This window comes from Carex rostrata, chromosome 10 (assembly GCF_964058835.1).
Source record: "Carex rostrata chromosome 10, lpCarRost1.2, whole genome shotgun sequence".
NCBI classification, from domain to species: Eukaryota; Viridiplantae; Streptophyta; class Magnoliopsida; order Poales; family Cyperaceae; genus Carex; species Carex rostrata.
Genome location: NC_135927.1, coordinates 9,157,032 through 9,287,235, shown reverse-complemented (window position 1 = coordinate 9,287,235; position 130,204 = coordinate 9,157,032). Strand labels below are relative to the sequence as shown.

The following is a 130,204-nucleotide window of genomic DNA, read 5'->3' as shown; positions in this document are numbered from 1 at the left end:
TGTTGGTGCTTGCGACGCCTGAAGACCAGGCGACAACACTTCTTATTTCTCCATAGAAAAGCATCCAATGTGTCCACCCAACTATTTAAAATATCAACAAAAAAATAGCAGACAACTTTTTTGTCTAGGAGGTCAATTCACCCAACTATTAAAATATCAACAAAAAATATATTTTTCATTTGGACTTCGAGCCTCTGACGTTCAGAGATGAAAGGCATTAACTCTGCCACCAGACCAACGGCCTAATTCACAACAGCAGCACCATTAATACATCATTTAGTTTCAACACTTTGGTACCACAGAGTCCATTAAACAAGTGAAATTGATACTTTATGATTGAACCTTTGTTTCACTTTTACACTAAGGTTTGTGGAGGACGTTTAATTTTGCTTAATTTTATTTTCCAAAAAATATCTTCTTCTTTCTTAATCGCAGAATGGATAAATTTTTTTCTCCTTTGAATATCAAACTGTTAGTTATTTCTTAATCTCTTTTGAGTATCAATCTTATTTAGTTTGCTGCACTGTGGTACATAAGATCCTAAAATGAACATGAGAGGAATTAAATTTCGACCGAGAAAACCACTAATTGTAACTTGTAAGCGACTGCATGAAGATGTAACCGTCCATAAATTAATTACATAAGCAACATCTAGTTGACGTATTGAAAATTTGAAACTACTAAACATTTATTACCATCACACAAATCAAGGATGGCACATTACAAATAATCCTGCCGATACCAAACATAAGTTAATTTAAATTGCCAACGACTTAACCGAAGTCAAAGAAAAGCTATATGAAATTCAAGATTTTTCTCAGCCCAACGAAAATTCAAGATTTGTATCTATCCCGTCTTACGATGGCCCATAAAAGCCCTACCCCTCCCCTACCCCTCACTCTCTAGGCTCTGCGTTGTTGTATTTTGACTCTCCCGCGCGTGCAACGAGTTATGGGTTTTGTTAGTCAACCATTTGGAATAGATCGCTCGTTTGCATTGCCTCATTTATCTACTTTTCTACTATGTGCACATTTCCTCCTGGTCTCTAACTTTCACTCCCATTATTAACCTCCCACTCCTGTTTCATATAGATTTTCACTTCCAAATCTAATGCGTCGGTTGTTCAAGACCCACCCTTCCAACAGCGTACATCACCTCTTATTGACTTATTCCAACCGAACCACAAGAAACTTCCACGACACCTCACATAGATAAATCTGGTAACCACCCTAATCTGCGCTTGAATCTTAATACACCATCTATATTATTCTCACAAGAAGTCAAGAACCATAAAAGGCTGTCTTCCACAACCTACTAGTGCACTAGGTTTTTCTATTGCTATTTGGGCAATAAAGGTTATCTCTAGCCCTCGTGTGACAACTCACAACACAGTCATTTGCTTGACATGTGAGAATTTAAAAAGTGTATGAGGGGTTGTTGAATACTCATCTGATAGTACTTTAATAAAATAAATAATAGTTTAAGACTTTAGTCTTCATTTTTGCTTAGATAGAAAGTAATAACTCAAACTCCAAACAGTGTGCCCAATCTAACCTTGCAAAAATCTAAACTAAATCTATGCCACAACTATTGTTGTTCATGACTATTCCTGGTAAAAATAAAACAAGGGTTGATCATGTACGCCGTATGAAGGATCCAGGCTGTGCCAGTAAATCCCACCAATATTTCACATTGCACACAATCAATAAAGCATCCTCATCATTTTGCTCATCCCGTTGCAGCTAGCGTTGACGATTGTTGGTTGTTGATTGACTGGCATCCTTTGATTTTATGGAAGATAACTAATAATAGAAACACATTCTAGTGCGAAACCGTTGCACTAATTAAGGAAAAATCACAACTTATATATACATTTCAAAAACTTGCTCAAATGCATCAAACTACCCGAAAACATCAAGCACAAAAAAATCAGGTATACATATCTTTTTTCTGTTGAATCATTTTTCAAATGATGTAGGGAATCAAATAATTTTCAAATTATATTGTTCAGAATTTTTTTATTCACAAATGTACTAGTGTTGTCCATATTATAACAATATATGTTACCAAAACACCTATAATCTTTATTATATTATGAAAAGTTCTTGTATGCATAAATAATAATGACTAAATTTTCGAGATGTTACTGGTTAATGTCAGAGATTTTTGACATCCTTCAAGATGGCCTATGCTCGTAACGCAGTGCTCCTGTTCGCGATGCTTTGCATCATTCTCCTGATCAATGAAGGAAATGCAACCGATAGTCACAACCATGGATCACATTACAAAGGACGCTATCAGGATCACTCAAGAGAGATGACAGAGATTGACTACCAAGGCATTCGGGCCGATGGTACACCATGTGATCTCAGACTACATGACGATAAAAATTGTAGACCGGTAAGTAACGGGAAGCCGTGGACCAGGTCCTGTAATCCTATTGAACATTGCTAGGACGGTTCCGTCAATGCCAATAGTGAAGATCTTTGATATAAATGCATGCAACAACTAATATGAAATTGAAAGATATATACATGCATTCTCCACTTGTATACACATTTATCTTATATATATTGTTGGAAATTAAACTCGGATTGTGATATTGAAAGAAGGGAGGAGTTTATAATATAATTTCTTTTATTACTTAAGAGGAATACAAATTTACAAATTTTTAGGACGCTTATACAGTACCGACTTTGATTTATAGAGTTTCTTGAACAATCCAGAAGTAGTATTTGGGTTGGACCCTGGGCCTTCAATGCTTTGAAATTCAACACTCCCTTCAACACTGACTTGATTCTCTTGAAATTTTAATTTGCTATTTGATTTTTTTGTATCCTCTATGGTCGCCTGCTAATGGATGATCCCCCTATTCATACTTAGCCCAGTTCAAAAATAAATAGAACATGCCCTATTCATGTTCGGCCCAAAATAAAAGAGTTCATGTTCATTAGCAATTTAATGTTGTAAGGCTTCCATTTGGACTTGCAAGGCAGTGATTCAATGCTAATAATATTTATAACCCTAATGTTTACTCTATTGTCGATTCACAAGCGTATGAATATATCGTATAGTATAGATTGGGGTGTCGATCCGCAGAGATGGTGTACTAAGAAATCTAAGATGTAAACTAAGGTCTAAGTTATTGGTTCCTTAGGGTTGGTTGATTGTGTTTTAGTTGATTGATTGTTGGTTGCTCAGTTTTAATTGTTGAATTACAACAGAGTAGTAATAGGTTAAGTGTTTAGAAGATGAGCTTCTATCATTCAAACTTATTAATCTAGTTTCTAGTTATCATAACAATAGCACACGGTCTGTCACCAACCACATACTATTGCTAATACATATCAGTTGCAAGATTACTCAGTAGCATGCGGCTCTGTCACCATCTGCACACGTTCTAGGTAAACCGTACAAAGTCTGGTTTCAACTCTAGTCAGAATCGCACACGGTTTGGCCTAAACCGTACACACCCTGCACTAGTATTGATCTGAGAGCTGAGAGCTGCTAATCCTATTCTAGTGTTGATCTCTGGTCAGTCTCACAACACCCTAACTGAGTAAGTACTTGTCGGGTACTTAACACAGTTGCATGTAGATTAATGATAAGCCCTAATTACTAATATTACAAAAGAATCAAGTTCACTTGGTCGGTCCTTCCTCTAGTCTTTGGTAATAGCAACAATTAAGATTACCCCACTATTAGTAATGGAATGCGACATTCGTCTGCTAAACCACGTTCTAATAGGTCCCTTACTGTAGTTTGAATACAAGTGGTCAACTGGTCAGTCTATTCTACTTGTATCTAAGATAACTTATATTCATATGATATTGGTTAACCTCCCAAGGGTATGAATGGATTGCGCACTCCATACATACGAGGTTACTTTAAGCACACACTAAACAATAACATAAGGCATAAAATTCAGTAAGAATTCAGATCATAGTGCAAAGATAATATAAATAAACAACTTTGCTTAGCCACTCATGACGGGTTCAACAACAAAAGAAACAAAGTATATAAAGAAAGAGAGCAATAAAGAGAGATGGAGGGAGAACACCTATGCTGCCCCTTATGTCATGCACGCCGTCTTTACGCCTTGTTCCTTTCTCCTCTTTTAGTAGAGACCTTGCTATTACAAAGAACTTGCGATATATATTAAAATGATTTAAATCCTTTCATTAAATTAAAAAAAAATTTAGTCAGCTTTTATTTTATTGATCATGTAACGGTCTTCTTCAACAACTCTAATTTCGACAAATTTTTATCTCTAATAATGTACTTTCTGATTACTCGTTTTCTTCACAAAATTTCATTTTATCATTTTTTTTTCTCTATGTATTACAACTATCTCATCTAATTAAATGGTTATTTTGAGGCTTTACTCTTTTTAACCACATTATGCAAAACTAACTTGACTGTTGCAAATATTGCAAAGTTTAACTAACGCAAAATCAGCTACAAATGAAAGCTTTGGCAAACAGAACAACAAGAAAAGGTATAATAATAACTAACATGCAAAGTGTTCACAACTTTTTCATTTCTGAAAAATCATACATAAGTTGAAGTTCAACATTTTGTCGAATGAATAAAAATATTGCAACAACATGATCACTCCACCACAAGAGAGCAACTCTAACATAACTGAATAACAAATTTTTCCATCACTTCAAATTTAATTCAAACATAAATAAACTCATAAAATGAAAAAAAAAATGTAATTAATAATGGAAGAAGACAACTTTCTATCACACTCGTAGCAATTAGCTCCACACGAATCCTGTGCATCGTCCTTTCTCACAAATCATTCTTACACGTGGTACAGAAAACTCTCATTGCCAAACATGCATTGTGATATCCAATGTCTCACGTAGTGAACATTATCGAAGAGGGAGCTAATGTCTTGTCCGGCATTCCTCATAGTATTTTCAAAGAAGCATAAAAAGGAGGGGCGGAGCTTGAACTACATATTGGCATACATATTCTGTGCTTGGGCACGCATCATTTGCCTCTGAAGCTGTAGCAGTGTGTTTGTTTCGTTACCAACCTGTGCAGCTCCACGTGGTTGTGGTTGCGTTTGTTGCACAGGTGGTGGTGCATGTGACGCCTGAAGACCCGGCGTCACCACTTCTAGCTAGTATCTCACAAGAGACGCATCCAACATGTGCACTAAAATCACATTTTTTACAAAGATAAAACCATTTGTTAACATCTAGGTAGTTCTTGCAAAAGTCACAGTGGGCTACCACATTAGGCGGATAAGGATTCTTGTATACAAGAATAAGCGGGTGATGGTGCGAACGGTGGTTGACTTTATGAGGGATTGTAGCACAAGGGAGGTGTAGATCGTAGCTGCAATCTCTGCATCTAAGGCAGAAGGAACTGCCATCATGCCCACAACCATCACACCCATAGTTTCCATGGGGATAAGGTGGAGAATTAGCTCAAGCATTAGGGTGTGGCCTGGGTGCGAGGGGTGGTCCATGTATCGTCCGGTTTTTGCACAACAAATATGAAGAAAGTAGTGGCAATGAATGCAACCGTAGGACTGATTGGCACACGGCATGTTGCATGCATGACATATTGGTTTCGGTTCAGGAGATGTGAGGAGTTTTAGTGGATGGAGGTGGCTGATGTGAACCAAGGTATTGTCTACATTGTTAATGCTCTCCATTATTTCTTTGTTCTCTCTTTAATTATTTTTCTGTGCCTTATGTACCGTGATGTTAGGGGAGCTATTTATAGATAGGAGGCAAGTGCAATATTGATATTATAAGTACATACTGCTGTTTTACTAATTTATAGATAGGGGCCAAGTACATGATTAGTTCATATAAAAGAAATAACTTCCTGTTGTTTGACTTTAATTTCCATTTTTGTCCAAAACTCTAAATAAATATATGTTTTCATTTTGGTCATTACAATTTGCACTAATCCAGGAGAGACTAATAACAACTAACAAAGATGTCTACAATCTACATATTGATTCGTTGACGTGAAACCTAAATTTGATGAAATTAGATTATTCCGAGTATATATATATATGATGATGATGCGGTCACTAAAATTAATGTCTATATTTATATATAAAAAACGAATGCATGCTGGGAAATAAAACAAATAAAGCAGATGCATGCTAACAACAAATATTTCTACAGAAAAAAAATACCCTATACAATGAGCTAGAATGCAAAATTGTATGCATTAATATGATCAAAGAATGCTATCACTGTCAATTTTATAACACTGTTAAGGCCAATTCATTATTAATTTGTTAGAAACATTATGGATCATATATAATAGGAATTTGCATCATAGATTAAAATTACAATTTATTCCTTTGGATTTTTAAGTAATATATATAGACCATAAATTAAGTGAAACTTATTACAGTAATGTAGGAAATTGTAACCGTACCACTGAAAGGAAATTTGTATATATAATAATTTGCACCACAATTATTGCTTGAGATAGGCCTTTGTGAATTTTAAAAGAGAAATAGATCATGGTGTACCTTAATTTGAACGTGCAAACGTGTAGAGAATATTATTAAGAGTATTGATGGTAATTATTGACGACCTTGATGCAATCAAACATATATGTTGTTAAGCAGCTGGCTCAGGATATAAATTAACCAACTGCTCTTTTTTTTTCTTTTTTTTTTTTTTGTGAAGCTAACTATATATACAAGTTGTTTAAGAAATAGTACATTTTTTTTTTCTGCAATCATTATTCCGTTAACTAACCAAAAGAGATAACAAGATCAGTCAGGAAACTTGAACATGAAAATAAAAAAAAGAATTCATATTACGCTTTCAAAGAAAATTAAAAGATCAGTAGCCAAAAAGTTAAAATGGATCATTACGACTTGGAGTTATCAATCAATTATATGGATGTATCAGACCAAATTTACTGATTAAATTAAGTACAATTATTAAAAATTACTAATTCACGCTATTTGATAGTTCTATTATAGTGGTAGCCAACATTGAAATTAACGTCAATGACGTCATTATATACATTTATTTAATTTTAGAAAAATTATTATCACCCATCATATTTTTATACCTTAATTTTATCTGTCTATATTCATAATTATATTTAATATACAGTGTTCATAACTTTTTCATTTTTTACATTTTTAATCTCTTGAAAGACGCAATCAACACATATAGATGCATGTTAGGAGTGCAGATAAAATAAGAGAGCATTATCACTCTTCTTTGTTTAATTAGTGAAATGATATTTTATTCAATATTAGCAAAAATGTACATGATGGAGCTTTTTATCTCCTACTGAAAATAGACTAATAATAGATTAAATTAATTAAAAGGGGTAAAGAAAAAAAAAACCAAGTTGCAGTGGGAAATATGATATTTTCAAATTTAATTAGATGTGGAATACTAAAAACTTCACGCTGATGATCAGTGTCATTTCTTGTACTGAATAATTGAAATAGAAAATTTATTGAGTATACGTGGAAGAGAAACAAATTATTTTGTTCAAATTACTTCCGAATTGATGTTTTTCTAATCGACCCCACATGCCTGGCGACCTTAATAGGAAATCAGGCCTACATATATCAGATACAAGTTCAGCCTTAAATTCAAAACAGTTAATCAACTGCAGGGACCAGCATTGCAGTTTTGCAGCTGGCTAGCCCACTCCTCAGCCTTTCTATACTCAATTTCGTCAACTTGATGGATATGTAAATAAAAATAACTTTTTCATCAAACTTTGCTGAAGGAAAATAAATGCAATGCTCTTTAGTTTCAACGGTTCGGATAGACTAACGGACAACATATTTATGTGCACCTTCATTACCTTACAAAACAAGAGTTTATGCTCATTTTTATGTATTGTTGACATGAGTCATAAACTCTAGTTTTGTGAGTTAATGAAGGTGCACATAAATATGTTGTCCGTTAGTCTATCCGAACCGTTGAAACTAAAGAGCATTGCATTTATTTTCCTTCAGCAAAGTTTGATCAATATTTTTTTTCATTTAGCTATTCATCTAGGCAATAGAATATCAAAACATCGAATGGCTATAAACTTTTCATATTGGATTGGAGCTCAAACACAATCAAACTTCAAAATTTTTATGTTGTTTATGTTTAATGTTTTTGCTTTAATTTCAAAACAAATTTGTAATCATTTCTTTGCAGATTGACCGTCGATCGCTCACGTGAAAATGAACGGTCCACAAATATTATTAGCGTACATTATAGAAACAAATAATGATGAAATTCTATCAAAAGACAATTATAAGTATGATCTGACCAGAGAAGCCGTATAAAATTAATTGTTTTTTAATATTATTCATATAGTTTTCCATTAGATTAGCACGATTTAATATTTATTACATCTAGAAATTTAATTTAAACAAATACATATATATAATTGTTAAATATCTTACAAAATTTTTGAATAAAATACAACTCTAATAAATTACTTGTAAATGTACAAATAAAATACTTCCTTCCTGGATTTCAGTGACGAATTTCAGAAAACCTTATATTTAGAAGAGATGAACTACGTGCTGGACCATGCTGATTTGGAGAGTTTCTGTTCCTAAAATGTGTGCGCCAAAAATTTTGAATAAAATACAACTCTAATAAATTACTTGTAAATGTACAAATAAAATACTTCCTTCCTGGATTTCAGTGACGAATTTCAGAAAACCTTATTTTTAGAAGAGATGAACTACGTGCTGGACCATGCTGATTTGGAGAGTTTATGTTCCGAATTTTTTATTAATATCCAAATTTAATATTAAATTTCAAAAAATAACCGTATCAGCCATGTTTTTCGACATATACCCTTTCCGGAATAAATTTTTCCGGAAATAGACCGAATTTTCGGAAATTTTTTTTCCGGAAACTGGATAAATCCGGAAAAAAAATTTCCGGAAATTGTCCCTGTTTCCGTAAATTTTTTTTCCGGAAATAGATGGAATTTCCGGAAATTTTTTTCCGGAAATGCAGTTTATAAATTCGCAGAATGTCGTCGCTTTCATTTCATCCGCTCTCTCACAGTAAGTTTTAATTTATTTATATTTCGAATTTTATTAATTTATTATTTATAATTTAATTTATTTATATTTTAAATTTAAGTAATATATAATTTTAATTTCATTAATTTATAATATTAATTTCATTTATTTATAATTTAAATTTAATTTAAATTTATTTTATTTATAATTTAAATTTAGAAGTATTTAATTTGTAATTATTTAAATATGTAACTATTTAATTTGAAATTATTTAAATTCTGAATATTGTCATATTAATTGAAAAAAATTAAAAATGGTGCAGAATAATTTTAAAAATTTTATTAATTCTAAAATAATTTTATTAATTCTAAAATAATTATGATTAATTCTGAAATGATTTAGAATTGTTTTAGGAACTTTTTGCTTTTCGGATTCCTTACGGAGCTCTGACAGTCAGATCGACCGATTTTCGATTGAGGTAATTATATTTTCTTTATGTTATTTTTAATTTAATTTAATTTATAATTAATTACTTCATTCCAAAATATTTTTTATTTTTTATAATATTGTCCAGAAAATTTAGAATTGTTTACAACCTTCCAAAATGGTTTATAATAATTTTAGAAATTCCAATATAGTTTAGAATGTTGCCCTATTAATTTATGAAATTCGAATATAGTGTAGAATAATTATTGAAAATTGTCCAGAATATTTTTACCAATGCCAACACAATTTTTAATTAATTATATGTTGTTATTTTTGAAATTGTCAGACCAATCGAAATTAAAAATGACAACTATTTGTGCGAAAATTTATACTGGAGGGGAAATCCAATATAATGATGAGGGGGTCTATTACAGTACCCGAGCTAAATACTCATTACCGATAACCGTGAACCACAATTTTGATTATCTTCAGAATGAGATTTATAAATTTGTTGGGTACAATGCTAGTCAAGCAAATCTGGAAATTCAAGCCAGGTTTAATATGTCCACCGATGGACAACGTGACTATCAATTAGTACCGGTAATGGACCAACAATCATTCAAAATGATTTTAGGAATTGTGTCGTCTTTTTCACAAAGGTTCCAGATTATGGAGTTATATGTAGAATTGGAACCGAACTGTACTAGTCAGATTCCTGAACCTCGATCCCGACCCAGTACCAGTCAGAATCCTATGGAACCCGACCCAATACTAGTTAGATCCCGACCTAGCACCGGTCGGTACTCTGTGGATGTAAGAATGAGACCCGGACCCAGTACCGGTAGCAACTCTGTGGATCAACCAGTTATATCCCGACCCAGTAGCAGTCATAATCATGTGGATCAAGACCCAATACCAGTTAGATCCCGACCTAGTACCGGTCGGCACTCTGTGGATATACCAATGAGATCCCGACCCAGTTCCAGTGCGGTCCGCAGACATGTACGCGATTATTCGCATGTACCTGTGGATGCAATTGATTCTGATAGTTTGGCGAGTGGAGATGAGATGCTCTCCGGTGAGCCGTCGGGTTCCGATGATGATATCGGACAGCCCAATCATTCACAACCACAGTCCCGTCAATCACAGTACCCGATTACTGGTCGGGAAAATATGACACATCCGGTTGACAGTTTCAATGACATATCCGGTTTTCGGCCTGCGGATGTCGATTTTTTCGGCAGCTCAAAAAAAATGACAGATAATCCATTGGCTAAAGGTGTATTTTTTGAGTCGAAAACGGCTCTAAAGATAGCAATCAATGAGTTTCATCTTGAAAATAATTGTGAGTGCAGGGTTATTAGGAGCGAACCTAGACGTTACGAGGTGGGGTGCAGAGATGTTTTTTGTAAATTTAAGGTGTCCGCAAAGCAGAACGGTCTTTCAGAATCTTGGATTATTACCAAACAAGCACTTCCCCATACGTGCACAGTATCGGCAACACGTACTGATCATTGTCACCTTACAGCAGAGATGGTTGCCCTTGCGATTGATAAGACCATTAGAAGGGACGTGTGTTCTTCTATAAATCATATTCGAGATATCGTTATGATGAAATATGATAAGGTAACCCCCAAGTACAACAAATTATGGAGAGGCCGTGAGCTTGCTATTGCAAATCTATTTGGGAGTTGGGAGAACTCGTACAACTTGCTTATTCTACTATTGGAAGCCATCAAGAGAAACAACCCAGGAACTAAGTATTGTGTGATCTCGAAACCGATTGAGAAAGAAACTGATAGGCACTTCCACAGAGCGGCATGGGCATTTGGAGCGTGTATTGCAGCGATACCGTTCCTCAGACCAGTGATTAGTATCGATGCATGTTTCATGTCGGGACGGTACCAAGGTAGGCTGCTAATGGCATGTATGTACGATGCTGAAAACCAATTGCTTCCAGTGGCTTTTGCAATAGTGGAGAAAGAAAGCGCTGACAACTGGGGTTTTTTTATGAGATGCTTAAGGTTGGAAGTAATTGGAGATAATCGATTCTTTTGTGTCATATCGGATAGACATTTGGGAATTAAAGCCGTGTTTCAGGATCCAAATCTCGGATGGGATGAGTCTACCGATCAATGTGTGCATCGGTATTGCTCCCAACATGTTGCCGAAAATCTCTACAAGCACGTGGGCCGTAAGAGAGAGGTTAGTGACAGATTCATAGCTGGGGTGAACAAATGCAAACCTAGGAGGTTGCAGGAGATGTTACAAGACTTTGAAATTGGTTGTCCGAAGGCTATCGACTACCTTAACAAGGTGGGTAAGAGGGACCCTAACGATGAAGACGAGCTTCCATGTCCAGAGAAGTTGTATAAAGCTTTGGACGGAGGCCACCGATGGGGGATAATGACAACAAATGGGTCAGAGTCACTGAACGCCGTGTTCAAAATTAGTCGGCGATTACCGGTTGCAGCGGTCGTGGAGGATACGTTCTATAAATTAAATAAATGGTTTTTTGAATGATCGAACAAAGCTCAAATGGCATGTCAGCATGGTCAGGTGTGGTCCGACAGGGTAACTAAGTTATTGCAAAAGCGTATTGGAAAAGGAAGGAACATGACTGTGATTCCTTATCGTGGAAGTCATGGGCTTTTTGAGGTCCTAGTTAAGGGTGAAAAAATTCCAGCAAGGCGTAATCAGCCGAGACTTGAGTATACTCGTAGAGATTTCGGGTATAGGGTTGTTGTTAAGGACAACAACAAGGTTGAATGTGAATGTCAGAAGCCTCAATTGACCGGCATACCTTGTTCTCATTTCATGGCCGTTGTCCGTGAAATGAGATATAATGAAAATTTATACGTCAACCCCTTGTACCGTATGTCAATAGTGGCACAAACATGGAGTGGACATTGGGAACCGAAAGGCAACCAATGTGAATGGCCAGTGTATGAGGGCCCAAAAATTAAACCTGAGTCGAGACTGATAAAAAAAGGAAGGAGACAGCACGACCGCATACCGATGGAGATGGACAGAATGCGTGGTCGGAGACTCGGACACCAGGCTCATCGTGAGACAATTGATCGAAATGCTGCAGGTATAACTGAGAAACCAACTGTTGTTAATTTTTTTTTAACTAAATTCACAATCTAATGCATGCTCTACACTACATGTAGAGGAGGCAGCAAGACAGGCGCAAGCAGCGGCAGAGCAACCAGCAAGAACAAGTACAACCGTTTGGCGCACCCTCAGACAACATTTCAGTCTGCGTCGTAGAAATTAACATGTGTGTTTTTTATTCTGTAATAATGTTATGAGAACTATTTTATTCTGTAATAATGTTGCTGATTATGAAATTGTAGACCACCAAGATGGACAGTAACAATCGAGAAAAGACCGGGGAAAATAAAAAAATTTGTCAATTCTGTGGAAGAGATGAAAAGGACTGTCCGAGATGTGTGCAGATAAAGAAATATTTACGAGTTGAAATATCTGATGATGATTTTGTAGATAAAAAAGCCTGGCTAGCACGTCGTCTGGGGGACATAAAAAAGTCTGGCTAGCATTTGTATGTGTTGAGACTTATTTTATTTGTATGTGATGAGAACTATTTTATTATGTATGTGCTGAGAACTATTTAATTAAGTACGTGTCGACAATTATTTTATTTGTATGTGTTGAGAACTATTTTATTTTGTTAGGTTATAGGATATGGTTTCGATGCAACACACAAGACAAGATAAATAAAAAATAACAAAATATAACACAAATCTATAAATAAAAAATATACGAGGAGTCCTACAAGATAATAAAAATAACAACATATAACGCAAATAACAAGATAAAATCCATAAATCCTACTGGCGACGCTGTGCATGTACATGGTGGTCCGGATACTGCGAATGTGAGAAGCGAGAAGCGTCAACCCTAGCACGCTGTGAACGTCGCGGTGCGTTAGTGGGATCCACTGCATGTGGTGTCTGAGACGGATCCTCTGCAAGAGGTGGATAAGAAGACGACGCCCCAGGATCACCTGCATCATAAGAAGACGACACTCCGGGATCACCGAATGCGTGGTCGAAGAATGGAGTCGAAGGCGCCTCCATATGAGCCATCATTGATTCGTGCCTTGCCTGGTCAAATTGTATTTGCTCCATCTCGTTCGCCTGCTCCTGAGACAGTCCTTGATAGTAATAATAACCCGCTTGATCCTGAGACATCTGCATTTCATAAGAAATTTTTTATTACTTGTTGATTGTAAATTAAAAAACAAAATTACCTCAATCAAAGTATTACATACCGGGCCACCTTCATCGCCGAATAGTACATTCATCCATTCAGCATGACTCATATCCTGCTCCTGCCCCTGCTCATGACTCTGCTCATCAGTCTGCTCCTGAGTATGCTCATCAGTCTGCTCCTGCAATTCATACATAGTTTTTCTTATCTACAAATTAAATTTTAAATCAGCTTGTAAGTTGAATTCATACCTGGCGCGCATTGGCACGTGATGATAGAGTATGCCCTGCGAACTCTCCCGGACGGATGTAATCCCTCCATTGTGAGCCATCATATAACCAGCCCGTCACTGGATCTGGGCCTTCAAATACAGGGCCTGGTGGCATCGGCTCCGTTCCCAAAGGATAAGAATCGTCGGATGGAATTTCCTCCCAATTACGTGGAACCCCCGCATCCTCCAGCATGGCAATAGCACGGTCTCCATAACCATTATCTCTGCAGAGGCACCAACCTAGTCTCATCTTGCCCTTGCCAATTGCACGGAGACCCTTCGTGAAAAATGCCCGTGTGCCATGTGCTAACTCTCCTATCCCACGCAAAGCCTGTACGTATATTCGGAGTATAATAAATGATATATAATAAAACAATCATAAAATTCAAAGTTAGAAATGTTTACATTTCGAACAAATGTCGATCCGCTGGGAATGTATCCAGACTTGGAGTGTTCGTCTCTTGAAACCGGAACATTACGATCCATACCCACCACGTGCTGGCCAAACAGGTAGACAGATGCCATGCAGTTCTCCTGGTACCATTTACGATATCTTAGGAGGTCATTTATATCCCACGGACGACCTACTTCGTACACATGATCTGCATAATGTGTTGCATCGTTTACATGCCGACGGTGCACTTGCGCCCAGTTGGCATTTCTCTTTGAGCCCGATTTCAACCTGTTTACAAGGTTAGTAGAATAAATAAGTAAATAAATACTTTAAAATAAGTAAACCACATATGATTTGCGAATATTACTTGTGCAGCTCTTGGTGCTCGACTGCATCCTGGGAAAGCGGTGGCTCTATCTGTTGCCATCTTCCGAACTGTCGCATGCAGCGATCATGATTGTGATGCTCAACAATCCAATAAAAAATAAGAGGACCGCGGTACAAGTAGAACGGCTGACAAATTTAGAGTTGCAATGTTAGGTACAAATTATAAATGTGATGACATAAATGAAAGAAATAATATGACTTTACTACAATGTACCTGATCCGCCCGGGTTGTTCTCGAAAGGTTGTGGTAAACAGATGCGTATGGCTGCCAATTGACCATGTTATCCGTCAGTTTCTGAATCTGGTCGCGAGGGATACTTGGACCGGAGGTTGCACCATGGGACGAGTTTTCCCAATTGTGTGGGCCTTTCCACATGTCAGCAAATGATGGACATGTATCTTCTGTTTCTGCGCCCCAATTCGGTTGAGATCCCGGTAACGGCCGATGAATTTGAAATCGGGTCCACGACCAGTGTTGCAGAAGCATGGTGGGACCATTCATGCTTTTGCATGAAGGACTGGATGCGAGGCATAGATTTCTATATAAATAAGCGAGAACAGCTCCGCCCCAGTTGTACTTTCTCAGCTCGTCCAAGTTTTCAATCATGCCGAGATACCACAGCGGTATTCCGTCCTCGCTACTGTCAGCAAACATTGTATTCCCTAGCATGTCGAGGAGAAATCCACGGACATACCTAACCGTCAATTTTAAAATGTGAGTACATTATTAAAAAATATAAAATACGAATAAGGTTGTAAATAAAAAAATACTAACCATTTCAATTGTTCTTCGTTCGAATCTGTTGGTAATGTTTTGAAGCGCTCACGGACAGCTTTTTTGGCGATAAGCATGTCGTACGTATCATTTCCCCTCTTCTTCATGAACCCCTTCACTTCATCATCTTTCACCCCCAGCAACTCATACAGTCGGCCTTGAAAACTCGCCGAGTTTGTAAATCCCGTTATCGGCTCCCCCGTAATAGGCAAACCCCATAGACAACTCACATCCTCCAGAGAAACTGTAATATATTTGACTTGTCAGTAAGGAATCAAAAAAAAAATATTTAAATTAGTTAATACCTGTCATCTCTCCGAATGGAAGATGAAAAGTGTGCGTCTCCGGACGCCACCGCTCGACAAGTCCATGAATGAGGGCCGCATCGAGGGCGATATCGGGCAATGTCACGAGCTGATATAAGCCCATTCAAATTAAAAATGGTGCGTACCTCTCATTATACTCGCATTTGTGCCGATAATGTCTCACGTTTAAAATCTCTTTACTCTAAAATAAGAAAAAAAATTAATTACAATATTTATTTGATTACTTACAGAGTTATGAAAAACGAAATAAGTAAATGTTTACCTCCTTAGACGCCTCAGATATCCTGTGATTACCGTGAACTATCCACAACAGAGGGCTAAATCTATGCTTAAGTACTGGGTCTGCCATACTACAAAATTCGAACAATATTGTAAATCACCTTAAATTTTTTCAAATTATTCTACATCATTTTGGTATTTTTGTAAATCATTGTACATCATTTTGGTATTTTCTAAATTAATCAGACAATATTCTAAACCATTAAAATGAACTCATTAATTATATTTTAAATTAAAATAAAAAAAATTCAAATGTAAAAACCTGAATCGCAGATCCGATCGATCAGACAATCAGAGCTCCGAAAGGTACCCGAAAGGAAAAGAGATTCCTAAAAAAAAATTAAATTAATCGGACAATTTTCTATATTACTAAGGTAATTTTCTACACCATTTGGTATTTTCTAAATTATTCTAGACTATGTTGGTATTTTTTAAATTATTCTACACCATTTCGGTATTTTCTAAATAATTCTAGACTATTTCAGTATTTTCTAAATTATTCTACACTATTTTGGTATTTCTCAAAATTATTCTACACTATTTGGGTATTTTCCTAAATTATTCTACACCATTTTGGTAATTTCTAAACAATTCTACACCATTTCGGTAATTTCTAAACAATTCTAGACTATTTCGGTATTTTCTAAATTATTCTACACTATTTTGGTATTTCTCAAAATTATTCTACACTATTTGGGTATTTTTCTAAATTATTCTACACCATTTCGGTATTTTTTAAATTATTCTACACCATTTCGGTAATTTCTAAACAATTCTAGACTATTTCGGTAATTTCTAAACAATTATAGACCATTTGGTATTTCCTAAATTATTTGGACATTATTTTAAACCATTTAAAATTAAATAAATTAAATAAATTAAATAAAAAAAAATTACCTTCAAAAAACGCTGATGGCTGATGGGGACGGGTGGAGCCAGCGCCCTTTGTAGTCCACCTCTGTTTCCGTAAAAAAAATTTCCGGAAAGAGCTTGTTTCCATAAAAAAATTTTCCGGAAATGGCCCGTTTCCGGAAAAAAAATTTCCGGAAATAGCCCGTTTCCGGAAAATTTTTTTCCGGAAGTAGCCTCTGTTTCCGGAAAAAAAATTTCCGGAAAGGGTATATTTCGAGAAACGTTGCTGATGCGGTTATTTTTTGAAATTTAATATTAAATTTGGATATTAATAAAAAATTCGGGTTTATGTTCCTAAAATGTGTGCGCCAAAAATTTTGAATAAAATACAACTCTAATAAATTACTTGTAAATGTACAAATAAAATACTTCCTTCCTGGATTTCAGTGACGAATTTCAGAAAACCTTATTTTTAGAAGAGATGAACTACGTGCTGGAGCATGCTGATTTGGAGAGTTTCTGTTCCTAAAATGTGTGCGCCAAAAATTCCACTTCCCTCTTGTTTTTCTGCGCCACAGAGAATGAAATTTGGCTGTCCCGATTTGATATTTGTTTCCCCGCCTCTCAGCCTCTCTGATATTTCGCACACCGCGTAACCCTGAATCCCTACCAAACATTATTTTTCTTTAATTAAACTCTCTCTTGTCTTTCCTTCTCCCTAAATCTCATCACTTCACAGATCTAAAACATACCAATGGTGACACCGCTCTCAAAACCTTTCTCTATGTCTCTCAGCACTAACCAACCCCCCTACCCGCTCGATCTGCTCTCTCCCTGTCATGGTGCCTAGTTTTAGGGTCGATCTACCTTGCCCTGCTTAGCGGGGTTTAGAGTTTCCTCTTAGACCACTTCCTCGCCCTGCTCTGTAAGCTTTGCTGTTAACTTTACGTTTACTAATCAAAGTGAAATTTGTGTGAATGAACTCGTTGATTAACTAAAGTTGTATAAAGACTTGCTACTTTGCTAAATATGTGACTTGATTTTTCTGTACCTTTCTTAAAATTTCTCATATTGGTTTAATTGATTGAATTTATAATATGGATTTGACCCAAAATGTTGTATGAGTGAGCAACATTCGCTCTTATTTAGTTAATTGGGCCTAATGAACAGTGATTTTTGATCAAATAGTATAAAGGGGAAAGGCAGTAAGGCACTTCATCATGATTTATGATCTTTTCATTGAGATATTTTCAAACAAAAAAAATAGGAATTTGGGGGAAGTTGCAACAATACAAGTCCTTGTCAAGAAATAAAAAAATGCTGATCGATACACTTGGTGTAGAAGTGGTAACATGAGGATAATCGGTCTTCCTTATCACCGGTTAATTAACATTTGCTTTTATATATATATATATATTTTTTTTTTGAAAATAAGCTAAGAGGTAATTGTCAAATCTTGGAGTGTTCAAATGATTTGGCCAATTTGGTTTCAACCGAACAAAATGTTTTTTGGTTAAAATGCTTCTGTTGTTTTGTTTGCTTTAAAGTTATGTAGTTTTGTTTCTAATTTGGTTAATTGGTTTATATTATGCAAACTGAAAGAGAGTTTTTTTTTTTCCAAGTTTAGTTAAGAATCATTAATTTGGGGCATACCGGTCAGATTCATCTTACATCAACACTACAACAATGTAGATACTTTTTGCGAGAGAAAAAACAAATTTATGACGGTACTCCCTCGCGAAAAGTACCGTCGCAAAAAGAAAAAGCTGAAGAATGAGAGTAGTCCGTCGCAAAAAAGTCACTTTTTTATCCTCGCGAAAGGTGTCTCATTCTTGTTGTGCAAGTTATCATAATACATTGTCAATACTATTGAGGTAATACTACATCACAATGAACTAGATATTAAATGAATGTACAGGAAGTGCATGCCTTTTACATCTCCTTTGATTATGTAGGCTGTGCCAAAGACGTGGGGCATACTGGTCAGATTCATCTGGGGTGATCCTACTTCCTATTGCTGGATATGCAGCAAAACATGGTGATGCGATCATATTTGCATTCAAGAATATGATTGTAAGATTTGTTCCTTCCCCTTGAATTTGTTGTGATTTTGTAGAAATAAATTAAATAAAAGTAGGTTCATTTCTTTTGGTTTTGCAGGATATCACTTTAGGTGTTACTCTTGGCTCTGCAACTCGGATATCTATGTTTGTGGTGAGAGCAGCGACATCTCATGGTTACACACGAAAGCACACATGTCCACCAAATAAATATAAAATGAATTTATTGTCTTTCATCTCTAAAATGAAAATAATCCATGCAACCCCTACAAGTATATTAAGAATGTTACCAGTATTTGGTGCTGAATCCTAAATTATCACCAATAAATTTATACTATTTAATTCTTTCAATGTGTGGCATATTTAATTCTGGGGTATCACATATTTGGCAGATGCCTCTTAGTTTGATTGTTGCATGGGTGAAGGGAGTCAACATGGGCCTTGATTTTAACCTTCTGGAGACTGCTTCTCTGGCCATAACAATTTTAATCACTGCTTTTACACTTCACGTAGCTTTTATAAACAAAAAAATTAAGGGGTTTCAACTGTCTTCATGGTATGTTTATTATAAGTTCATTATTTTAAAGCAAATTCGCTTCTAATTTTTAGTTCTGAATGCTTTCAAATGAGAGATTTGTTGTTGTAGCAAGTAAGATTTCACAAATTATGGATCTAGATAGCAATTACTTTGAGCTTGCCAAGATTCCTTCTGATCATGTATGTTCGTTTATATTCAAACAAATTTTTACATTTACCTTGTAGAATATTAGTAGCCCTGCCTCATGCAAGATGTGGTGCAGGCCTTCAAAAATATAACAAAATCAAGTACCCTATAAATGTAATAGATGTCATCTATCACTCTGATGTTCATTGTACTATCTGCAAATGTACATATCTTTATAATTACAATATTTGTTTCAACCATTGAATAGTGTTATAATTAGTAATCAGAACCTCAGTTTTTTTTTGTGAATTTTATTCAATACTGATCTAACTTATTACATGTCCTAGATGGTATAGATTTTTAGTTAAGATATCAGTTTTCAAGTAATATTCTCTTCTCAATTCTAATTCTGATTTGGTTATTATCAATTTTTACTTCTCAATTGTAATATCCCTATACAACTTGTTTATTTTTGTTGTGTATATAACATCCCTGCAGATACACCTTTTTATTCACCTCCAAAGCAATTGCCTAAGTAAGACGAGGTCTCCAACTAGTTTAGTTTACATGTTATGTAAATTTTGTTGAGCAAAACTAGGGTGTGATGTGCTCACCGAGGGGTTGGTGAGCACACCTCCAAATGACTATCGGATTGACTTTGAACAACGAATCTAAACCGTTGAAATCCAAGTACTTTGTGAGTGATCCATGTACATGAAAAAATTTTAAAGTTTTGAATTCATTTAGCACATGGTCAAGTGGTCAAAACAATGAACATTTTATAAATTCTTTTTTTAATTGTTTTATGTATTAATTTTTCATCATTACTTTGACCGCTTGATCATGTACTTAATGAATTCGGAACTTTAAAAATTTTGATGTACATGCATCACTCACGAAGTACTTGGATTTCCACGGTTTGGATTTATAGTTCGGAATCAATCCGATAACCATTTGGAGGTTTGCTCACCAATTTCTCTTGGTGAGCACATCACACCCTAGTTTTGCTCAATTTTTTGTTTATATTGTTTGGATGTTTGTGAATCAATATGATATGTTGTTTATATTGTGTCATCTTTTCTGTATATTACAAAACTATTTGCATGATATATATGATCATATTTTGTTTAATGATAATGAATATTGAATAGTAATATATATTGCTAGAAAAAATATGGAGCCTAGCCCCCAATACAAATAAAACTTGCCAAAAAAATTATATCAACACCAACTATTTTTAGGATCTACACTAATTGTTTTTTTACCATCGGTATTGGGGACCTACAGTGACTGTTTTTTAACCGTCAGTGTTGAGTACCTACAGTGACTTTTTTTAACCGTCAGTGTAGGCCGTAGGGTACCTACACTGACTGTTTTTGAATCGTCAGTGAAGAGTACCTACACTAACTGTTTAAATAAACCATCAGTGTTGGGTATCTACACTGACTGTTTTTTACCTGTAAGTGCTGGGTACCTATACTGGTGGCGCCATCACTGACGCCTCAATAACAATTGGTATAGGAGTTTTTGAACAGTCAGTAAAGAGGTTTTTCGGTCTCGTAATGATTTTATGTGGACTGTAAACATTTCAGGAAGAGCTTGTTTGATGTATTAAAGAAAAATGAAAGGAGTTTTAAAAGATCGAGTTAGACAAGCATATTTGTAGAAGTAATGTTTATTGTGTTTTCTGATAAACTTTTCGTTAAATATTGGGAAAATAGAAATTAAAAATAAGAATTCATTTTCTTTTGAAAAACTTAAAAATCAAACGACATTGATTTGATGATAAAATTCGATAAATTAGAAATAAGAATCGTTAATTTTTATTAATATTTTAAATCAATGTTGTCCGTAGTTTTGTTAATGACCTTGGCTGATGAATATCTTCTTAGACGGCAGATACTGATTGTTAAATTTTTTTTAAAATATGACGATCAAAATCACACTGATTTTTTTGTTTGTAGAAATATGTTGATCAAAATTTGAACTTCATCCGATCACAACCTATTATATTATCATTTCTTCTTCTTCTTTTTTTGAAAAAGTGGGTGAAACCCACCGATTTCATTAAAAACCATAACAATCAAATGCTAAAAAAGCTCCAAACAACTAGAGCTTTATAGCATGTTTACAAAAAGCATTGCTAAGCAATGGATGCTGATCACTAATACAAACAACATAAGAGTTCTAGTAAAACCAATCAACTAGAAAACTAGAAACTAGTATATACTATCATCTAAACAAAATATCAAAGCATCATCTTGTATCATATTTCAAGTATGTAGAAGATCAGGCTGTGTATCCTGGATTGTACCATACATAGGGATTGAAACGTCTGGTATCACTGGGGTGGTTTCCCCTGCCAGTTCCTCTTCTTCTACTAGCTCCTCTAGAAGATTGTCCTCTCCCTCTGGCATCAGGGGCATTAAATCCTGAGAATATAGTTCATTAGTATCCATAGGTAAAATAGGAGATAAGTGGAGGAGAGAACCTGTATTGGTGTGGTTACACCAAAAGGTGACAAGGAAAATAATTTTGGAGCCTACTAATTTCAAAGATGGAATACAAGTTTCTTGAAAACAAATCTTATTTCTTTCTAATTAACCATATAATCTAAAGTATTGCACCTCTGACAAATTCCACTAATGGAATGTGTTTTAATGGTATACAAGCATTTAGAAACCATACATCATCCATAGTGGTGCCTGTAAAAAAAGAAATTGTTATGTGATCCAATCCACTGCCATATAGAATTAATAAAAGTACATTGCACAAACAAGTGGTCAGTTGTTTCTATTTCTCCACAAAATGGATAAGAAGGATCTCCCTGCCATTCTCTCTTAATAAGATTGCCTTTAGTTATAATTTTATCCCTTTTGAGTAAGTACAAAAAGATTTTTATCTTAAGGGGCATTTTGGACAGCCAAATTGTTTTGAATGTTGTGTTCTTTATACCCCTAAACTCAAGTCATTGGTAAAAAGAATGAACTGTAAATTTACCAACAGAAGACCATCTCCAGTAGAGTGTATCAGGCTTAGTGGAGTTTGGTATAAAATTTTGTAGGTCAAGATCTAAAGTATACATAAAGAGATTAGGGTAAAGAGTGGACAGAGGGCGTTGAGAACACCATCTATTTTTCCAAAACAAAATAGTGGAACCATTTCCTAGATGTCTAATAACACCTAGTTCAATAGCATCTGTATGTCTCAATATATCAGACCAAAAAGAGGAACAAGTGGAAGAAAAGCCTAAAATACCATATTTTCCTATTAGAATAGTTTTTCACATACCAGTAACTTTTGGGTCTTTAAATATGACCCAACATTTGGCTAATAAAGCGTGATTCAATCTGTTTAGATCTATAATTCTCAATCCTCCTTGTGATTTAGATTTACTGATTGTTTCCCATTATATTATCATTTCTTAAGTGGTATAATATTTACATTCGAAATATATTACATTCGAAGTACATGTCCTACTCAATCCGAACCAACATGACTTGGCAGGATAATTGATGAAGTTAAACATAGTTGAGCTGACACTCTGGATGCCAAGAAATGTATGTAGGAAGGTATCACATCAGATGGCCCACCTATATATTATGCCAGCAATTGACTTAGTTCCTATAGTAACCTGATATTACAAAGACTGGAATATTTTTAGGACTGGACTGCAAAAGTGTCATATTGTGTATTTTTGTGATACAGTTTGCTCATACAAGTGAGTGCTACGAACACTGAACTTGGTTCTTGTAGAGATGGTTTTTCGTGCCAAAGTCTTAGACTGCTATTGCCTGGTATCTCTTGATATTGTGTAATGTTTATTATAGATTCAATGGAAACAAAGCACAAGTTATGTTTCCAGCAAATTGGGAAGTTCATTACTCGATTTATATGCTCATAAATGCAAAATATTTGTGTTCGAAAGAGAAACTAAAGGCCCCAAAAGGAACTTCCCAATTGAGTATTTTTACAAATACAACTGGAATATTTTCTTTCGAACACAAATCTTTTGCATTTATGAGTATATAAATTGAGTAATGAACTTTTGGGAATACAACTGGAATATTACTCAATTTATATAGATTTCAATTTACTAGAATACACTCAGATATAGTCATATTTGTAAAAATAAAAAAAACAGAAACAAAAGGCCCCAAAAGGGTAACTTTCCTCAACACTCTCTTTCTATATATGCGTAGTAAGTAGTATATAAAGGCCATTTGTGTCTACGTATTTGTCCACATATTAGATATTGACATAGAGTCCCGAGATATCCTCCTCTTTTTGCTCTTACATGGCTTATTACAAACAAAAGCTAGCATTAGTTTTGGTATGCCTCTCTCTTTTACACCATAATGGCATTGAAGGAATGAAATTTGTAGAAGTTGTAGGAAAACAAACTGAAACTAAGGTATGTAGAATACTTATTTTGGAATTTGTTATTTGGCAAACTCAAGTCGGTATAAATTTTACCCATTTGTCAAATGTAATACCCATTTGTCGGTATAAATTTTACCCATTTGTCAACTGAAACTAACCCGTTTTTTGACAGGAAGGAATACCTATTGAAGCCGGTCACATGGGAATTTTTTCAACTTTGTTTTCTGATGCTATTACTGACCAGCAATCAGATTATCACATACATGTAAATACTATAAAATACATTAGATTTCAATTTTACTTATATGTGATTTACATCGTTAAAATTACACAGTTTAAGTGACTCATCAAAAAATTTATGTGTTGGCTTTCTTAGCATGCTGGCTATATGTATCCAAGCTTTGGGTACACAGGTACACGAGCTAGAATATCGGTGTGGAGCATACCAAATGTCAATTACAATTCAGAAAGTTCAGTTTTTATAGCTGTTTTGAACGAAAATACAAGTTATTCCATGGTTGCTGGATTTCATGTACGTATTTAATTTCCCCCTTTTTCAATAGCATATTATCTTTTTTCTACTAGTAGAGAGTTCTAGATGCTTTTCACTAAAAATATATAAGAGATATTAGTTAGAAATCTTTGATTTCCAGGATATTGTATCATTTATATATGCAAAGGTTGATTAGATGAATTATATATAGTATATTTTCTAGTGGTTCCTCAATGCTTGTTTTCTTAACAAATTAAAAGAAATGAAAATTCATTCAATCTAATATTTCTTACTACTAGACAATTCATTCTACATCCTACGAGACACGATAAACTAGATCACGAGTAAACTTGTGTGATGAGGTGTAATTTGCAACAAGCTTAATTAATGTTTGTTTTTATTTTATATGATGCATATATTAACAATTATAATATAAATATACATAGGTATATCCAAGTTTATATTCTGGCAGCACTGATTTGCGACTTTTTGCTGCATGGACGGTGCGTATACACATCAAAATTAACTATACCTCAATTTACTAATATAATATACATCACATAACACTATGCATACTAATTGTTGTTCATACAGACAAAAAATAACGGCATGGGGTGCTATAGCACCGCCTGCCAAGGCTTCGTTCTTTCAAATGTTTCTGGAGCACCGGTTCCAGGACAGAAGGTTGCGCCACTCTCAACCTACGATGGAAAAGATTACTTTGTTACACTGTCTATAAAGAAGGTTTACTTTTAGTTCAAAATTTAGATTGTTTTACATTTCTTAAAATTTTGGTTCAAAATAAAGCTTAGTCCAAAACCTAAAACTAATTAGGTCTATGTGCATGGTTGATTGAGGAGATCTTGACTAGGTCCGTTCAAGGGCCACCAACCCTCGTCCAATAGCAGAGATGAATTTTATTAAGCAAGTCCATCTTTAATTTAATTCGCTTTTCTTGTACAGGATTTAAAAACTGAAGACTGGTCACTGTACCACGATGATAACAGCAACCCCATATTAATTGGGTGGTGGCCAAAAGCTCTCTTCAACAACACATTCGACTATACAACTAAGATTGTGTGGGCAGCTGGTGTTCTCTATCCAAAAAATGAAACAAGTCCTACGATGGGTAGTGGACATGCTGCTACAGAGGGTGCAAACAAGGCGGCGTATATCAGCCACATTAAAGTCTATGATCATTCCGGTTATCCTGGAAAACCTGCTTCAGATCCTTCAGATTTCAAAGTACAAGGACTTACAGACAGATACGATTGCTTCTCAACAGATGGTTTTCAATTGCCTCAGGCAAGACACAATAATTTCTATTATGGCGGACCTCCCGGTTGCAAAAATTGATAGAAATGTAATTTTTTTTTTTTTTTTTTTTGCATGAGTATAATTTGGAAACTACAACAAATCAATCCTCTCCAGTTGAATTTATATGAATAATTTGACCTCAAGTGGTTCTGTTTTCTTTTCTTCCTCTCTCGAGCTCCACATTTACAACAAAATACACACACACACACACACACACACACAAAGTTTTGCTCAAAGTTCAATAAGGAGGAATTAATTTTTTTATATTTTTCTGCACATTTATAATTAATTATAGAGAATTGAAATTATTATAAATTTTAGTACAATAAAAAATTTCATTAAAAAAAGCATCATTCATCATCTTTAATTTATTTTACAATAAATCCATATACCTATCAAATAAAAATTAACTAATTTAAACTACAATATTATCTTTTATATAAGCGGAGTCCTCTAATGGCCAATTTTGTCTCTAACTTCAATTAAATAACAGTAGGTCATTGTGGATTCACTTCATCGTACTTGCTTTTGAAGTAAAAATAAAATGCCACAGTCAATTCCATCGAGATCAAATTCCAGGAATTTCAAAACTTTAATTATGACTTTTATATGGTATAACAAGAACATCAAGCATTGCGTTCAATTGTTAGACTCATAAAAAGAAAGGAGGTATTGTTTCTCTCTATCATTTTATTAATATTGTCTACGAATAAAAAATTCTCCTTGTTCTATTACGACACTAGTGGAAAAACTGGAATCAGGATCGGCCTATCTGGATCGGTTATATGGGACAACCGATCCTAATAAGTATCTGGATCGGTTTATTTAACAAAACCGATCCTAAAAACTATTTAGATCGGTTTTTCATAATAACTGATCCTAATTTATTACTATTAGGATCGGTTTTTTGTGGGAACTGATCCTGATACTATCAGGATCGGTTTTTAATAAAACCGATCCTGATAGTTTAATCATTTGGATCGGTTTTTATTAAAAACAGATCCTGATAGTAATACATATTTTTTAATAAATTAGAAAGGTAATTATTTTTTTATTCCTTGAATAAACATATTAGTTATACAAATGGAATGTAAATATATTCAAAGAATCAACCTTTTTCAGAGCTACAGTCATCCAAAATTCAAATAATCAACATTTTTCAGTCTGACTATTCATTTGGTTCTTCATCTGACTCCGAAGATCCTTCATCCATCTCTTCCCCTTTCTTTGATGATCCTTCAACTAACTTTTTACACAACTTTTTTTTTATTAAAGTATGTATCTTCATATTTCTCTCGGTAAATCCTACTGGCACCAAAAGGGAAGAACCACCCACTTGTCCCCTCTTCCAGTCCTTAATGGAAATGACTGGCGAATTCCTTTGCATTGTGATTGTATTATCACGACCGTACACCTCTTGGTTCATATGTTTATTCTATGGAATTAAAAAAAATTATATCTTTCTAGTTTCTTAAAAAAAAATATCTATTATTTTTTTCATAAAGAACAATTGCTGAATTTTTATTAGGATCGGTTTTGTTGATAATAACCGATCCAGATACTATCTGGATCGGTTATAATGAATAAAATCGATCCAGAAGGTATCTGGATCGGTTATAATGAATAAAACCGATCCAGAAGGTATCTGGATCGGTTATAGTGCCTAAAACCGATCCAGAAGATATCTGGATCGGTTATAATGCATAAAACCGATCCAGATGTTAATGTTATAAATTTTACAAATTATCCAGAACCTATCAGGATCAGTTCTTAAATAAAACCGATCCTAATAGTCAACTATTAGGATCAGTTTTTATAAGAACCGATCCTGATAGTATCAGGATCGGTTTTATTTCTAACAACTGATCCTAATAGTGCATATAAGGCTGAATTCAGTTCGATTTTTGTCAGAAACTCGTCTCTCTTCCTAGGTCTCGCCTCTCTTAATTAACGCAACAGCTATTTCGCCCTGCTAATACTCAGCTATCTCAGCTCTTTTTCTCAGGTACATTTTGGTCATCTCTTTTCTCAAATTTGATACTAATGGAGCACTAAACCCTAAACCCTAAACCCTAAATCCGGCCTATACAAGTGGGTTATGATCCTCGCTCAAAATCTAAACCTTATAAATTTTGATTTAGCTCTTTTATTGGTTCCACAAGCTTTTAAGTTTGAATACCTCTTATCATTTCAAGTTTTCCTTTAAATGCGGATATTTGGATGCACATGCTATATGTCTAATTTATGAGGAAATATATTAGCTATATATGACCTATATATTCTTTATATGTTGAGATTTTCTTTACAAGTTTGAATACCTCTTCTTATTTCAAGATTTGCATGCACACGCTTTTGAGTTTGCTATATATATGCTATATGAGCATTTTTTTTTATTTCAACTTGTAGGATATATGCTATATGTACATCTCTTAATTAGGTTTCGATTTTCCGGATTAATTTTGTAGATTGGCTATTGTTGAGAGATTTGGTGCAGCGATCTTCATCTCACTCGGTACGGCATCTAAAAAAGTTGTAAGTACAACATGCAAATAACTCATGTTTAATTAGTTTTGTGCATGCATGAATGTGTATTTTGATAGCTAGAGTACGTACGTAGATGTATTTATATTAGATATTTAGCTAGAGTATTGTATTATGAGCCACAACCGCATGATTAATGCCTTTAGGTCATGATACCCGTTCAAAATTAATCCATTAGGGATTAATTTTGAATAGTCCCCATTTTGGGACTGCTCTTTGAATAATTTGTCTCATTTAGGATGTGGTCACATGTTAGTCGTGTTTTAGCATTTAAGAAAATTTCGGCAGCATTTCCCCTTAGTTCCCCGAGTACTCGGGGAACTAAGGGGAAATGCTGCCGAAATTTTCTTAAATGCTAAAACACGACTAACATGTGGTCACTATTGAGACAAAGTATTCAAAGAGTGGGATAGGATGGTAACCCGGCCCTATGTAAGCCCTATTATGAACAGAATTGAGTACCCCAACCTTGTTCTTAATTAATTATGTTTTATTATAATTGCAGATGGACCGCAGTTGGATGTACGAAGCATCACGTCTATCTGATGAATATATGATAGGTGTCGAGGAATTTATCAGAGTTGCTATGGAAGATATGGCGAGCAAAGGGAGTGCACTCATGTCGTGTCCTTGTCGTGATTGTAACAATGGTCAAAAATTTTCCAACCCGACCCAAGTGAAGAACCATTTAATCCGTCGTGGATTCAAGCAAGGATATAAGTGTTGGTTATGGCACGGTGAGAGTTTGTCAACCGGCATAGGTACTGGTACTGAGCATCAGGATTACCATACCGGTGATAATGACGGGAATAATCTCCGGGGATTGGAAATCGACATAGGCACTCGTACCCAGCATCAGGAATACCATACCGAAGAAAATGATGATATGGTGGTAGATAGGTGTGATAATTTTGATCAAATGTTACGTGATTTAGAAGAGGATTTTGATAATGATAAGCAATATTGTTTATTTGAGAATTTGTACGAAGATTCTAATAAGGAATTGTATCCTGGTTGTTCGAAATTTTCAAAATTGAAAGGTGTATTAAAATTATATAACCTTAAAGCATCTAACGGATGGAGTGATAGAAGTTTTACCGAGTTATTACAAATTTTGAAAGAAATGCTTCCGGATGGGAACGAGATACCACCTAATGTTTATGAAGCGAAGAAAATATTGTGCCCAGTGGATTTGGAAGTTCAAAGAATACACGCGTGTCCAAATGATTGTATATTATATCGAAATGAGTATAAAGATCTTCACGAGTGTCCAAAATGTGGTGTATCACGTTACAAACCAAAGCAGATAACCAGCGATAAAAGTGATTATTGTAACCCGAATAAAGGACCTCCGGCAAAAGCATTGTGGTACCTCCCCGTGAAACCGAGATTGAAACGTTTGTTCTCAAATGCTAAAGATGCAAAATTAGTGCGTTGGCATGCAGATAACCGGAAAAAAGATGGAAAATTACGGCACCCCGCTGATTCTCCTCAGTGGAGAAATATTGACAGAGAGTTTCCCGAATTCGGACGTGACCCTAGAAATCTAAAGCTTGGGCTGAGTGCAGATGGAATAAATCCGCACAGTAGCATGAGCAGCAAGCATAGCAGTTGGCCGGTTCTATTATGCATTTATAATCTTCCGCCTTGGTTATGTATGAAACGCAAATACATCATGTTGACCTTGCTCATATCAGGACCCAAACAGCCCGGGAACGACATAGATGTGTATCTAGCACCATTAATTGATGATTTAAAAGAATTATGGCAACCCGGAGTGCCGATATTTGATGCATACAGTAAGGAGAAATTCACTTTACGGGCCATGCTTTTCTGCACCATTAATGATTTTCCGGCTTATGGAAATTTATCCGGTTACAGTGTCAAAGGAGAGAAAGCGTGCCCTGTTTGCCTGGACGATACAGTCGATGTGTGGCTACCTAACTCCTCTAAAAACGTGTACATGGGTCATCGTAGATTTCTTCCTGCCAACCATGTACACCGAAAAAAAAAGAAAGAATTCAATGGGAAAACCGAGAATACCAGAGCAAATTATCCGTTGACCGGTAAAGCTGTTTACTCGCGAGTAAAGGATATCACAGTTCAATTTGGGAAATTTAAAAAAAAGGCGGTGAGAAAGAAAGGGACACCGAAAATTAGTTGGAAGAAGAGGTCAATATTCTGGGATTTACCATACTGGCAGCACTTAGATGTTCGACACTGTCTCGATGTGATGCATGTGGTTAAAAATGTGTGTGATAGCCTGGTTGGAACATTATTGAATATTCCGGGTAAGACTAAGGACGGTATCAATGCTCGGAAAGACATGCAATTCTTGAACATACGGTCGGATCTACAACCAACAGAGAAAGAAAGAGAAAGTGGAAAAACTTGTATATATCTAAAACCCGCAATGCATACGCTGTCGAAAGCAGAGAAGAAAAGCTTATTGGAATGCCTTCATGGTGTCAAAGTTCCATCTGGATATTCTTCGAATTTTAAAAACCTAGTTTCACTGGAAGATTTAAAATTGACAGGAATGAAGTCTCACGACTGTCATGTTTTAATGACACAGCTTCTTCCTGTTGCAATTCGGGGCATATTGCCAAAGTGTGTTAGGCAGACCATCACGAAGCTTTGCTTTTTCTTTAACGCCATCTGTTGCAAAGTAAATGATACTGTTACGCTAGATGCTATGCAGAAGGAGGTTGTTGTCACTCTTTGTCATCTTGAAATGTATTTTCCGCCGTCCTTTTTTGATATCATGGTTCATTTAATCGTTCACCTAATTAGAGAAATTAAGATGTGTGGACCTGTCTTCTTGCGGTACATGTATCCGTTCGAGAGATACATGGGCTTGTTAAAGGCATATGTAAGGAATCGATATCGGCCTGAGGGCAGCATTGTAAGAGCTTATGCTGCCGAAGAGGTTATTGAGTTTTGTACTAATTACATGGACGATGCGAAAGCTATTGGCATCCCTAAATCTCGGCACGAGGGTAGACTTCACGGGGTAGGCACAATCGGTGCAAAATTATTCGAGCCCGACCGTACAACGATGTCACTAGCACATTTCCATGTTTTGCAACACCTCACTGACGTTCATCCATTTTGGGACGAGCATATGACTCTCTTGCGGCAACAGAATCCCAATAAATCCGACAAGTGGTTAATCGGCGAACACAATAAAAAGTTTGAAGGATGGTTTACACGTAGAGTCATGCAAGCTCCAGAGGGAGAAAACATTAAAGAAACTGTCAGATTGTTGGCTCTTGGTCCAGTCCATGTCGTTAGGACCTTCCAAGGATATGACATCAACGGTTACACATTTTACACAAGCAAGCAAGATTCAAAGAGTACCGTGCAAAACAGTGGAGTGACGTTAGTAGCCGTTTCGAGTGATTTGTCAGATCCTAAAGGTGCCGGACCATCGCATGCATCGATGTCATATTACGGATTTGTTGAAGAAATTTGGGAGCTCGATTATAGAAAATTTAACATCCCGTTATTTATGTGTAAATGGGTCGATAACCGTAGGGGGGTTAAAGTCGACGAAGATGGTTTTATTTTGGTGGATTTCAGTAAGGCTGGATACAAGGATGATCCATTTATACTTGCAAGACAAGCCACACAAGTGTTCTACATAACTGATCCCACCGATCGTTCCAGACATGTTGTCCTCCCTGGTAAAAGACGTATAATCGGAATTGATAATGTAGAAGACGAAGAAGCGTACGATCATTTTGATGAGATACCACCGTTTTCTACTGGCATGGCATTTTTACCAAGCGGTGATGGAAACGAAACAAGTCACACGCGCAACGATCATAATGAAGGAGAATGGATTGAAGGTGTTCCCACTAGCAACAATCCCTAAAAGCTTATGAGTACGTCAAAATATAAAAATATGAAAATGTGAGTTAATATTCGTTAATATTACTGACTTTATAATTTTTTTTTCAGGATGAATTGAACCACTAGTCAGTGAGAAGCATGCAAGTAATTCTTCGAAATTTGTTGTAGCTTATATCTATTCATGGCGAAAAATATTTATTTAATGAAGATATTTATGAAGCATGCAATTATTTTTGTACAGTTATTTATGAAGATATTTATGTAGTTATTTTTTTATCTTACATATTTCTCAAACACATCTAATAAATCAACTTAAATCAGAAAACAGAATCTGGATCGGTTCTTCCCTAAAAACCGATCCAGATAGTTATCTGGATCGGTTCTTCAGTAAAAACCGATCCAGATGCCCATTTTTCTTTCAATTTAAAGGTTAGAAAGTTAGTAACACACATTTTTCTTTCAATTATTATATAAAAAATTAGAAAAGTAACTTACACATTAAAATTTATTTTCTAAAATTGTATTATTATTTTATTCTAATATAATTCTTAAAAATGATGACATCCTAAAATTTATTTTAGTATTACATTCTTAAAAATCTACTCATATTTACTTAAACAAAACCAGATTAATTATTCCTCAAATATAAGAAAAAACTATTTCATTCTAACATAATTCTTAAAGATTATGACATCTTATATTTTATTTTGTAAAATGTATTACTTCCAATTTATTTTAATAATAACCATTTAATTATCGAATAGATTATTTCATAAAACATATCTTAAAATTTTTATACATAATCCAGAGATATTATATTAGTAATTAACTTACATATTTCTCAAACACATCTAATAAATCAACTTAAATCAGAAAACAGAATCTGGATCGGTTCTTCCCTAAAAACCGATCCAGATAGTTTGAAATAAATACCATGCATGACCTATCCACCTATCTGGATCGGTTTTAGTCTAATAACCGATCCAGATACTATCTGGATTGGTTATTAGACTAAAACCGATCCAGATAGGTGTCTCCTTGGCGCCTATTGCAATACTTGGGGATGCATCGGCTCCTCCTCAAAACCCTTGGCCTCTCCTCTCCTTAGACTAAAACCTCAAATTAAACCCGTGGCTTCTTCTTCTCAAAACCCTTGGCCTCTCTTGTCCTTCTCAAAACCGTTGTTCAAACCTTGTGGATGCATCGGCTCCACCCTCTCCTCCTCCTCAAAACCTAGTCCGCCGCCTCTTCTCCTCCACTCCTCCCTCTCCGTCGGCTTGGTGGCCCCGCCTCTTGCAATACTTACATGTGGATTTGATCTCCAAATCAAACCCGTGGCTTGGTGGCCTCTCCTTAAAATCAAACCCGTGGCCTCTCCTCCACTCCTTCCTCTCCGTTGGCTTGGTGGCCCCGCCTCTCTCTTAAACCCGGCCCTCTCTCTCAAATTCGGGTAAGTCCCATCTCCCTCTCCCTCTCTAAAATTGATTTGTTAGGAATGGTTTAGAAATTGTTAGCATTTTGAATTAGAAATTGTTGTTTGGATCGGATTAGAAATTGTTGCTAATTAATTCGGTTTATTATGAATTTTTTAGAAATTGTTAGCATTGTGAGAAATTGTTACCATTGTGAGAATTGTTGTTAATTGTTGTATTATCTCCTCTTTATTTTATGCATGGATTGTTAGCATTGTGAGAAATTGTTACCATTGTGAGAATTTAATTTGGTATTTGTTGCTAATTAATTCGGTTTATTTAATTATATTTGTTAACCCTAGTTACTCAAGTATAATTGGTACCAAGGCATTGTGAGAATTTTATTTGGTAGTTGTTGATAATTAATTCGGGTAATTAATTCGGTTTATTTAATTATTTTTGTTAACCCTAGATTAGATCAATTTTGTGGTCTCATTTTAATTTTATGCATGGATTGGATTATCTCCTCTTTATTTCATTGTATAATCGGGTAATTGCATTGCTATTAATTGTTGTATGGTATAACTTTGTTGTACTAATTATAGTTCTCTAGAGATAATGTAGCATTGAGTTCAATTAATTGTTTTAAAAATAAAACAGATATGGAAGGTGGCAGTGATCATGATGGTAGTGTGTCGGCATCGATTAAGAAACGAGGAAGAGGGCCTAACAAAATTAAGGAGAAGTTTAACGAGAAAGACAAAACGCTGGAACTTGACAAATATTTCAGGCCGGTTGTTACTCGAGAGACAACGAGTTTTGCAACGGATTTTGGGATATTGGTAAGAAGGACTATTCCTATAAGGTTCCAACTATGGAAAGATGTTCCAGATGAGTACAAGCAAAAAATATGGGAAATACTTAAGGTAGATAACATGGTACTAATTTCATTAAAAAGAATTTGATTAGTTTAACTACAAACCCTAATTTCTATTTGTTTGGTAGGTGAGCTGGAAATTACCCGAAAAAGTAGAAGTGAAGAAATATTATTATCAGAAAATGGCTACTTGTCTCCGGAAGTTCAGAACCGAATTGACTAGAGTGTGGCGCGAGGGTGAGACGCCCGATTTTGGTAAGCTCCAGATTGAAGAAAAAGATTGGGAAGAATTTGTCAAGTACCGAATGACAGCGGAATTTGATGTATGTTTATTTCTAGGAACCACCTATCTTATCTCTAATCTAGAATTCAAATTTATTTATAATTAAGGCCAATTATTTATTTGTTGAAATTGAAGGCTGCCAGCCAGATTGGGAAGGAGAACCAGACCCACAACAAGTATCCGCATTTCTTGGGATCCAGAGGTTACAGTGGTGAAGGTTTCCAAAAAAGACTTAAAGATGCTATGCAGGCGATTGCAGATGAGAAAGCATCTAGTGATCCGTCTTCCCAAGGGTCAACTAGTACTGTATTGACACCAGATGAGCTTGTTGATTTGTCTGTTGAGCATAGGCACGTCACATGGAAACTAGCCAGACAGAAGCTCTCAGACGAGACCAAGGAACTCTTTTATCCAGAAACATACATACCGGTCATCAACAAAATTGTGAGGGTTTAGATATTGTTATTAATTGAAATTCAACTTTAAATTATTATGTTGTAACATGCATGTTATCATTTCAGGAAGAACAAGAAGCGGCTTTCAAACAAGGCCAGTTGGCGGTGGTACGATACGAGGATGTTCTAGGAAAATCTCTGCCAAATACGGAACATCCTGGGAGGGTGAGAGGAGTGGGAGGTCTCATTCCACACTCACAAACATTCGGGAAGGGCCGGATAAGGAGGACACGTACCTCGAAGACATCAGAAGAAGAAATTAACGCAAGAGTGGATCAAAGAGTGGAGGAGAGAGTAAGAGGAATAGAGGAGAGATTACGGCAAGAAATAACCGAACAAATGAAATCTGAACTTGCAATTTTGGTTCGGCAGACGATGGGCCAACAAGAAAAGACGTTTACCCCAACGGTCCTTCAGAGCAGCTGCCAGTCAGTCAAACCATATACCGATCTTTCCGAGTTTACTGAGGTAATGCAAATTCAGATTTAAATCAGTTGGCATATGCCTTAGTTTCATATATATTCGGATTTTATTCGAGTAAATACATATACTTGTACAGGAGGCAGAACTCAGCTGCAAACTCATGGCGAAAGTAGGTGAGAATACTATTGTGGTGGCCATGGGGACAATTCATGTTCCAGTTGCACCCGGTGGAACAATTCACAACAGGCCGATGCCGCCCGACCATGCAAGAGTAACGGTGGATGGTGTTAAAGATGTGGACTTCCTAGAGCTCCCCTTACCTGTACCAAATGGTGAGCAGTTAACCCTTGGATCGGTCCTCGGCAGTTTCACTGCATGGCCGATGCCCATGATATTGACAGGTTCAGATGAGGTATGTTATTGCTAAGTTTACTTCTTAATTTGTATCTATATGACAGAGTCATGGTTCATTATGGATTTTATTTCAATTTATTACGAAATTTTGCAGGAACCACGCGAAGAGGTACATCTTCCTTTAGGTGGGAAAGCAACGAGTCACTGCAAGGCGTTTGATGGTATCAACTTTGACAAGCTGGGACGAACATTCAAGCATCTGCGTGATCGATTTGCGGAGCTAGATGGCAGTCCATTCAAAATCGATCCGCCACTTGATCTTTTTTGTTCAGCAGACTCCATATCTGTTTATGCAGATGATTATGCGGCCTTGCTTGCACCACGGGAGTGGCTCACTGGACCAATCATTCAGATGTGGATGCTGTGAGTTAATATTCGTAATAATTATAGAATTTAGTACCTTCAATTCAAATAAAACAAATTTGAGAACACCTGTATGCCTTCTTTTTTTTAGGTATTGGCACAAATACATCAAGGAGGAATTTCCCGATGTGCAGGTTGGTTTCATGGACCCCCAGCGGACGAATGCCACCATGCTAAGTGATGATCGAGGAGGTGTACTTCAATACATAGGGCAAGCACTCAACGGAAATCGGGACAAGAGATTGATATTTATACCCTATCACCACATGTTAGTGTTATATATATATTCTAATTTTATTATATTTATGTCAAAATATAAAAATTATATAATATGACATTCTACAAACCTAACATGCAGCAATCATTGGGTATTGACCGTGCTTATGCCAAGAGAAAGTGCATTGTACGTGTACGATTCCGATAAGAAAAGTAAAAAAATGCTAATGATCACTGCTGCGGTCGAGGAGTAAGTGACATCCTAAATTTTACGTTTGTTTAGAATGCATTAGATTTTTTTATTATTTTATCATTTATCATTTTAAATATCTCTCGTAAGTACTGATTGTTCAATGTGTTCATATTTCAACAGTGTCTTCAACAGGGTAATGGAGACTTCTTTGACGATTCATAACGATTGCAAGGTAATAGTTTCTATTGAGATATATGATTATAAGACAAAAATTGTGATTATATAACCTTAAAGCCATTTGTATGCTCATTAACATACATTTCAATTTTTTCAAACTTATTATGTAGTGCCCACAACAACCAGACGGCTGGGAATGTGCATATTATGTCATGTTGCTCATGCAAGACATAATAAATGAACACATATATACTTTTCCAAACTTAAAGGTATGCATTTATATATTTTCAAAAAGTAATTAAGCATTGTTGTTTCAAATATAATAAAATACACAATTAATTGTGCATGCTCTTCTATCTTTTAAAAAATGTAGGATATTCCCGCCAAACATACTGTACAACGCTTGAGCAACTTACGAAAAATGTGGGTTCAAATTTTCCTGAAAGAGGTACAGTAGACATGAAGTACAACAATTTAGGATGTGTAAACTTAATCTGTAGGATGTGTATGTCTATGATATTTAATTTAGGATTTGTACGTGATTTGTATGTGTAAACATAATTTATGATACGTAAACTTAATTTGTAGGATGTGTTTGATATCTATTTGTGATTTGTATGCATATATATATTTATCAATCTGTGATTTGTATCGGTAGCATTTTAATTGGGCCAGCATATATATATAAATGGAAGCTGGCCAAATAATTAAAATTCTATTTTTTACATTCAACCAAACATCTGGATCGGTTATTAATTAAAAAACCGATCTAGATGTGTTTTTTTTAATAAAAAAAAAATACAAAAAAACTATCAGGATCGGTTATTAATTAAAAAACCGATCTTGATAGTACGTATCTGGATCGGTTATTAATTAAAAAAACCGATCTAGATGTGTTTTTTTAATAAAAAAAAATACAAAAAAACTATCAGGATCGGTTTTACATAAAAACCGATCTTGATAGTAGGTATCTGGATCGGTTATTATTAAAAAACCGATCTAGATGTGTTTTTTTAATAAAAAAAAATACAAAAAAACTATCAGGATCGGTTTTACATAAAAACCGATCTTGATAGTAGGTATCTGGATCGGTTATTATTAAAAAACCGATCTAGATGTGTTTTTTTTAATAAAAAAAAATACAAAAAAACTATCAGGATCGGTTTTACATAACAACCGATCTTGATAGTACGTATCTGGATCGGTTATTAATTAAAAAACCGATCTAGATGTGTTTTTTTTAATTAAAAAAAATACAAAAAAACTATCAGGATCGGTTTTACATAAAAACCGATCTTGATAGTACGTATCTGGATCGGTTATTAATTAAAAAACCGATCTAGATGTGTTTTTTTTAATAAAAAAAAAATACAAAAAAACTATCAGGATCGGTTTTACATAAAAACCGATCTTGATAGTACGTATCTGGATCGGTTATTATTAAAAAACCGATCTAGATGTGTTTTTTTAATTAAAAAAAAATACAAAAAAACTATCAGGATCGGTTGTACATAAAAACCGATCCTGATAGTACGTATCTGGATCGGTTATTACTCAAAAACCGATCTAGATAACAACTATTAAGATCGGTTTTATTAAAAACCGATCCTAATAGTTTCTATTTGGATCGGTTGTTTAAAAAATATAAAACCGATCCTGATAGTATCAGTATCGCCTTCATCAGGATCGGTTGGATTCCGATACTGATATGTGTTTATAACCGATCCTGATTCCATATTTTCCACTAGTGCGAAATTAGAAGAATTATAAAGTAAAAGATTTACGAACCTCATACGCAATAACCCATATCAGATTGAAAACCACTATTGCATCAGTTGATAATGGAGATCATACAAGAGGCGAAGTTCGGATGTAGGAAGAAAATTAAAGAGAAGAGTAGTGCCTGTTTCTCAAAAAAAAAAAAAATAGTGTAGTGCCAGTGGTGTTGTTGCGCCAATCACAACAAAGAGAGAGGAGACGTTTGGAGACGTTGCCAGTGTCCGTAAATTTATTTTTCTAACTGTAAATTATTTCTCTTTATTTTTTTTCAATGCCAGTGTCCAATCGTTTATGTTTACTCTTTATTTTTTCAATGCCAGTGGCCTTGGATAGGAGTACAAATGGATTGAATATTATCAGTTCGGATTCATTTCCAAAATTTTGGAATTCAGATATTTGGATGCAAATATCACGGATACGGACAATTATTTCTATCCATATTTTTTTTATGTTTGTAGTATCAATTTGTGCAGATAATTGTGTTGTATGGATATGAGTACGGGTATTGTATCTAATACAATACTGGATACGACGATAAAACAACTTTTAACACGTACGGGTATCTATATATACAGCAATATGATATGTATGAGATACAGGTACGGAACTATATATGAAATATCAAGTATTAGGCAGATATGGATACAAATTCGATATTATTTGTATCATATTTTTTTAGTTATTCGGGTCTTTGTTTCAGAAAATACAAATACGAATATAAATAATTATCTGTATCTGTATTTATTCATTTTGTTGGATATCCATTTGTGCTGATACGAATATGAAAATATTTGTATCCGTATCTTTTTATTCATTTATTTTTTAAATATATATGTTTAGAGAGGAATACTTTTTGTTGGTATAGTTTGATAAACAAAACAAGGTCCTAAATAGCACACTACAGTGTTTTCAGACCATAAAAGCTATGGGGCTATCGGTGCTATAGTGGCGCAGTATGGGCATAGTGCCGTTTTTCTAGTCATTCCACTATGACGCGATAAATGCTATTTAAATCATTGATTAAAAATATGATTATTTTGTTAATTCTTGTTAGGTATATTTGTAATGATATAGCAAGTTTAACATGTTAACAAATATTTTGTTAACCATAATGAGCGAAAATCCAAATTTTATTTGTATCTTATGTTATTTTTATTTTCTAAAGAAAAAAATAATTTACTCAATAATATGTTAATTTTGTTACATTGTTTAAATTAATTATTTTCTTAGTTCAGATCAAGTGATTTTCTATCTATCTAAAAAAATAGTAAAAAAATTCTAAAAATGTAAAATTTGGTTTGCAAAAACATATTCATATGGAAATCATGTTGAACGGTCCGGATCGACCGTTAGGATTTTGAAAAATCAAATATTGAGCCGTTGCACCGAGGCCCTCTATGCTACGCTTTGCATATTAGTATTTTTCATTACACCCTTTTTTGGTGACACCGGATTACACCCTATGTTTTCAAAGTCCAAACCGTTCAACATGGTGGATATGTTAAAATGTGCTTGCAGATCAAATTTTACATTTTTGTGAATTTTTTTACTATTTATTAAGATGGGTACAAAAATTCAATGGTCTGAATATAGTGATTTTGTTAAATACTTAATAAATAGTAAAAAATTTCCAAAAAATATAAAATTTGATCTACAATCATATTTTAACATATCCATTATGTTGAACGGTTTGGATCGACTGTTTGGAATTTGAAAATTTTGAAAATAGAGAGTGTAATTCGGTGTCACCAAAAAAGGGTGTAATTGGATATATATATATATATAGGGTCCGGCTAATTTGCTGCCGGCAGCATTTTAGCCGGAGGTGCTGCCACCATATTTTTTATTTTCTGATGTCCAAACAACAAATCCAAACCGTTAGATGTTTAATCTATATTATAATCTACTTGGAGACCAAATTTTACATTTTTTGGAATTTTTTTTACTATTTATTAAGCTGGTTTGAAAACTGCTGATTTCAGTAAATTTCTGCAGCATTGAAATCAGTGGTTTTCAAACCAGCTTAATAAATAGTAAAAAAATTCCAAAAAATGTAAAATTTGGTCTCCAAGTATATTATAATATAGATTAAACATCTAACGGTTTGGATTTGTTGTTTGGACATCATAAAATAAAAAAAGCCCCGGCAGCACCTCCGGTTGAAATGCTGCCGGCAGCAATTTAGCCACAGCCTATATATATATTTGCACCCTTGGCCTCTTAGACCGACAGGTCTCGAGCCACAATTTTTGTAAAATAAGTAGAGTATTGCATGGATTGCGTTTGCCTGATATGTTTAATATTATGTAGAGTTTCTATTGGTTCAATGGAAACAAGGCAAAAATTATGTTTCCTACATGCAATTGGAGAAATTCATTACTCAATTTATATGCTTCATAAATGTGGAAGATTTGTGTTCCAAAAAATTATTAATTACAATTTATGAAAATATTCTAAGATATAGTCATAATTGATTAAAATGGCATGCACATGCTGTTAATGATATTTTAATAAGTAGGAACTTCACCAAGAAATCCTTAACTAGTGGAGACATTCAAATTCATGAAGAGAACTTACAACTGAGTCTGCATTACGCCTTTAGTAACTTATTGTTCTTTTATTATTATTTTCATCATTATTTTGAACACTATAACTCAAAGATATTTAGCAAAATTGTATTCTTTTGAGTGAAAAATACCTTTGCTACTACATCAAAACAACAAATAGGGACATGACTCTTATTTTTGCTAAAAAAAATGATATTTAAAGAAGCATGGAATGGAGGTTAATTATCAAATCATTTGTAGTATTACACCTTGTTTGGATGAAGAGTAGAGGAAGGGAGGAATGGAAAGAAAAGAAAAATTTCTGTCCAATTGTATTTAGTTGACAAAATTATTTTGGAAGTGAAAGGTTTAACCTTATATCATTGTAATTAATATAATCGATTTTTCCTCCTAATTTGGAGTGTAACGGATGGAAAAAGTTTTGTTACAAATATTTTTATAAAAAATAACACAAATGTCTAATTCTATATCTTACCAATATAATTCTCATATAAGTTTTTTATCACAAACCTACAACAGCGACTAAATTTCTTATTAACCTTCTAAATTTTAATCAACCAAACAAGAAATAAGACGGAAAGGAAAATAAAAATTTATTTTCTCTCATTAATCATTCAAATACAAAGAGGTTAAATATATTAATCTTCATTTCTATTCCATTCCATTAATTCCCTTCTATTCTTCACCTCCCCTTCCTTTCTCTACTCTCCATCCAAACAGTGTGTTAATTACCACTCCCCCTCCCCCTTCCCCCTTCCCCCACCACCATCTCTTTTTTCCTAGACAAAATAATCAAATTTGTAAACACCTTTTCAGCATAAATTAATTATTTACTTCTCTTAATTCTTTACATAATAAATAATTCGATTTAGTAAATTATATTATTGTAAGAAACTGGATCCAAAAGCCCCAAAAAAAGGCAAAACTTCTCTCTGCACTCTATCTTTCCAGATACTATTTGGGTCTAGGTATTTGTCCATATATTAGTTTGACATATAGTCTATAGAATTCCTTCTTATTAGTTCCAATAACATGGCTTATTACAAGCAAATACTAGCATTGGTTTTGATATGTCTCTCTCATATATTTGTGCCATAATCGCATCGAAGGAATGAAATTTGTAGAAGTTGAAGGCAGACAAACTGAAGCTAAGGTGTGTAGAATATTCATTTTGAAGTATATGTTATTTGGCAAATTCAAGTTGTACAAAATTTATCAATTTGCAAAATATAATAGTGATTAGTTAACCATTTTCCAATACGAAAGAAGATCAAGTGAAGCCCGTCACTTAGGAATTATATCAAATTTGTTCTCCAATGATATTAATGATTCGAATGTTGACTCCATTTTGTTTCTTGAAAACAAAATAGATCACATTTAGAGTCAACTATCGCATCTTTCACAATCGCACATTTTTTAGGGTCTCCCAACCCTCGTACGTTCCAATTCAAAAGATTTAATTTAGATTTAAATATCATTGATCCATTACACATGACTGAAATAAGAAAGTACTTCAAAAGTAAATCAAAATGGAACTAACACTGCTCATTACAAGGATCAATTAACCTAGCTAATACCTCCTAATCGGAGAGATGGATGCTCTCTTCATCAGAGAGCTTCTCCTCGGAAGTATATTCAAGAGAGCCGACTCATGATACTTGTATCCTGCAGATGCCTTGTCCGGCCTTTGGTGAGTTCAATAGTGTAAACCCTAGATCATGTGTAAACTAGATCATGTGTAAACTTGTATGAGGTGTAATTTGCAACAAACTAGATCATGTGTAAACTAGATCTGAGTTCAATAGTGTAAAATATATAGTACTCGTCATCACTATTGAACTCACCAGTTGTATACGAGACATGCTAAACTAGACCATGTGTAAACTTGTATGATGAGGTGTAATTTGCAACAAGCTTAATTAATGTTTGTTTTTATTTTATATGATGCATATATTAACAATTATAATATAAATATACATAGGTATATCCAAGTTTATATTCTGGCAGCACTGATTTGCGACTTTTTGCTGCATATATGGACGGTGCGTATACACATCAAAATTAACTATACCTCTATTTACTAATATAATATACATCACATAACACTATGCATACTAATTGTTGTTCATACAGACAAAAAATAACGGCATGGGGTGCTATAGCACCGCCTGCCAAGGCTTGGTTCTTTCAAATGTTTCTGGGGCACCGATTCCAAGAGAGAAGGTTGCACCACTCTCAACCTATGATGGAAAAGATTACTTTGTTACACTGACTATAAAAATTGTTTGTTTTTAGTTTGAAAAATTAGTTTGTTTTGCATTTCTTTAAATTTAGGTCCAAAATGCAGCTTAGTCCAAAGTACAAAAAGAATTAGATCTATGTGCATGGGTTGGTTGAGGAGATCTTGATTAGGTCCGTGCAAGGGCCATGAGCAGGTGGAAAATAGTACGTACGATCGAACCCTTGTCCGATAGCAGCGATGGATTTTATCAAACAAGTCGATCTTTACTCCTTTTTTTTCTTTTACAGGATTTCAAAACCCAAGACTGGTCACTGTACCATGATGATAACAGTGACCCCATATTGATTGGGTGGTGGCCGAAAACTCTCTTCAACAACACATTCAATTATGCAACTAAGATTGTGTGGGCAGCTGGTGTTCTCTATCCAAAAAATGAAACAAGTCCTATGATGGGTAGCGGACATGCTGCTACAGAGGGTGCAAACAAGGCGGCGTATATCAGCCACAATAGAGTCTATGATCAATTCGGTTCTCCTTCGATTCCCGGTTCAGATCCTTCAGATCCCAAAGTAGAAGAACTTACAGACAGATACGATTGCTTCTCAACAGATGGTTTTCAGTTTCCTCAACCAAGTCACAACAATTTCTATTATGGCGGACCTCCCGGTTGCAAAAATTGATAGAAATTAATGTAATGTTTTTTTTTGCACAAATATAATTTCGAAACTACAACAAATTAATCCTCTCCAGTGGAATTATAGGAATAATTTGTCCTTATGTAGTTCTGTTTTCTTTTCTTCCTCTCTCGAGCTGATCCCCATCTACAACAAAAAAAATACATATACCAAGTTTTGCTCAAAGTTCAATAAGTGTGACAAAAATTCTTAAGGCCACCTCCACAAGTGTTGTACGTTATCCGAAGTTTATCAAGATGCTATAACAACTGATTTGTGCTGCGGGTAAAGTAGTGTTGCAAGATTTCAACAGCCTTTTCTTTCGCAAAATCAAGTGGTGTTACTATGCATTTTTTTCTAAACTGCAGAGAATGTTAGAATAAAATGGAGTTTCTATGTCTAAATAAAATTAAATGGTCAATTTTTTTTTCTAAAACGCATAAAATATTAACATTTATTTGTGGTGTGGGCAAACTGGTGTCGCAATGAACTCTTAATCTTACTTTAATATATCCATTGACAGCTGCTGTCAATTTTTCAAGAAAAAAACAATACTTGACAAGTACTGGTGTTTAAACAACGAAGCAACTCGCGCGGTGATTCATACAAATTCAAAAAATATCAAAACTAAAAAATAATGGTTAGTTGAGCAAAGATAGTTAGAAACAGATACTGTTAATAAGATGTTATCTCTGTCATTGCTGATTTCCCCAACTCATCTGTCATGAGACAACTCAGGTCAAGCCAAGCAACTGGCAATTGGGATCTTATATTAATTTATCGATTAGATCAAGTTGACCAACGTCCCTAGTTGACCCTCAATCACATTGTACCAACCTGAAGTCCTGAAGGTTATTAAACCCGCTAATTTGATTAATTAAGTTAATTGGGTCTAAACTGCAAGATTGCAACCTCCAAATTAGGGATCCAAATGGCAAATGTGCAACAAATTAGTGCCAAAAATGTTAAATACACACACACACAAAAAAATCCCTAGTGGTTAAATCAAAAAAAAAAAAAAAAAATAGGCAGAAAGTGAAAAGGTTGGTCATTCAACTTCTACAGAGCCGAGTGATTACTCATAAATCCCACCGTTTCACATTTACATACTGTACTACATCAGTTGATAATGGATATCGTACAAGATGCGAAGCTTCAATGTAGGAAGAAAATTAAAGAGGAGAGTGGTGGTGTTGTTGCGCCAGTCATAGCCAAAGATAGAGGACGGAAAAAGACAGGCACGTTTGGAGCCGTTGCAACGGCAAGTTACTACCGACAAAGGGAAACAAATCTGCTGTTATTCCAATGGGTTTCTGTTATTCTGATCTCAACCGTTAATCTTCGTCGAGATTTGAGCATGAGAAAAATTTTAAACGGTTTGGATTGAAATATCAGGTTTTGTTATTCTGAAGGAATAACAGCAGATTTATTTCACAAACAATGAAGCTCCTGGGCTCCTGCTTGTTTAAAACAAGTTGTTTTTCTGTTTGTCTGTAAATTTACTTTTCTTTATTTTTCAGCTCCAATGATTTTGCTAACTCGTTGTTGTGGACTTGTGGGCTTGTGGATAATGGAAGTCCTGAAAGAATTCATTTTCTTTTAAGAAATTAAAAATCAAACGACAATGATTTGATGATTAAACCAAATAAAGGCTTATTGCTTGACAAGTAAAAGGCCCGCTATGTATGGCCTAAAATGAAGGATTGAAGCCTGATCTTAATTAAATGTTCAAACAGTGCAAACAAGGCGAACCAATTTTTGTTACATTTGTTGTATACTTCTATTCATTCTGTCAAATTCTTCACTTTTCTAATGGAGGATTTCTAAAAATTGATCGATTTCTCAGTACTTATTTGAGGCACTAACCATTGATTAATTTTTAGTTATTTTTTTGTTCAAGTTTATACTTTCAAATGTTCTTATTTAAATAATTAGTGTATTGCTACACATTGGGGTTCTATTTAAATATCCTTCCCAATTTTCTTAAAAAATATTTATATGATTAGAAAAGTCTCGACGAACAGCTTGATTCCCCTTTCAGGGAGGAATATAATTGCTGCATGTGCCTCATCTGTCTGTTCAAAGTCGTTTTCATTATCTGGTAAAAGACAAATATTAATAAAAAAAATTACGTCTAATTGCGTGCTTCACTTATAATTTCTATATTAAAAACTATCAATTTAAACAAAGTAGGATACTCAACCAATAAACGTTCATTGCGTGACTCTTTTTTTTCTTGAATTTTGTATATGATCGATAATTGTTTCCAATGAAATACTCAAGTATAGTGATAAAGGGTAAAATTGGTACTTTAAAAAAATTTAAATGATTTTAATAGAAAAGGCAATAATTTGGATAAATTTGTGACTTTTTCAAATTTAGTAGGGCAAATATAATAAATAGAGTGATGCTTCTATGGACATAAGGACCTATTTGTAAAATGAACATATTTTTATTTTCAAAGTTCAAACAGTAAATCCAAACAACCGTTCATCTTGTTCTCCATATTAATATGTGCTTGGAGACCATATTTTACATTTTTCTGAATTTTTTTACTATTTATTAAGATGGGTACAAAAAATATCAAATTCAGACCATTGAATTTTGTACCCATCTTAATAAATAGTAAAAAAAATTAGAAAAATGTAAAATTTGGTCTCCAAGCACATATTAATATGGAGAACAAGATGAACGGTTGTTCGGATCAACTATTTGAACTTTGAAAATAAAAATATGTTCATTTTACAAATAGGTCCTTATGTCCATAGAAGCCTTTGCCATATAATAATATGAATTTTACAGGAAGAAATACATAATAATGAGATTTTTGAGGGGTATATATGAAATTCACCCAAAATTTCAAAGTTTGTATGATTGTATCAGGTCTTGAATACAATTCTAATGTTTATAAGGATGATCGCGCATTACATCCCCATTTGAAAATAAATAAATTAATTGTTTAGCTTTCACGTGGCTGAGTTGGAATCGGATTGACACATCATAATTTGAAGAGTATTTAATCTATTGTTGTGATATATATAGCTTTTTCACGTTTCTCATGACATGCTATAAGGAGAAGTCAAATACCCTAAGAGGTTGACTCAGTGTTGTTAATCCTATTTCTTAAATAAATAAATCATTCTTCAAAGCAACAATTCTCTCCTTGTTGCAAATAAAACATATAAAATTAATTCCATCAAACAAATATTTCAATATTTGTCGCATTTATATGTTATTTAATAATTTTGACTCTTTTATAATTTCATCAAACAAATGTACGAAAAGAAAAAAATTACAATTCTGATCAAACGGTTCATACATTTCACCTCTGCTTTATTACGGATTCTAAAGAGATTTCATACATTTCACCTCTGATTGGATTGGCTCCAATTCTGATTAGACGGTTCGGATCTTTTTGTTGAGAATTCGAGTTAGATCCAGACTCTTCTTTTGTTTTGTTTTGTGGTAGCTAGAATTATACTTTTTCGGACAAAAACAATTTGCATGTTCTAACTTTTTGGGATCATATTTGGCATATGATTATGAATGATGATGGGTTCATCGTTAGAATTTAATTAGTTTATGCTGTATTGTTAGATGTCGACCTTTTTCAATTAATTTGTACTATAAAATCTATTTTCTTTATTGCTTGTCTATATATGAACCCGCCAGCAGTTATCATGATAAAAATGCATTAAAAAAAAAAAATAAGTTATGAAAGAAATATTGTCTATTTTTGTGAAAGAAATGTTAGGTCAGCTAGTTAGGTGTATCATTACTAATTGTTACGCTATCATGTTAGAGAGTGCACAAGCATGATTTTGATAATTATTATAGAAAAATTATGCAATCGAGTCGGGCAGAGTACTAAACTGTTAGGAGGGCTGCTAATGGGCTGAACTGGCTTGTGAGTCAATGAGTTGAGCAGCTGAATATTTTATATTGAATCAGGTCTTAAACTAAAAAAAAAACTCAAACTCGACTCAACTCAAATTTTAATTTAAAACAGTTGAAGGTCTCATGAAATTTGTTTGGCTGTCCAGTTGTAAGCAAACAGAGATATCAATTGCACTTGCTTTTAACATAAATATAATATGTCAACAGGCGCAGCTAGGGCTGGTCCTGAAGATTTTGAGGTTCGGATGGAAGAAAATTTTAGACCCTTTATATATACTAGTATTGTAAAAACGGTCTTAACGGCCGATTATATGCCTGTTTAATCGTTAATGGCGATCAAACTGTTATGAATACACTATTTGGGGGTCTATTAATGAATTTTTCCGATTAATCAGCCGATTGTTCTTGATTATTTCCAATTATTCCGTTTATTCTCGTTTGATCGTCCGTTTATTTCTATTTATTCTCATTTATTTTTGTTTATTCCAGTGATTATTTATTTTTACATTGTTTTTTTTTTCTGTGACTATGTGATAATAAGTTTCATAAACATGTATTGCAGTTTTATTTGTGCTTGACTATACATCCAATTTTTTTATATTTTTTTTTCTTCTTACTTATTTTGAATTAATTGATTAATTCCTCTATTATTTATATATCATATATTTTTCTTACTTACTGATGTAATTTTTTCAATTAGTACAGCATGTTCATATATTAAATTAAGTTGTTATTACAAACTAACTTTAATAATTTTATGTTGGAATGTTTCATGTCTTTCAAACAATATATTATTAATATTTAAAAATGCTTAATTCTCGAATTTATTTTTTCATTAAATAAATGTGTTACTTACACATGTAGAGTGTGTGTATTGTTAAGCGTAGTGTCATGTTATAATAATATAACTAAGTTAAATTAAGTTTATTTGATAAGTTTAATGAGTTAAATTTTTTGTTTTTAATAAATTATGAATATATACACATAATTTTAATAAAAATACAAAATTGTCCGCATAATTCTGATTAATCGGCCACATACTGATTAATCGCATACCGTTATTTACAATACTGGTATATATAATTTTTTATTGATATGCCAATAGATCATACCTTTATATATTCAAAGTTTGGGCCCTCAAATTTTATTTATTTTTAATATATACAGATTTTTTTTAATATATGCAATTATTTTCTTTTGGGACCTCTTGAATCTTGGGCTCGGGGTGGTCGCCTTGGCTGTCCAGCACTAGAGCCGGTCCTGGATGTGGCAAACTTATAAAGTTATCCATAGAGATATTATTATTAAAGTTAGTACTTCTTTTAAAGGAAAAAAAAACCAACAACTAACAAAGCATATAATTTATCCATTTTTTTAATTTAAGAAAATTAAACATCATTATTAAATATGTAGAAAAATAGCACGAAACTTTTAAGATCTGTAAAGGTCGCTATTGCAAAGTCAGAGTGGAAAGTATTTCTTTATCTTGGCCGAAGTTAAAATTAAAAAAACTGACCTCAGTTTTTTATAATATATTTTCTCAAGGACCAGGTGGAATTGTTATTTGTTTTGTTTTTAATATTCATTTTTATTAATTTGTTTAATGGTAGTTTTTTTTATCGATCACTTTAAAATTATTATTAAAAAAAAGTTAAAATTAATAAAAATTCAACATCTTTTACTTATGTTATGTACTCAATTTTTTAATGGTGAAAATTATTTCAATTTTGTTGATTAAGAGCTATTATAAACTTCCATCTAACTAATTCAAACAACAACTATAGTCAGATGTTAAGCTTTATTAATAATTTTCGTATTATAAAATTAAATTAAATTAAATTAAATAATTGGGGCATGTGATCTGTTAATTAAATAAAATAGTTGTAAGAAATGGTTGGAATGAATCAAAGAAATGCAAAAAAAAAAAAGCCTTAATGAATGAATCACAGGTCGCCTTTCATCATTTTTCAACTAAATTGAGCCCAGTTTTTCTAGCTCTTCCCAATAAAAAGTTTATTTTCTTGTACTATTTTTTGTTCTAAACATATAATAAGAGTGTTTTTTTTTTTGGATTATAGTATAATAATAGTCGGAATGTTAGATAGCAAAATGAACATTTTCTGATTTGATAGGAAAGATTTAATTTAATTTTATAAAAAATAAAATTAAAAACTAGATAGCTTATCCATCATGCCATTAACATCTCTGGCATGATGCAATCATTACGCCTATGGGACCATTTTGACTGTTAGACCCAAATTATCTACGCCTTCACTCAAAGCAACCCAAACTTAGAAGGCAAATAGAAAAATATAAGATCACCCACTATAGACCCATTTATATGTGCAACGGAATAAATTATGATGACATGGAAATTATATGCAGTTCTGTTAAAAGACAAAATTTAGTATATAGATTTCTATAAATATTTCTGGCATTTTGTTGAAGATTAAAGATGCTTATGTATATGTCCAACTATTAGACTAGGCAAATGATTAATTAATTGTTATAAAGTTCGAGCTGGGCAATGGTTATTCATAGAATAACAGATATGTTTTACTTCATATTTATATTTTAGTTTTCAAAATTCAAAAATTCGATCCTAATTCTTGAACATAATTTCCATATTAAAATATCCTGGAGACCAAATTTTTGTTATTTAAAAAAATATTACTATTTTTTAAAAAGATATGAAATTGAAGTTTTTTAATATCCAACTACCAGACTAGACAAATGATTAATTAATTGTTATAAAGTTCAAGTTGGGTAATGGTTATTCATAAAATAAGAGATATGTTTTATATTTTGGTTTTCAAAATTAAAAAATTATATCCTAATTCTTGATCATAATTTCCATATTAAAATATCCTTGGAGATCAAATTTATGTTATTTGGAAAAAAAATTACTATTTTTAAAAAGATATGAAATTGCAGTTTTTTAATAATCCAAAATCTTGTGAATCAATAAATTTGGTACCCATTTAAAAAAATAGAGATCATAGATGTTCAACTATTCAAAAGAATTTTTCAGATTTTAAAAACGAATATATGAACATGTAGTAATACATGACCTTACTTCATAAAGCATAATAACCCAACTCATAAAATTCGAAACTATCAAAAATATTTAGATAAATAAATGGGAAATTTTTTTGATAATTCTTTCTGAGTGAGTCTATGGTACTATGCATATTACGATTTGTTACCGTGCTATGGCTCTATATTCGAGTTTTCAAATCCTAACGGTCGATCCGAACCATTCATCTTGTTCTCCATATTAATATGTGTTTGGAGACCAAATTTTATATTTTTTTGAAATTTTTTTACTATTTTTTTAGATTTATTGAAAATCACTGTTTTTGGATGGTCCGGAATTTTCAGATCAAGTGATTTTCTAAATATCTAAACAAATAGTAAAAAAATTTCAAAAAATATAAAATTTGGTCTCCAAACACATATTAATATGGAGAACAAGATGAACAGTTCGGATCGACTGTTAGGATTTGAAAACTCGAATATAGAGCCGTAGCACGGTAACAACCCATGATATGCATAGTACCATAGACTCACTCATTCTTTCTTTCAATACTTAGATATTATTGAAAATTCAATAATATCAAATATAATAAACATTATTGACATTATGATCTTTTTTCTGTTTCTTTTTCTTCTCTTTTTTAATTCTTAATAGCTGTGTTTTTATTCTATCTATTAGCTTATTGGTGGATGTTTTTCAACAAAAGTGAGAGAGGATGAGTTCTTCGGTCTAAGTTATTTGATCTATATTAAAATTTACATAGACTGTTTTTATTTATGAGACAGTTAAAATTAGCGCAAATTTGGATGACATAAATCTCAACGAGAATCAGATATCTCAACTTGAACATATCATAGATTTTGGTTTGATATTCGCTTAAAGTCCCCTGCCCAACAAAATGGGGGTGCAAGTTGGAGTATTGTAACATTCTCAACCAAAAAATAAAATTAAAAAATTGGTCATGTCATGCATTCCTCAATCCCACCCCTTTGCCATTTCAACAGCATTTCCAACCTCCCCTGGTAACTCAACTCCTAAACTTCTACAAAATTAAATTCCTACCCGTTCTTCATTGCCTTCATTGATCAGTTCATAATCTGGTAACTTCAAACACCATTTTTTTTTTTTCATTCTCCAGCAAATAACACTATACACCTTGTACAGTTGTATCTCACAAGCATCTTTTAAACCACTAATTGCTTCAATTGATCAATCAGTTCATGTTCTTCTTTAACAATGGTGGCAGTTTTTAACAAGGAGCTACTAAGTTGGTACCTAATAACCCTGAAAATAAGAGAAACAGTTGATCAAAACATCTCCAAATCAGGCCCTTCTACCCCTACCAATCCCCCTGCTACCCCTATTCCAAGCCTTCCCATCTCCTCCTCTTCACCCCCACCTCTTCTATTAACCAATGGCGAATTCCATTATGATCTTGAGCCGATAACCGAACAAAACCCGAACCCGAATCAGGAACTAAGAGAGGAGGAAACCATAGTAGAATTAGAGGATACACCATCAGAAGAACCGACACTTCAAAGAGATAGATCCCTTTCCTTTGCAGTTCCGAAATCACCCCGGGAATCTTGGGGTATATATATTCAGAAAAAATTGCGGGAAGCAAAGGATGAAGAGGATAAGAACCCATGGGCAAAGTTGTCAATTTACCGGGTACCGAAATCTCTGCAGGATGGGGACGACAAGGCCTACATTCCGCAACTGGTGTCGATCGGGCCATTTCACCATGGCAAAAGAAAGTTGAGAGAAATGGAGCCGCATAAATGGCGTGCTGTGCATCGTGTTTTACAGCGTACCGGGCATGATATTGACTGGTACATTAATGCAATTCGGCCACTGGAGGAGCGGATACGGGCATGCTATGAGGGACGCATATCAATGCGCAATGATGAGTTCCTGCTCTCTCTGGTATTATTAGTGTACTTTCTGTTATCTACTGGTCAACTGATTACTAAAATTGAAAATTCTGTTATCTACTAGTCTGATTTTAAAGAGTATATTGCTCAGATAGTCCTTCAAGTATCACTACTTCATCATTTGGATCCTTGAAAGTTTCAAATATATCACTTAGGTCCTTAAAGTTTCTAATTTGTACCAAATTGATCCCACCATAAATATTCATTAATGAAAAAATATTATTTTTTCCAACTTAGGGTAATTTCTTGCCATTGTAATTACTGAAAAAAATATGGATACTATTAGTCTAATACCATTATCCACAGCTTCACACATTGAGTAAAAAAATGTAATGTCAACATCCACGTCATCCTAAATTATTTGAAAAATATATTTACACACATCTCACTATATATGTACATGATTATGATATCAACGTGATTTTATATAGTTTTTGCATTATCCATACCATTTTTATGCAAAATTAAAACAATTAAGTGCAAAATTGACTTTCTAAACTGTAAGGGCCCAAATGTGATTTTTGTGATACTTTATATAAGGACTATCTGCGTAACTTGCTCTAATTTTGTTTATCCACTAGCGTCATGTATTCTACTTCAGAAAAAGGAAGAGTATACCTTATAATAGATCAGATTATAATAAATTAGGATAGATTGTAGTGATTATTTATGCATGAACAAAGTTTGTAAGCATGGTCAACTGCATTGAAAAAGTGATGGTCAATGTCATATGAAACAAAAAAAACAAAACCATGCACTTTTTATTTAAAATAAAAAACACACTGAGTCATATTGCTTACTAACATTGCTTGTGCCAAGCAAGTGTAATATACTGTCTCAAAGTGCTTATTAAATTTACTGTTTTGGTCACATCTTTGCTATAACACTTAATTAATTTCAGGTACTTGACGGAATATTTGTTTTGGAGCTATTTATCGGTGCTACCAGCCGCAATGGTTTTGTTGAGCAGGGCTATTCCCATCATGACCCGGTATTCGCCATGCGTGGCGCAATGCACTCAGTACAACGCGATATGATAATGCTAGAAAATCAAATCCCATTATTTGTTTTAGATAGGCTTCTGGCCACTCAATTGAGACTGCCAGATCAGCCCGCAAGGATTGCAAAACTGGCTGTTTGTTTCTTCGACCCGTTAATGCCCACAGACGAACCGTTACATCAAAGAGATCGCGCCCTGATGGAAACATCAGTAAACGGAGCATTTGATCCTCTTTCTGATGCAGGATTGCATTGTTTGGATGCCTTTCGCCGTAGTCTTCTACGTACCAGCCCAAAACCTGACCCACAGATGCGAAGTATCTGGCGCAAGTGGTCTGCCACGCGTCGTGTCGCTGACAAGCGGCGCCAGCAGTTCATACATTGTGTATCAGAATTACGGGACGCAGGAATAAGGTGTAGAAAGAGAAAGACTGATAGGTTCTGGGATATAAATTTTGATAGTGACGGTACTTTGCAAATCCCAAGGATTTTGATACATGATGGGACAAAATCCCTGTTTCTTAATTTGATTGCATTTGAGCAGTGCCACTTGGATACATCGAGCAATACAATTACGTCTTATGTGATCTTCATGGATAATTTGATCAATACTGAGGAAGATGTCAGGTAATAAATTTGATATGCACAATTAGTTAGATATTTTTACACAAATTTAAATAGCTGAACACTGAAAATGCAAATTTTATTGAATGCTTGATTATGTTATCGAGATGTGCAGAAGTTGAGAATCATGACAATTAAATTTTTCATTTCAAACAATTTCTGCAACTACATTACAATTTTATAAATAGGGCTTTCCCCACTTTGTATGAAATAAAATGGTACTGGTACCAATAAATGTATATTGAGAACCAAAACAGCCTCCCCTTTTGATATCATTGCTAAAATAGTAATATTATGTAGGTACTTGCATGATAGAGGAATAATCGAGCATTGGCTCGGTAATGACAAGGAAGTGGCCGACCTGTTTAGTCGACTATGCCAAGAAGTGGTTTTCGACTTCAACAATAGCTATCTCTCGGGCTTATCGGATCGGGTTAACAAGTATTATAACAGTAGGTGGAACACTTGGAGTGCCACTCTGAAACACAGCTATTTTAGTAATCCCTGGGCCATTATTTCACTAGTGGCAGCAGTATTTTTGCTTATTTTGACATTTGCTCAAACATTTTACAGTGTTTATTCGTATTACCGGCCTCCCTAAGAGGGTATATATGTGTGTGTGTGTGTGTGTGATTAAATTTATTGTTTGCAGGAATGTATTTTTTTTGTTACTTTCTAGTTTATAGTTGTATCTTATTCTTTTTTCTTTAATTATTTGTAGTATTATGTTTATAGTTGCTTAATATATATGCTTGTTGAAAGTGTAATGAGATATGAAAGAAGCAATTTCTTCAGTTGATATAACTGTTCTTTTGCCTTGGGATGCATATTAGTGCTGTTGATTTTGTGGGTTAATTCGGGGCACAATTAATATTACAAATTACAATGCATTTAAGTATTTAACAAAGTCCAATTATGCTCTTGAACAGTTCACCTCCCCCTCATGTATTAAGTGCGAATCCTCTAAAGTAACATAAAAATGAGTTTGGAATCCTGATCGTTCAATCAGCATCCGAGTCAATTCGAACCAATTTGAAAATTTACAGAGTTGCTTTAAGATTTGTGTTAATTTGTACTTAATAGTGTTGTAAATAACATATGCACTCGTCAAACGTACATGGTGCCGCTAAGCAATTAATCGGGAATAATTAGAAATAACTAGCCATATTCGAGAATAATCGAATGGTTAGTCTGAAAAATTCATGACGATTTGATAACCGTTAATGACTAATCAGCCAATTAAGTGGTCTAAACGGATGTTTTTTACAACACTATTACTTAGTACTTCTTTTACAAACTTTGATATCTTAAAAATGTGCAATTAAAAATTGAGTAATAGATAAGACATTTAGTATTTTATGGATTGTATTTTATTTTTTAACTTCAACAGACAACAGCAAAGGTGGAAAATATCGCGTAATTATTTTTGATAGGTTATATTCTAGATGTTGCTCGATAACAAAATATCCACTAAAAGAAAATCTTAATTTTTTAAATAAAATTGTTTTACATTCAGAAAAAATTTTAGCACAGATAATTATATTTTTGAAACATATATGTTGATAAATAACACTATTAACTATATAATATTTCAAGAAACAAAATTATATTGGTGTAAGAGTTATATTGCACTTTAGATACATTAAAATATATCTTTAAATAAGAAGAGAAAGATATAATATAAAAATTATTCTATAAATAAAGAAAAAAAATTGAATCAAACTGATAAAAATATCAGTAATTAACAATTTAATTTAACATACTGAAAAATAAACCTGGAGCATAATATTAAAATTAAGCAAGAAAAAAATGCTCTAAAAATTATTTTATTTGCGCATACCTACCACTAAAATAGGAAACTTCCTCTTGAGTCTTGTCTAGTGTAAGTCAATAAATCTGTTGTTATTCCTTTAGAATAACAGGTTCCTGTTATTCTGATCTCAACCGTTGGTATTTGTTAAGATTCGTTCATGAAAAATTACTACATTGAGATTCGCATATTGAAAAGTTTGAACGGTTGCGATCGAATAACAGGTTCCTGTTATTCCTAGGGAATAGCAGAAGATTTGTTCTGTGTAATGGAAAAATGAAAAAGAGAGCAACTTTTTTCTTTCGTAAACCAAACAAGAGAGGTAACAATTCCAGTTGAAAAAAAGTCCCAAATCAACCAAATCAAGGAAGCAATCCAAACAAAAATGAAGAAGCAAGTGTTCATTTTAGCGGGACAGAGCAACATGTCTGGACGGGGTGGGGTCCAATGGTACCACGGCCTGTACCTGTGGGACGACGTTGTGCCAGACGAGTGCGCCGCTTCTCCCTCCATCCTTCGTCTCTCCGTCGATTTAAATTGGGAGGAGGCGCGGGACCCACTGCACATTGACATTGAGTCTAAGAGCAAGACCTGTGGCGTGGGGCCCGGCATGAGCTTTGCCAATCATGTGCTCAAGGAGACCGGTTGTACTTCTCCTAATATTGGTCTTGTACCATGTGCTATAGGAGGTATATTTTCCTCAAAATTTGAATTTTTCTATATTTACACTGTATTAGACTATTACTTGAGGTGGAAATTGATCAGTTTAATTTGGGTATGGATCAGTGTCACACTGTGTTCAAATCAAGTCATCTCAGGGTAGTATTGTGAAAATATATATATGAAATTTATATTTAAGTGGTTTCCCTTTTTCTGAGGCGGTGCATTTGCATTGCCAGAATCCAGTCTTGTCAGGTTCAGGTCAAGTGGAATTTATTGGTCACCGGTTGATTTGGGTTCAAAATATTTGGTCTTTCTATGTATACCAGCATGTAATCCTTTGGTTTATACAATTGTCAGCTGGCATTCTATCAATATGCTAACAGGACTGAATTTATCAGCCAGTTCATACCAAAATGGTACAATTGTAACAGGTCGTGCAGACTGCTACTTCCGTCAGAAAGATTGAGCCCCTCTATTCAGCCTTGAGCTGCAAATAAATTTAGCTGGCACAGCTACCACACATTATAGAACCAATACTGGTAAAAGACTGAACCCCTATTCCACCTGAAATGATGCTTATAGTCACAGCCTCGACCTATTATTTTATTATGTGTCAAAAATTTGGTACAATAGATACGGCCATCAAGGAATGGGAAAAGGGGTCAAAGTTGTACAACCAAATGGTACAGAGGACAAAAGCGGCAACTGAAATTGGTGATGGTGGCGAGATCAAGGCAATATTGTGGTACCAGGGTGAGAGTGATACCGACTCAGATCATGCATCAGAGGTTTATGGGGAGAATTTGAAAAACTTTATTGAGGATGTGAGATTGGATCTTGGGCTGCCTAATTTACCCTTTATTCAGGTACTGTAGTCCATAAAAACATTTTCTATCATACTGCTAATATGTTATTTTGTATCCAGGTGGCCAGGTCGGCATTTATAGTTGTTTGTGAAAGTATACTTAATTACTAATGTGTATTTATAGGTAGCTCTGGCATCTGGGTCGGAGAGAAACATTGAAAAAGTAAGAAAAGCACAATTAGGGCTAAAGCTCCCAAATTTGGTGTGTGTTGATGCGATGGGGTTACCACTCAATTCAGACGACTTGCACCTCACAACTCAAGCTCAAGTAAAGTTAGGAAAGATGCTAGCTGAGGCTTATATAACACAATTTTTGGTACAATCATCAGCTGACAACGAGCCAAAAATCTGCTGACCTGTTTTGTGAGATATAGCAAGATGATTTAGTATGTGATATCAATGAGATATATGTTGCCAATGATGCTGACAAAGGAAACACATATTTCAACAATAATTTGTTAAGTTTGTATTGAAGTAATCAGGGTGTTATTTCGCTTGTTGTGGTTAGTAGTTTATTATTGTATATTGTATATAGTGTTTACATGGCAACTTATAACTTTGATTAGAATCTTAAAATTGGAGAAGGTGGATATGGCAGTGTATGCATGGCAGTTCTTCACTACACAACAGTTGCTATTAAGGTTCTGAAAAGTGAAATTAATCATGGGCAGAGTGTTTTATCAGGATATAAATATTTCTGATGGTTCTTTACTTCATTTTTTTTTTCCTTTTTATAATTTCTTTTGTCATACATCAACATACTTTCTAAGCAAATTGTGTTGGATATGTTTTTTTCGACCAATGTTGTTTACAAAACAGAACAAGATAAACATTGGTCTAAGAGTACATAATGGATTTTATTAATAATTTTAGAAGAGGGGAATTTTTTTATGGTTCTCAAAAAGATTTTGTTTTTACAAAAATGTCTACCGCGCGTGCACTTGCCACATTCAAGCTACATATTTCAATTTTTGAATGGGCAACACTCATCTGAGAAGTCCTAACAATTCTCAATATTTGAACTAATTATAAGGTTATATTTGACGTATAGCTGACAATTTATGTGATTTAATAACATAAAATGATGATATAATAATTGTTGCAAGTTGTGTATATGAATAATAGTGATGTATAATATAATTGACGGACTATTTTATAGTATCTAAAAATAGTTAGGGTCTTTTATGAAAAATATATGAGATAAAAAATAGTATTAATTTTTGGGGACATGCGAGTAAAAGATCACGCCCCTGTTAATCCAGGATCTGTTTCTCTCTTTCTCGTTATGCGTTAATAAAAGTATAGCAGGTTTCAAATCGGATTTCTTTTTTATTAGGTTGGTTCTTGAATAAATACTAGTTAATTAATTCGATTTTTCTGCTTCAACTGCAAAGTTGGTTTTTCAAACAAAACGAATAAGACAGATATTCGGGTCTGATTTTTTTTCAGTTCAAGTGTTCCGGTTTAGTCCTCTTCTGATAATACTGATTACAATAATAAATAGATGACCGAGAAATTCACAAAAAATAAAGTTAATTTATGATGCCTACAACGTTTGTAAATGGACCAACAACAAACTTAAATCATTATCTTCCAATTTGGTTGATGATGACTACATCCATTTCCAAAAAAGTTTGTTAATGACGATAAATATAAAGTTGATATCACCATTTTAAGTTCAGTAAGAATGCGCAGCTACCTGTACTTTTAAGACCTATAAATAGAAATTTTTTATGTGACCCATGTATACCCACGGGTTTTCAATTAAAAAAAAAAAAAAGTGACCCCTGTAGGGGTGGCCAAAAAGCTCTTAATTCATGGCTCGATCGTAACTTGCATTGACTCGTTTGCTAATATTTTGTTCGTTATTGGACCGAGCTATTAACGAGACAGCTTGCCGCTAGCTCGGTCCAGAATTAATTAACGAGTTCAATCTGGAGCCTAACTTGCTTGCAAGCTCGTGAGCTAGTTCGGTTAGATATCAATTTGTGAATTTGTGTGCAATTTATACTGTCGTCCAGCTTGATCAAGCTCGGTTCAACTTGGTCCAAAAAGTTTATAGAATTTATTTTCTTCTTAAAATAAAATCCAATCAGACCCAGTAAACCAGCTGGTCAGCTTGCGAGCTAACTCAATCCAGCTTGTGATGATTTTAAGTTGATATTTCAGCTTGGACCTCTAAAATCAGCTAGCTCATGACAAATTCAAGCTTGATCCTGACTCGTGGCTCGATCCTGACTCGTGACGAGCTAGCTAATTGCCACCCCTGTCACCCCTGCATAACACGCTAATTAAATACTTGAAATTATTTCCTAATATCTTTCAAAAATTACTTGTTGTTCGTTGTTATTACAGAGGTACATAAGATATTTGAAGGAAATGGAAATAATTTCCTTTGCTTTTGGGACTCATTTTCATTGATTTTGTATTTTTTAATAATATTTTTTTTTAAATTCTCCTCTTAAGATCGAGTTCAACAATAAAATGTCGGGAATCACATAATGCAAAATTTTAGGCCCATTTGCGAAAGTCAATATTGAACCTAATTCACCCTTCTTTATTTTATTTTATTTTTGCAAATGTAAAAATCAACTATGAAGAGAAAAATTAAATGATCACTTGTAGGAGGATCTCACCTAGGAGTGAGTAAATCACTCATAACTTGTGAGCCGCTCATAACTCGCTCATTAAAAGCTCGCCTATTTACAACTCGCTCACTTATCCGCTCATTTAAACTCGCTCATTTACTTAATGAGCGAGCATGAGCATGACCCAACTCGCTCATAACTCGTTCATTAAGAATTTGCCACATCTAATCCCTGCCACATTTAATCCTATGTAATTATGTGTAATATCAACCTTGCCTCATTAAGATTGATAAATAGTGAGCATAGTTTCATATTTAATCCTGTGTAATATAATGAGCTCAATGTAACATTTAATCCCGTGTAATATACTAATATTCATAGTTTCATATTCATTTTTTTTTTGTAAATCGGCAGAACCAAAACATCCGCCTAAAGCCCAAAACAAGTAATAGTCATAACAACTCGCTCATTTAAATGAATTATGACAATTTGTTGAATTTTGTTGTGATGACTTTTAACAAATTTTGTTATGCGTGGCCACACTATATAATTTTGTTATGAGTCATAAGTCATAACTCATGAGCCGCTCATAACTCGCTCATAACTCGCTCATTAAAAGCTCGCTTATTTACAACTCGCTCACTTATCCGCTCATTTACTTAATGAGCGAGCATGAGCATGCCCTAACTCGCTCATGCTCGCTCATTAATCACCCCTAATCTCACCATTCATGTCCAATAAGAACATTAAAACGAATCTCAGATATGTTATCTTACTCTTTTATACAGTCCAGTTGTGTTACAATATATATAAAATTAAGAACATAAATCCCCACATTATGTGAACTTATTTGACTAAAACATATATATAAACAATTTCCCTAAAACAAAACACCAAAAGTAATGTAACCTAGGATCTATAACAAGATAATCCTTAATGAATTCGTATCCTCTGAGATATCTTAAACTTTGCGTGGCTTTATGTTAAATCATAATCGTTTAAATACATTTTGCACGAATCTCAAAGCACAAATAATACAGGCCCTGCCCTACCACCGAATAGGCACCGGACACGTCGATCACGCAAAAGTTGAGACATCTCAGAGGATACGCACTCATCCTTACCGGTGGAGAAAACCACGAAGCGTATCTTCTGCATTAACTCAAAAGGAATCTTTTGAGTTGATGAATCTCAACCGTCTGATTTTAAACGGAGTCAATTCGGCTCCTACTTATGATATAAGAGACCCTTCAATATTACTGTAGATTTAATATGCACAAATCTAAAAACAAATTGAATGATGAATATTCCCTTTTGAGTTAACGCAGATTCGTTTCCTAGAAGGCAACAGCAAGGCGCAAGCTACCTACCTATAAACATAGTGACCCCACTCCCAAAAAAAAAAAAAAAAAAAAAGCATTGACTAGTGTACCGTGACTACTTTCAAGTCTTCTACACGCATCTTTCAATTGAGATCTAAAACACCTCTCGAGTCTCTGCTCTTTACAAATTTCTCATCTTTCACAATTGATATCTCTACAGAGCCAAATGGCAGGGAATTTGTTATCCTCTGCGCTATCTCTAGCCACCAATTTGCTCCCCTCAATTACAACCTCTGCACATGCTCCTTCCTCTTCATCAAATGCAAATAACTCACAAAACGGGCGTGCTCGAGCTGTTGAGGAGGATCTGGAGAGGCTGATGCGAACTCTCAAGTGGATCAAGGCCACGATGTACGATGCTGAGGAGAGGGAGATCAGAGATCTCTCCGTCAAGTTCTGGCTCAAGGAGCTCAAGAAGGCCGCTTATGATGCCGAGGTTGTGCTCAGCGAATACCGGTACGAGGTTACACGTGTCCAAGTAGAGGCAAGAAAGGCTTCTCAGGCTTCCGGTTCTCACAAGAGAAAGAAGATGGAGGTTAGTGCCTTGTGCATATAAAAATTAAAAGGACTTTACTCTTTCTAGTATTTTTTTTTTTATCATTGTGTGGAACTGAAAGCAAAAGGAGGATGCTTGATTTTTCTTTAGCAGGACAGGCATCCATTGGATTGATCAATTGTTTTATCACCAGCTTTTTAAATCTAAAATGAGAGTGGTCACTTGATGTGTTAATTATAATTTTTATTAAATAAATTATGAAAATGGTTGGCTTAAAAATTCAGAAAATTCAGATGGTAAAGAAATTAATCAAAATGAACCAAAGTGAAATTGTACTGTCTAAATCGTGAGGTCACCTTCCTAATGGCTATATCTCTTAATTAAAACTTGAGTGACCAATTCGTGACAAAAAACAAAGTTTGGTTACATCCAGCAAAATTTCCCCCTTATAGAATTTTTTTTTATGGTTGGCATAAAATATGCCAACAAATGCATTGATAAAAAAAAAGTTTTTATATACAAGGCCCTAAAGTTATCCTTATTCAACTAATATAATATTTACAAGATTACTACATTACTACCGCGACATCTCAATATTTGCTTGAATTAGTCTATGCAGCATAAGAGAAATAACAATGATATCATAAGAGAAATAACAATGATATCATTGTATATATGCTGGTTAGTCTATGCTTTTATATTGATAACAATATTTCATCTAAATATATAGACAATAGATATGGTACAATTGAAATAAAGCAATTCTTTTTTTAATTAAAAAAAGGAACTAGAGTACCTTAATTTCGTACAAATTTGATTTACTTATTTAATTCATTTTTGGACAGCACATTGTTCCAATTTTTGATGACATGGTAGATCGGCTTAACAAAATAAGAAGTCGATTTGATGAAATAGCAAAGGATCGTGAGGCTCTCCAATTAAAGGAGAGTGATGGGGTGAGGCGTCCATACAACAAGACTTTACGGCCCCCAACGAGTCACATGGTGGATGAGACGAACATTTTTGGCAGAGATGCTGAAATAACAAAGGTCATCAATTTCTTACTATCTGAAAAAGAAAAAGAGAAGTCATTTTCGGTCATTTCAATTGTTGGTAAAGGTGGTCTCGGAAAAACCACCATTGTCCAACTTGTCTATAAAGACGGGAGGGTTTCCGGATGCTTTGATTTATTTGGGTGGGTATGTGTCTATGAAGAATTTGATGTTGGGAGACTCACTAAAGCAATCATTGAATCATTATCCAAATGCAATTGCGGTTTGAGTGAGTTGAGCCCATTATAAGAAGAGCTTGCAAAAATTGTGAATGGAAAATCAATATTGCTGGTTTTAGATGATGTGTGGAACGAGAATCAAACTCTTTGGGAGTTGTTTCGGGTTCCTTTTAAAGAAGCAAAAATAGTCAGAATTCTCGTGACAACAAGAAATGAAAAGGTTGCAGAAGTCATGCAAACAACGGCAAGTTTTAGCCCAACTAACTTGCCTGAAGATTCTTGTTGGCAGTTGTTTCAGCATTATGCATTTAGTGGTACAAGTGACACTGTGCCAACACACTTGGTAGATATGGGAATGGATATTATGAGAAAGTGTGGTGGTTTGCCATTGGCCGTGAAGTCAATTGCAAGCCTCCTTAGGCATGAAACATATGAAGAGTGTTGGAGAGAGATTTTGGAAAGTGACCTCTGGGAATCAAATCCATCCAATGATATATTCCCAGCCCTTCAGATCAGCTATGCTCATCTACCTTCCTACCTTAAGCCGTGTTTTTTGTTTTGCTCAATGTACCCAAAAGATCATGTCTTAACAATGATGAATTTGATAGAGATATGGATCTCTCATGGATACATAGAGCCTAGGGGCAAAAGAAAAATCACAGAAATTGGTGTTGAATATTATGAGGAGTTAAAACAGAGGTCCTTTCTTGATGATATTCCAAATGTGTCTGCATACGAATATTGTAAGTTGCACGATATAATCCATGACCTTGCTCGACTTAATTCCGAGAATGAACATTATTCGGTTGAGATCAATTGGCCACGTGATATTCAAGAGAAAAATGTTCTGCGAGAAACATACCATCTATATGCAAGAGGTTCCATGGGACATGTAAATCAAATTCTCCAACAAAAGCTGGAGGGTTTAGGAACTCTTTCTATGTATTTGAGTGGTTGCAGTGGATATTTGGGGCACCAATACAATAGGCAGTCTAACCTCACTAAATTTGTAGCACTCAGGGTATTGGAATTGAATGGGGATTTCACAGAGATTCCTGACTTCATTCTCGAGTCGAAACATCTTGTCTACCTTGGTATTACTTCCTCTAAACTTAAAATCTTGCCTTTATCCATTGGTCTCCTTTACAACCTGCAGACTTTAATTCTTGATCATTGCCATCTCCTTGAATATCTACCTGAAAGTATTGGTGATCTTGCTAACTTACAATATCTATATATTCAATCGAGAAATTTTAAGAGGCTGCCTAAATCACTCTGTTCTAGTAACTTGCTGAGATTAGTTATTAAATCTGATCATTTAGAGGAAGTTCCTTTAGATCTCAGAAATCTCCATAACCTTCGTGAAATAACAATTTTTTCTCCTCAACAGACTCTAGCAATTCATAATACAATAGGCAGTCTGAGTAGTTTAGAGAAGCTTAACCTATCGTATTATGGTAATACATTAGTAGGTTATGTCCCTCATGGTCTTGTGAATTTTCCGGCAATAAAAAAAATGGCAACCGGGTTGAGAGTTAAAAAATGGCAGCAAGGAAGACTCTCTATTGAAGGAATAAAGATGAGTAATTTAGTAAATGCCCAGCGTGCTAACCTTAGAAATAAGTACAGACTTGAAGCTTTGGATTTATGCTGGGATCGTGATGATCCAGATTACGATTTTCTTCCGGTTTGGAAACCAGAAACTTGTGAGGGCGGATTAGTTGGTGCAAATGATGTGGATTTTTCCTTGTTAGAATGCCTCCAGCCACATCCTAACCTCGAGAAACTTCTACTAAACTGTTATCCTTCTACCACATTACCACGATGGATGAGGGATCCATTTTCCTTGCAGTCAATTCAAGAAATCTCGCTAAAATATTGCTTCAAGATTCAATCTCTTCCATTCGGCAAGCTTCACACTCTCAAGCATCTAAATATTCTTTCATGTTTTAGTATCCGAGTTCTGCAGCTTGAGAAGCTGCCCTCCCGGCTTGAAACATTGCAGATTTCAAATTGTAACTACCTGGAGTTGATAACCGGACAAGGTTATCAGGATAACTTGTCGTTGGTAATTAGTTATTGTGGAGCCATCAAATCAATAGCAAGAAATACTGAGCCACATATTGCCCAGGAGAGAGTTTCATCACTTCCAAGGTTGAAAATTGAATGCTGTGATTTGCTTCGTGTTCGATCAGCCTCTAAATTAAGAGAAATAGACATCTGCAATAAATCAAATCAGGTTTGTAATTTTATTATTATCTGAATATTTAGATTTTAGATCACTGAACCTCTCTACTTTTTAGTAATCATAAGCCTTGGTACGATGTGTCAACTGTTGAGCTGCTCCTGGTTTGACAAATGAACTTATGAACATTTATTTTTATATTACTTGTTGATTACTGCTAAATAAGCTTTTGTATTATTTTGCAGCTTTTTTCAAATGATGTCTTCCTTTCGTCCACAAGGAACATTTAGGATTCCCCTTGAAGACCCTTGATAGAAATGAATTTACTATTCAATTTATAATATGATTTGTAATAAATGGAAAAAAATTCTTTGCTTGGGGACAAATTTCCATTGATTTTGTCTTTCTTTCTATACCTTTTTTTTTTTCATTTCTTCTCTTCTTAGGAATGATTAAGTAAACCGTCTGTGAATTTTTATTATGGGCCAATTTTTGCTCGTTGACTGGATCTCCCCTGTTTTTTCCTCTATATCCAGTTGTCGGCTTTCTGATAAGACCCTTCTTTTTCTTTTCTTCTCTGAGCATAAAAAGCATGCATGGTTAGATAGATGAACTACAGACACCAGTGCTAGACTGGTTTGATATCCATTGTTCAACTACTGTACAAAATAACTTAAATTGTTTAATACATTGTAATTTTTATATTGCTTACACATACAATGTACCAACCAAAAATGACTTAATTCTCAATCATTACTCTATGCAAGAGTCCAATTTTCAATTTTGAGTTAATCTTTGACAACTTTATCATGATTTGAACCAAGCAAGATCAGAAATTTGAGATGAAAGTACTAAGTATAGAAGAAGCCAAATTATTACCTTACAGGTTCGTGAAATATTACGTTTGAGGAACAAGATGGATCAACTTTATTTTTTGAGAACTATGATAATAATAACTCTATATTGAGTGAAAAGTGAGAAGTTTTTGTCTTTATAGAACAAACAATCATAAAAAGTTTAAGTTTTTATTTAAATATGTAAAATTTGTGTTAGAAAAAGTATGTCAGATTTATTTTTTTGTCGATAATATTTTGGGGCAGGTAATCACAAAAATAACATTGAATTGCGTTAATTGCTTTACATTTCTCGCATGCCCGGTAATGAAACATTCATTCCAAGTTTACATTCGATAAATACAAGTGTTCTAAATAGCTAGTTATAGTTTTTTTGGACCCTAAAAGCTATAGCGTTATAGGCGATATATAGTTAGCTATCGGCGCTATAGCTAGCTACTTAGTGCAATTGTTTATTTTTTTTAACCGTCCCGCTATACCGCTATAATCGTTATTTAAACATAAATACACAAAATTGAAATATTTTATAGATATCTTATTTTTATCTCTAATAATATAATAAAGATAAAAACCAATACGTTTATTTGACAGTACGTGAATTTCCAATAACACAATCATTTTTTTTGTAATGTTTTGTCAGAAAAAAAAATATGAGAAACTTTTTTGTAAGCAAGTAATCATAAAAATAGTATGAATTGCATTAATAGCTTTACATTTCTCTTTGTACCGGTAATAAAACATTCATTACCATTTTAATTTAATATATACACAAAATTGAAATGTTCCATAGATATATCGAATGGAAATAAAGAACCAAAAATTATTATCAAGATATTTACTAATATTTTAAATTTTATATTTATGAGCTCGCAGAGACGATTTATAGCATTACCGAAATAGTTTTAGCCCAATTTCAAATTTACATTGAAGGATACACACATGAAAATAATTAAAATAACATAGGGTGCACAACTTACGGATAAATGAAGAACAGTTCTTCTTCATCAGCTTGCGACCTCTCATCCATCTGTCTTACAGTGTGTCATGGAATATCCTTTCCTTTCTGATTGACAACTTCACGAGAGTCGTGGCCATGGAATTATCGAAAACAGAAAAACGAAAGATTCTACCCACTGATCGAGTTTCATGAATGAATTATTAATGTTATATATTATATAGCTAAAAGTTCATGAACTGTACTGACACATAAAACCGAACCTTACATTAGAGAATTAAACCATTGAGCAAGTGCGAGAATGAATGTTTCATTGGAGAATGTGGTACGTGACTACATTAGGATGAATACGATTAGTAACAATTTCATCCAACATCCCCAACGCACTCTCTGTGTCACCCTGGCTGCAATGACCATGAATAATAATGTTGTATGTATGCAAATTAGGAACAAGTTCACAAGCAGGCATTTCATCAAACACCTTCTCGGCAGCAATAAAGTCCCCAATTTTGCAAAGACCTTCAATTAGAATGTTACAAGTGACGACATCGGTCCTCATTTCTTCAGCAACAATTTCTTGAAACATCTTGACGGCCATGCCAATCTCGGCTTCTTTGCAAAATCCATGGATAATAGTATTGTAAGAAATAACATCAGGCTTAGAGCTACTGTCTTCTCTAGCCATCTGACTGAAAAGCTCATGCCATATCTTGTGTTACCACTTCTGCAAAGACCATCTATAGGAGTGTTGTATATAATCAAATTAGGAGCACATCCCATAAGAGGCATTTTTGCAAACACCTTAGCTGCATCCTGCATATGCTCCGCTGCACAAAGCCCCTTGATAATGGAGCCAAAGATATGAGTGCTAGCACCGCATCCTTCTTTCAGTGACTGGCCAAGCACACAGAATCCGAGATCTACTCGACCCATGCGGCAGAAGCAAAGTGACCACCACACCAAAAGTGAGGATGTCAGGGTAGACACCCCGGAACCGAAGTCGATGGAGGAATGAAATAGAGAGAGAACAGTGGAATAGCTGTGGGGATACTTGGTTTCAGAAATAGACATATCGTGTTTTAGATTTTTAAAATTGCTAGAATATGTATTTAATTTGATACTCGTACCTGTATTCATACAACATATATAGATGGCGTATATTTCACCTTATCAACAATTAATGTTTCTTATTCATCTTAAATAAGTACTCACAAAAAGAAATGTTTACAAGCTATATACGAATTATTAATTCAATGATGCATTTTGTATTCTTGTGCATTAATTGATACTTTACTAAAAAAAAAAAATTATTGTGTTGACAAACAAGAAACAACTATAAGCTGCAATGAAAAATTGAATTGCATTCATCTATCATAATATTCAGAATTGTATATAGGCTGGCTTAATTAAATATAAATTTCGAGTTCCGAGAAGATGAGCGCTCCTTTTGACCGGTGAGACCTTCAATGAAGGAGGTTGAGACTATTTTCCAGGGAATGTACAACATTGGTTTCTTATTTATTGTTGTTGGTGTTCTTAATTTCCTCCAGTATCTCATGTTTACTGTTATAGTTGCTAGTTTTTCAAGATTTTATTGAAATTAAACATCTATCAACCAATAAAAAATAGGGTTGTAATGACAATAGTGTTTTGGTTCTTTTCCTTTAGAAGGATTCAATTTATGTATAACTATCCAGCTTAGAAACTATTTATAACCTAAAAGTTTCATTAGGATCAGATTACTGTTATGTCATAACAGAGAGACGGAGATACATTTCTGTTGCATCATCTTTCCTGTGTGACTAGAGATTTGAATCATGAAAATTGATTTAGTTCATTGATAATTAAATAAGTTGAGATGTATTGCCCAACCTGCGATGTTACAAATATGCACAAAAAATGATTTTAAAAAAAATGATTAAAAAAAATGAGAGTTAAGTTGTGAATAATTATGAAAACTGATTTGCTCCGCATTACACAATTGTTAATTAATGCTCCCAAATTTGGTATCTGTTGATGCCTTGGGGTCAACTCAGAATTAAGACAAGCTCAGGTTAAGTTCGGCAAGATATATATAACTCGTCCAATAAAAAATGTATTACAAAGTTACAGACTAAATGCTCTTTTTCACTATTTTTAATTCAAAGGAAAATCTCAACAAGAAGATTATCCCTAATCACATCATGATTTTTCTTATATATTTAGATGTAAATTTGGGAAATAAATCTAAGGAATAACAGGAACCTGTTATTCCAAAAGAATAACAGCAGATTTATTTCCTTCTGATTGAGGACTGATTGGGTGTGGACATTGGCAGGCACCCAGCTCGTCTAACAAAAAATTATATCAAAATACAATTATCGCTACTTTCTTGATTCAAAGACATCCCAACAACAATATTATCCCTATGGCACCAAAATTTACAAAATTTATCCACAATATAATTAAATGTAAATTTGAGCTTCATGAATGAATTATTAATGCTATACATTAGATAGCTAAAAGTTCATGAACTGTACGTCATATGAAGTCGAATCATACATTAGAGAATTAAAGCATTAAACTAAACCATAATTGTTCAATATACATGTTTCTTCCATCTCCATCATTGCACTTTCTAGAAGAAAAAAAAAAATGCAAATATAAAGATTCCTGAAACTAATGGAATTTAAAAGACTGATGAGTACACAACATCACTTGGTTACGATTAATTTGGCACGGGCAAGACCTTCCTCAATTCGGTATGTTCTCCCTTGCCTAAGTAAGCCATTAGGAACCAAATGACGGTGAGAAGCTCTCCTCCCTTAATTGCTTTGCATGGAACTGATTGTTGCATTTGCTGGCGATGTAGCACAACATCTCGACCCACACAACGCTCATTAAACTCCACATTTGCTTCCAATTTTGTTCACGGCTCTTTGAGGCCAAGGTGACTTTCCTGATATTTAGAAACAATTCACTATAGAGATTCGTGAACAAGATTAGAAGCAAATGTGGAGGTTAATCAACGTTGTGTGGGCTGAGATGTTATGCTACATTGTCAGCAAATACATTGATTAGTTCCATGCAAAGCAATTAAGGGAGGAGAGCTTCTCACTGTCATTTGGTTCCTAATGGCTTACTTGGGCAAGGGAGAACAATACCGAATTGAGAAAGGATATGCCCATGCCAAGTCAATCCTAACCAAGTGATGTCATGTACTCATCATTATTTTTAATTCCATTAGTTTCATCAGATAATCTGCTTCATTTCATCCACATTCTAGCACTTGCTAAATGCAATTTAGAAGTATGGCAAAGGTGACTTCATCCAGCTTAAGACCTTGTTCCATCATCTTCTGCACCAAATTGACAGCTTTCATTGATTCTGCCACTGTGAATATCACCAAGCCCACAAAATCCGAAGCAACACCTTTTATCACCATTTCACCAAATATCCTCAAAGCACTATCTGTGTCACCCTGGCTGTAGTGACCATGAATAAGAATGTTCTACGTGTGCAAATTGGGAACAAATCCACGAGGAGGCATTTGTCTAAACACCTTCCGTGCTGAAATAAAATCCCCAACTTTGCAAAGGATATCAATTAGAATGGTACAAATGACGACATTAGGCCTCACTTCTTCAGCAACTATTTCTTCAATCATCTTTACGGCTATCCTAATCTCACCTTCTGGGCAAAATCCATGGATAATATAATGTTGTATGTAATAACATCGGGCTTAGGCCTATCCTCTTCTCTTACCATCTGACAGCAAAACTCATGCCCGTATCTTGCATAACCAGTTCTGCAAAGACCATCTATAAGTGTGTTGTAGAAGATCAAATCAGGAGCACATCCCATTAGAGGCATTTTGGCAAACACCTTAGCTGCATCCTGAATCTGCTGCCCTGCACAAGACCGCATGATAATGGAGCCAAAGATGTGAGTGCTAGCATCGCATCCTTATTTCAATGACTGGCCAACCATACAGATCCGAGATCTACCCGACCCATGCAGCAGAAGCAATTGAGGACCACCCCCAAATGTCAGGATGTCGGGACAGACACCTTGCTCCTGAAGTTGGCGGAGGCGATCAAAGAGAGAGATAACAGTGGAATAGCGGTGGGGATACTTGGTTTTAGTAATACCTGTGAGAAGACTGTTGATGGGTTTGATGGACGGCTGGTGATTCTCAGACGAGAAGAGGCGATCACAGAGGGGCAGCGATCTCTCCAGCTTGTAGGCTACCAGATCGGCATCTCTCTATCACCGATCTCTCCAGATTGTTACCACAAGTTCTGGTTAACAGAGCTTTCATGAATTCTCAAGTGGTAACCCCAGCTCCAAATTACTTGGGATTCAATACCACCATCGAAGAGGAGCCGTGGAGAGGTGACTATTGACTAATTATTTACTGGACAAGTTTTTCTACCCCCTTTTTTTTTTTTTGGTAGTACTGTAGTAGTAGTTGCTATTGCTTTATTTCGAAGGATCAGCCCAATTAAAAAGCGGCCCATGTGCATTCGGATTTCGAATTTAGGCCGATAGGCGTCGGAAGCACATCTCTCCCTTTGATTTGATCAGGCGGCTCCACATTTACTCTGACCATGAATTGTACAGGTTTGAAAAAACAATTTGATTTTGATAAAACACAAGGAGTAATGCGCCTGCTGGGACTCGAACCCACGATAACCTGATTAGATGTCAAACGCATTATCCATTAGGTATCACTAATTGCCCTTACTTTCATGTAAAGGTTCTCTTAAATATTTAAATTAACACCAAGTCCTGTGCAGAAATTGAACTGGTGGGTCGCCCAAAAATCCTATTAAATCATTGAAACTTGAAACTAAAAATTCCTATTACATTATTTCTCTGACGCTCTCTCGTGATTTTTTTTTTAAATAGAAATCATTTTTAATTCTTTCAACGGAACAAGCACGTTTTGCGTGAAATTTAGAAAAATAGTCTCTACCGATCTTAGGTGGAGCAAGAAAAGCATATCCTAGCTAGGGATCGATGGAGGCTTGATTTACCCATTTTTGCACCCCGCTAGAGCAGTGCCACAGAAGATCTCATATTTACCTGCACCGATTCTAGGAATCGGTGGAGGCTTAATTTACAAAAATTGGCCGACAGATTTGTTGATGTGGTGAAACCTACACTAATCTACAGGACCGGTGGAGACATTTTTTGAGGCTTAGGTAATTGCTCCACCTATCCTAGATTATTTTTGAAAAAAAACCAAAACACTATGCTTGTTATGTTGAAAAGTTTAAAAGGAATTCCATTTAAAAAAAAAAATCCTCTCTCGTTCTCTTAGAAATCAATTTGCTCGCTCTCTCTCTCTCTCTTCTCACTCTCTCTCATTGGAAAAAGTAAACTCAAATTCTTAGTCCTACAGACCTTGATAGGTCCATTCTCTGTTGCTCTTATAATATGTTTTAGATTATTAAGAAATTTGTGATTGTAGAACCATACAAATATAGTTGACCTCAATTAGATCAATGACGATCATGTCAGTAAAATAAAGCGCTTAGTTTATCTTATAAATTAAATGTTTCAACTACAGTTTGTCATGATCAGATTTTATTCCAAGATCAGAATGAACTACAAAAGTAGAATAGAACTATGGCAAATAGGTGTCATGACAAATATGGTTTAGTCATGGCAAGTATTGCTTGTTCATGGAAATTAGACTAGAAAACTGAACTTTTATTTTTTTAGGCATGAGCAGCGTAATATAAGTATCATTTCTCTTTCCCCTTTTTTTTTTTTGGTATATTATATACTAGATTCATGCATGCTTTTGCTTCATGGGAAATTGAAGTTGAAAGTATAATTTATGTTATTATGAAGTACATCAACTAATGACAAAAAAAAATATTTATGGGTCTCATAAAGCAAATCCCATATTTATAAATTGATTTTGTCTTTCCGAGTGAAACAAATTAAGTTGTTTTGGCAATAGAAAGCAAATTATTGAGTTTACATGACGGTTATGCGATATAAATAGTGAATATTTGGTGCATGTTCTTATGCATGCAGTCATAATTAAATTTTTTTAGTAATTTTTTTAGATAGGTGCAAAATCATTAATTTTTTAATGGAAAAAATAGTGATGTTTTATCTATATAAATCAATAGTAAATAGTTTATAAAAAGTATAATTTTTGGTCTTCAAGCATATTTTAATAGGAAAAATTTCATATATATATATATATCCCTCAAAAGTATCAATATTACGTATTTATCCCTCCAAAATCAGTAATTACATATTTATCCTTGAAAATTGTATAAACTCACATATTTGCCCAATCTAACTCTATAACATATCAAATATCTTCAAAAATAATTAATATTTTTTAAATTTAAAAAAAAATAATAGTATTAATTAAAAAATATGTTAACTATTATGCTCTTCGTTTTTGTCTCTTTAGTCCGTCTAAGTTCTTTCCCTCTAAGGTGCTAAACCTCTTGTCTCTCTTTCAAAACGAAAATGGAAAATTAAAGCAACGAGGGGCGGTAAAAATATGTGAGAGGGGAGGCGACTAGAGAAGGCGGGCAGAAATCTGTGATTTGGCTTGTTTGGAGAGAGAGGCGGGGGGAGGTTTGGCGCCTTACAGAGGAAAACTCAGGCATACTAAAGAGACCGAAGGGCATAATTGTCAACATATTATTAATTAATATTGTAAAATAATTTTTTAAGTTAAAAAAATTATTATTTAATTATATTGAAACTTTTGAGGGATATACATGAAATTGCCCCATTTTAATATGGAGGTCACATTGAGTGGTTCTGATATATAGTTTGGACTTTGAAAATAAAAATATAAAATGTGAGGTATGATGAGGCATAAATAAAGATCAAAGTGCTACCAAAAACATATTAGTACGTCAACTCCAATATAGCAGTTGACTAATATGTTTTCAATAGTACTTGGACCAAAATGTCATAGGTCAAATTTAAAAATTTTATATTCGGAATGGCGACCTATATAGCAGTTGACTAATATGTTTTGGACTGTACATAATTTTCTAAAAACAGTGATTTTGTATCTATCTAAAAGAAAGTAAAAAAAAATATAAAATTTGATCTCCAAGCACATTTTCATATAAAAATCTTGAGTGATTTGGATCAACTATTCGGACTTTGAAAACAAAAATAAGTATGTACTATGGAGCCTGATTGGAGTACAAAACCAACGGTGCATTTTAACCCTACTCTCTCTCTCTATATATATGTGTGTGTGTGTGTGTGTGTGTAGAGAGAGAGATAGATATTGATTAAAATCAAAATGGTAGTTCTTGAGTCTTGGTACTACCAATTGATTTTACGATTTTCAAAGTTCAAACTATTAGATGCATGTGGTATCTATATTAAAATGTGCTCGGAGACTAAATTTTACATTTTTTTTTAATTTTTTTTACTGTATATTGGTTGAAAATAACGAGTAGAACTAGGGTGCTCTTAAGCTCACCAAAGTGTTTGGTGAGCTTGACTCTAAAATCCATCAAATCGATTTCAAATAACGAATCCGAACCGTTGAAACCCGCCTACCTTACGTGTGATGCGTCTACATGTGAAATTTTTAAACATTCAAATTAGTTTAGTATAAAGTCAATCGGTCAAAATTAGAAGGTTAATAAATTAATTTTAGTGCATTCATTTTTTGAACGTTTTTTGACCGCTTGACTTTATACTAAATTAATTCGAATGTTTAAAAATTTCACATGTAGACGCATCACACGTAAGGTAGGCGGGTTTCAATGGTTTGGATTCGTCATTTGAAATTGATTTGATGGATTTTAGAGTCAAGCTCACCAAACACTTTGGTGAGCTTAAGATCACCCTAGTTCTACTCGAAAATAACTAATTTTAATAAACAGTAAAAGGTTTCTGGACCATTGAATCGGATGATCCTAAAATCTGATGGCCTGCATCATAGCATACGAAAATTACCCTCTCTGTTCTTTCCCTTTTTTAAAAACCTTGCATTTGTTGCAGACCGTCCAATGACTATAATGGGCTGAATGTACTATCCGGCCTAACATTAGTAATAGGCTTAGATGAAATACCAATATTAAAAATAATGAATGTTTTAGTCGTATCAATAGCTAGATGCTACAATTAAATTAAATAACTGTAAGAATTAGTCTTTGATCTAGTGGCAAAATATAACGCTCTCTGTATGGGAGGTTGTGGATTCGAAATCTGGATGAGATGAGTGTCCTTTATAAAAAATTAAATGAAAGTCAGTAGGCTGACCTCTATTTTCTATCTCAAAGAGAAAAAAAAATGCATTTCGATTTTGAACTTGAAGACAAACTAGTAAAAAATTTAATTGAAAATAAATCAAATTTTAAGCTATTTAAACCTTACAAATAAATAACAAGCTACAAAATAAATTTTGCATCTCTACTCTAACAAGAAGTTTGCTAACATCAAGCACTGGTAACCCAATTTCATTTCTCCTTTATGATATAAATGTCATGGGCCATGCAGGCCTGTAATGCAACTGCTGGGTATCTAAAGGTTACCAAATAGTTCATACGCATTGTGCTGCTTTGGTTATTTTCAAATTTAATTGACTAATTTCTGAGACTTATATTACGATGCTATCTGCTAACCTTTTTCGTCATTAATGCCCATCCAATGGTTGGATAAAGTAATAGAATTGTATAAAATATTACCCAAAAAATATGAAGTCATTTTGTCTTCATACACCACACCAATTATATATTTTTTTTTTTCATTTTGTCTCTATTGATTGTGCGCTGCATGAAGTCAAATTAGCTCTGTCAAAATCTTTACCCTGAATAGTTACCCAGATGCCTCTGAAACAATTTTATAACTGTATACAAGAAAATATTTGCAAATTTGTTGTAATAAAATGGTTGCAAATGTAATATCTGCACATCAATCTGGAGTGCTGCACATTTATTATGATGCACACCAAAAAAGGATGCGTAGTTATTACCTGAGTGTCCCCCTGGTGTGGTGCGCACATTCGGAAAATTGATTCGTCAGTAGAAGAATGAATGAAGCATACTGTTTTTCTACTAGAATGAATGAAGCATTCAGTAGATTGATTCAGTAAATTGATTCTACTAATGCACCTCGTAGTTTCTCCAAGAAAGATACAGAAGTGTGATAATCACTGTGTCTACTTCAGATATCTACAGAGCTAGAAGTAGAGTAATTTATGATAATCGGGGGTGTACCGATCTTTACCAGTGAAGCACTGTTCACTGTATTCTATTTAACTTGTCCAGGTGTGGCGAATAGCAATTCCAGTTTCAATTTATTGCAGTTCTACTCATACATTCTCGTAGAGACGTTTGAAACTTATTCTCTATTTCTCCTGCTTTAGAAAATTTTAATTAATTGAATAACAAAACTATGCCTAAAATCTGATTATATGATCCCTAGCTTTTGACACACACATTCATGTCTTAGTGTTTATTTGAGATCGCCAATTTGAATGCATGTAATCAGATATATATAGGACTTTTGAATGCTGAAAGATTCCAGACATAGTTTTGCTATTGTTTAATAAAAGGGATTTCGTTTTGTATGAAATCATATGATCATGGTTAGACTGAAAAAAGTTCATCATATTAAACTGTTCGATTGGCATAGTACAAATTGCCATAGATAAACACACCTTCTGATTCCTGCTACCGGTTTCTCTTTCTAGTGGTGCTTCATCATTTTATTCTATGATATGAAACTAATGCTTGTAATATGATTCGTAGGTGTGTATTTTACTTTTTCGTAGTTCGTACTAGACGTCTCTCTTGACCAACTGGCATAATATTTGTGATTTTTCTAAGCATCTATTTTTCTTTCTTCAATAACATTCCTAGGATCAAGACCTTCATCCTTCCCTTTTTTCAGTTAAACAATAAAATTTAACACTTTGATCGGAGCCTATTTTCAAATAATTACTTGCATAATTTTCAATAATTAAGAATTGAATAAAAATTATCTGAATCTGAAATTGGAAAGATTTAATCTACTATGTTAACCTAAATTTGTATAAAATTGCCGCCGCAACCAAATATACTAGGGTTTCAATGTAGAAAAGGAAAGAGAGAGAGAGTACGAGTGAGAAAAATGTACAGCACGAAGGATGATAAAAAAATTGGAGGACCTATTGCATAGCTCATGAATTATCAAGGTATTTTTTGTCTGGTATATGCGTTGTACTGGTGGTGCAACTTTTTTCTGTTCATGACACATTGATTTTTAAGTCATCTCCGTCTCGTTCTCGGCTTCTGGTCAGTCGTCAGACAGGAGTTTTCTTTTCCATTTCACTTTATGTGGTTTGCAATGGTATTCCGATCAAAGTTTTAAGAAACATAATTAAAAAATTATAAACAGCAGACTATATAATGAAAGAACAACTTAACATAACAATCACACATACTTAACATTAGTTAACAAACATTCTAATATTCAATCTCATCTTTTTCTCAAAAAAATAATAAATGAAAATCTCTAACACAACAACTGCAACATCAATAAATAGACAAAATAAAAACTGACTCTCATAATAATCAAAACTGCTAAAAAACAACATGACAACCTAATTAAAAAAATTTAAACTCTACCCTAGCTGGTACTGCTTTCAAAGAAACTCCAGAAGTATCATAACTTCACCAGAATTCCTCAAAATTTCTAGTTTGCAAACTTATTTGTGAATGTACATACTACATAGGTCATTATTGCAAACACAGTAATTTTGTAAAAGAATTTCAAAGCCAATAATAATATTTCTGAAACTTTTGAAAGCAACAAGTACAGTATAACATCCTTATTACATCTAAAGCTTTAATGTAAGGTCTACCTCCTGGGAGGTAACCTTACAGTATACCTTTGCCTTTTGCCCTACTAAGTCACCAACCTTGTAAGCCCCCTGGAAGAAATCAATCACCTTTGGCTTTCTCCCGTACGTGCGGTACGCCCACCAAAATCCTGGATTGGGATAAAGTGACACCATTTTGAATTCACGGATCATCTTCTTCCGACAATGACACCTGTTCATCATCATAAACCTGCCATGCTCCTTACGGAGCATGTCAATTTCGCCACGATGGCTTGTCTGGTGCCCGCCCAATTGTTGACGGGTTTTGAAGGACCGGGGACAAAATGAGCAGCAATGATGTGGCATATTTCTTTGTTATGTTCTCTTTTTTGTTTCTTAGAAAAAAATATGAGTTATTTGGTACGAAGCCTATGGATGAGCTTCTCTCTTTATAGACCGGTTCGGAGGCATCAAACTTATGCAAGTAATAATTAAGGATTTGAATTTTGACATACTAATCAATACAAATGATATAAGATATGGTTTCTAATTAATTCATTCCAAGAAATTTTCAGCGTGGCGCCGGGGAATTAATTTTCAACTGCAGCTCCTTCTCGATTTGCGACGATACAGTGAATAGTTGGTCCTGAAGAACATAATAAATAAAAATGCAAATGAAATATATGAATTTTAATTTTTAAGTCATAATTTTCACTATAAACAAAATATTAAAAAAATGTATTAGTAATTACCATCGAAATTCCAAAATGACCATGCCAGGTCAAATAAGCTCTTTGTAGTGTAAAACAGTGAGATCGAAGTGAGAACCAACAAGCATTTTTATTTTCAAGTTTATATTTAAGGAAATATTCACTACTCAAGAAATCCAATTTTACTATTTTTGTTTCATGTCAAGGTAATTTAAAAAGTTTAGAGAGGCAAATTTTAAATTTATATATCTGTTTTACTTGTTGGCGATCTTCCCTGACAATCACTGACTCAAACACTAACTGCAAAATTTACTGCTAAAATTTGATATATATAGTATATATCACACATAAGGATCTGAATAATAGATTTTTTTCGGATAAAAAGAAATAACCTTATCATGTATAAGCGTATCATACTTGATTGAAACTATGCATAAGAGTATCATACTTTAACATCTTATAATAAACCTGTATTCTTTTTTATAATGTCAGAAAATATGCTTTATATATTAAGAGATGCACATATATTTAATACACAAAATCGCTTCAATAACTTTTTGAGAAAAAAATAGTTACCTCGGCTTAAATTAATCTGATCAGCAAATTAAAACATCTGACAATACTTGTTCTTTTCTTCTTTCTCAGTTGAAGTACCATATCGTAACTAATGTCAGCAAAAATTCTTGTTACCCTGCTTTTTGGCTTGAATTATGTGTTTAATTTCATGTAGAAGTTTTGATTGTCATAACAAGTTTTTGTGTGTATATATAATTAATTTTTGGTTTATTGCATTAATAGTTTGGTCACAGTTCACAAGCATATGGACTGGAGTTCAGACATTAGAGAAATGTATTGATCTATTTTTCTCTCATCATAAACGAATTTGACAATGTATAAAATTGTGCATTGAATTAATGATCCATTGCAAACCGGAAAACGACTGTACTGGTAAAGAATACAGAAAATACTATGAGGTTTCCTCCCCAGGGGTTGATGGCACAATCAAGTTTTGAATTAATATGGAGATGTTTTTTTTTCAGTAATTAATTGTTGTAATTTCTTCCAATTTCTTCTGCAGATAGATAAGACAAATAAAATGGATTTCCCTTCTATTCAATGAAATGATTTATTATAAATATTTTTCTAATTTATCTTTCTATTAAGATAATTAAATTATGACACACTATATATAAACAAACAAGAATTTAAGTTGAGTCCAATATGGTTCGGATCAGAACCACACATCAATTGTGCACAATAAATTTGATTATATTGAGTTCAAAATTTCTACAAATCGACCTATCTGTAAATCTATCCAACAATTTGTTTAATTAATTTACACATAATTAGTTTACAATTTTAATATTTTATTGAACTCTATAAATACGATCTTCGTTGTTCTAGTTTAATATTTAATCGTATCAACAATATTATAACTGACAAATAGATAAATGGTAATAAAATATTATAAAGATGATTAAATATTAAATAATTATAAAAGACAAAATAGATGTATCAATGTATATTAACGAATTAACGTTCAACTTGATCAGTAAAAATAATTTATTTTTAAAAGATATGATGTCAATGAACATATTAAAGAGTGAGGCTTTGGTAATATGCATATTACGGATCGACTCATAATATGCATCTATATCTATCTATATTTTCAAAGTTTAAATTCACAATCCGAACCATTAAACATAACATGTGAAAATATACTTGTAGATCTAATTTTACATATTTTAATTATAATTTGTTGCTATTTTATTAGATAGGTAAAAAATCTACGATTTTGAATGATGCAGAATTTTCAAATCAAGTGATTTTCTACCTAGCTAAAAAAAAAAGTAAACAAAATATTAAAAAAAATATATAAAATTTGGTTCTAAAATACATTTTAATATGAAGAGAATGTTGAATGGTTCTATCAACTGTTAGACTTTAATTAGAAAACGAAGATATGAATTTGAAGATATATATATGAATCCATAGCGGGGCACATTGTGTAATATACATATTACCATAGCCTCACTCATATTTTATTATTGATTTATCCTATATTATTGGAGTAAATATTTATATATTACTGACTAATTAATTGGATATATAAATATTTAAGAATTACATGATTTAGTGTTAGATATGAGCCGATTGATCTTATGTGAATTGTCTTAAAGACAAATTTAAAATCTAACCGATTAAACGTCTAATTAAATTGAAGTTAAAAAAAAACAAATTAGATTGGATGGGTCAATTAGGTTTAGACAGATTAGATATTATTTATTTGTACAACCCTAATATATATATATATATAGGGTCCGGCTAATTTACTGCCGGTAGCATTTTAGCCCGAGGTACTGCCACTGTTTTTTCTATTTTTTGATGTTCAAATGAAAAATCTAAATCATTAGATGTTAAATCTATACTATAATCTACTTGGAGACCAAATTTTATATTTTTTAGAATTTTTTTACTATTTATTAAGCTGGTTTGAAAACCGCTGATTTCAGTAAATTTCTGCAGCATTAAAATCAGCGGTTTTCAAACCAGCTTAATAAATAGTAAAAAAATTCCAAAAAATATAAAATTTGGTCTCCAAGTAGATTATAGTATAGATTTAACATCTAATAGTTTGGATTTGTTGTTTGGACATCAAAAAATAAAAAAAAGGCTGGCAGCACCGCCGACAGAAATGCTGCCGGCAGCAAATTAGCCACAGCCTATATATATATATATATATATATATAGCCCATTGCATTATAGAACAATATAAACGATCAATTAATCTACGAGTCAACTTTATTCTCTAACTTGTTAATTTTATCATTTTCTTTTATTTATTTAGTTTTGGATTTTATTTTGGAAAACCCAGAAAAAATATAATCTACGTACCCTTCAAAATTTCAGAAAGAAAGTATTTAAACTGATCTGTTTATCACGGGAATCTGTTTGATAGAATGTATTAATTTTACAATGTGCCGCAGGAAATCAATCTGACCTTCAAAGATGACAAATGCAATTTGTGAAAATGAGGGGACAAAAGCAATTTAAAATTTGAAATTTAAAATCATAATTGGAATCAACTTTCAGTAACATGATTTTTGTTGCTAATTTCCGAATGTCATGCCAATATTAGATATATATATATCTCTAAGTACATTGTATGATATTCTTCCATTATATTTTTCTAATATTTACTTTAATATATTTTCCAGCTGATGGTCATGATGGTATTTGTATAATATCAATTCTATGAACAAAATAAATGCAAGTTACTCACAAATTTATTATGTTCAATGAATGTAGATATATGTTCATTCTCTCCCATGACACATAAATACCAACAAAAAGTTTACAATGGTCATGTAAATCAGTATATATTCATGTGTATATAATCTAATTTGAGAGCTGCAATTTTGGCAGATATTTAATCAGAATATATGCTGAGAACTAATTATATGAGAATTGTGACAACCAATAAATTAAATAAATGTTACAACAACAAAGTAAAATCATATATAATTAAGGTATTGTATAATATACACATAGGTTGTATATATAGATGCAAGTTAAATATTATTTAATCACCAACAAATTATATATAAAATTGAATCAATAAATATTTAAATCTTTTCAATAAATAATGTATCAGTTATCTTTAATTTTTAATTTTAATAATTATTTAATTACTATATATAACAAGGAAATAAATTAGAACGTGTCAGGAAAAAATTCTAGAATTTTCAAATAATTTGAAACGTCTTGTATATATATAAAAGATGCAAGTATTTACTAGCATTCCATTGTTTCCACTATTATTTTATATTCATATAAGTTTAAGAGAAAAGCTAGCATGTGATGAGCTCACCAAGAAGGTTTGGTAAGCACAACTCCAAAAATCTATTGAATTGCAGCTTTAAACGACGAATTCAAACCGTTCAAATTGATATATTATTTCACGAGTAATATCCTTGTACATGCAAAATTTTAAATTTTAAAATTAATTTAGTACAAAGTCAAGCGGTAAAAAAAATAATGAAAATGAATACATTAAAATAACTTATAAAACTTTATTTTTTTTACTAAATGTATTTAAAAATATCAAAGTTTTATCTACAAGCATATGTGATAAAAAAATATCAGTTTCCACAGTTTAGATTCGTCAATTATTATGAGTGTGGATTTTTTTTTCTTATTTCTTAGTTGCTGATTTGTTGTATTAGATATTTGATATTTCTTTTCAATAATTGGTTGTTGTTAGTTCTACACTTACTCATTTATTCTTAAAAATCGACCAATGAAAAGATAACATTTTTCTCAAACATACTATATATTTTTATTTTTTAATAAAAGATAAAATAAGTAATTTATAAACTTAAGTTGTGTTTTGTAGAAAATATAATAAAATGAGTAAATTTGTGAGTTTTTGAAATTTCAAATGATAAATATAATATTATATATTTTAGAGAGGAAATATATAATTTTCAAATTTTTGAGAGGTATACATGAAATCCTCCCTTTTAGAAAAGGATAGTGAATTTATCAAGGTACCTTTTTCAATAAATTGCTGAAAATGAGTTCACAAATTAAATACAAATTATGTAATGTCAAAATATTTCCTTACGAGCTATTTGAGATATCAAAGAGATTTTTTTCTTTTATTTTTTGATCTACTAATAGAAATGAATATAGCTTAAAATATTAATTATTACTTGTCAAACTTTTTTACTATTTGTTTTAACATTTTAGTATTATTAAATATTTTTAAATAATGAAAATAGTTCAAAATTTAAATAAAATAAAGCATTAAGTATATTATTCTTTCTCTATTTTCTAGTTCATATTTTCAAATTTTAATGATTTAGTTTTAGAATAAAGTGTAAAAATAAAATGAAACACGTCGTCTAACAAGTCAACACTAGACATCTCGTAAGACAATATATCGTTACCATTAAGTTCCTTCTAAAATCTCAGAGATGGTATATATATACATTGTATATCTGCAATGAGAAAATTTATTACTATAAAAATATATTAAATTTATGAAGTGGAAATTATGACCAATAGATATGACATAAGATGTACATTTCATAAAAAAAAAAAAACATACTAGACATGCACTAATTGAAATTATTCCTTGTCATATTGCTTTGCACATCAATTTCTATAAATAAAGAAGCTTGCCCAAATTATTTTTTATTTTTATTTTCCTTTCATTATCAGTTGTTATATTTTATTATCTCATCATTACTGTATATTGCGACTTGGTGATTTTTATAGTGCAGAACAATTTGAAAATGATGAAATTAAGACAGAATGTTTTTTTTTTATATATATTTAAGAATTTAGCTACTAGAACTCTTATTAAATTTAATTTTTTTTTCCATTTTTTCTCAGGTGTACATTCACTATTTTTTTTTTAAATAATGAATCTGGAGCTATTTGAATACGAAACAGATTTTCAAAATTGCAACTAATGATTGTGATATAATATAATATCTCATATTAGAGTTTTTTTTTTAAGATAGAAATATAAAGGTCTGTCATTTGAATTTTTTTTTAACATTTATAGAGAATTTCTATTCAGATTTTCAACTCACAACTTCTATAAGAATAGCGTTATCTTTGTCATTTGCTCAAAAGCTGATTATTTCACATTAGAGATTTGAAATCAAATTTTATCATGTACTAAATTAGAACTTAAAAAAAAAAATTAAGTCACTGGATTCCATGTTCCTACAACCTTGTACAAAGAAAAATAAATAAATAAATATAAAACATGTTTTTGCTTTTCTTTAATTTACTTGAACTTGAATACACTTCTTGAATTTGGAGGTTGCAAATCGGACCGAATATAAAGAATCCATCCGATTCGATCCAATTCTAAATCTAATGGTTATTCGATTATTTTTTTAAGGGGCAATTTCATGTATACCCCTCATAAATATCAAAATTATGTATTTTCCGCTCTTAAATTCATAATATCATATGAGTGAGGCTACAATACTATATGCATAGCGCACATCAGACCATACTATGAATCAATATTTTTATTTTTGAAGTTCAAATTATTGAATCGAACCGTTCAACATGAATTCTATAAAATTGTCCCTGGAGGTCAAATCTTACATTTTTTTTTATATTTTTATTATTATTTTTGAGATATGTAGAAAATTATTATTTTTAAGGGATCAACTAACTATCCCCAGTCAATTTTCCCCATTCATCCCCCAGTCAATAACTACTTGTGGGGATCATCAACTAACTGTACTTTATTAATTACTTGGGGAACCACCTAATATTTAATAGATTTTGTAACTGACGCGTGCAAATATGGATACCTATACACACAAGTATTAATATATAATATATCAAGTATTCATATCTAAGATTCTAAGTATTTAGAAAAAAAAACACTGGACACATCATACACATATCTTCTACACGTTTTTAGAGTTGGGTTTTTTTTCTCCGTTCAATCTCGTCAATATTTCTGACAATTTATGAGAAAATTTGCAAATCTAAAACCATAGACGTCTTCTACGTAATTTTCTCTTTCAAATGAGATCCATGATGACGTACTTTTGGGTTGTCCGTCGTGCAAGTATTCATACATCGTCGTGCAAGTATTAATAACTCGTCATACAAGTATTCATACCTCGCCGAGCAAGTATTCATATCTCAACGTGCAAGTATTCATATCTCATAATGCAAATATAAATAATTCATATATGAAGTATTTGTACCTAAAATATATTATCAATTTTTTTTTTCATATGTCACTGGATGACGTTTGAAAATATTAAGATTATAAAATTGACTCGTGCAAATATGAATACATATGCGCGCAAGTATTAAGATATAATATATCAAGTATTTATACCTAAGATATCAAGTATTTTGAAAAAAAATAGACATATCAGCTTTCTTTTCTCTCTCATCATACACTCACCTTTTACACATTTTTAGAGGTGCGTTCTTTTTCTTCATTCAATTTTGCCAGTATTTCTAACAATCTGTGAGAAATTTTGCTAATCTAAAATCATGAACGTTTTCTACGCATTTTTTTCTTTTAAATGAGATTTATGATTACATACTTTCGGGCTATTTATTGTGCAAGTATTCCTATCTCATGATACAAGTATTCATACCTCGTCAATCAAGTATTCACACCTCGTCATGCAAGTATTATGAGTAGTGAACTATCCGTACTAAATTCGTATCGTTAACTCAAATATCAAAATTCGCCTCAATGGCTCAATTAATCTTTACCTCCTGTTACGACGAGACCCGCGATGATATTGGCAAGCCCACAGTGCAATTTGAGTTATTAATTTACGTGTTTTGAGTTATAAAAAATTAGGGTTATTGCAATTCGGCTGTCACCTCACCTCTCTCTTTCACTCATCACACAATTCTCTTCGCGTTAACTTCCCTTGCTAGGTGTGTATATATTTATCTAATACAGGTCCAGCCCCATCTATTGTATCATAAGGCCCAACTGGAAAAGATAATTACTTTCGCTATTCAGGTTTTAATTTGTATTGTTTGTAGTTCGGCATTTAATTGAACCTCTAGGTATAGTACCAATTACCATGTGCTTCCCTTTTCTTCTGACTTGAAGGAATAAGCTTAAGAGAATTAGAATGATTCTTTGGCCTTCTCAAATTTCTTTCTGTGAATTTTTCTCTTTAATTTCTTTGTCTGTTAAGGGAAAAATGAGACTCCTTTGATAGTTTGATTGGTTTAGAATAATCTCACATGAACCATGAAGAAACTTGTATGGGGTTTTGATGCACCCAGTCTAAATTAGAAAAATATGAGATAAATCAAGTTTCATTTTTGAGTAATTAAGCCGTTGGGGGGTAAATGGGAGATGAGAAATGGGGGATAAAAATCTTTATTCTATTTTTAAATGGTTTAGAATGTTTAGATTAAGTGATTTTCTACTCATCTAAAAAAATAGTAAAAAGGATAGAAAAAAAATAAAAAATGCCCTACAAGTACATTTTTATACGGAAATTATGTTATGCGATTTGAATCGACAGTAGTGTAGATCTTAAAAATAGAAATATGAATATGTTTAGCCCAGACAAATGTGCATAGTACCGTAGCCTCCCTTATATCACATTATCTTTCTAAATTTTAAAAAATCACAAATTTACTTAATTATTATTCTTTTATTAAAAATCATTTTAAATTTAGAAAGTAATCTTTAAATTCAAACTTAATCCGCTCGATACAGTACCACCCAATCTAAACTCGACCGACCTAAAACTCTTAATTAAAGTAAAAAAAAAAAACTTGAAACACAATCCGAAATGATGAAAAAAAAAACGATCTAAAGCCAAACAACTATTAATTTGATTTAACCAGACCTGACACTAAAAAATAATCCAAAACAGGACAACCTGAAACTCGAACCGACTTTTAATGGAGAACAGAGTAGGTCGAATGAGCTTCACGAAGGTCCGATCACTTTAAAATACGTGCACACAAAAATTGACACGAGTGTGCACAAATATTAAAGCGAATCGCACGAATCTTTAAGTGAATTGAGCGGTCCTAGAGCTGACCTAAGACCCAACATATCCGAAATCAGACTAATCCAACGAACTGGACAGATCTTTGATAAATTCAACGTGTGAAGCAATTGACTAGGAATTGATCAATGGTAGCAAATAATCTTAAAGAGGATAATATTGTTCAAGAATTAATTATGTATGATTAGGTATCAAATCGTTCACTAAAATCTCATTATATTGCTCTTTTTATTATTATATATGACAGCAATTCTCACGCTGCCTCTTGCTCTAAACCAGGAGACATTCGTTGACTAAAATAATATCTCATTATATTCCTCCTTTATATATTTCATATAACCAAACTACTCTCTGCTTCATCTCTTTCTTCTTTCCTCTCAAGCTTGCTTTGTAAGTTCCTGCCTTTGCTCTTCATTATGTATGAAAACTGGTACCTTTGACCTTGTACACACCTGATAGTGTCAGGTTAGATTTGAACCGTTAAATTTAAATTTGCGTGAATCTTAAAGCATGCACCCTATATTCCAAATAGGTCCGAAAAAAATTTAGTTTCAAAGATCAGGTACTTCAGGAAACATTCTTCCATATTTCTATGCCAGTACTGCTTTATTATTTCTCCACATATTGATTTAATTTTACACCCTGTTTATGTTTCCTCAGTATTTGATAGATATGGGAAGTGATGAAGACTTGAAGGCTAGTTTGTTGAATAAAAGCAAGAAATATGAGAAGAGTTCCTTTGATGTTTTGGGGATTTGCTGCACAAAAGAGGCGCGTTTAATTGAGGGGATTTTGAAACCATTAGAGGGTGTTGAAGATGTCTCTGTTATAGTGCCTTCTAAAACTGTTACGGTTTCTCATGATCCTCTCAAAATTTCGGCTTCACAAATCGGTATGCATGTAGCCCTTTCTCTCTAGCTATGTGTGTTTCTGTTTAACTTTTTTTAATATTCTTTGCTTAAACTTCTGTTACAAAGGTTGTTCTGAAATTTGTGTTTATATTGGATTTTTGTATCTGCTGGATTTTTCTTTATTTTTTTTCCCTATTTATATGATTGTGTTTCTGAGATTGAGGGTTTTTTTATCAGAACAAAGTAATGATTTATTTTATAAGTTTTGAAACAAACAAATGGTTCCTAAGATTATCAGATAAATTCCTTTAAGCGGTCTAATTAAGCAATCATAATCCTAAAGAACTATGGAGATCATGTTTTTTCAAGGGCAATAAAATATAATATATATGACTAAAGAAAGATAATTTTTATAATTAATGACATTGAAAATATATGATAAAAAACATGTGTACTGGTAGCATAGTGGTAAGAATTCTAATTTGTTATTGTGGATACTTGGTTCAATTTTTTTTTTGCTTGTTCTCTGTTTTTTATTACTCTTTCTTTGACCTTTTTTCTTCTAAATTTTTTTGTTGAGATTTATGTATGTTTATCGTTTATTGTATTAGAATAGTTTTGGGGGGTCTATTGGTAAATAGGTCATTATGAAATAGTATAGGGGTTATTTGTAAGAGTGCTTTGTAAGACTCTATATAAGTTCAAATCATTAATCAATAAAGTAACTTTTGACTAAAATCTTTATGATATCAGAGCCTAAACCCTAGCCGTCACTGTAGCACCCGCGGTACTGTAGCACCGCGTTACTGTAGCAGCTGACTCTCTCTCTCTCCAACCGGTTTCCCTCTCTTCTCTCTAGGCTTGTTTGTTTGATTGAGGTCGGCCAACGTGGGGGGCCTATACCCCACAATACCCGCAAGAGGGTTGATCGAGTTTGGATCTCGATCTTTGATGAGTGGATAAATCAAGATCAGGTCAAGAAAATGAAGCGAGGGGGAGATGAGTAAGATCTAGAACTTGCGGGTGCAAGATCGGGTCTAAGAGAGGAAGAAGAAGAAAGGGGGAGATGGTTTAGATCCGTCTTGAGGTGTAAGATCGGGTCTTTACGAGAGATACGAGTGATCGGATCAAGAAAGGGAAGGAAGTCGCGTGTGATCTGTCTCAACCAATACCTTGGCACCTCATGATGATGTCATTGCTGAGATGATGCAGGAGGAGAGTCGCATGATGATACATGCTGAGCCAAGTGGACCTCCAGGTGCGCGATCAGCTTTGACAGCCTCGAGATCAGGTATGACAGGTGCCCAGGGGGAGACTCACAGGTGTTACAACTGCGGGGAAACAAGTCATCTGATCAAGGTTTGGCCTAAGTCACCAAATGAGAGAGATGCAGGTAGTAAGGGGCAGTCTGGGAACTGTAAACTCGGCCGTGGGGGCCAAAGAGGTGGAAGAGGAGGCAACCGGGCAAATCTGATGGTTGCAAAGAAAGAGAAAGAAGCTATTGTGGGATTATCCGAGGAGGATCTGATCATGGAGATAGTCAGGAGGAGGCAGAAATTAGCAAGTGAGGGGAAGAGTGTGGTCACTGACACACTTGCTCTTGCCTCTAAACCCACTATTAGATCACCAGATTGGATAGTAGAATCTGGTGCATCTCGCAATGTGACTGGTGCTGCTAGGGAGTTTTCTTCCTATACTCACCTAGCAGTCCCAGATAGCATTCAGACAGCCGATGGTACGGTCCAGCCTGTGGTTGGTAAGGGTACTGTGAGATGTACCGATTCAATGACTCTGACCAATGTGTCGCATGCTCTTTTATTCCCCGTAAATCTGGTGTCCATTAGTGCTATTATTCGTGAGCAAAAATGCATCGTGACCTTTGATATTTCCAAGATGGTCTTTCAGGAGAAGGGGACAGGTCGGATACTTGGGACTGGCACATGGCGTGATGGGTTGTGGTACATGGATAGAAAAGGAATGGACACAGCGCTAGCATTTGTGGTCGATAGAGTGGGGGCAGGAGGATCTGGGGTGAGTGTGGAGGATAAGTTGCTTCTGATTAATCGGCGGATGGGGCACTCTTCCTTCAGCCTACTGGAACGTTTGTATCCATCAAAGTATGAGAAAGCTGACAAACAAAAACTTGTGTGTGATGGATGTGAGTTTGGGAAGCATACAAGGAGTTCGTATGTAAGCTCAGGAAGTAGGAGTTCTCATACCTTTGATCTGGTACACTCGGATATATGGGGGCCTTGCTCAACAACTTCGATGAATGGATATAGATTTTTTGTGACTTTCATCAATTGTTATTCTCATGTTACATGGTTGTACTTGATAAAGAACAAGAGTGATGTACTTGCTTGCTTCAAGGATTTCCATAAGGCGGCTCAGACTCAGTTTGGTGCTGTGGTGAAGGCATTGAGATCCGATAATGGGACCGAATATACAAACAAGGCATTCGAGGAGTATTTGTCAGTTCATGGGATACATCATCAGACCACGTGCCCTTACACACCAGCACCAAACTGAGTCTGAGCCGCCTTATGGAAATCCTTGAAGCAAGCAAGAACATCACTCTTATTCTTCATCAAGTACAACAATGTAACACGAGAATAACAATCGATGAAAGTCACAAAAAATCTATATTCATTCATCGAAGTTGTTGAGTAAGGCCCCCATACATCCGAGTGTACCAGATCAAAGGTATAAGAACTCCTACTTCCTGAGCTTACATACGAACTCCTTGTATGCTTCCCAAACTCATATCCATCACACACAAGTTTTTGTTTGTCAGTTTTCTCATATTTTGATGAATACAAACGTTCCAGTAAGCTGAAAGAAGAGTGCCCCATCCACCGATAAATCAGAAGCAACTTATCATCTACATTTTCTTTCTGTTTTAATTCTCTTTTTCTAAGGTGATTCAATCAAATTGAATCCCTTCACTTCTCTTTAAGTTTTCCTAAAGTGATTCAATCAAATTGAGTCCCTTCACTTCTCATTAAGTTTTTCTAAAGTGATTCAATCAAATTGAATCCTTTCACTTATACAATTTGTAACAGGTTTCAAACCGAAACCTTTTAACATTCTGCCTTGAGCAATGAATAAAAAGAATTTCATGCTTCAATTCACAAACTAATTACATCATCACTTGCTTCTTTTCTTTTTTTTAAATTATTTATTTTTCTCAAATGAGTTTTATGTGCTGGAACAGCTAAGGCACTAAACCAAGCGAAGCTCGAGGCATCGATAAGAGCTTACGGAAAAGAGAAGATAGTGAACACATGGCCAAGAGAACACATAATAGCATGTGGGATTCTTCTTGTAGTATCTCTTTTCAAGGCACTTTACCATCCTTTATGGTGGTTTGCTCTTGGGGCAGTAATCGTCGGCTTCCCTCCTATTTTCTTGAAAAGTATCACCTCCATTCGTAGATTGACTCTTGACATGAATATCCTCATGGCCATTGCAGGTATATAAATGCTCATGTTATTTTTTCTTGGAATTATTTTTGGGTTTCCTTTTCAAAACTTTGAATTTTCAAGGACACCCCTAAAAAATCAGTAACGTTGAGCGTACCTTTCCTTGAAACATTAAATGTACCAGATGCATCCTTTTCTCAATTACATGCTGAAAATGTTGGGGCTTATTTACAAAATTAGGTTTTAGCAATGTATTTGTTGTACTTGAAGATTTTGCAATGATGCTTATGGTATTGGACTATTGGCTGTAATTTTTGTTTTTTATTTAAAAAATGGATTCCAAGAACATTTGCAGTATGCATATTGGACATATACTCAAACACCATTTGAAGAAAAATATATGCTATTCACATAACTCTTGTCTTGCCAATTAATTTAATTTAAAATTTAAATTTCATCAAATACTGACAGGTTTTAGTATATCAAAGACTGCTTTTATGGTTATGCATGCTAATTAAATTTAAACTTGTTATGCTGGTTTTAGTTGTTGGGGCAGTGGCACTAGGAGATTATTCGGAGGCTGGTTTTATCGTCTTCCTCTTTAGTACTGCTGATTGGCTCGAAACTCTCGCTCGCTATAAGGTATATATCCTTCTTTACTAATGCTAGTTTAAACTAACAGTGAGAAGCAAAGAATGGTTAAATTGATGAACCAAATGATAAATGTAGAGGCCTATTTTGAACTAAGGGACAACTGGACTATGAAAGAATAATTAATTAAAGATGATAATTAAGTAGGATCATGCCTTTTGAGAAAAAATGAGTCATTAAAGTGTTCTATTTTATACTAATGAAGTACATGAAATCTGTCGTTGACTCAATCACAGTGACAAATCGATTCACAATCCACCATCTTTCAATCTTTTCTAAGCCAAGCAACTTTTGAAATGCCAAGTTTAGAGGTTCTCTACCAGTAGTACATAAACAGTATCCAGGGTGTAAAGAGTAGCTTTTGCTGATTATCATTTATCATTAAAGTCGAAATCCATAATTTCTTCAAGACTCTAAAAACCAAAAATAAAGGAAATCTGGCACTTTGACAACAGTGGATGATAGAATCACAAAAAACTAAGAAATTTTTTGAGATGCACAAATATTTCAGGCGGCATCTGGGATGACATCCCTCATGAGCATGGCACCGCAGAAAGCAGTATTGGCTGAGACTAGTGAGGTGGTGGATGCACAAAAAGTCACGTCCGGTAGTCTGATTGCCGTATTGGCCGGGGAGATTATTCCCATTGATGGGGTGGTAGTAGAAGGTAGAAGTGAGGTTGATGAGAGGACTCTCACAGGAGAATCTTTTCCCGTGCTCAAGCAGCCCGGGTCCCAGGTCTGGGCTGGTACACTCAACATTGACGGTATCTTTCTTTCATCTATTACATATAAACTCTTAGTACTAATACAAAAGGCTGGTCATGAATCATACTAATTATATGTTATTCATGCAGACAGAAATATAGAGAATTAGAGATCTTATTGTCACATTGTTTTTCTATTATCCTTTTTTTTCTAGGGTATTTATGTGTGAGGACAACAGCCATGGCAGAGAACTCAGCTGTGGCAAGAATGGGGAGGTTGGTGGAAGAAGCACAGAGCAGCAGATCACATACTCAGCGACTTATTGATACTTGTGTCAAATACTATACGCCTGGTACGTAAATCATCAAATCATACCTACTATCAGTATACACAGGGGCTGATGGTAGTGTTGTAAAAGGGGCACTGAATCCTCCCTATAAATTGAAATTTTTGAAATTTTGTCAATTGAAATTGGTAATTTTTGTATGCATAAAAAAATTACCAATTTCAATTGACAAAATTTCAATTTATAGGGAGGATTCAGTGCCCCTTTTACAACACTAGATTATTCAGCCTCCCAATCTCAATTTTCGAGCTCCACATAATGTTGAATTTGATACAAAATTTTGCAAGATTACAAATCTGAAATTTACGAAATATGTACTTGTGAATTGTGCAGTAGTGGTGGTTGTGTCAGCTACTGTTGCCATTTTTCCTTTAATCATGAAGATGAACAATCCAAAGCAAGGGTTTCGCCTCGCATTAGTACTCATAGTCAGTGCTTGTCCTTGCGCACTTGTTTTGTCTACTCCTATTGCGTACTTCTGTGCGCTCCTAAAAGCGGCTCATATGGGGCTTCTCATTAAAGGAGGGGATGTTCTGGAAGCCCTGTCTCAGGTAAAAGCTGCAGCATTTGACAAGACAGGGACTATTACTCGTGGAGAGTTTACTGTTAGAGAGTTTCATGTTTTGAATTCTGACATCCCCTTGGAAACTCTTCTGTACTGGTATGTTCTGTTTGCATTTTTATTGAGATCTATTTTTTGGGAAATGTTGTTAGAACAAGTTTTTATTGTTAATAATTATGTAGGATCTCAAGCATAGAGAGTAAATCAAGCCATCCCATGGCATCAGCACTGGTTGAGTATGCACGGTTTAACTCAGTTCAGCCGAAACCAGATGATGTGCCAGAGTTCCTAATATTTCCAGGAGAGGGTGTCTACGGTCAAATTGATGGAAAGGATATTTTCGTTGGAAATAAAAGAATTGTTCAGCGTGCTTTATCTGAAGAAGGTCCATATTTTTTTTATGTGATTTATTTTATTAATTTTGCATCTCTGACTCTCTATCTTTAGTACTGATAAAGGAATTTCACACACTTTGTGCTGGTAAGATAGGTTTCTTTACATTTTATTTTAGCTTTATTCTGGTAACTTGGGTATGATCAGCATATTAATTTCTCATTGCATGTTATAACATTGGATTTTTTTATCTTTAAATTTAAAATCTTTTCTTCAACTGAATTGGTTACAATGGTTAGTTTACTGTAGCTATTTGTGCCACATGAATTTCAAATTAATACATGAAATTGTATTACATGTTATATATTTAAAACTGGATTAATATATATAATATTCAATAGTAACTTAAATTGACCATTCCATAGAAATCTCAAAACACCAATTTGTGCATAAATTCTTGTAGTTCCTAGCATGGAAAGAATGGAAGGAGTGACTGCTGGATATGTGGTCTCTGGTAGGGAGTTAGTTGGTGCCTTTACTCTCTCTGACTCATGCCGGACTGGCTCAAAGGAAGCAATTTGTGAACTGAAATCACTCGGCATCAAGTCTGCAATGCTTACTGGAGACAGCACTACTGCAGCCAACTTTGCACAAAATCAGGTGCATAAAATCAATATTCAGTTCATCACAGAAAATGGTTGATTAGTTGTACAATATGCCATGAATTGTACCTACTGAGGCATTGGAGTCCCTCTCTTAACAGTATCATTTAATAAGATGAAATTCAGGACCCTTTTTTGGTACCATAATTAGTTAATGGTTAAAGGTAGTGTATTCTGGTCATGCAATAAAATTTTGCAATGACTAATTCTGATGCTTATTCATTCATACCTGTAAATTACATATATTGTATGGGAACATGAAAATTCATTCTTGAAAATTACAAGTATTTAACTCTATGCATGACCTATAATGTCACCAAAAGCTAGTCATTGTAATAACGTGCCTGACCGTGCCTTGTAATAATGATATTAATTTACATAATGAGTTTATCTGGTATGACAGTTGAATAGTGCCCTAGAGGAAATCCATGCCGAGCTCCTTCCGGCTGACAAAATACGTGTCATCAAAGACCTAAAATCCCGTGTGGGTCCCACAATGATGATTGGTGATGGCATGAATGATGCACCAGCTCTGGCAACTGCTGATGTGGGAATCTCCATGGGCATCTCAGGATCTGCTGTGGCCACAGAAACCAGCCACATAACCCTCATGTCAAATGACTTACAGAAAATCCCACAAGCCGTCACACTGGCAAGGCGGACCCACCATACAATCTTGGTCAACATAATTTTGTCAATTGTTACAAAGACTGCTGTACTTGTCCCTGCGTTTGCTGGCTACCCTCTCTTGTGGGCCGCAGTGCTAGCTGATGTTGGTACGTGCTTGATTGTTATTTTACATAGCATGATGCTGTTGAGGGAAAATAATGTCAAGGTCGAGAAAAATGGATCAGCTGAGTCCAACAGGGCAGATAAATCATGCGCAAAGCAAAATTGTTGCGATTTGGAGGCATCGGTGAAGCACTGCCAGTCTAATTGCTGTGGAGCAAAGGCCGAAAGAAGCAAAGATGACCGAGTGGACATGACATCATGTCGTGATGACTCAGCTACCAAGGAAAAACCAAATTCTTGTCAGTCACACTGTTGTGTTATGCCAACAACTGAGAAAGGAAATACAAGCCATGAGAAATCACATTCTGATAACCAGAAAGAAGAGACAAAGGAGAAAGGAAATTCATGCCAAGGAGAGTGTTGTGGTACGAGCTACCAAGAGGAGGTTCAAAGGAGAGAGGATTGTGGTAATGGGTGTTGTAAAAATTTAGATGAATTTCCAAAAATTATTACAGAGTAGACTATTTATGGAATGAAATGTAAATAAACTTAATTTGGTTTGTAGTCATCCCTTTTCTGTAATCTCAGCTTGGTGTTTAGTTTATGCTTTATATTCTACTATTTGTAATTCATTCTCGTCAGGTAATAAAATCTGGTCATGCAAAAACTGTAGTTAGAACATTTTTTATTTATAAGATAAGGAAGCGCTTTATTTTGGTTTGATCTAATAGAGGTCAACTATATTTCTGTGGTTCACTAATACAACACAAAGTTCTTAATAATCTGATCACAATATTCCCCATAGTGCCAGCCTGCCAGCATAACTATTTCACCAGGTCTCCTGGATTTTGTTTCATCATTAGACATAGGAGGCCAATGCAACATTGAAAATGCCGATTGTAAGTAAGGGAGAACCAGCAATTTATGAATAGTCCTGGCCCTGGGAAAGATGCTGGTATATTATTTCTGGTGTCATTAGAAGTTTAGAATTTAGATATAGAACAATATAGGTTGCTAGGATTAGAAAAGCTTAAGAAGCTCTTTGAGGAGCTAGCTGCATTACACAGTGTGGGTCACATACTCACTTTAGAATCAACTTTGCCAATCTTTAGTAAATAGTTTGCTCGCAGATCTCTGACGGTCGGGATCTAAACTTTAATATTTGTGCCAAATCGGATCTCTGACAGTTGGGATCTAAACTTAAAATTTGAGTTACTTTAGGTGATATGATTCCCTCCCCCCATCTTTTATGTAATCTCAAGCTTGGTGTATAGTTCTATTCTACTTTTGTAGTTCATTCTGATCTTGTAATAAAATCTGGTCATGACAAAATTGTAGTTGGAACATTTTATTTTTAAGATAAACTAAGCGCTTTATTTTACTGACATGATCTTCATTGATCTAATTGAGCTCAACTATATTTGTATAGTTCTATAATACAATCACAAATTTCTTAATAATCTAAAACATATTATAAGAGCAACCCAGAATAGACCTATCAAGGTCTGAAGGACTAAGAATTTTTCTTTTTCAAATGAGAGAGAGAGAGAGAGGGGGAGAAGGAGAAATGGTTTGTAAGAGAACGAGAGATGCATCAGAGAAAATAATGGAGCAAGGACTAGGGAATAAGGTAATAGGATTTGTTAGTTCCAAGTTTCGATGATTTAATAGGATTTTTTTGGCGACCCACTGGTTCAATTTCTGCACAGGACTTGATATTAATTTAAATATTTCAGAGGACCTCTACATGAAAATAAGGGCAATTAGTGATACCTAATGGATAAGGCGTTTGACATCTAATCAAGCGATCGTGGATTCGAACCCCAGCGTACGCACTCTCCTTTTTTTATTATCAAAATCAAATTGATTTTTCAATCGGACCAAATTCGAAATCCGAAGGCAAATGGGCCGCTTTTTAATTGGACAACTATTACACACACACACACACAAAAAAGAATAGAAAAACTTGTCCAGTAATAAATTAGTTACCTCTCCACAGATCTTCTTCAATGGTGGCAGGTACCGTCCAGTATCATTCAGATCTCATGTAATTTGGATCTGGGATTGCCACTCGAGAATTCATGAAAGCGATGTTAACCAGAACTTGCGCTATATAGCAAGCTGGAGAAATTTGTGATAGAGAGATGCCGATCTGGTAGCCTACGACTGGACGAGGCGGTGACCCTCTTTGATCGCCTCTTCTCGTCTGAGAATCACCAGCCGTCCATCAAACCCATCAACAGCCTATTCCACTGCTATTCCACCGCTATCCCACTGTTATCTCTTTCTTTGATCGCCTCCGCCAACTTCAGGACCGAAGGGTCTGTCCTGACATCCTGACACTTGGGGTGGTCCTCAATTGCTTATGCCGCATGGATCGGGTCGATCTCGGTTTCTGCGTGCTTGGCCAGTCATTCGAAAAAGGATGTGGTGCTGACGCTCACATGTTTGGCTCCCTCATCGTTGCTCTCTGCAGGGCAGCAGATTCAGGATGCAGCTAAGGTGTTTGCAAAAATGCCTCTAATTGGGATGTGTTCCTGATTTGATCTTCTACAGCACACTTAGAGATGGTGTTTGCAGCACTGGTTACACAAGATATGGGCATGAGCTTTGCTGTCAAATGGCAAGAGAAGAGGGCTGCCCTAAGCCCGATGTTATTACATACAACACTATATTATCCATGATTTTGCACAGAGGGTGAGATTCGCTTGGCCATAAAGATATTCAAAGAAATAGTTGCTGAAGATGTGAGGCCTAATGTAGTCACTTGTACCATTCTAATTGATGGCCTTTGAAAAGTAGGGGATTTTATTGCAGCACGGAAGGTGTTTGAACAAATGCCTGGTTGTGGACTTGTTCCCAATTTGCACACGTAGAACATTCTTATTCATGGTCACTACAGCCAGGGTGACACAGATAGTGCTTTGACGATATTTGGTGAAATGGTGATGAAAGGGGTTGCTCTGGATTTTGTGGGCTTGGTGATATCGACAGTGGCAGAATCAATGAAGCTGTCAATTTGGTGCAGAAGATGATGATGCAAGGTCTTAAGTTGGATGAAGTCACCTTTGACATACTTCTAAATTGCTAGAATGTGGATGAAACGAATCAGATTATCTGATGAAACTAATGGAATTAAAAATACTCACGACACCACTCGGTTAGGATTGACTTAGCACGGGCATAACCTTCCTCAATTCAGTATTGCTTTCCAGGAACCAAATGACGGTGAGAAGTTCTCCTCCCTGACTTAATTGCTTTGCATGGAACTGATCGTTGCATTTGCTGGCGACATAGCACAACATCTCGACCCACACAACATTGATTAAACTCTACATTTGCTTCCAATTTTGTTCATAGTTCTTCGAGACCAAGGTGTCTATCCTGATATTTAGAAACAATTCACTACTATAGAGAACCGTGAATAAGATTAGAAGCAAATGTGGAGGTTAATCTGCATTGCGTGGGTCGAAAATGTTGAGCTACGTCGCCAGCAAATGTAACGATTAGTTCCTTGCAAAGCAATTAAGTAAGGGAGGATAGCTTCTCACCGTCATTTGGGTCTTTATGGCTCAATTGGGCATGGGAGAGCAGTATCGAATTGAGGAAGGTCATGCCCGTGCCAAATTGATCGTAACCAAGTGATGCCGTGTACTCATTAGTCTTTTTAATTCCATAAGTTTCAGGAATTTTTATATTTGCATGGATTTTTCCTTTAGCAAGTGCAATAATGAAGATTGAAGAAAACATTTATATTTAACAATTATGTTTTAGTGCAATGGTTTAATTCGCTAATGTAAGATTGGACTTCATCTGTACAGTTCATGAACATTTAGTTATCTAATATATAGCATTAATGATCTTGTTGACATTTAGCAAGTGCAATAATGAAGATTGAAGAAAACATTTATATTTAACAATTATGTTTTAGTGCAATGGTTTAATTCGCTAATGTAAGATTGGACTTCATCTGTACAGTTCATGAACATTTAATTATCTAATATATAGCATTAATTATATAGGGATAATCTTGTTGCTGGGATTTGTCTTTGAATCAAGAAAATAGCGATAATTGTATTTTGTCTGTAACTTTCTGATATAATTTTTTCTGTCTCATTCCATGGATGAGGTCGCAAGCTGATGAAGAACTGTTCTTCATTTATCCAACTGTGCCCCTTTGTTATTTTCATGTGTGTATCCTTCAATGTAGATTTTAATTGTGGGTAAAACTATGTCGGCAGTACTAATATTGTCTTTGCGAGCTGCTGAATATAAAATTGAAAATATTTAGTAAATATCTTTGATAATTATTTTTGGTTCTTTATTGCTGAACCCTTAAAATATTATGTAATTGCATGACAGAGATAAAAAAAAATGGATATGTAGCGTGATTTAGCAATTCTATATTTTTTAGAAGATTCTAAAAAATTGACAATCAAGTACAAAATCAAATGTGTGTAGTTGAAATTTGACGTGTTTTTAAATAAGCATATTGATTTTGATCTTTCTTATATTATTGGAGATTTAAAAAAAAAAAAAATCTATGGAACATTTCAACTTTGTATATGTATTGGATGTAAAATGCTAATGAATGCTTTATTACCGGGCAAGGGAGAAATGTAAAGCTATTAGCGCAATTCTGATTATTTTTGTGATTACATGCTCGAAAAATAAATTTGTCATAATTTTTTCTTCTATCAAAACATAAGACAGATTTAGATATTTTGCACAAATCTTACTTATTTTATTGGGTAAATTTCGCTGTAGGTCACTAAACTTTGTTATTTGTTACGAATTGGTCACTCAAATTTGATTTGTCCCTTTTGAGTCACTAAACTTTGTTATTTGTCCCAATTAAGTCCCTCTATTTTTTCCATCCAAAATTTTAACGGAATATGCTAATTCCGTTAGTATTTTGGATGGAATATGCTTATTCCGTTAATATTTTGAATGAAATGAGTATATTCCGTTAATATTTTAAACGGAATAGGAATATTCCGTTAAAATTTTGGATGAAAAAAATAGAGGGACTTAATTGAGACAAATAACAAAGTTTAGTGACTCAAAAGGGACAAATCAAACTTAAGTGACCAATTCGTAACAAATAACAAAGTTTAGTGACCTACAGCAAAATTTACCCTATTTTATTAGTGCTTTTTCTATATAGAAAAAACCATGTCACTGTTCATTCTTTAAAAAGTTGTTATTGCAAATAGGCTGCAAATGCAGTGTAAAAAAATGAAACGGCCATCAAAGGTGTCTATCCTGGCATCCTCACTTTTGGTGTGGTGGTCAATTGCTTTTGCCGCATGGGTCGAGTAGATCTCGGATTCTGTGTGCTTGGCCAGTCATTGAACTAGCACTCCCATCTTTGCCTCCCTTATCAAGGGGCTTTGTGGAGGGAAGAAAATTCAGGATGCAGCTAACGTGTTTGCTAAAATGCCTCTTATGGGATGTGCTCCTAATTTGATCATATAAAACACTCTTATAGATGGTCTTTGCAGAAGTGGTAACACAAGACATGGGCATGGGTTTTTCTGTCAGATGGCAAGAGAAAACGGTAGCTCTAAGCCCGATGTTATTACTTTACTATTATCCATGGATTTTGCAAAGAAGGCGAGATTGGCATGGCTGTAAAGATGTTTCAAGAAATGGTGGCTGAAAAAATGAGGCCCAACGTCGTCACTTGTAACATCCTAATTGACGGCCTTGGCAAAATGGGGATTTTATTGCAGCACGGAAGGTGTTTGAAGAAATGCCTTCTTGTGGACTTGTTCCTAATTTGCTTACATACAACATTCTTATTCATTGTCTCTGCGGCCAGGGTGACACATATAGTGATTTGAGGTTGTTTGATGAAATGGTGATGAAAGGTGTTGCTCCAGATGTCTATACCTGCAATGGCCTCATTCTTGGATTTTGTAGAGGTGGTGAATCGACAAGGCTATCAAAGTATATGAAGAGTTGGTTGGCTATGGAATTCAAGCAGATGTGTACACATATAGTACTTTAATAGATGGTTGCTGCAATGTGGGGGCCTTCTTGCGTGTTTTTGAGCTTCTCGAGGAGAAGAAAGTGAAAGGGGTGATACCGAATGTTGCCACATACAATCGTCTAAGATTGAAGGGGTTCAATAACACTGTGATCGGAAACAAAATAAGTAAGAATTCAATAGAATAAAATAGAAAATAATAGAATAGACATAATTTTAAATTGAAATTTTAAGATCGGCTAAACTATTTTTTCAAAACGAATTCATTCTCGGTAATGATTTAACTACCCGCAAACTTCTTTCAATTTATAAATAATGTCATCAATACTTAACTTCTAGGGTTTAAGTTTGTAAGAGAAATGAAACCAAAATTTTTTTTGACAGTGAATACAAAGAAGAACGGAGGAGAAAAAGTAGAAACACACCTCGTCGAAGCAATCACCTCATCGGAGCAACCACTCGCGGTCAAATCGGAGCAAACAGAGAGAAGGGGAGAAGAAAGGAGTTTTGCGTCACTTCACGCGGTTCCGTACAATTCTCGTCAAATATCTTCGTTTTGGCGCGGATTTTCCGACGGAATTTCGAAGGAGAAAAGTCACGAGAAATCTTATCGTTTCCTTCCTCGCCTTCGCTTTCAATCAAAAACGCGATACGAATTCCGATTCTCTTTCTTATTTTATGGGATTTCACTCTTTTCCGATCAGAGGATAAGTTACTATAGTGTAATTTTATTATTATATGTGTTACTAAAAGATATAAATACTTATTTAAAAATATAAAAGACAAAATTGTTCATTTTTATTTTTTAAGGTGGTCAAGTCATGCACCCCTAATATATCAATATTAATTATTAGATCCGCCCTGCAAATATATATCCAGTAGGCATTGTCATGTTCTAGCAAGTGAATTCTTTGTGCTCAAGCAAAAGATTACTTCAATGTTACAAACAAATTATTTGAAATTCATTTACAGCATGATTTGAAAGTTCCTAATTAATCTCTTTTGCCATATTTCAACTCCTACAATCACCCAAAACTTACATATGGTTTTCAAATATTGTCAAATGCTTGAACATATATAAATTTATTTGAACTAATCATAAAAGGTGTATTGAATTAATTCGTGCGTACAATTATGTTCAAATGCATTAATTTGGAGCTTATTTCATGCATGCTCCTGTTTTAAAATCACCAAAATTCTAACACGTGTGATAGAAATTTGTTTCGATGTCAGCAAAAAATATTTTTAAAAATTGAATATGGAAGTCTCCGTAAACTCTACTCAAAATTTGACCAAAGATTTTTTTTTTTTTTCCCAAAATTTGTAAGAAACCAATCGCCAAATTTTTTTCCATCTATGTATGTATTGGAATTATTTCCCATTATTAATTTACTGAAGTTAATAGGCTGAATGTTGATTGGATGCAACTTTGAAAAGAAACTGGAATAATGTTGACTAGTTGTTTCAGCAAATTTTAACATAAAAAATGAACTTACTTTTATTGTATGTGTAGCTTTACTTCAATAATTTTACTTAAAATAAACCAACAATCCTTTGTAACATGTAATATATTTTTATTTTTATGACAGAGTTAATTATATGCACAGTTCAACCTACTCTTTGTCACTAGTCAAAACAAACAAAAACAAGTAATTATATATAAAAATATATATATATATGAAAAAAAATGTTTTCGAATGTACACACAATGTATTAAAAAAAATACCAAATAATTATGAAACAAAAAGCAAACAAAAGGAACGTACACACCACACAAGAATGCAAATAACGCATCAAGTTCAAACCACAAAAATTGCAATGTGGAAAATGACGAGGTGTCTTTAATTGTCTCTCTAGACATGCTGTTTCTCTTCACCTTCTTCCAAATTCTCCTTGGACACCTCCTCCAACGACTTACCCTTGGCCTCAGGCACAAACAAGGACATGAGCGTACCCACCAAGTTGGTTGCGGCAAGCACAAAAAGTGAGTTACGCATTCCAATACCCTTCGGGTAGCCACGATCCCTGGTTTCAGCGGTTTTTCCCTGAGATGAGTACAAGAAACCAAATGCACCAATTATGGCTCCAGCCTTTCCAGCAGCAGCTGAGATACCATGGCAGGTGGACCGGAGCCTAGCCGGAAAGACCTCTGCCGGCACAATGAAGGTGGTTGCGTTGGGACCAAAATTTGCAAAAAAGAAGGTCAAACCGTACATGACCACGAAACCAGTATGGTTGCCTGGTTTAATCCAGTGGTTGTATGGGATGGCAAGAGCAAGCATGAACACTGTCATCATAATGAATCCCATGAGTTGAATCCAGAACCGACCAATAATATCGATGAAGGCCACAGTGAACCAGTAGCCAGGTACGGTGCCACAAAGTGCAATGTAGGTTTGTGCACGGGCGATACGAAACACCTCCTCGATGGCGTTCATGGTACCTGCCTTAGGAATCCACCCAACCTTGCTAAAGATATCCTTTTGAAAGAGATTCTGACTGTAGAAGGCAACATCCAAGAAGAACCATGTAGTTGTAGTAGCTAGCAAGTGAACCCCATGACGCTTTGCGAATTGGGGGGAGAAAAGTCCCCATTGATCTGCACTCATAACCTTATCCTGCGCTGTATCAAGATCCTCTACAATATCCTCGTGTAGGACCTTGGACATGTCGCTAGCCGCCTGCTTGGTGTTACGGGCAATGAGGGCCGTGTAACGTGCAGTTTCAGGCATTCGCATTCTCCAGTAGTAAGTCAACGCTGCCGGCACAGCACCGAACATAAGGACGATTCGCCATAGATAATCACCTTGCGACTGAGTAGATCGGACATGGTCCTCATTGTAGGATGGAGCAGGGAACTTACTTTTGAACCCAGTTGCCACAATAAGTGAGACAAGGGCCGCAAATAAGATGCCAAAACCCTGCATACATGGTGTTATCCAGTTCTTCAGTCACTCCAATATTTCAATACTTTAATTTAGAGATTAAAAAATTTAATTAATTTCAACTTATTTGGTATAAATGAATCAGCGGATTGAATAAATTACATATATGTATAATACTGATGGCTGAATTCTAAATTGGTTATATTTATTGTTATTGTTCGTAAGGACCGATATCATTTGGTCAAGTAGAATACTGCAGATAGCTATTTAATTTCTAGATTGATTCAATTTCTAAATTAAGGTCATGAATATCTGTTAATTTTTTAGTGACAAAGAGAAGAAGCAGAAATGATGGAATTGTATTGTATATTTTTTGTTGTCATCTTTTTACAATATGATATATGGATATTTATACTCTCTTTGAGGCTATTTTACCGTTAGTAATAACGGTAACATCCTATGCACCTATAACTATTTTATTTACAATTCTGAGTAAAGCTAGCGTGTGACATGCTCATCAAGAAAGTTTGGTGAGCATAACTCCAAAAGTATATCGGATCGACGTCAAATGTCAAATCCAAACCGTTGAAATCCATGTAATTCATGAGTGATGCATATATATGCAAAATTTTGAAAGTTTCGAGTTTATTTGCTACACGGTCAAGTGGTCAAAGAAATGAACATTTTATTATAAGTTATTTTATATATTCAATTTTTATTATTTCTTTGACCACTTGACCGTGTAGCAAATAAACTCGAAACTTTCAAAATTTTGCATGTATATGCATCACTCATGAAATACATGGATTTCAACGGTTTGGATTTGGCATTTGACGTCGATCCGATATACTTTTGGAGTTATGCTCACCAAACTTTCTTGGTGAGCATGTCACACGCTAGCTTTACTCTACAATTCTACCCTTATTCTTATTTTACATTTTTACCCTCTAACTATCTAATTATTTTCAACAATATCTAATACCAATGTTTAAAGCCAAACCTGTCTGGTTGTTCAAAATTAATGATAAGAATTTTGGTTACCTGCATGGCGAAGACAGCAGCAATGAAGGAGCCACGAGTTTTCTTGTTGGCATACTCAGACATAATAGTAGCTGAGAGAGGATAGTCACCTCCAACACCAAATCCTAACCAGAAACGGAAGAAGCATAGTGTTGTAATGACACCTTTCGGCTCGTGACCCAAAGAGAGACCTGAGAAAACTGAGCAAATGACCATCAGAATCAGTGTGAAACCATACACACTTTTCCTGCCCAGCTTATCACCGAGCCACCCGAAAAATAGCTGGCCTGCAAGGGTCCCACAAAGAGCCACACCAGTCACTGCTGCCGATACATTGGGTGGAAGGGTTCCCGGATTCTTGTAGGTAGGGTCCGTATAATAAAGACGGCCAATGAGCTTCGCCACTATTGAAATGACGAAAAGATCATATGCATCGGTGAAAAATCCCATACCAGCAATCACAATTGCCAGAAAATGGTAACCTTGGGTCTTGGCCTTATCAAGCTTGTCCAAAACTGCTAGCTGTTCACGCGGCATTTTTGTTGATTATTGGGAACTTCCTTCCTCCTCTTCTTGTTTTCGATTATCTCACTGTAATGAAAAAAATGAAAGTTATGCATTGTTTTTCACTTTTTCTTAATTATTTTTCAATATATTTGGATTAACTGCAAAAACAACGCCTATAGTTGCTTGGAACTCGGTAAACTTGAATTTTAATATTTTTAATTTTCTGTATCTTGCATGCTTAATTAGGTTTTTCTATGTAATAAATTTATACAATCTGTAAAAAGGTTGTAAATGGCTAAGAACAGATATATGTACTATATATATAAATTTAACCGTTACTGTTAATTAGGCACATAACCGTATTGATATGTTTTATAAGCGCACAAACACAAAAAAGTTTATAGGAAGCACAATTATCAATTTTCAAAACATTAAGGCTCTACAAATATATATGGATTATTTGAGCGTATATAACATGCATGATTAACATCTGGTTGATTAGTCAATTTAAGAGAAATCAAACTAATAATTTTTATTGCACATTCCCAACTAATTTTATAACTGTGGCTTCAAAATAACAGCAAGGAACATGGGCTGTATACATATACTTCTCCTAACCAAACTGGTACAAGCCATTACAAAACTTCAAACCTAGCTTGAATGCGAAGTAATTGAAAGAGCAAGGATTATTAAATCAGGAAGAACTTCATACCTTGAAAAAGCGTTGAAGAGGAGAAGAGATCAGTGCGCTTGACCTTGTTGCCTATCCACCGTAGTACGGATGCTATTTATAGTGTTACGGACAGTACGGTAGAGGCACCAGGTTCTGTGCCTCATAATGTTATTTTACACTGGGTCAACTCAAATCCATCTATTATTCCAATATTCGATACCTTTCGGACTTTGCTCTATATCCTTTCACTCTGTCAAAACATTAATAAATTATCATTTTTAGTTAGTGGCGGGAGAGCAATTCATTCTTTCAATATTCACAACTATTGAATATATCAACACATATATACATATATACATCTAACAGCCCACTCTGAAGTTTCAAAATTAAGTTATTATATTGCAATTTTCCATGTAATCTAATTGGAACATGGAATATCCAAGGAATAAAACCATTGGACCACGTCGTTGACAGTTGTCAGGGGTCATTTGACATTATACAATATAAAAAAAATATAATAAAATACATTGATAAATGGATTTGAAATTGAGTATCAGATAACATAATACATATATCCATTTGCCTGTTGACACCAAAAGTAGAATGGTATTTATTATTTCACAATGAACCAATCGACAGGATGCACATGTTGCAACATATCTAATGTGAGCAATATTCAATATCATAAGCTGTTAATGAAAAATATTAATTTCCGGAGATAATCTTTATACATATTTACGTTCTCTGTTTTGTAGAAAATGCAAAGGATTTATGCGAATAAACTAAATACTGCATAACGTTTTCTTGTAAATAATTCGATATTTTACGAGAATCAATAACCTTTGATCCATGTACTTAAGATAATATTCTCATTGTAATAGATCACATGAACTTTTATCTCATTTGATTTCCAACTTTCATAAAAAAATAATAACACAACATTTTGCCTGTATGGTTTGCTCTTAAATATGATAGCTAAAATTTAAGTCTGTTTCGTTGGTCACGCAAAGTAGTTCCGACGACTCCTCTGGCCCATGTAGGGTGTTCTTAACCTTGTTAAGGACTTTATATATGAACTTAGCTTCAAAATCTATCAGATTGGTTTCAAACAATAAATTCAAAATGTTGAAACCGATCTTGCTTCATAAGTGATGTGTTTACCTCTAAAATTTATAAATTAATTTATTATAAAGTCAAGCAGTCCAAAAATAATGAAAAATTGAAAGTGTTAAGATTTAACTTACAAAAATTATATTTTTTACCGCTTGACTTATTAATTCGAAAATTTATAAAGCCTGCATGTAATTAAATGTATCACTTGTGAAACAGATCGACTTCAATAGCTATATATATATATATTTTTTTTTTTTTTGAAAAAGAGGTCTAACCTCTATTTGATTGATAGATTTTTTTGATACATGAGTTATGTTACAAAACAAGGTATCAAAATGTGAAGTAAATCCCAATTGGAAGCTTAAATTCAGCATCCATAGGTTGCTACCTAAATAACAAAAGAAAATAAAAGTTTATAATAAAAGGTAGAAAGTAAACAATAAGGTCTATGAAAAAAAAAAAAAACAACAAGTGTGGTTCAATAGTTTAGATTTGCCAATTAAAATCAATTTCATAAATTTTGAAGTCAAGTTCACCAATAAATAAAAACACCGCGGTTCTACTCTTTAAGCTAAGATAGAATTATATATATGTGTTGACATATATTCAACTAATACCTGTGAATATTGAAAGAATGAATTGCTCTCCCGCCACTAACTAAAAATGATATATAGTTTATTCATGTTTTGACAGTGTGAAAGGAGAGAATTACGAAAGGAATCGAATATTGGAATAATAGATGGAGTCTGAGTTGACCCAGAGTAAAATAATATTACGAGGCACAGAACCTGGCGCCTCTAGTACCGTACCGTACTGTACGTAATATATACTATAAATAACATCCGTACTACGGTGGATAGGCAACAAGCTAGGTCAAGTGCACTGTCCTCTATATATCTCTTCTCCTCTTCAAAAACATATCAAGGTATGTACGTAGTTCTTCCAATCTTCCTGATTTAATAATCCTTGATCTTTCAATTACTTCACATTCAAGGCTTCAAGTTTTGTAATGGCCAGTACCTGTTTGGTCAGGAATAGTATGTCTGTACAGCTCATGTTAAAATTAGTTGGGAATGTGTAATAAAAATTATTAATTTGATTTCTCTTAAATTAACTAATCAACAAGATGTTATTCAAGTTATATATGCCCAACTAAAACCATATGTATTTGTAGAGCCTTAATTTATCTTAACTAATTGTTTTGAAAATTGATAATTGTGCTTATAAAACATATCAATACGATTATGTTCCTAACAGTAACGGTTAAATACTACATATATCTGTTTTTAGCCATTTACATTTATTCCCATTTCGTAAAATACAGATTGTATATATTTATTACATAGAAAAGCATACGATACCGAAAGTTAATTAGTAATATTAAAATTAAAGTTTACGGAGTTTCAAGCAACTATAAAGTATAAACCTCTTTTTTTTTGCAGTAAATCCAAATATATTGAAAAATAATTAAGAAAAAGTGAAAAACAATGCATAACTTTCATTTTTTTCATTACAGTGAGATAATCGAAAACAAGAAGAGGAGGAAGGAAGTTCCCAATAATCAACAAAAATGCCGCGTGAACAGCTAGCAGTTTTGGACAAGCTTGATAAGGCCAAGACCCAAGGTTACCATTTTCTGGCAATTGTGATTGCTGGTATGGGATTTTTCACCGATGCATATGATCTTTTCGTCATTTCAATAGTGGCGAAGCTCATTGGCCGTCTTTATTATACGGACCCTACCTACAAGAATCCGGGAACCCTTCCACCCAATGTATCGGCAGCAGTGACTGGTGTGGCTCTTTGTGGGACCCTTGCAGGCCAGCTATTTTTCGGGTGGCTCGGTGATAAGCTGGGCAGGAAAAGTGTGTATGGTTTCACACTGATTCTGATGGTCATTTGCTCAGTTTTCTCAGGTCTCTCTTTGGGTCACGAGCCGAAAGGTGTCATTACAACACTATGCTTCTTCCGTTTCTGGTTAGGATTTGGTGTTGGAGGTGACTATCCTCTCTCAGCTACTATTATGTCTGAGTATGCCAACAAGAAAACTCGTGGCTCCTTCATTGCTGCTGTCTTCGCCATGCAGGTAACCAAAATTCTTATCATTAATTTTGAACAACCAGACAGGTTTGGCTTTAAACATTGGTATTAGATATTCATGACCTTAATTTAGAAATTGAATCAATCTAGAAATTAAATAGCTATCTGCAGTATTCTACTTGACCAAATGATATCGGTCCTGTACAATAACAATAAATATAACCAATTTAGAATTCAGCCATCAGTATTATACATATATGTAGTTTATTCAATCCGCTGATTCATTTATACCAAATAACTTGAAATTAATTAAATTTTTTAATCTCTAAATAAAAGTATTGAAATATTGGAGTGACTGAAGAACTGGATAACACCATGTTTGCAGGGTTTTGGCATCTTATTTGCGGCCCTTGTCTCACTTATTGTGGCAACTGGGTTCAAAAGTAGGTTCCCTGCTCCATCCTACAACGAGGACCATGTCCGATCTACTCAGTCGCAAGGTGATTATCTATGGCGAATCGTCCTTATGTTCGGTGCTGTGCCGGCAGCGTTGACTTACTACTGGAGAATGCGAATGCCTGAAACTGCACGTTACACGGCCCTCATTGCCCGTAACACCAAGCAGGCGGCTAGCGACATGTCCAAGGTCCTACACGAGGATATTGTAGAGGATCTTGATACAGCGCAGGATAAGGTTATGAGTGCAGATCAATGGGGACTTTTCTCCCCCCAATTCGCAAAGCGTCATGGGGTTCACTTGCTAGCTACTACAACTACATGGTTCTTCTTGGATGTTGCCTTCTACAGTCAGAATCTCTTTCAAAAGGATATCTTTAGCAAGGTTGGGTGGATTCCTAAGGCAGGTACCATGAACGCCATCGAGGAGGTGTTTCGTATCGCCCGTGCACAAACCTACATTGCACTTTGTGGCACCGTACCTGGCTACTGGTTCACTGTGGCCTTCATCGATATTATTGGTCGGTTCTGGATTCAACTCATGGGATTCATTATGATGACAGTGTTCATGCTTGCTCTTGCCATCCCATACAACCACTGGATTAAACCAGGCAACCATACTGGTTTCGTGGTCATGTACGGTTTGACCTTCTTTTTTGCAAATTTTGGTCCCAACGCAACCACCTTCATTGTGCCGGCAGAGGTCTTCCCGGCTAGGCTCCGGTCCACCTGCCATGGTATCTCAGCTGCTGCTGGAAAGGCTGGAGCCATAATTGGTGCATTTGGTTTCTTGTACTCATCTCAGGGAAAAACCACTGAAACCAGGGATCGTGGCTACCCGAAGGGTATTGGAATGCGTAACTCACTTTTTGTGCTTGCTGCAACCAACTTGGTGGGTACACTGATGTCCTTGTTTGTGCCTGAGGCCAAGGGTAAGTCGTTGGAGGAGGTGTCCAAGGAGAATTTGGACGAAGGTGAAGAGAAACAGCATGTCTAGAGAGACAAAGACACCTCGTCATTTTCCACATTGTGTTCAATTGTGTGGTTTGGACTTGATGCATGTGTTATTTGCATTCTTGTTTGGTGTGTAATTTCCTTTTGTTTGCTTTTTGTTTCATTATTTGGTTTTTTTTTTTAATACATAGTGTGTCCATTCGAATATATATAACTCGTAATATTTATTGAATATAAAAACTTTATTATGTTTCTGAATTCCAAATTTATAGGACGTAACAATTTTGTACTTATGGACTCCTTTTGGAGTTTGAGATCAAGTGAAGTAATCTAACTTTTGGATTTGGGATCGTCCGATTCGAATCCGTGATAATCCGAAGTGGAGCACACACATTCCAACTCCCAAGTAACGAATCCGAATTCCGAAATGATCTCGAGCGACGGATTCGAATCAGACGGTTTTGATTAGGGGATCCGGACCCGTCCTTTAATTTGAGGGGGTTGGATGTGTGTGTGTGTGTATAGAGAGAGAGGGAGAATGGCTAAGCTCAAAAAAAAAAAAATTCCTAACTCCTAAAACAAATTACTCGGTTTTCCAATTTTCAAAATTCAAACAGTCAATCTAAACCGTTAGATGTTCAATCTATATTAAAATGTGGTTAGAGACCAAATTTTACATTTTTTTTAAATTTATTTTTACTATTTATTAAGATAGTATGAAAATCATTATTTTTCAATGGTATAGAATTTTAATAAAAACAGCGGTTTTTAAATCATCTTAATAAATAGTATAAAAATTTCAAAAAATATAAAATTTAGTTTTCAAGTACATTTTAATATAGATTGAACATCTAACAATTTGGATCGATTATTTGAACTTTAAAAATAGAAAAATCAAGTTGTTTTTCTTTCAGATTAAAAAAATATATTTTAAACTTAACCATTCTCTCTCTCTAGCTACTTGTTTTCTGTCTGTCGTCAGCACTCTATCAATCATTACCAAGTAACAACCACGGAAAAACATTGAATCCGGTGGAACAATGGAGTAGAACTAGGGTGCTCTTAAGCTCACCAAAGTTTTGATGAGCTTAACTCTAAAACTCATCAAATCGATTTCAAATGATGAATCCGAACCGTTGAAACTCACCTACCTTACGTGTGATGCATCTACATATGAAATTTTTAAACATTTGAATTAATTTGGTATAAAGTCAAGTGGTCAAAATTAGAAGGTTAATAAATTAATTTTAGTGCATTCATTTTTTGAACGTTTTTTGACCGCTTGACTTCATACTAAATTAATTCGAATGTTTAAAAATTTCACATGTAGATGCATCACACATAAGGTAGGCGGGTTTTAACGGTTCGAATTCATCATTTGAAATTAATTTGATGAGTTTTAGAGTTAAGCTCAGCAAAACTTTGGTGAGCTTAAGAGCACCTAGTTCTACTCGGAACATTGACCTTTCCAAAGCTTTGAAATATTAGAGTTAATTTTGGGCCATCTTTCAAGATATAGTAAGTTGACATTGTTTTGGGTCATCTTATTTTGGGCTATCTTTCAAGGTATAGTAAGTTGATATTGTTTTGGGTCATCTTATTTTGAGCTATCTTTCAAGGTATAGTAAGTTGATTTTGGGCCATATTTTGGGCATATATTTTGATCTTATTTTGAGCATATTTTGAAAAAAGTTCCAGAAGCATGTACCATCCAATTTGGCATTTGTTTATTACTTCAAAAAATTGCAATTCATGCTGCAATTGTCTCAATTGGATGATCGCCTGTTGAGAAAGCAAAAACTGTGACAAACATTTTTCAAGCCATATTTTTTGTGGCTGAAAAAAAATAAAAATGTTTGGATTTGAGCCATTGATTTCGGTTCAAACAGTAGATTCGGATTATTTTTGTAGTTTATCTAGTAAATTCAAATTCTAAGATACTCCATATTTTCCTAAACACACTTCTAAAAAAATAGATTGGAGTACCTTAGAATTTGAATGTACTAGAAGGATTGTAAAATATTTATTCTAAGATGTACTAGAAGGATCACGAAATATTTATATTGACCCAGATCCAAAGTTTGAACCGGGATTAATAACTCAAATTCAAACCTCTTCTTTTTTAGCAACACACCAAGATTTTTTTTTTTCAAGCCACAAAAACATGACCTGAAAAAATATTTTGTAATCCTTTTCTAGTATATCTAAATACTATGATATTTCATCTATTTTATTACATAATCCTTCTAGTACATATATATTGTAATATATTTCATCTATTTTCAAAAATTAACAAAACTATTATATTCGTTAGAATTCAAATCTTGTCAATTTTTTTTAATAAGCACGTTTCTGAAATTCGAGGTTATGTTTGGATTTTTAATTTTTTAGGATATGAGTAAAAAAATTGGGTCTAACACACATGTTTCAATTCCAACAAAAAGTATTTCTAAAAAAATGAATACATAAATTTATAGAAGTTCTTACTTTACAAAAATTTATAATTGAATAAAAAGGCTGTAAATAGTATGTCCCCCAAAATTTCTATTCCAATAATTTTATATTGGATATGTGGATAACCAATCGTTATCAACATGTACTTGTAAGTTATCAAATTTTTGTGGATCCACACATTTTAGAATCCGTATCACCCCAGATATCTAAGATGCAAGTTATAAATCTGAACTATTATTTTTATGTGGCACCAATCTCAAAACAGACACTCTATAGTTTCAACTGGCTCCGAATTGAGTTTGATCTGACTGGAATTAATCTGAGCCGTCCAATTTTATAAATTGTAACTCAGGTTAATTGGGGGGACACGGATTCCACATTTTATCCAACCCATTAAAATCATGTCAGGTACTTTTTAGAGACATCTTAAATGTTTTTTTATAAAATAATTGATAAACCTTTTTTTGATTGAAAAATAATTGATAAACGAAGCCCCTAAGAATTTTCTCTCCAGTATCGCTGCAGCTTCTGATTTCAGTGTCTCCGTTTGTTAACCAAAACAGCTAATAAAATAATTTCAGGAAAAAAAAAGCGGGAAAAATAAAATAAAATATCTATATTAATTTAGCCGTCACAGGCACTAGATAAGCACACCATCATCACACAGGGAATTACTCTTTTGACTGCACCAAGACCACGTGCTCTCATACTCCGACCAATACTGTGATACCAAAGCTATATTCTGACAACCATGTGCCACGCTTATTTTAAATATTTGTTAAACAGGTACTTTTCTCTGACGAAAGATTGAGATTTGTTCATGCACCAGGTTTGAAGTTGAAAGCTTAGGATATTGAAGATGTGGGAATCTGCAACAATTCATATTGTATTTTTTTTTTAAATATAACAATCCATATTGTATTATTGTAGGTAGAAACTCAAATTTTGAGTTACTGTAGACATAATCAGTAGTGATATCAGAAAATTGAGATGAAAAGACTGGGGAAATAAATATGTATTTTGTAATTTTATTTTATGAGAAGAACTAATAACTTAATAATATTTTTTTTGTAAAATACTTTTTTTTGTAATACTATTTTGAAGAACTGCAGAATTGATGTACTGACACAAGCACTTGTCTCTCTTTTAAGAGGGCGGATGTTCAATTCTTGAGAATAATATCTAAAAGATATGGGGTGTACCGGAGCCCTTTAAATAAAAAAAAGACAACTGAAAAATTCCAACTTACGGGTGTGCTTAGCACTTCTTGCCCTCCACCTACTTGTCCCTAGTCCAATATGCATTGGCACGTATACTAAAAGGATCTCTTAAATTTTCAATTTGAATCGGATTTAACTAAATTATTATTAGACAATTCATATTCTAAACTCAAAATTTGAGGTACTACAGATGATAGGAACTCGGTTCCACAATTGGCCGAAATTTTTATACATAGGAAAAAAATAAATAAAAATATTAAAAATAATTGTATGAAAATTTGAAAAATGGGAAGGCCATAGGGGCCTATGGTGTCGTCACACACTCAAGACCGTGAAAAAAAAAATTCATAAGTGGGACACCATGAGACAACACAATCCAGAAAAAAAAAAAAAATGAGACACCATGGGGCAACCCAACCTAGAAAAGAAAAAAAAAAGTGAGATGTCATGGGATAATCCAACTCAGAAAACGAAAAATTATTCCCTCTTCAATTTTGGGGATTTGTTTCTTTTTTGCATTTCTTGAGCTGGGTTGTCCCGTGGCATCCCAATTTTTTTTTTTTGTGTTCCCTAGGTTGGGTTGCTTCATGGCGTCCAACTTTCGAATTTATTTTTTATTTTTCTGCAGGAACGCCATGGTTTGTTAGTTGTTACTGTCTTCTCATTTTTAAAATTTTCACACGAGATTTCTTATTTTTAATATTTTTAATTTAAATTTCTTATGAATAAAAATTTCGGCACAATTGGCATCAATTTATTTTTTATCAAGTAATATAGTTTTCAATGCATCTCTATATAAAGAATGAAAGATATTAGAGAATTCATGTAAAAGTAGAATTCATTTTATTTTAGTTATGAAATAATACTCTTTAATATATTTAGTTGAAAAATAAAGTATAGTAATAATTTATCCTGAATTTGTATGATAAATGTAGGTGATTTTATTAACTATTTATTTGAAATATCCGTTATTATTAGATATTCTAAATCTATTGTTTTTTCAACCATTTGTAGGGATAAATTAAAAATTAGGTAATACTTATTACCACTTTCATGACACGATATTTATAAATTATCTCCTAACCCTCATTTTATTCTACTATTAAAAAAAATTGTTATCAAAATTACCTTCTTATCCATTCTTTATTTTCACTAGTAAACAAAATAAATAAAACGTTTGTTTGTGTCTCTTGGTATATTCTTGAAACTTTGGTCCAGGTGCACGTACAAGAATCGAATAAACAAGGTTACCATTGGCCCAGTGATTAAATACACAAAAGTCTTCGTTCTAGTCTTTTCATGGTCATCCCCTCCATTGACAAAGACTGGAGATGTCCATTAATGGAGGACCAATCATCAGATGTAATGAGGTATGTTAAACAACCAACTTAAATATTCACTTTCCACGAAACCCAGATGGGAAAAAAAATTTCTTACTAAAAAAAAAAAAAAATTCACTTTCCAAGGAAAAAAGAAAGAATATTCGGTAATAATTTTAAAATATGAAAAATTATAGTAAATAATAAGTTTAGCAAATTCATATTATTAGTTTTTTTTTGTAGTACATGGCCAATAACAATAACTATATGTATGTAGTGTGCTTTTTTAATATTGAAGTCTTGTTATTAAGTAGTTAAATATAAGACTATAGTTAGTACCTCATATTCAATTAAATTATTGATTCATTCCTTGCTTGGTCCATCCAAGTATATTACTTACCTATATAACCACATATTTCAATCAAATTATCTTATGTGATTATCTCCTTGTTTATATCTAACATAATTATTATTGAATATATTAGTTCTAATATATATCATGTTTATAATATATTGAAAATAAATTACATTTGACCTAGTACCAATTTAAGTACAAATCAAAATGAAAAAAATGATTGCCTTGGGCTTCTATATTAGTCAACAACTGAACACCTCCAGCTATCATAAACAGAGAAGATAGTTGTATTGTACCTTTTCTCTTCGCTCGGAGCCAAGCACCTACTGTCTGTCTCTTTTTTCAATTCATTCCCCCATTTCTCTCTCTCATCTTCTTTCTCTCAAAGCAACAGCCGCGACTAGAGCTTTCGAAGAAAGTGAGACGCTAGTGCACGGTAATTGAATCAAACTAAAATCTGATCTACTTTTTCTTATATTAATCAATCGCTATTGTTTCTAATCATTGGTGGTTGTAATTTGGGGATGGGGGGTTAAGATCAGATCGAGTTGGAATTGAATCGGATCGGATCTGAGGGTGGCAGATGCAACGACAGACGAGGCAACTGGGGAGGTCGGGGACGATGACAAGAGGCGAGAAGCGCGCGTTGGAATCGAATGGTGATGATGAGGAGATGCATGGCGAGACTAAGCGACCTAAAGTTCCCGCTCTTGCCAGGTACTTTTACTAGTTTTAGTCTTCCTGCTCTTTCCAGGTGCTTTACTGGTTTAGTCAGAGTTAATTTTATTTTTTTACAGTTACTGAAAAAGAGGGGCGTTTTTGTAATGGTAGGATTAGTTTCTAGCAGTGGAATTAGTAAGGAAAGGGGACTAGTCAGTTCTAATTGAACTTGTTAGTTGTCAAGAGAGTAGCTCGCAATAGCAAATTTTACTCATTTGGACCAATTAGCCAATTTTAGGTAGAGGAGGTTGAGAGAGGAGAGAGGAGAGAGAGAGAGAGAGAGAGAGAGAGAGAGATTATGCTCTGTACTTTATAAGTGTAGTAGGACTGGAGGAAAGACTTGGCTTTACTTGAATTGAACTCATAATATTGCAATTTTTTTTTAAGTGTAGTTATTTTCTCAAATTGACTAAGCCCTTTTGGGGGAGGTTAAAACATGGAGTGCTCCGATTTCCTGATACTATTCATGGTACTCATATTATCAGTTCCCCGACGTATGGTTTTGACCTAATTGAGTTTCAGCAGACATTCAATTCCGCTCAATCAACTACTTTTTAACCAACAATACTTTGTATCTTGAGCTCTGCAATTATGATAAAATAAATTTCAGTTCAACCCTAACTGCCCTTTGTTTATCTTCAGCTATTCACTTTACACATGGAGCAGGCTAATCAAAACAAGAAATTACATGCTTAGTTTACTTGTTTGGTTTACTTTTGTTTTCTTATGTAACCTTTTTTTTTTTTTTTATAATTCCTTTCAGTGTAATTGTTGAGGCATTGAAGGTGGATAGCTTACAAAAGCTATGTTCTTCTCTTGAGCCTATTCTTCGTAGAGTGGTTAGTATAATTTTAAACAAATCACCAATTCATTTCTAATTTGTTTTGCCTTCACTTAGGAGTTGATTTAATGTACTTTGATAAAACAGGTCAGTGAAGAGGTGGAGCGTGCCTTGGCAAAACTAGGACCGGCAAGACTTCAAGGAAGGTTAGACCTATAACCCATCTATGAGTCTATCTTTATGTTTTTCTTTCCTTTGATGCTTGATTGTGATTTTTATAGGCCTTTCATTGGCTTTCTTATATGTTTTCTTTTTCCCTTTTATCAGTACAACTTTTTAATTATTGCAATTCTTGGATGCAAAGAGTTTCTTTGGTAACTCTTGGTTTGTATTTATAACTTAAAAATGCCCCTTAGCATGTCAAATATATAGTTTAAAAGAGACTGCAATTCTGTTTAGCATTAACCAAGGACCAGTTTAGAGAAAAATCATTTATATAGTAAGCATAAAGAATTGGCATATAGTTGGGAATTTCTCAACAGATTGACATGTATAAAGTTATTTACCTAACAAATTTTTTTGCACCACAGACCTGCATCTCCTAAGCGAATAGAAGGCCCAGATGGGAGGAACTTACAGCTCCACTTTCGCACCCGGCTGGCTCTCCCACTCTTCACTGGTGGTAAAGTTGAAGGTGAGCAGGGTGCGGCCATTCATGTGGTGCTACTTGACACCACCACCGGCATTGTTGTGACAAGTGGGCCCGAGGCGTCAGCCAAGCTGGATGTGGTTGTTTTAGAGGGGGATTTCAATAAGGAGGATGATGATGATTGGACTGAGGAGGAGTTTGAGGGCCATGCGGTGAAGGAGAGAGAAGGGAAACGACCCCTTCTCACTGGAGAACTCTCGGTAATGATAACGAAGCTCCTGTCATTTTACATTATTTGCCAACAACATTCAACTCCTAGAATTTTTTTATTAATAATTATAATTCTTTTTGTTTCTCGGTGAATAATGTTTAGTGCACCCTAGGATTTTTTATTTTACTTGTAGCTACATGTAAAGTTTTTTGGAAAGGGCAGATATACAAAGAGCTAAGTTATTTTTACCTCAGTAGCTGACCGTTACTGGCCTGACACCTACCTGTAGAAGTCACCATTGAATGTAATCGGAGATTGTGGTACTTGAACAATTCAAAAGAAGACTGCCAGGATTAGGGTTTCTAACAAATCTGATATATAATTTTATTTTAAATGAAGGTGACCTTGAAGGAAGGGGTTGGGACCCTAGGGGAGCTGATATTTACTGACAACTCCAGTTGGATAAGGAGCCGCAAATTCAGGCTGGGTCTAAAGGTAGCTGCAGGGTTCTGTGAGGGCATTCGTGTCAGAGAGGCCAAAACTGAGGCCTTTACTGTAAAAGACCACAGAGGAGAACGTAAGTTGAAAATTGCCAAGTAATTGTGTATTATATTTTTATTCCTTGGAGTATTACTTCCCTTACAAAAGTGGTTCTTTTAATTATATAGAGACCCTACATTTTATAAAATGAGCAAATTATCAAAATTTTGTCATGAAGCTTCCCTTGAGAAAACTCATTTGGCAAGGACTGTTATGAAAAGGATGTTACTTTGTATTTACTGAAAAAGAAAGTCTATTTCTAGGAGTCAGTGCAAGGCAAGCAGCAAAATTAGTTTTCGGTTTGGAACAATGTTATTGAGGTTAGCTCTGACAAGGTTTATTTGGTAATATGCAATGATATACTTTTTAATTAAATGAGTCTTGCTAATATGAAGCATCGGTCTCCCTGCTTCAGCTTGAAATCTTGATTTTGATGATTTGAGTAGCTGATCCAAGCTGCTTCTTTGATCTCCTTCGTCAAAATTTTGTAGAGGACCAGCTCTTACATTTTTCTTATATTTTTACTATTTTTTTTGGATAGGGTTAGAAAGGAAAATTTTATGCATTCTAGACCATCCAAGAACAATAACTTTTCTCCTATCCAATGAAATAGTAAGAAAAATCTAAAAGAATGTCCTGATACCCTTCAAAATTTGAACACATTGAGCAGATCTTGATTCTCCTAGTCAATAATTGGATGGTACACTGGCCAGTCGGGCCAAACCATTTCTATTTATCAATATCAAACACATACTGCCTGATATGTCTTTTTTAAATTTTTTTGAAAGTCTTTGCTTTTCTTTTGATTTTTTAGTGTACAAGAAGCACTACCCCCCGGCCTTGAAGGATGAAGTCTGGAGATTAGAAAAAATAGGAAAAGACGGTGCTTTTCACACAAAGCTCAATGCCAAGGGCATTAATACAGTTGAAGATTTTCTTCGCCTCCTTATTCGTGACCAACAGGGCCTAAGAAATGTGAGTTTTGTTTATTAAGTTCCCCAATTTTTGTGTGGATACAGGAACTATTAGGCTGTATTATACCTCAGTTCACCCTTTTATCAATTGTACCTATTAGATACGGTTGTTGAATTATGTCTATGTTTGAATTTAACCCTTGAATGCAGTCCAGACCATTTTTCTCATAGTCAAGTAATTAGTCTTGCTAATTGCTTGCTGTGACCAAGAGAAGTTTAGAATTGGAAACTGTTTGCTTTGATTTTCCCATTCTCAAAATTAAGTAGCTGTTGATCCTCTTAATTTTTCAATTAAGCTTGAAATCAATCATCATGATCGTTACGAGGGAATGTATACTGTTTCTCTTCATCAATACCACCATGATCATGACAACTGTATAATGTAATGCAGATACTGGGGAGTAGCATGTCAAATAAGATGTGGGACAATCTTGTTGAGCATGCCAAGACATGTGTGCTCAGTGGGAAGCATTATATATTCTACGCTGATCATACCAGAAACACTGGCGCCGTTTTCAACAATATTTATGAATTTGTTGGTATGATCAATGGTGCACAATTTTATTCTGCGGAGTCCCTTACTGAAAACCAAAGGGTCAGTAATTATCGGAGTTCTTTTCCTTTTGGGCTATTTTTATTTTGTTTTGTTAGGTTTCTGCAAAGCATGCCTTGTAATCAACCATGACTGAAATAGCCAATAAACATTTTCCATATTTGCTAGTAAGTGGTTGTATTTAAGGTATTTGCAACTGATATCTGCTTTTGTATTTTACCAAGGAAAAGAAACTTTGTTGTACTGAACTACCTATGCATATTTTATTTTATCTTTTTTTTTGAAAGAACTGATAGAGGCCCTAAAACCCTAAAATGAGAAAGCAATGAAGGGATATATATGTTGGCATTCAAGTATGTCATTAACCAGTTCTGAAGAAATGTTCTAGCATCAGTAAATAGAGGTTAGTTTAGTTGAATTTTACCTGACTTGCAAAGAAAGCTTCTATGGTTTGTGTATTGATTATAAAAATGGAATGTCCTTGCTTCTGTTTTCAGAGACAATTAAACATGAGTGCGCAAGAAAAATAAATTCTGATCTTTTACATTTATTTTGCTAAGTCAGGTGCAAGTGTGGTAAAAACTTCGGTATTATTTCAAAGTATCATAAGATTTCATATCTGAACTATGTGATTAACTAATATTCTTTTCTTTCTTTTTCCAGCCGATGGCTGACACACTTGTGAAAAAAGCATATGACAACTGGAACACACATGTGATAGAATATGATGGAGAGGCTCTCCTGAGCTTCAAGCAGGAAAAGAAATCTGTTTCCACTCGTAGCAACAACAAAGCCAGCACACCTGCTGCTTCTGCTAGTGGGTTCGCGGGTGCGGGTTCTTCTAATATGGTTCTGCCCATACCTGCTCCTGCCAACCCGTCTTTAATTGGAGAAGGTTATTTTTTGTTCTATTTATTTTTAACATTCACGTTTTTGCTCGAGTAATCTATTTTAAGCAAGATAATTTAAAATTATAGTATACCTACCTGTACTGTAAAACAAAGGGCGAATTTCATGTATACTTTTCTAAACCCTCGAAATTATGTATTTTCCCTTCTAAAATTCATAATGTGATATTTATTCATATAAGTTTCCAAAATGTTCAAAATTACCCAATTTAAAGTATCTTCTATCAAAACTTACTTTACAATTATAATGTTCTCATTTTATGCTCTATTGAAAGATGAAAAATATGTAGCCTTTGTAAGAGAGTTTTAGTCTTCTAATTAGTCTGTATCTTTCAGGATATTTTTAGGGATAAAATATGTGGCCTTTGTAAATAAAATGTAAGATAGTTTTTGAAATTTATGAATTTTAAAAGGGGAAATACGTAATTTTGAGGTTTTTGAAGGTTATAAAAGAAATTCTCCCTAAAACTATTTTATTTACAAATCATAATTTTGCATTTAAGCAATGGATGATTTTCGAGTTAAATGAATTAACCTTGAAACTTTAATATGACTCTGTAGTTATTACTCATTTCTTAGAGTACTTGAATTAGTTCAGCAATTGCATCTGTTATTCTAATAATATGGATGTTACCTTTAAATATTTATATTTTCTCCTGTTTGCACCAAAATTTAAGTTGTTGACATACTTTTCAGGAGATGGATCTAAACTTGGTTATAACATGGGCCATTCCACAACCCAGTATCCATCAAACCAGCCGCCTATGCAGTTTGATCATTCCCCTTTCATTCCTGAGCCCCAGTTCAATGGAACTCAACTTATTCGCAACTCTGCCTCTACCAGCTCCCCCAACCCTAACCTCCTAGCCTTGGCCCCACCACCTCAGACCCCACAAACCCTAAACCTAGATTTCTCTCAACAGCATATGGATTCACTCTCCAACCCCTATGGCCGTGTAGATGACTACTTGATGGAAGAAGAAATACGCATGCGTAGCCATGAAATACTAGAGAATGAAGAGATGCAACATTTATTGCGGGTTCTAACCATGGGTGGGGCCCAGGGGACTTCTGGTATGGCTGATGATGGCTATGGGTTCTCTTCCTACATGAACACACCTGGCACGACTTTCGGGTTTGACACTGAGGAGAGGGGTGGGACCCGCTCGTCATCTGGGAAGGCTGTTGTTGGATGGTTGAAGATTAAGGCGGCCATGAGGTGGGGAATATTCGTGAGGAAGAAGGCTGCAGAGAGGCGGGCCCAGCTTGTCGAGCTGGACGATTGATGACATGGCATTAAGCAAATCATTAATGTCCCTGAAAATAGTGATAATAATTTTGTGCGTACGCCATACCTTGGGGATACTGGTCCTTGAGGGCGCATATGGAATTTGGAACTCAACAGGGATGTTCTTAAAAAAAGGTTGTATTGGATGGTTAGGGCAGAGGTTTTTCATGCATGTCCCTTGAAAAGTTGATTATCCTCTCATGGAGGCAAATATGAGACTTGTTAGGTTTTACAGGGATGTAATTGAAGAAACCCCCATAGTGTACTTATAGCAGTGGTTAGTTTGTTAGCCTTGTTGTACCATAGCTGTCTGGGGATTAACTAACCCTAATCACCTATGTTGGGGCTTAGCTTTTGTACCAATGTGGGTGTCAAGCTCAGAACCCTAATTTCTGTTATGGAGTTACTGTTTTGTACAGTGTTTTTATATTTTATTATTGTTGTTGTTGCAAGAGATAGTTTTTACTTGCTGTTAACCCTGTATTTGTTTTGTGTTTGATTTTGACCGTGGAGGTGATCTATTTGACTGATTGTGATAATTTGTAGTGGAATGGTAAATTATGCTTGGGAAAATTTGGTCTCCTTTTTGTTGGAATAATTTGGGTTCTTTTTCAACTGTATGTAATCCCAGTTTAAGTTTATCTTCTTTAACGGTACTCAAAAGAATAGAAAAATGTCTGGATTGAATGCAAGTGCAAATTTAGAATTGATTTATTTTAAGCCAGGTGAATCCTCCGAATTTTTTATTAATAGAAATAAAATAAAAAAAATATCGAAATTCGAGAGTACTGTTGAGTTTTTTGGAAAAATAGGTAGGATGGGTCGTGTTAACCCGTCCCACCGAACGGGTCTAATTAACCCGTCCTGGTTACTCCCCCTTAATCAAATTCCTTAATCGAATTTGCTTAATCAAATTCGCGCAAAAAAAAAAAAAAAAGAACCCGGACGGGTTTACAGGACCCATCCCGAACTTCAAAAAAAAAAAAAAAAAAAAAAAAAACGGACGGGGAGGGGTGGGTAGACTAGCAGTGCGAATAGAAGTTTGAATCTCTGTCTCTGTTTATGTTTTATTTTAGTACTTTAAGCTTCAATTTCTATCACTAACTGGAAACTTGCTCGTCCATGCACACGACCTGAGTATGAGTATGACTGTATATGTATATGAGTATGCGTAGTTAGAAGAGAAGATATGATTAAGGCTGATTGATTAGCTAGCTTAGTTGTCAATGAGGATTTTGTTGAAGAGAAACCGAGGAAAGTAAGGACAGCAAGAGCATATTTTAGACTACTCAGGACAGCATTGACCTTGAGATCTAGGCCAATGCAATATGATTAAGACTGATTGATTAGCTGTCAATGAGGACTTTGTTGAAGAGAAACCCAGGTAAGTAAGGATAGGAAGATGCTAGAGTCCTCAGGATAGCATTGACCTAGATATCTAGGTAACTCAAACCAAAGGAAGGAGTACCAGAAGCATCTGCTGGTCAAAGAGGATTGCTCAAAATCTCACCAAGTGAGACCCTTTTGAGAGGTGCCTGCTGTTCATCTACAAGTGTCCATAGACATAGACATGCTAGAGTGCTGAGCTTTCAAAAAATGTTGGTCGTCTGGAGAAGGAGATGCGATACAACATATATAGAAAAAGAGTGCTTTCAAAAAATGTTTTTTTTTTTTTTAAGTTCGGGATGGGTCCTGTAAACCCGTCCGTTTTTTTTTTTGCACGAATTTGATTAAGGAGGGAGTAACCGGGACGGGTTAATTAGACCCGTCCGGTGGGATGGATTAACACAACCCATCCTACCTATTTTTCGAGAAAACTCAACAATAATCTCGAATTTCGATATTTTTGTTATTTTATTTCTATTAATAAAAAATTCGGGGTGAATCCTTGCATGTGGATGTCTAGTCTTCAATAAGAAGAAAAAAGAACCTAATTATGGCAGAGATATAATATAACATGGGATGTTGACAAAATATCAGAGAAAAAGGTGGCTTCGATTTCAACATATAGATTAAAGAGGATAATAAGTCAATGATATTCTTGCCTATTTAATGAGAGCATTTTCTTGGCGAATGATTACAGGAAAAGGAAACATGATTAAATAGGATCATAGTCACAAGATTCGCAAATTAAATCTGAATAATTCGTTTTTTTGGTGATGCCGAGCGGAACGCAGAATTATTCAGTTTAAATCCGAATAATTTGCGAATTTTATGATTTTTTTCCTTAATTTTACAAATTATTCGTGAATTTTATCCAAAACAATTTTTTTTTGGTTTTTTTTTTTTGCTCTCTTGCAGGACTGAGATTCTGATCCGGATAATTCTAATTCATTCCCGAATTATACCTGAATTATTCCTGAATTATTCCTGAATCATGAATTTTTGACCTCGTCGAACCGAATCCGAATAATTCATTTGTCACTATGAATGGGATAACGCCATGTACTTTAGTCGCTACTGATTATTTTGCTGAAGTGCATACATGATGGAATATTATATTCATCTCTTCTTGTTTCTCAACTTTTTCGCTTTAAGTAGGTATTCTGATTTCTGAAATATTTGTACTTCTTTGGTTGTTGCTAATTTTTATAAAACAGGAAGATTTGGTTAGAAAAATAAGAACTATGAAATATGTTACAATGACAATGTTTTTGGAGGGTTTACTAGGTTTTTTCAAAAAATCAATGTGCACACTTCTTAAAATAGGTTGGAGGTTGTTATTCCATATCATGAAGGTTTGTAATTGGAAAATAAAGAGATTGGTGTTTCTGAAAGAAGAAAAAAAAAAGCTCTCCAAGAGACTAAGGAACCATTTTTTTTTTTCGTTATCAGAAAACCCGTAGGTCAATTACATCAGACAGGGAGTTTCAGAAATTTAAATCAAACATCCCTCAGCCCATTCCATTACAGCACCCGTGCTATATCCAACTTATAAATTGAAACAGGGGAAAGTGTGTCCTAGATGGTCCCAACCATTTAATCTCTCTTTTTTCGCTAAATTATCTGTCATATCATTATGGCATTGATGCACATGAACAGTGGCGTAGTCAGGATTTGAGTCAGGAGTAGATGGAAATCGGGTTCGGGTTTTTTTTTTCTGAATGGGTTCACATTCAAATCGCCTTCATAATTCTCTCCTCGCCTCCACCCGTCTATCAAATTGCATCTCTGCTTATCGAGTCGGTTGTAATTTCTAAATTACTAATTGATGTCAAAAATACTAAAACAATTACTTGTAATTTCTAAAATAATTGGTAATAATTGGGCGGAGGAGAATCGTTACTCCGAATTGAACAAAGATTTAAAAATACTTTTCTTTCCTAATTAGATTAAACGACTCACACATCCATCTTTGAAGTCTGAACTGACAATTGCTACTCCGAATTGAATTCAGAAGTAGACAGAATCAAATTCAGAAGTAGGCAAAATCTATTAAAGAACCTCGTCCAAAAAAAAAAAAAATTCCAGGGGTAGGCAAGCTGCCTACCCCTGCAGCATTGTGGCTCCACCACTGCGCATGAACACACACAAAGGATTTGTTTTCCTGCAGCATCTTCCAAACTTCAAGGATTTCATCGAACGCACGCCAGTCAGCATCTATGGGTGGGTTGCGGACTGGGTCTGTACCAGATAGAAAGAACATGACACTATCTCATGAGTTATTGCTGAGACAATTGACTCTTTTAGAGCCATCGCTTCAATCTGCAACGAGCAGCATCCCCTGACGTCCTTAGATTTGTAGAGGATCATCTCGTCTTTATGCCACATCACCACTCCAACTCCCCCATACTATGAACCATCTGAGTAGCAGTGTAAATCATTTTGTATTTCTGACAAGGTGGCAGCTTGCTGCACCCTACTCGGCATCACACAAAAGTTGCATATTGCTTCCAGTTTTGATTCCCAATTAATTGAATAGAGATAGGACCTGAACTGAGTGAATTCGGGTTGCTTGCCTCCATAAATTTTATCATTTCTACAATGCCATAGGGCCCATGTCGAGTTGACATACGTTAGCCATTGCTCATCATCCAAAGTATCTGACATCCCTTGAAGAGCCTGTGTAATACTTTTATTTAGAGTATCCGTCATTAGTCCTCGAGGACCCGCTAAGAAGCAAGCTCTTGCAAATTGACTTTGGTGCAAGAGATGAATCGCATCCTCTTCATGAGTGCCCCAGTTCGCACATATCGGGCTAATTGAAAGGAATCTGTGTTGCATGGTCTTTGCTAATGGAAGCGCCTTGTAAATCAGTTTCCAGAGGATTTGAAGCACCTCACCCCTACGCCAAACTCTCTCACAACTCTTTTGTTCCAACAGTAAGGTTAGTATGCGGATGTCTTAGCAAAGCATAACCCGATTTCACAGAATAATGTCATTACTAGCCTTTTTGAATTGAGACAGTCCCCAGTAGCATCCGGGTTCGGTGGTACTATATCTGTTTGCCATGATCTCCATGTAAATTGCATAGCCAAAACACTGAACTAGAGCATGATCAGTTGCACCCCTTCCGTGTATGCTGCTCCAAAAATCAGGACAGTCAGTCAGTGGTTGTGCAGGAGGAGCTAGGTGGACTCCTCTTAGTGCCCTGGTTTGCACACGATACTCCGAACTTCTAGATAGAACATCCATCCCTAGCATGGCCGGTCCTGGGGCAGGGCACCCAGGGCGATGGCCCCGGGTCCCAGGATTCAAAGGGCCCCAAAATTTTTTTAGTATGTATATATTACAAAAAAATTATTTGTATATATTGAAAATAAATAAAATATTAAAAATCAAACTTTGTATATATAAAAGCTCTAAACTTTTCTATAAATAAAAATGATCTATTGGCATATTAATAAAATAGTATGTATATATATATAAAGGTAAGGGTGTAATCGGTCGGATACGGAACGGATAGTGATCAAACTGTATCTTTATCCGTTGTAATTTTTCAAATACGGATGCGAATATGGATAGTCTCGGATACGGATACGGATACGGATCGGATATTAAATGTATACGAATATGAATTATATATCAGACGAATATGAATATAATTCGGATAATTAAAAAAATTACTAATATACATTCGAGTAAAGTATAATATCTAAATATAGTTTTTTTTTTCATTCATTAATTAGATCTAATATTTTTCATAATAAATTTGTTGGATACAAAACATACATCATATTACCAAAATATTAGTCACTATTCATCTCATAATGTTATATTGTTAATCATAATATATCAATTAAAGATCAATAGTGTTTTTTTCTAAGCACGTAGGACAAAAATAAAAAGAGTCTTGAACCAGCTACATTAACGATCATATATCAATACCATGCAACTAAAATATAAGTAATAAATTATTGGTATTTAACAACTCATTTCTTGTGGAGTAGAGGTGTAAATAGTCAGATACAGATAGTTATGGATAGTTAATTATTAAACTGTATCCTTATCCGTTGTAACTTTTCGGATACGAATACGGATGCAGATACAAATAGTTAATTATTAACCTGTATCCTTATCCGTTATAACTTTTCGAATATGGATACAAATACCGATAGTCTCGGATATGAATACAGATCAGATAATTTAAGTAATTTTTTGGATTCAGATCCGAAAGAAATCGGATAATATCTTATTCATTTACACCTCTATATAAAGAACTCAAACTTATCTCCCGCCCCGGACCTCAAAATCTTCAGGACCGGCCCTGAGATTTCCTAGGATGAATATATACGGAGATAGAGAACACCCTTGTCTGAGCCTGCTTTCTGGCTAAAAAACCATCACCCTTCCCAATCCATTTGATTAAAGGTTTTTGATAAGTCCACCTTCAAACAAAATTCCTTGTTCTTATAGGATTTTAAACCAAACGAATGGAGCACTTCTCGAAGAAGAATAACATTGTTAGATAGAAGGATATTTTCCCAGAAAAAGTAAGGTTGCCAGTTAGTGTTTAATGATACACGAAACAAACATTATTCTTTCTTTAGTTAGAACCAAATTGGTGAATTCCTCGAAAATAAATCTGCTAGAATAACATGATTGTTGAAGGCCCATAATCAATGTCTCCCCTTCTACATATAAATTATAAACAAGTCCAAGCTCAAAATTAGTTTTCATAAAGATATTAAGAATTGTTTAGAAACTATCAAATAAAATATCTTGTAATGTAAGATATAGGAAAATTTAAAAGAGACCAAAATACCTTAGGTCTAGATATTTCTTTGACTCTCATGGAGCAAGTATAAATATGGTGTTTTGCTCCTCATTTTGGACCATCCAAGCAAAATAAGAGAGTAAGAGAGAAATAAAAAAGAGTATTGTAGTAGTTTGGAGGTGTAGGATAATATAAGTAGTAGAGGATGTAATTTTGAAGGTTAAATTATTAAGTAATAGAGTTGTAAGAATGTCTTGATAGAGTAATAAAA

At 34.3% G+C, this 130,204-nt stretch overlaps 8 protein-coding genes across 9 annotated transcripts; 7 read left to right on the top strand and 1 right to left on the bottom strand.

Moving 5' to 3' along the window:
• Positions 1-23,962: 23,962 nt before the first annotated feature.
• On the top strand, positions 23,963-25,897 carry LOC144560262 (protein neprosin-like). The gene is made up of 6 exons (XM_078309428.1): positions 23,963-24,079; positions 24,221-24,313; positions 24,425-24,580; positions 24,988-25,044; positions 25,136-25,285; positions 25,505-25,897. The coding sequence occupies exons 1-6, from the start codon at positions 23,963-23,965 to the stop codon at positions 25,895-25,897; spliced, it is 966 nt and encodes a 321-aa protein (XP_078165554.1).
• Positions 25,898-52,257: 26,360 nt separating this feature from the next.
• Positions 52,258-55,479, top strand: LOC144560976 (UPF0481 protein At3g47200-like). Its single transcript, XM_078310196.1, has 3 exons — positions 52,258-53,189; positions 54,099-54,823; positions 55,121-55,479. Exons 1-3 carry the CDS (start codon positions 52,500-52,502, stop codon positions 55,419-55,421), a joined length of 1,716 nt encoding a protein of 571 aa, XP_078166322.1. The 5' UTR covers positions 52,258-52,499; the 3' UTR covers positions 55,422-55,479.
• A 1,431-nt stretch (positions 55,480-56,910) lies between these two features.
• Positions 56,911-58,748, top strand: LOC144560979 (carbohydrate esterase, putative (DUF303)). Its single transcript, XM_078310198.1, has 3 exons — positions 56,911-57,319; positions 57,927-58,159; positions 58,283-58,748. Exons 1-3 carry the CDS (start codon positions 57,016-57,018, stop codon positions 58,511-58,513), a joined length of 768 nt encoding a protein of 255 aa, XP_078166324.1. The 5' UTR covers positions 56,911-57,015; the 3' UTR covers positions 58,514-58,748.
• Positions 58,749-62,521: 3,773 nt separating this feature from the next.
• LOC144560388 (putative disease resistance protein RGA4) lies at positions 62,522-66,453 on the top strand. The gene is made up of 3 exons (XM_078309574.1): positions 62,522-62,663; positions 63,470-66,094; positions 66,286-66,453. Exons 2-3 carry the CDS (start codon positions 64,088-64,090, stop codon positions 66,328-66,330), a joined length of 2,052 nt encoding a protein of 683 aa, XP_078165700.1. The 5' UTR covers positions 62,522-62,663; positions 63,470-64,087; the 3' UTR covers positions 66,331-66,453.
• LOC144560390 (inorganic phosphate transporter 1-2-like) lies at positions 66,285-111,915 on the top strand. Its single transcript, XM_078309576.1, has 3 exons — positions 66,285-66,300; positions 109,875-110,440; positions 110,780-111,915. The coding sequence occupies exons 2-3, from the start codon at positions 109,925-109,927 to the stop codon at positions 111,845-111,847; spliced, it is 1,584 nt and encodes a 527-aa protein (XP_078165702.1). The 5' UTR covers positions 66,285-66,300; positions 109,875-109,924; the 3' UTR covers positions 111,848-111,915.
• LOC144560387 (cadmium/zinc-transporting ATPase HMA2-like) lies at positions 88,423-96,881 on the top strand. Its single transcript, XM_078309573.1, has 9 exons — positions 88,423-88,789; positions 91,963-92,220; positions 92,715-92,812; positions 93,333-93,588; positions 93,744-93,881; positions 94,209-94,536; positions 94,620-94,822; positions 95,234-95,430; positions 95,836-96,881. The coding sequence occupies exons 1-9, from the start codon at positions 88,546-88,548 to the stop codon at positions 96,682-96,684; spliced, it is 2,571 nt and encodes an 856-aa protein (XP_078165699.1). The 5' UTR covers positions 88,423-88,545; the 3' UTR covers positions 96,685-96,881.
• LOC144560389 (inorganic phosphate transporter 1-2-like) lies at positions 104,002-106,657 on the bottom strand. The gene is made up of 2 exons (XM_078309575.1): positions 106,083-106,657; positions 104,002-105,077 (listed from the first exon to the last, which is right to left on the bottom strand). The coding sequence occupies exons 1-2, from the start codon at positions 106,596-106,598 to the stop codon at positions 104,010-104,012; spliced, it is 1,584 nt and encodes a 527-aa protein (XP_078165701.1). The 5' UTR covers positions 106,599-106,657; the 3' UTR covers positions 104,002-104,009.
• A 5,527-nt stretch (positions 111,916-117,442) lies between the features above and the next one.
• On the top strand, positions 117,443-124,342 carry LOC144560386 (calmodulin-binding protein 60 D-like). 2 transcript variants are annotated; one of them, XM_078309572.1, is made up of 10 exons: positions 117,443-117,588; positions 117,690-117,869; positions 118,636-118,711; positions 118,801-118,859; positions 119,244-119,562; positions 119,913-120,090; positions 120,868-121,028; positions 121,419-121,622; positions 122,244-122,475; positions 123,185-124,342. In XM_078309572.1, the coding sequence occupies exons 2-10, from the start codon at positions 117,736-117,738 to the stop codon at positions 123,772-123,774; spliced, it is 1,953 nt and encodes a 650-aa protein (XP_078165698.1). In that variant the 5' UTR covers positions 117,443-117,588; positions 117,690-117,735; the 3' UTR covers positions 123,775-124,342. The 2 variants fall into 2 exon arrangements, with proteins under 2 accessions (XP_078165698.1, XP_078165697.1); XM_078309571.1 differs by having other exon boundaries at positions 117,449-117,588; positions 117,695-117,869.
• The last annotated feature ends 5,862 nt before the right edge of the window (positions 124,343-130,204 follow it).

What these genes read in the sequence shown, in the direction of transcription:
- LOC144560386 (XM_078309572.1), top strand. Translation starts at nt 117,736, where the DNA reads ATGCAACGACAGACGAGGCAACTGGGGAGGTCGGGGACGATGACAAGA. An exon ending in CCGGCAAGACTTCAAGGAAG is followed by an intron (nt 118,860 to 119,243) that starts GTTAGACCTATA and finishes TTTGCACCACAG; the next exon opens with ACCTGCATCTCCTAAGCGAA. An exon ending in AAAAGACCACAGAGGAGAAC is followed by an intron (nt 120,091 to 120,867) that starts GTAAGTTGAAAA and finishes TTGATTTTTTAG; the next exon opens with TGTACAAGAAGCACTACCCC.
- LOC144560387 (XM_078309573.1), top strand. Translation starts at nt 88,546, where the DNA reads ATGTTTCCTCAGTATTTGATAGATATGGGAAGTGATGAAGACTTGAAG. An exon ending in AAACTCTCGCTCGCTATAAG is followed by an intron (nt 92,813 to 93,332) that starts GTATATATCCTT and finishes CAAATATTTCAG; the next exon opens with GCGGCATCTGGGATGACATC. An exon ending in TGTCAAATACTATACGCCTG is followed by an intron (nt 93,882 to 94,208) that starts GTACGTAAATCA and finishes TGAATTGTGCAG; the next exon opens with TAGTGGTGGTTGTGTCAGCT.
- LOC144560976 (XM_078310196.1), top strand. Translation starts at nt 52,500, where the DNA reads ATGGTGGCAGTTTTTAACAAGGAGCTACTAAGTTGGTACCTAATAACC. An exon ending in ATGAGTTCCTGCTCTCTCTG is followed by an intron (nt 53,190 to 54,098) that starts GTATTATTAGTG and finishes AATTAATTTCAG; the next exon opens with GTACTTGACGGAATATTTGT. An exon ending in AATACTGAGGAAGATGTCAG is followed by an intron (nt 54,824 to 55,120) that starts GTAATAAATTTG and finishes AATATTATGTAG; the next exon opens with GTACTTGCATGATAGAGGAA.
- LOC144560390 (XM_078309576.1), top strand. Translation starts at nt 109,925, where the DNA reads ATGCCGCGTGAACAGCTAGCAGTTTTGGACAAGCTTGATAAGGCCAAG. An exon ending in CTGCTGTCTTCGCCATGCAG is followed by an intron (nt 110,441 to 110,779) that starts GTAACCAAAATT and finishes CCATGTTTGCAG; the next exon opens with GGTTTTGGCATCTTATTTGC.
- LOC144560262 (XM_078309428.1), top strand. Translation starts at nt 23,963, where the DNA reads ATGGCTTATTACAAACAAAAGCTAGCATTAGTTTTGGTATGCCTCTCT. An exon ending in GACTTTTTGCTGCATGGACG is followed by an intron (nt 25,045 to 25,135) that starts GTGCGTATACAC and finishes TTGTTCATACAG; the next exon opens with ACAAAAAATAACGGCATGGG. An exon ending in TTACACTGTCTATAAAGAAG is followed by an intron (nt 25,286 to 25,504) that starts GTTTACTTTTAG and finishes TTTCTTGTACAG; the next exon opens with GATTTAAAAACTGAAGACTG.
- LOC144560979 (XM_078310198.1), top strand. Translation starts at nt 57,016, where the DNA reads ATGAAGAAGCAAGTGTTCATTTTAGCGGGACAGAGCAACATGTCTGGA. An exon ending in TGTACCATGTGCTATAGGAG is followed by an intron (nt 57,320 to 57,926) that starts GTATATTTTCCT and finishes TTGGTACAATAG; the next exon opens with ATACGGCCATCAAGGAATGG. An exon ending in CTAATTTACCCTTTATTCAG is followed by an intron (nt 58,160 to 58,282) that starts GTACTGTAGTCC and finishes GTGTATTTATAG; the next exon opens with GTAGCTCTGGCATCTGGGTC.
- LOC144560388 (XM_078309574.1), top strand. Translation starts at nt 64,088, where the DNA reads ATGCAAACAACGGCAAGTTTTAGCCCAACTAACTTGCCTGAAGATTCT. An exon ending in TCTGCAATAAATCAAATCAG is followed by an intron (nt 66,095 to 66,285) that starts GTTTGTAATTTT and finishes ATTATTTTGCAG; the next exon opens with CTTTTTTCAAATGATGTCTT.
- LOC144560389 (XM_078309575.1), bottom strand. Translation starts at nt 106,598, where the DNA reads ATGCCGCGTGAACAGCTAGCAGTTTTGGACAAGCTTGATAAGGCCAAG. An exon ending in CTGCTGTCTTCGCCATGCAG is followed by an intron (nt 105,078 to 106,082) that starts GTAACCAAAATT and finishes CCATGTATGCAG; the next exon opens with GGTTTTGGCATCTTATTTGC.